This window comes from Narcine bancroftii, chromosome 2, assembly GCF_036971445.1.
Source record: "Narcine bancroftii isolate sNarBan1 chromosome 2, sNarBan1.hap1, whole genome shotgun sequence".
Classification (NCBI taxonomy): Eukaryota; Metazoa; Chordata; class Chondrichthyes; order Torpediniformes; family Narcinidae; genus Narcine; species Narcine bancroftii.
The window spans coordinates 55,749,170-55,855,749 of NC_091470.1; the positions used below are offsets into that span (position 1 = coordinate 55,749,170).

A 106,580-nucleotide genomic window follows, 5' to 3' on the forward strand; every position below is an offset into this window, starting at 1 on the left:
AATAGCGCCTTTGGAAGACTACACAAAAAAGTCTGGAAAAACAACCAACTGAAAAACCTCACAAAGATTAGCGTATACAGAGCCGTTGTCATACCCACACTCCTGTTCGGCTCCGAATCATGTGTCCTCTACCGGCATCACCTACAGCTCCTAGAACGCTTCCATCAGCGTTGTCTCCGCTCCATCCTCAACATTCATTGGAGCGACTTCATCTCCAACATCGAAGTACTCGAGATGGCAGAGGCCGACAGCATCGAATCCACGCTGCTGAAGATCAAACTACGCTGGGTAGGTCACATCTCCAGAATGGAGGACCATCGCCTTCCCAAGATCGTGTTATATGGCGAGCTCTCCACTGGCCACCGAGACAGAGGTGCACCAAAGAAGAGGTACAAGGACTGCCTAAAGAAATCTCTTGGTGCCTGCCACATTGACCTCACATCGCCTCAAACTGTGCATCTTGGCGCCTCACAGTTCGGCGGGCAGCAACCTCCTTTGAAGAAGACCAGAGCCCATCTCACTGACAAAAGACAAAGGAGGAAAAACCCAACACCCAACCCCAACCAACCAATTTTCCCTTGCAACTGCTGCAACCGTGTCTGCCTGTCCCGCATCGGACTTGTCAGCCACAAACGAGCCTGCAGCTGACGTGGACATTACCCCTCCATAAATCTTCGTCCGCGAAGCCAAGCCAAAGAAAGAAAGAAGAAACACACACATATATCAATTTGCACAGTTGTGTACATTTCTTTCTTCTGAAATTCTGCCAGGCACACAGCATAAAAAAAAACCTCAGGATTGTATGTACTCTGACATTAAATTTGAACTGGACAGGGTACTGAAGAAGCCGCAGCTGTGTGTAGTTCTGGACTCCTTCCTTGAAAAAAAATATACTGACCCAAAATGTCGACTTCAGTTTGCTTTCCGTGGATGGTTCATGATCTGGCGAGGCTCTCCAGCATTTTTGTTAACTGCACTAGACCACAGCAACTGCAGATATCTTGTTTATCACTTTGTCTCTTCTAAGGTAAACTCAAAGAAATTCTTCCATTATTTCTCCCTCTGCTTTGACATTTGCATGATCTCAACACATAAATATGGAACACTATGAAACCAAAGTTTAACACTAATATTTTATTTTACTTAAGTAACCGTCAATTCTACAATATAAAGTTATAAAAAAATACTTCAAGGTGAAACAGAACTGATTTTTTTTCCCATTGGAAATAGATCTATTTACAATTTATGGATAAGTCATCCAAGTTGTTTGTTTAAACTGAAAATGCATTGTTTACCCAATCTGCAAAAGGTCATTCTTCCCCAAACTGGAACAATTAGAATTTATACTCCAAAGCTCTTATATTTAACCTTTAAGTGAAACAATAGCTTCAAGTTTTCACAAAAAAACTTCCAACAGCAAAGGGTTAATCCTCCATGCTATTGAACAGATGATTCTTCACTTTACATTTTCTGTGACTTCAGTGGTTCTGGATAGTAAAAAAAAAATGAACAAAGAGGAATACCAACTAAATATCATGAAATTAGAGTGATGCAACAGAACCTCCATTTACATGTGTGATTTTTAGTTCCGACTAATTGCAAAACATTTTTAACATTTGTGTCTGCAAAGAGATGACCAAGGATTGATAATGCAAGCAGAAACACTGTCATTTCACCAAAAATCAGTTAATATATTTTTCAGTTCAATCATGTTTGGGATCTTAATCTAGTTACAGTCATAGCAAGTTCAAAAAAAATTAACCACACAAGGATAAAATAAGCTATTTTCACTGATCATCTTCAGCCAATCATATTTAAAGGCTCTTAGGATTTCATTTATGGGTGACTTAATTTGGACAGAACAGCTTAGCTGTAAATAATTAAAGCAAAATGAAGAAATGCATATCAAATTTGCATTCCAAGCAATTGTATTTGTTTTTTTTCCAGGATAAATTATTTTAATTTTTTATCCAAAAGCCCCTGGGAGTTATTAACTTCTTGCTTATAGCAATGTTGGTATCAATTAATTTCATAAAAGGTTACTGTCAAAATACATGCATCACAAATCAAATACATATCATTTGTGACTACTGCAACATGAGAATTACTCAACTTCTTACAGTTCTAATTCCTTACATTCCCTAAAAAATGACTTCAATGTTTAAAAATCACTTTTTTTTAAAAAAAATAGAAACTAAAATCTATTGCCCTGTTGATAACAGAAGATTAGCTTCTCCATTAAGGTAATGAAAGTGAAAAGCAAGACTCATATACATGTTTTGCAGCACAGAAAAGAGGAAAGAGTTCCTTCAGGCCATGTAGCCCTTTCTGAAATGCCTACAAAATCAGACAATACTTGAATGCACATGAAAACATTCACTCAATCACTCACAGTACATGGTATCAGGTCTCTTTTCTGTCCATGTCTCTCAACTGCCCTTGTAATAAAATTGTAAAATTTCCATTTATTTAAGCATTGTTAAGTGCATACATGTCCAGGTACTTATTACTTCAAAACCAACAGAATGAGAGACCTGGAATGCTACAGCAAATCAATTATATTAGTGTTTTAGAATAAGAGGAGAGAGAAAAAAAAAAACTGGACAGTGGATGATGCAAAATATTTTCCTTCAATATGATTGAAAAGATCACATTGGATCATTTTGATATCCACTGTGATGTATATCACCTCAAGCAGTTGAAATGCTTGGAACTGCACCTTCTTTAAGTCCTGCACAAAAACATAAAATGAAACTCTCGTATTAACTCAGTCTGTCGCAATTATTTCCATCTGATTTCACGATGGTTGAAAAGTGGATTAATTTTTTGCATTAAACTTGGACCCCTGAAAAAATAGTTTACATTTTAGCTATTGTTCTCAATGACTTTTCCAAACAAACTTTTTTAACCATTCAACTTGTAAACCTCTGGACAATGAAAAAATATTTTTGTTGTGAACCTGCAATGAGTCACATTGAAAAATTAACAGCAAACAAGTAAAAATATCCTACAAACTGTATAACTTTGATTTAAAGAAAGTTGAACAGTGACCTAAAATATTTTCCTTTCTGTGATTTCACCTTCAGTAGCTGTAGATGTGGTAGGAAAGTCAGCCATATTGTGACCCATCATCTGTCCCAGCATAAAAAGAACACGAGCTTCATGTTCTCTATCACTTTGCCTCATTCTTTCCTCCATTTCCATACGGAGTTGCTCAAGACGAGCAAAACGTTCCTCTGACGCTTCCATGTAACGGAGAAATTTTTCATCTGCAGCTTCACTGTATCGGATAAACTTCTCCATCATTCCATCCATGATGTCCTCCAGTGAGTGCTTCTTTGCTTTCTTCGGCTGAGGTGTAAATGGTAGAGATGAATGTGTACGCCTGACACGGGGAGCTAAAGGGAAAAAAAAAATACACAACATGTTTGAAACATGCCTACCTGGGCAAATAACCATGGAAAACTGAAAATAATTATTTTTCATGGAAGGAAATACACAAAATTCCAGGTGACGACAATAATTGGTGAACACTTAAAGCTCATCCATTGCTGTAGGTCACCTTCAATTCAAATATCCAGAATATCAACCATCAGTGCCAAGACTCAGACTGACTGCTATTCAAACTTTCATTGATGACTATGTAACCTCTAGACTGAGAAATTTCAATGTGTGCCTCTCACATTCTGCCATCCCATTTATTTTCAATTTCTAGGCTTTGTCTCATTCAACAACTGTATGATTTGCTCAACCTATTAATTCTAAGATGTCTGCATTCCTCTTATTCTGTGCTCTTGATTACACCTGAATTTAATTGCTCCAACATTTGTGGCTAAGTTTTTTCATCTAACAAGATATTAACACTATTCATTTCTTTAAAATGCTCTTAAAAACAGCTTCCTGGATCAATACTGACAAACTTTACTCTATTTACACTCTGATGATATTCCGTGAGAAATGTAACATTTCCTTTATTAATGAAGCTCAATTTGCTTTTGTAATTAATAAAGTTTTACAATTGAATATCTGTACTTAAGTTACAAATCTAAAAAAAAAGTATTTCAACTTGATTATGGTTCAGAAAACTTTAAAAAATGTCACTAAATTCAAAAGACAGCATCTGAAAGCAACATGAGCAACACAAGGCTCATGTGGCAGGGTATTAAAAAAAAATGACTGCATCAACCTTTCTGGTCAGCAATAACGATGCCTCCCTAACAGGATTGAGGAGAAAAATAAGGTGACACCAAAGAAAGCCTCATATTCCCCTGAAGAACAGGCATCCTGCATAGCCTCAGCTGAGGTGAGGAAGACCCTACCCAGGGTGAACCCACACAAATAACAATCCTAATTGGGTGCAGAGGACTTTGTGGCCCAGCTGCTGGAGATTGTAATGGACATCTACAACATCTCAGTGCAGCAGTCCTTTGTCCCCACAAGTTTCAAGGCAGCCACCACCATCTTGGTGCTGAAGAAAGTGACAGTAACTAAACTAAATGACTATGGCCTAATGGCACTGACATTTATGATCAAGTGCTTTGAGTGGCTGTTGTTGGAATGCATCAAAGTGCATCTTTCAGTTTGCCTACCATCCAAACTGCCTTGATCCTCTACTTTAACCTGACCCACCTAGAGAACAATGCCTCACATACAAGACCATAAATACAGAATAGGCTATTCGACCCATCAAGTCTTCCACCATTTTCCCATTCAGTCCCACTGCCTGGCCGTCTCACCATAACCTTGGTACCCTGGCTGATCAAGAACCTATCAATCTTTACCAAAAGATACACCAAAAGATTTGGCCTCCACAACTGCCTATGGTATAAATTCCACAGATTGAACTGCTTATTCATGCAGTGGCTAGCGTAGCTATTGGACATTAAAGTGACAAGAAATTTTGTCAATAATCCACCATGCTCCTGAAGGAAATAAAAATCCAGTGAGCTTTGATAGCTATATCACAACAACCTCAGGACTTATTTTCCCTGTGCCATTAAATTTTGATTCTTGAGGAAAGTGCGAAATGGAGGGGGACAATACGAACTCCGCAAAATCCCACACTGCTGTATGAAGAACTCAGCACCGGCCACAGCCAGTTAATCAGATAACTATCACACTCACAGCACTAGCTAATAGTTTAAAGTGACCTATTGCCTGCAATGTAAGCCCCTCCCCAAGGAAACTGCACAGGACTTTTGGGTGTGCTCATTGCAGCATCCAGACTTATGCTGGAGCTCAGGCATTTAAAGATGTCCAGCCTTTGGCTTAATTTAATGCAATCCTTATCAGAAAAAAACTCCATCATTAGATAACACTAATTGAAACTTGTCAGATAAGAGAACAATCTAAGAGTGGTGATGCCTTCTGCCCGAGAAATAAAGAGGAAGCTGAGGCACCACTGAAACCCTGAATGAAATATGAATTTCCTTTAGGAATGCCAATGGGAGATGACGACAGGGATGATTGGCTATATCCAAGCGAACCAACACAGATTCTTGTTCAGCATTCTGACCCACCTCAGGGGTGAAACCGATTCTGGAGACCCCACCCAGGACCCCAGAGCATACCTAATAAATATACCCGACCACCACTCTCATGGTCCACCACCTCGCCGAAATGTCTGCTTTAAGTGTGATGGAGAAGGACATTAACATTGGGAGTGCTCCTCCTTTGGAGAGGACAATCGCTGCCAGGCATCTTTTACTACAGATAATCCCTTCTGCCAATGATCTGAGGAGGGGCCAGAGGTCCACACCACCTTCCCCTGAGTAACATGAGGAAGGAGTGAGGAACCTAGAGTTACAATGAAGGTGCAGGATGTCTCTCTTCCATTTTTGATTGATACAAGAGCAACTTTACAAGAATTCTCACAGGGAGCATTGACCAACATCTCAAGAAGTCCATGGTACCTTGCAACACCATCGTCAGCAAAATACTGAAGTATCAGAGGAGGTATGGTCAGCATCACCATATAAGGTAGGATAAACCAACTCAACTACCTTCCATACCACCTTACATCAGTCAGTACAAGTATACATCCAGCATTCAGCGGCAGCTCTCCTGAAGTTCAATCAAACAGGCCACATGACTCGAGCATGTTTGAGCCACTATGAACTTTCTCTTTCAGTAAGCACGTATCTGATCTTCTACAACTTCACTACTGTTATCTTGGCAGCCTTCATAACACCACCTCCAGATGAACTTGAAGAGCTAGATTATGATTGTTTGCAGCATAATCTTCTTTTGACTTCTGGCACAACAAGATTTAATAGACAGTCCCATTAATGGAGCTCTGACTTGGTTTGATGATGGGTCAGCTTTTGTTGATGATACAGGTCAACACTGTTCAAGTTATGCCATTGTCCAAAATACAGATGAGATAATAAAGGCAGCTGCCTTCCACCATTCAGTCTGTCCCAGCAATCTGAATTTTTTGCCCTTATTAGAGCCTACAAAATAGGAAAGGGAATATCATTTAATATTTATGCACTGGGAATAACTTACACAGATGCCACTGCAAAAGCTGCTGTTATAAACGGTCCCTTCACCATTTTTCAGAAAGAGATAAACTGGTTATAAACAGAACAGTCTTGTCTGATACAGGGGATGTAATACAACTTCAGAGGAACACCCCTACTAATTTGATTAAGGTCTGGAAACAGCAGGGTGTGCCAGGGATCCAGAAATTGAATTACGAACACTCCTGCTGAACAATTTATGTACCTAATGCATTTTTTAAAAACTGTACTGCTTAATTACATACATGAAATAACACATTTGGGTATGGGAATGGTAGGAGTGGCACACCAGTTTGAGAAAAGAGGCACAAAGTAAGGCACAGGAATGTATTATCTGTCAGCAACATAATCCTGGTAAAGCAATCAAGTGTCCTCCGGGTAGGGCATGAATGACTATCATTTGAGTATATATAGATTTTACAGAATTGCTTAGAGTAGCTATAAGTATTGTTTTGTTATTATTGATCTACCTCATGTCTTGGAAAAAAAGCTGAGGCAAATTTATATTCTTATTAATATCCACATTATAAATGTACAAACTTGGATAAAGGTATAGCATTCTCCATGAACGAAGAAAGCGATCAGTGATACAGGGCAAATTCAGAATTGTTGCTACTTGCTATTAATAGGTTAGTTAGGGTTTTTGATTATACATCAGTGGTACTATGTGTTCTTGCAAAGAACCTTCAAAAACAGTGCAATTTAGAACATTTTATCCTCAGAACAATTTAAGTAAATATGGCAGATGTTTTGGCAATGAAGAATATGCATTCAATATTCCCAAATTCAAAACTATCTCTAGCTCCCAAATTAATGTAAACTTAAATAATTTACAAGGAGACAAGACTGCAAACAGGCTGGTTGCAGCTCTTTGGTTAATTGAGAGCTTAAATACGACTATTACATCTCTATTCATTTACTTCCTCTGGGCTTAAATATTATAATTTTTTAAAAATAAATTTAGCATCTACTGATTATTTTAATAATAGCTTAAGAAGATATCAAGGCTTATTGGCAGTGATCCCCTGCTGGTGCTGATGCAGCCTTGACGTTACAAGACCTGTAATCATATACAAGCATAGGACAAATCTCAGCAGAAAAATTGTTTTGTATTTCAAGTTCAAGTTTGAAAGTCAACATCAGAACTTCATTTTTATGGCATTCAGTTGATCATTATACTGTGAAGCTGTTTGACTTGGAGTATCTTCATTACATTTTAAATTCATTTTTTGATTTTCCAGCTTTATTTTTAAAGTCTCAATCTGCTCCAGATAGGTTTTGAGCTACATACAAAAGGGAAAAAAAAAAAGTTGATTAAATTCTGGGGACCTACCCAGAAGAAAGAGGAGGACAATACAGAGGTATCGGACGGAATTCGGCCAGGAGACACCCACGGCCGTAAAGGTTAAGGAGGAACCTCGGTAGATACATCACACCTACTGTAAAAAGATTGGCCCTGGAAAAAGTCAGCATGTTGCATCAGAGGACAAGCCAGAGCCTAGATCAGGCTCCTGAATGGCAAAAATGAACAATGGGTGTATTTAAAGGTATTTTTGGCTTTGTTTTGGGACTCTTATAATGACTAATTTGATGAATGAGAATGAGAATTCAAATCAGATAGCTAAACGGGAATGGCATAGCCCAAATGTATGTTGAAACTATGAATTTATCTTACTGTCAGATCTGTAGTCATGTACCAACCCATAGTAATCAAGATATTCCTATGGTAGCTATACCCTTTAATGATACAGAACATATAGCATGGAGCTGTCACTCCAACTGGACTCTGAGGGTTATACTGGCAAACATATGTCAACCCACTATACATCGGTTTATTAATTGGTACAAGCCAAAATATAACCTGTCCATACAGCCCCTATATTAAATGCTGAACAAGTTCACCAAGGGAGGCACTTGTCCATGTAGAGGAGACTAAAGTAGATCTGGAACGGACTATTGCACTAAAGAAAGTACTGTAGTCAATTTGGCCATTTTATGGGGGATGCAACCTTAAATAATACCTATCTTTGTGATGAATGAAAAGCATATCCATGATAACCTATCTTATCCCAGCTATGTGGCATTTTGAGGATATTACTGACCATCCTTTGGTTGAATAAAAAGAACCATTTCTGAGACAAAAGTTTTTTATGATTCCATTTCCTCAGTATGATACTGCTAAGGCAGCCCGAGAATTGATTAATATGGCCAGTGCCCTAGAAAAGATTACCAATCAAACCACAAGGATTGAGAAAAACACACAGACCCAAATTTGCATCTCACCAATGAAGTGGTGGCCATATGAATTGTGGTCTTACAAAACCATTTAGATTTTGTTTTACTTCTAGCAGAAAAAGGTGGAACATATGCAGTTGTGGGACAAGAATGCTGTATGTGCATCCTTGATGCTTCATAAAATATCATTCATTTAGCAGAACACATTAGAGAACAGATACATGAAGTACAGAAAATTCCACAATTACAACCTCAGGGACCATCTTGGTGGCCATTTAAGGGATGGTAGACTACATTTATCCAGCGATTATGTGTCCTATCTATCATGCTACTGATAGTGTGGCTTTTGCGATTCTTTTATTTGATTCATGTCTTAAAGATGTCTTGTTACAAAGGATTATCATGACAGATCATAGTGTAGTTTCATTTTGCTTTTTTCTTTAATAGTAGGGCATACAAACAGACTCCAAATAGTAGGGCATTTGAATGGACACCAGAATGTTAGTGTGGTGGTCCCAACGCTTCTGTATGCATCGGAAACCTGGACAACATCTGAAGGCACTTGAAAAGTTCCATCAACGCTGTCTTCGTAACGTCTTAAATATCAGCTGGGAAGATAGAAGAACTAAAGTCAGTGTGCTAAATGAAGGAAAAACAACAAGCATTTGAAGCCAACAGATGTGCAGAACTAGAAGAAAAGAGAAGTAAATGAAAAGAGAGGCAGCAGCAACCAAAGTCCAATCTGCCATCTGGAACTACCTGTCCTGAATGCGGAAGATCTTTCAAAGCCAAGATTGGACTCAGAAGCCACTTTAGAGCCCATAAATAGGTCAACGGAATGAAGTCCATAATCCTCGACCTCAAGGGATAGCCATGACAACAACATAAAGGGAAAATAAACCATATTGTAATACTCATTAATTATCATAAAATGATAAAAGGAAGGAATATGAAAGAATAAGTTTTACGAATATACTTTAAAAAGGGTTAATGGATTATGTAAGAAAATACAGTAGCAGCTTGTGCAATTGTGAGAACATAACTGCCTTCTTAACATCTGTGCCAGAGTGAGATAGTCCCCAACTTCACAACAATGTCTATAAACCTTGGGTACAAAATACTAATATTTCTCAGACACTTCTAGACATCACAGGATAACATGTTATTGTAAATACAAAATTGTCAGGTGTGAAACTTCAAAGGATCTCATGCAGACCCCTGCCCAAAATGTGTATAAAAGTTCGATGAACACTCCATGGCTTTGAGTTGGGGTTCAGTGTAGAGAACAAGTTACTAAATTAATTCTCTTATCTCCCCCTTAGTCCCGCTAGTGTTACCAAGGTGAAATAAAGAAGCTGTTGTATGCTTAATTGGTTCTGCTGTTTGTTTTCTTACATCATGGGCTGACTTTTGTCTCCTGCTCACTGAAAATCAACATAAGCACACCTCAAGGACGCATGCTTAGCACACAGCTCAACTCACTCTGTGACTGTGTGGCTAAATACAATTCAAATGCTATTTGCAAATTTGCTGATGACATCAGGATTGGCAGCAGAATCACAGATGGCATTGAGGAAGTGTACAGGAGGAAGATAGATCAGTGAGTTGTGTCACAACAGCAACCTTGCACTCAACGTGAGGAAAACTAAGGAGATAGTAGAACACGAACTAGTCTTCATCAAGGGGTCAGCAATGGAGAGGGTCAAGAACTTTAAATTCCTCGAGTCTCCATGTTGATGCAATCACGAATAAGGCTCACCAGTGACTATACTTTGCGAGGAGTTGGAGGAGCTTTGGTATGTCACCAAAGATTCTTGGAGACTCTCCAGGTGTGCCATATTACTCTCTGGTACAGAGGTGCTAATGCTCGGGACAGGAAAAAAAAACTCCACTTGGCCTGCGACATAATGGGGACCAGACTTCACTCCATCGAGGATATCTACAATAGGCAATGTCAAGAAAGTAGCCTCTGTCCTTCGGGAGCCTGAAGACAAGCACTCAGCAGCACAAAGACATTCCAATTTCTGAATGAATAATGAACCCAAGACACTTCGTCTTTTTTTGCTCTATTTCTTTAAATTTATTTTGAAATATGGTTTATATAAATGTTTGCACTGTGACGCTGCCTCAAATCACAAATTTCGTGATTTGTTCATGACAATAAATTCTAATTCGAAACTTGAATCTCCACCTCAAAAACACGGTCACAAAACCACCACCTCACTGGTCAAAACATTTTCATCATCAACAAGACATTTTATTACGAGTTAAAATTAAACGAATCCAACACAATCCAAGTCAAAATAGCGTTCCAAAAATATTGCTGCCCTCCAGCGTATCCAAAAGTGCTCTGGAACGATCCTACAAGCATTTTCGAAAACACCTCCCAACCAATAGCAAAACTAAGGCACATTAGCTCCTCAAATTTCTCCTCCAAGGTTACACAACACTCCAGTTTATAAACATCATTCGTTCACAGTCAATAAATTCTGACAGCATTGTGGAAGACACAACGGCTCGCCGCCCCTATCGAGAGAAAGAAGAAAACATAAAAGTGCATATTTTTTCTTCATACCCATGTGAATAATATGCAAAAATTAAGCATACTAAATTGGAATTTATTTACTTAAAGTGACCACTAATATTCTTCTGTACAAGGTCCCCGTTTCAAAATTTAAACTTGAACAGCAGTGATCCAGTAGTTTTCGAGTAACGCTCAAGCCTTTCATCGTCCCATCTACAGACTCAGTACAAGTAATTGCTTCAACTGAACCCCATTTAGTGCTTAAGTTCCCAAGTTCATCGGAATTTAGAACACTACAATCATGTTTTCAGCTCGGTTTACAACGGGCATACGATAAAGAATGAAAACAATCGTTTAAAATACTTGCAAAGACAAGAACACGGTCAAAAGTATTATTTAGTATCACGGATGATCGTCAAGTTGGATTTTCAATTTTTTCTTTTGAGAGTTCATATTTAGAAATCTAAAAGTTGAGAAATTCAAAGTTGCCGCGTAGTTGTGAACCAAAGAACTGAAGCCTGTGCAATTAAAAACGAAATGATTGAGCTGATTGTTTACACGTTGAGTTTATTGCAACTTCCGTGACAGTTGAAACACAATTGTTCCCCTTCCCACGCAAAATTTTCTGATAACTCATTGAACATCTAAAAGGATTAAAGCATTTCACTAATTCCTTACTTCGAGAAAAGACAGTATTCCCCATTTGGAATTGACATTAAGCTCACTCTGAAAGCGACAATAACTTAAATTCTTACGACAGAAAGCACTGGTAGAGGGTTGAGGCTCAAATGGCCGGTTGATGGTCTCCCCCATCGAGTGATCGGGCTCCTCCGAGGAACAATGGCCATTGCGGCATTCAACTCTTTGGCTGATATCGGAGTGCGGGCTGCTGTGCTCCTCCTTCACGTCTCGCGACTCACTGGGGGTCGCGATCGCGTCCATGACTACAGGCCGTTCATTGGCAGCTCGGGAACCGAGCACAGCATCAAGTTGCTCGAAGAAGCGGCAGATCTTCCTCCCACTGGCGCTGCAGCCCTGCCTGATGCTGTCCTTGGCCAGCGTGTATTTTCTCTTCAGTCCCTTGATGCGGATGCGGCACTGCTCCGGGGTGCGGATGTAACCCTGGTCCAGCAACTGCGACGAGATGAACTTAAAAACGTGGCTGTTCCTCAGCTGCTCGTCCAGAGCCGTCTGCACATTCTCCTCACTCCAGACCGCGATCAGCGCCAGGGTCTCGGACTCCGACCACAGGGCGCCGCGTTCAAACCTCGCCTCTGACATCATTGGAAAGCCGGCGCCCGGCGGCCCACACTCTGCGGCGGGGGGGGGGCACCCCAGCCCACTTTTTTCACCAACAAAAAGGATGGAAGAAACAAAACAAACTGCCCTCCATGATTGAAACCATCGGATCACTCGAGAGGCCCCTTCAAATTTGCCCCCTCTGAGAACCATGGGTAGATGTTGGCGTCATCTCCACTTCCGGGCATCGGCGGGCCCGGCACCTCTGACACCAAGCTCCAGCATGCCGACGGTGAATGGTGGTGGGTGGCAGCTTTGCAGAGCTACCCACTTTGCGGCTCGGCGATCATTAATGAGCTGAGGCGAGGACAAACACTCATGGCAAGGCCTGTCTTTTGTGGTCCTGGCCGTCGCCTTCGAGTGACGCGGTGAGGAGGCGGGGCGAGTGCGCGTGAGGGCGGTTGGTGGGACCAGTGGGTGAATGGCGCAGCTGTGCGGAGCCGGGAGGCGTCACGTCGGGGCTCGTGTGGCCGCACTTGCTTCTGCAGCGCGTTTTTGGGTGGGTGCCATCGCAAGGTCCATCTCTGTTGGTGGTGTGCTGTGTTTTTATTTGAGAGCGCAGTTTAGTGACTGCTGAGATGTTCTCGCATCCAACCTGTATGAGACAATGGCTCCCAACTCCAGTTGTCATGTCCTGATAGATTGGGTGGACCATTTGAGCAGATCACTTTGTTTAGTGTTAGTTCTGGGCTTTAATGGATGGGATGCAGTGGAATCCGTTTCTAGTCGTGCTCTTCAGCTTGCCTCTTCAGCAAGACGCGAGAGATGTGTCCTCGATTCCCTTATACTTTATCAAAACATGAGTGTCTTCTCTATTCCTCTATGTGTCTGCGTCTTCAAAGTATGTCTTGGAAAATCATCATCTCAGGATCTAGTCAGTTCTGTGTGGCTTCAAATTGAGTCAAAGTTGTTCATTTTATTGACCCATGAACTGAATTGAATAGGACTGTTGAAGGTTCAATTCAGAGTGGGCAATTTGTACTTGGGCAAATGTTTAAGTTGAAAATGACTTCGTGATCAGATGCATCTGACGTCCTATTCTTTTCGAAGTTTAAAGTTCCTTTTGTTGTTACGTAATAATACATTAAAAATGTAATGTGTATTTACATTTTTGTCTGGCTTAAGTTACCATGAACATAAGAGAAAAAGTGAAGTAAAAGAGAGACCCTTCAAAGTCACTGAACGTCTGTGGATTCACCTCTGACATTCCTGCAGCCTCTACAGCCAAGTAGACTCCTGTGCGATTCACAGTCAACCAGAGCTTTAGATCCAAACCTCCAACAGGATCAGGAAGCTTTCAGTGCTCGAGGCTTTTCAGGAGCCCTTCTTGCCCTTAGCATACTCTTGAATCATGGTTCCAATAATGAGTTCTCATGCGCCAGTCTCCGGCAGCCCACAGCTTATGTGGGTCCTTCAGCCACAAGTTGCCAGTAACCTGGAGCCTGTGTGAGTCCTTCAGCTGTTGAGCCCCGCACTGGTCTGGCCCTTGGTTACCTTCAGGTGGGGTCATCTCCCATTTTTCTCCTCAACTGGAGGTTTTCTCCCCATATCTGGTGCCCTGCTCCAATCTGCTGCTCACCCGAAATTTGCACCCCTTGTGGTATGCTGCCCAGTACAGGCACTGCTACCTTGGGCACAGACCTCAGTGTTTGCAAGATTTTAAAATTCAACCCTGTCTGCTCCTTTAACACATGGTTTAGGGCCTATTTGGAGCTGTTTGCATTAGGACTGGGCAGTAGGACCCTGCACAGAAGTTCTGTGTCTCTGCTTGGCTCTCTCCAGATCTGCACCAGTGTCAGTGCTGCATCTCCCAACAGTGCTACCATTTTTATTTGAGCAAGAAGCTTCAACTAAGATTGTTGAAGTTTCTACAGACTTGTGAAAAGAGAATAGATGTGATAGATTATAGACTACAGATTATAGATTATCGACTAGTATGGGAAATTTTATTTCAAGAAATATTGAAGAGATGAAAAAAAAATCAAGCCAGTATTTTGTCTTGTGAAAATTCACAGCAGCCTGATATTTGTTGAAACTTGATTTTTTAAAAAAAATAATCCATAGATCTAATTATAATGTTCCTTGTGTCAAAATAAGGAGTGGCTCCTAGAAAACATCCAATTGACTATGAAAGGTTGAGGCACTGAAAAAGTTAATGCAAGAAAAAGTGGAGAGATGAAAATTATGACAAAGAAAAGTGACTTGAATTACATTTTGTTTGAGTTTAAACCAAAAAAAAACAGCCAAAATTGGAATTGATTGTACTGGAATGTCCTTGTGTCTGAGTTTCCATAAAAAATTAATTGGAAAACTGCATCCAGAGCACTTCCAATTTTACTGAGTTAAGATTATACTCCCAAATTGCAATGCAATCATATGAGCAGAAGCTACAGGAAATATCTTGCATGAAGTACCGGTAATCATACTGTGCCTGATTACTGGATAAATAAGTGAACTACAACATCACACACTGACTTGGGGTTACAAGTAATTCAAAATTGATTCCTGCAGAAACAAGTTTCTGCATGATATGTGTCCAGCTAAAGTAGGTCAGAGGATACCTGAAGCAATTTGACATCAGCAAAGTGACTTTTTGTCAGAACTTTCCCCCATTTCCAATTAATAATTGTGTATAATTATTTATCCACAAATGTTTAATGTACTGTTGTCTGTTTTAAGTTTCAGGATCTCTGGTGTAATGCTTTCTGCATTCTCTTATTTGTGTGCATGATTTTTAAGTCTTCAGGATCTAGTACTGAATCACTCCAGGAGAGACAAAAACGAATGATGGCACGGGGACTTCCAAAGCAAAAAGTAATTTCTGGAGTGAAACAAATTATTGTTGTAGCCTCCGGAAAAGGAGGTGTTGGAAAATCAACCACTGCAGGTATGAAGGATACTTGATGTTAACAGATTTTTTTTACAATTTGTCATTTATGATTTCTAAAATGTTGAAGGGGAGTAGCATTCTTTATGCTGTAGATAATGCAACATTGTTTGGAATGAGAGCAAGCACAACTGTCTTTGAGTTGCAAAATCAAAATTGAGCAACTCTGGCACCGAAGCCCTGGACTTCAAAGCCTTAATCCGGGGGTCATTCCCTCCTAATGTCGTGTCTTGGGCTTTTATGCATTAATTGTCTCCCCCGTGGGTCCCTTTAACTGTTTGGCAGTAACAGCTTATTTATGGCACTTGGGGGCTTCTTGCACTTTATTGATCAATCCTTTCACCCGACAATACTTAAAACCCAAGATTTCCCCTGAATCTCCCTTTCTCCCTTGATCAAGGCTTCTTTCCGCACCCCCCCCCCCCCCCCCCCCACCCTGGGTTCCCTGAACCATATTCCAAAGCTCTATCTGAACCAACTACCCCATCCCCTCTGTTTCCCCTTCAAGATACACAAAAAAAGAAAAATAAGAAAAAAGATTATTGCCTTGTATTTTTTCCAAACTCTGTTATTGTAATGTCCTGATGTGCTTAAAAAATACTACCAAAATTCAAATTCATCAGTTTTATCAATTTTACATAAATATCTGAAGCACTTTAGTGATGTCAGTACATTAAAGCTGTACTAGAGATGAAGTGAATGTTTCCATTGGTTTGTTGACCAGTTCTTTTTATGCTTTCTGAAATTCTGCCACAACTTTAAAGGTCACAAAATTAATAAACAGAACTGCAATTTCAGATACAAAGCTTTCAGTTGTGTTATAAGTTAAATTGCAGCATCCTTCTTGCCTCTTGTCAGGTTTCTTCTTCATACATATCCACATTGAGGCTTCATTTCTCTGCACTTGTAGAAAGGGAAAAGTAAATTAGTAAAAGAGCACTTGAGGTTGATCACCTGAAGGTGTTTATTTTTTGAATTGGGGAGCAGAAAGGGAGAGTAGAGATGGGTAAAATGTAGGTTTGTTTTGGCAATGAAAGTTTCAAGATGCTTGGCTCATGTTTATTTGAAATTCTGGAAATAAAAAATGGTATAAAATGCTAATCCAACTTTATTTAAATTTCAGTGAATTTGGCTCTGGGATTAGCAGCCTATGAATTGGTAGGTTGACATTTTGTGGAAACATTGTATGAAACAAAATATTTATGTGCAAATTGATACCTGTACTGTAACTTGAAATTTTAGCAATAAAACTAACAATTGTACTAACATTGTGTTGTTAATTTGTCATAGCAAAAAAATTACAAGACTGCTAAACCCCATTTAAAATATCATTTTCAAATACAGTAAAACCCAGGTATCTAGCACCTATGGTGATTGGCAGATGCTGGATAAGCGTGTTTTCTGGTTGCTTGAGACTTCATGTAGCGTGAATGGAGAATTACGAGAAGACATGCCAATTTTAAATTTTTGTATTTTTAACCCATTTATTCTCTGCATGCTATTTATCTATTTATTAATTTATTTAATGTTGGAGCGGGGTGGTTGCCGGTTATTTGAATTCTGGATAACAGGGATTTTACTGTATAATGTGGAATTTCAGAAGGCAATAAATGCTGTTTTTGTATCCACATATATAATGAATGTTTGCATTAAATTTAGACATACAGCACGGTAACAGGCCATTTCAGCCCATGAGTCCATGCTGTCCAATTTACACCCAATTAACCTACACCCCCAGTATGTTTCTAACAATGGGAGGAAACTGGAGCCCCTGGGGAAAACCCACGCAGACACGGAAAGAACGTACCAACTCCTTACAGACAGTGCTGGATTTGAACCAAGGTCCAAATCATTGGTGCTGTAAGGGCGTTGTGCTAACTGCTACACCAACCGTGCCACCCTAAAGAATGACAACTTTTTCTTGATGTAGTTAGTAGGTATTTCTACTGAGGTGCTGGGAAGAATTGATCCTGTATGGATAAATCTGAGATTGTGTTTACTCTTTCATTCTCCAAAATCATTCATGACTCTTCCTTTTCTCTCTAGATTCTTTGAAAAACAGTTGTCTTCCTTTTCTTGTGTATCTGAAGAAATCTGTTTCATTTAGTTGGTCCATGGCTTTGTGCATGAATTTTAATTTGATGCCTAAAACAAATGTAGTGTAGCAGAGGTTCAAGAGCCTGACAGCCATTGAGGGGGGGAAAACTGTTCGAAAGCCTGGAGATACTGGACTTCAGGCTTCATTACCTGATTCCCAAAGGCAGCAGTGAGAAGAGGTTATGACCAGAGTGATGGGGTCTTTGATGATGTTGGCTGCTATCTTCAGGCAGCATTTCACATAGATTTCATCAGTGGATAGGAGATCAGAACCTGAGATGATTTAGCTAGATTTGTTACTTTCTACAGCCTTCTGCATTCCTGGGCACTCGAATTACCAAACCAGGCAATGATGCAACTAGTCAGAACATGTAGAAAATCAAGAGAATGCCAAATCTCCTCAGACTTCTTGGAAAGAAGAGGTATTGGTGTGTCTTCTTAACAGTTGCTTATTGCTGGTTCCAGAAGAGGTCTTCTAATGTATGGACTCCATGAACATCAAGGTATGAACCCTCTGCATCTCCAACCCTTCAATGCAAACAGGTGCAGAGTCTGTCAATTGAAAAATCCACAATATGCTCTTTGGTCTTATTAACATTGCGAGTGGGATTGTTCTGACATGACACAATTAGATTCTTGATCTCCATCCTGTGCTGTGACTCATCATTTCCCGTTGTTCGGCCCACTTCAGTGGTGTTATCAGCGATTTATAGGTTGCGTTGGAGCAAAACTTGGCAATGTAATCATAAAGAAAAATGCTGGAGGAACTCAGCAGGTCTTGCAATATCCATAGGAGGTAAAGGTATATAACCAACATTTTGGGCACAAGGTCTTCTTCAAGGTATCATATGTATATCTTTACCCCCTGTAGACACTGAGAAATCTGTTGAGTTCCCTCAGCATTTGTGCTTTTTCACAGCTTCTGGAGACATTAGTGTTTTACTCAATGTAGCCATGAGTGCAGAGGAAATAGAGCAATGGATGAAGCATGCATCCTTGAGGTGCTCCTGTGTTGATGGACAGTGAGGAGGAGGTAATGTTGCTGATCTGAACTGAAGGGCACTCAAGTTGATGAGGAAGTCAAGGATCCCGTTCTAGAGGGATGAACGGTCCCCAGATCCCTTAAGTTAATAATAGTTTTGCTGGTGTTGAATGTCGAGCTATGATCAATGATCAACAGCTTTGTGCAGATATTCTTATCCAGATAATGTAATAGAGTGTTGGGCCAGAGAGATGGCATTTGCCATTGATCTGTTGTAACTAGAGGTGAATTAAAGTGGTTACAGTTCCTCCTTCAGACTGGTAGATTTGCTTCTTACAAACTGCTCAAAGTACTTCACGATAGAAGCAAGTGCCAAGGACTGATGGTCATTGAAGCAGACCAGCTTGCTCTTCATGGGCATTAGTATGATGAATGTCCTTTGAAGCAGGTGGGGGACCACTGACCGTAGCAGTGAGAGGTTGAAAATGTCGGTTAAAAACTTTACCCACACAAACCTAAACACAAAAACAGAAGTTTCTGCAATACTTGCACCTTCGTTAGCTTTACCACATCTTTCTGAGAGATGAAGTTGGGGTATTTAACAGCAAGGTGCCAATCAGGAAAAAAGTTGTCATCCTTTAAAGCAGGCATGACTTTTGTATAGCTGGGTCACAAAACATTTTCTTAAATTCCCTATTATAATGAAAATGATGGGGTTTCCCAGTCCTTTTGGTGAAAACTGACCACATCAGCGTATTTACTTTATAAAGTTTTAAATCACTAAGTTAGCATATCACTAATCATGTTCACATTTATTGGACAATTATTGGTGCTTTCAGGATCTGAACAGTTAGAGAGAATTTTATTTCAAAGGTAGTTTAAGATGTGAAAATTCAATCTGAATGTAAATTTTAAGATGCTGTTTGTTACCATGAACAGGATTGGTAACCCCAGGCATGCAAAGAGAAAGAAAGAGGAAATTTACAAACTTTAAAAATCTCTATCAGGATAACATTTTAAGTTCCTCCAAGCAAACTCCTCTGACCATGCACCCACATAAAGCATGAATGTGCATAATCTTGTCCATGTCTGTTCCTCAGCCATACTCCCTGCAATAATTCTTCCTCACAACCTGTTTACACTCCTCTCCGACCCATCACCAAAACCACAATTTTTCCCAAAGTGAGACAGTTTCCCAATCTGTGGTTGTTCTCCACATTCACAGTACCTATGCCACCTGAACCATCTATCCTATAGAAAAAATGGTAGCTGCAATCAAGAAATGAATGTGGCCAAAATGGCAGCAGCTGAGTTGCATTGTATTTTCTGAATGCTTCAGAGGATTATTCCTCTTCCATCCTTAGGCAAACTCTGTGACTCAGCGTGCCCTGTCACCAATTATAGTTTAAGCACTACCATTTTAAAGTGTGAGTACATTTTTTAATAATCTCTGATACAGAAATTTAATTTTGTGTGTGGTCTTCTCATTGCTTTATTTTATTCCCAACATTTTAAAAAATGCTATAGATTTTTTAAGAAACTTGTCTTTGGTCCATCAGCCCCAATTTTCTTTACATCTTTCTTTTTGTTTAAGATTAATAACACCTCTAACCTCTTACTTATTGCCTTACATTAAGGATTTTTCAAACTGATTGAGATATTGTTATTTGTCCTTTTCACAAGGTTCCTTGATTCCTGTAGAGGGCGTAATGCTATTTTCAACTGATAACCACAAATCAAAATGTAAAATCTTGCATGTGTCCTTAGTTTGCTGTTGACAGCAGAATTCAATGTTGTCTAATTATTATACTGCAATTCAATATATTTTTTTAAAAATCTTTAAGCGAGTGGGGCTGCTGGATGCAGATGTGTATGGTCCTTCTATCCCACGCATGATGAATCTGAAAGGAGCCCCTGCTTTAACGGACAGTAAGTTTTCTAAATTTAATTTTGAAAATCTGAATACGAGGCAAAGTTCTGTGTTGTATCATAGAAATAAAATAAAATGATTAGAAGGAAAATGCAAGAAATTGCAGATGATGGATTATGGAGCAAAATATCATTAAAATGGAAAAGGACGAGAACGTGACTAAAATAAAGGTTGGCTGAAGCAGACCTAGTAGCCATTTTCTCTTATCATTATTGCTGGTTGAATTATTTTGTGGTCACTTAGCCAAAAATTTGCATCAATCAGCATCTTTGTACTTTCACAATCTGGACTGCAATGGTTCAAGAAAATAGCTGGTCCTCATTTTTAAGGCCAACAGGGCAAGGGAAAAACATGGTCATTATGTTTGCAATACTTGTATCAATTGAATTAATGCATTTTTTAATATCTGGAGTTGTTAATCACTTCATTTAAAATGTGATGGGAATAGATATATTGTGTTGTAGCTGTTGAAGATATTTATTTTTTAGTTCTTGTCATTTTAGTCTCTATTTTGGAATATTATCTTGGACTATTATGTCATGTCTTTTACTTGAGCTTGAAGCAATTAGGCATTGAACTCAAGACTTGGCAGAATAGTTCCAAATAGACGTAATGGTGAGAGCTGGTGCTGCCTGATTCCTAAAGTACTCTGAGAACAACTTCATTTGTACGCTTTGAGTTTAATTAAACTTTTTGATGTTAAAGTGTGTGAGTGATTTTCCTCTTGTTCTCTACTGCTGATGTTGCCACTACAACCTGTCATCATGAACTTGGCGTTGCATCAGTCATCAATGCTGGTACTTGTTACTTCTGGCCTTAAATAATAACATTCATAGCAGTTCATTCCAATTGGACTATGACTTATCACTATTGAACAATTCATAAGTATCTCTGGTGAAAAGCCATTGTTTGATTTTTTTAAAAATCTCTGACCTCTTCTTAATTTGTTCCATAAAAGCTTTTAAAAATGCCTTTTCCCACCCTTTTTGCTCTTGGCCAATACAAAGTGTCTGCTTCTTCGTAGCATTATGCAAACTTACGTTTGCCTTTTTGTGGATGGGGTGATGGATGTAGATTATTACAGTATTAACATTCTGCATACAAAGTGATTATTGTACTTTTTCCCTTCAAAAGGAAACTTGATGATACCTTTGGTAAATTACGGAATTAATTGGTAAGCATTTTCTATTTGGTGATATTCCATCTTTGTATTAGTGAATTAATAATTCAAGTATGAAATAAGGTGTGAATTTGGTTTTTTTTTGCCTATTCTCTTGACAGCATGTCAATGGGGTTTCTGGTGGAGGAAGCAGCCCCAATTGTTTGGCGAGGTCTCATGGTGATGTCAGCAATAGAGAAGCTGTTAAGACAAGTGAGGAACAAACTTTTCTTAAAATAAAATAATCATTGCAAAAGTGATGTATAACCTTTTAACTTCCACATAATAGAATGAAAATTCCATTGCCACAGCTCTTTTATATTTATTGGAATATTTGTTCTTCTGAATTTTACAAATGTCCAAGCAGTTTAGCATGTGCTAAACCAAATAATCCAGTCAGTATATGAGGAAAAAGCCTCTGAGTTCTTGCTTGGTGTCCTGTCAACTGCAAAAGACCTTTCATTTGATGCTTATATTTTCAAATGTGTTCATATTTTCAAGATTGAATTCTCCTTGTCTTTGAAGATTTGTAATTTTTGCTTATTTAGTTTTGTTTAATCAGTTTGTTTTGCCAAGAGCAGTGTTTCTCAACCATTTTTCACCAGAGGACTACCCTAAGTATTCATTGACTTATCATAGACCACCATGAGGGAATAAGGGTGCTGGGAGTTCATGCCCCTTGATCTCCAAAGGGAATTTTGTTTTGTTTCAGTTGGAAAAGTTCTCAAAATAATTTTCCCACTGTTACAGAGTTCTGTGTTGTGTATTAGCCTATGTATTGTGTGGTTTTATGTTTAAAAAGTGACAGTTTACCTTAGAGAGCCAAGGTGAAGGTGGACTGCTGAGAGAGTGGGAAACTGACTGAGCATGTGCAGAAAAATGATCTAAAAATTTCTGGATTTGGACAATCAACCACCACTGGGGGTGCTGTGGAGTGGAAGAAGGCCCAGAACATGTGTCATGGTCTGGAGGACAGTTTAGGACAGGGGTGTCAAACTCAAATTCACAGAGGGCCAAAATTAAAAACTTGGACTAAGTCGTGGGCCAAACTAAATATTTATTGAAAATTTTCAACAACATCTGCATGTTTTCTCTTCTTTCATCATATGTAATATTAAACTTTTTCTTATTAAAATAAATGTTTAATAATAGTTTTGGTTAAACTCTTTCCAGAAGAAGCATTAACAAATGAGAAATAAAATATTCAATAAATAATATTTCTCTATAGCCTTTGAGCTCCTTTTAAATGTATTTTTTTTCACAAGCCAACAAGTCAAAAAAAATAACAACTTGCTTCAATGACAAACAGGTTTGTCTTTTAAAATGATGAACATATAGTCTGCCTCCCACCTGTCTTGAAAGGTCCTGTTTTCTGTCTTTCTTTTGGCCATTTTTTGTAAGGGGTTTATTACATGTGAGTTGGGCGACAGGTCGCAGATGCTAATGAAAGTAAAGAGAGGAGGTGGGGGCGATTAGCGGGCTGATGCCAATGCATTTGCAAAGCATTCTGGGATTTGTAGTATTAGCTGTGCATGCGCTATACTGGCGTGGTGGACAGCGGGCCAGCTCTAATACATATTTGATATGATCTTGCGGGCCAAATATAATTATATCACGGGCCAAATTTGGCCCCCGGGCCTGAGTTTGACATGTGTGGTTTAGAATGTTGGAATTTCAAAAAGGATGAACATTCCGAGGGCAGCTCTCTCTCTCTCTCTCTCTCAAAGATTTTTGGCTTCAGTTTACCAAACAATCTGAATTTTGTTTATGATCTTTGCTTCAGTTGAAATCGAAGTTTTGTGAGCCTTTGTGTTTTGTGTCTTAAGTTTTTCTGTGGGCTGGTTGGAAGTGTAGCTTAGACTTTGATTACGTATGTTATATTTAGGCTGGGGAATTTATTAGTTTTACACTGTAATAGAAATGTGCATGTTAACCAGTGGGCATTGTTATAAAATGGGGGATTTTGAATTAAAGTTTGAAGGTGAATTTTGTTAATAAAGTCATTGTTCATCTTTACCCCTGTGTGATATGCCTTCTTTGTGGTTGCTGGTTTGATCTTGTAACACCACTAAAACAAAATTCCCTGAAAAGCTTTTAGGGATATTTTTTGTATCAATTTTACAACCTTGTTTTACATATAATCTGTCAAAAATATTTACCTTCAGTGCTTTGCCACAGTTTACCAATAACATGCCCATGGGTTAAGAAATTCTAGTCTAGAGCATGAATTTTCAACCTTAGCATCAGGTACTATTTGCAGATCTGCTGTTGATTTCGTTTGCATTTCAAAATTGGATATTTATAGGGTGGAAAAATCATCAACCCATTTTGTTATTTGTTGTCTTCCTCTTCTGTCATGTAGGTTGACTGGGGGAAATTGGACTACCTTGTTATAGATATGCCACCTGGCACAGGGGATGTGCAGCTTTCCATCTCTCAAAACATACCTATTTCAGGTGGGTGTAAATAGCTTTTAGTGAAAACTTATAAATGTCATATCCAAGTAATTGTGTTGAAAAGTTGTACTCTTAATGTTTTTTTTGGGGGTTTGGCTTTTATGCAATAGCTATTCATTGACACTCCAGAAAACATTTTTTGATTTAACTTTGTGATTTTTATATGATGCAAATATTATTTCTCTTAGTTTGTAATATTGTAATTTGACTTGTAAATTAGAATAATGTTAGCATTTACAAGACTGGCATTTTTAAAGCAAGTTATTTTAATGTACAGTAATGGAAAATATGCTGTATGCAATTTTCATGTTGACCTGTCTGAATAATTTAGTTTATTTTTCCAATAATGGATTAAAATTATTCTTTTTCACAATACCATTACCAAAAATGTTATTTAATTAAAATTAAAGCCAAACGAAATGTTATATTTTCCTGTGTTTTGTTTTTCTTAATGCCAAGAGCACATGGATGGTAATTTAATACTGCATATCTAGTTTTGAAACACGAAAGCAAGGACTAGAAAAAAAATATCAAGAGACCACACTTGACTTGACAATCTGATCTCCTCATACCACCTCATCTTTATTGGCCTGTTATATTCAGCAACGCCCATAAAAAATGCTGGAAACGCTTGACAGACAGGCAGCAATTGAAGTTTCAGGTCAATAATCTTTCGTCTGAACTGGGAAATGTAAGAAATGTGTAACAAAGAGAGACTGGCATAAGTTAAGATCGTATAATTACTCCGTTCCTTTTAACTTTCGCATAACTGGGATGAACATTTTCACATTTCAGCAGTTCCTTTATATTTATTGGAATATTTTTTCTTCTGAATTTTCCAAATGTCCAAGCAGTTTATTAACACCTCGGCAAAGGTTAATAACCCCAGTTTCTATTCAGGGGAAGTCTCTCATCTTGTGACTGGACAGGTTGTAGTTCTTGAGATTTAGCAGTGAATTCCACCTGGTTGTCTCTGAATTAGCCAGTTATCAAACTGGAATGTTCATTCTATTTTTTTTACTTTCCACTGCTTATCTTATTGAGTACTTTCGGTATTTCTCTTTGATTTCTCATAACTGCACTTTTCTTTTTCACTGTTTTAGCATTGTTACTTTTCTCCCTTTGATACTCATTCATCTCCTTCTTGCATCTCCTTGAGGCAGATCAGGTGGAGCCTTTGGTCTATCTCAGCTGACACCACCACCTCTTGAATCCCTCAGTCTTTGATACTATTTCCTGTTCCTCTCTCCATAGATGCTGCCCATGCATCATGAATACTTTCAGCATTTTTTTTTAAAACTTCTGCTTCTCCTGCATTTGATTTTAAATAAATAAATTTAAATATGAAATATTACAGTATAACCTTAGGGGAATAAAAAAGGTAAAGTAAAATATCAAAGTACTGAGCTGCAGTTTTTCATAGCAGGAGTAGATGGAAAAGACTATAACAGGAAATGCATACTTATGGCTTCATAATTGAGCATTCATTTTGCATGCTTTCTGAGATGCTTTTACATAGTTCCAAAAAGTCGTCACTCTATTAGACCTTGCTACATTTGTCTTTAGGAGCTATTATTGTTTCTACTCCCCAAGACATTGCTTTATTGGATGCACTACGAGCAGCAAAAATGTTTCGCAAAGTTAGTGTTCCTGTAAGTACAATTTAAAAAGTTCTTTTTTTGGTTCATGATTTAAAACTGAATTTGGAATCCAAGAATAAATGACTGTTTTCATGTTGTTATTTGATATTTAATAGCTTGAGCAACTAAAAATAGAGTTTGAGGTTGGGTTGTGGAATAATTTGTGCTATCTAATAGCTGAGAATAATTTGTTTACAGAAAACATTGTTAGAAATGAGACTCACTGCTTTTGCCACACAAGTTAAAGAAAGGAACAGCAAAATATGGGAAGCCTAATGTGTCGAGAAAATAACTGCAGAAACTTAGTTTCAGTAGAATCGGGATGCAGCTTTATCCAGTTGTCAGTGATTTTTGTCAGCCTTGTCAGTCATTTTTCTTGAATTTTTTACATTTATTTCCTCTCTTCAAGGAGATAATAACTGAATGGTGTCAATTCCATAACAGTTCAGGAATTTTGAAGTGCGTTGTCCAATCTTGTAAGCTGAGACACACAGAATGAGAACACTATTAGATGGTTGGGATTTTGCAACTTATCTTGATAGTAATGGATATTTGAAAATGAACAGCAGTTGGGACTTGGCATCTAACTATTGCCATTGTATGGCTGAGGGACACTGGGGTTTGACTTGGCTAATTCGACCTTCTATCATTACTACCCATAAAAAGTTCAATTTGCCACAAGTAAAACACGAAAATCTGCAGACACAGTAGTTGTGTTTTTACTTAATTTGCCTCAGTTAGATTTTTATTTCCTTGTAACCCCAATAAACAGCAGGATGATGTGTGCATTTGAACAACAATGTACTGGAGGCTGATTCTGGATTCATACAGGAATGCTATGAAAAATCCACCTCTGGAACTATAAACTTATTTTGCTTCAGTCATTATTGCAGACTGCAACATTCCAGATTGAGTCTATTTTTTTCTGTATTGTGGCCTTGCAGACAGTGAAAAGAAGTATATCAGCTTTCTAAAAGAAATATGATTAAGAATATGCCCTGATTTTTACTATCTATTTAGTTTTTGATCTTAGACACCAATTTGGTTGAAAATTCAAGTGTTATCTGAGAAGTTCAATAAGAACTTGAAGGAGAAAGATTAAATTTTGTCCCTTCAAATCACATAAGAGAGGCATAAATAGATCAAGAATGGGCAATGTTCTCTGATTACAAAGTAAATGATTGAGATTGCAGTTTGTTATTTTTGACCAGGGCTGTGAGTGAGGCAGCAGCAGGAAAACACAGATGTGAATAAAGAGTTTTGACATAGAGGGAACAGATGGACAAAATCAGATGAGTTGAGGTTTTTGATCCTGTTCGGTGGGGTAAAAGAGAAGTCCAATTGATGAACAAGGAAATACTCATTGAAACTGTTACAGTTAAGGATCAAAAGAGGCAAAAAGTAATTAGGATATTAACATATTGAGTCTTGAATCTTGAGAAACCTGGTAGACAGAAGCTTCAAATTAGGATGATTGAAGAATGATTAGTTAAGGAACTGGGAGAAACTAATGGCAGCAGTTGCGTGCATGTTTCAGCTTTGGAGACCAAAACATCCACGAATTTTTTTCAATTGAAACAAAAATTATGGATGGATTTGGCAGTCAGAACACTGAGACTGAAAACTGAACAAGGGTTGGAATTGAAGTTGCACAAACTTCATTAAAGTTGGACCCTAATCTCTGACACAGAGGTTCTCCATCCCATGAGTCAAGATTGAATTTGAATCCAAAACAATTGCTTTCATTTATCAAAGAGAATGATTCAACCAAATAAGTCTACCTTTTGAACTGGAATTTTTCTTTGATAATTAGGTTCAATTATTGTTTTCTTTGATTTTGATATTCTTGTGCTCAAAGTGGGAAGAAGTATCTTTCTGAAGGATGCTAAATTGACCTAAAACCAGAAGTTATCAAATACTTCAATAATTTCAGAATTGTAAACTCACAAAGCAGTAAATGATATAAATAGAAATTTACTGCAATATGCTGATGTATAAACAATTTCCTCGCATTCTGAATAATCACAAGTATAGAGTGGCTGCAGATAATCAGTTGATCAATTTTAGGCATACGTCTTTCCAATATCCAACCTATTTGGCAAACTTAAATTGGCAACTGTGTTTTACTTGTATTAGATTAATTGTAACATACTTCAGCGTCATATTCACTTTGCACCTCCTTCTTTTGACAGGTTCTTGGTATTGTTCAAAACATGAGTGTCTTCCAGTGTCCAAAGTGTAAACATGAGACTCATATCTTTGGGGCTGAAGGAGCAAAAGGACTGGCAGCAGAACTTGAATTAGATGTCCTAGGTACAGAGCAAAATTAAAGATCTCTTTGGCATTAAGTTGTAGGACATGGGACATTACATCACAGTACAGGCCCTTCAGCCCACGATATGTGCTGAACTATGTTACATTCTCAGCAACAGTCTAATTCTTCCCTACTTCACTCCCATCACCCTCTTTTTCTTGCATCCATGTGCCTATGTAAGAGTCTTTTTAATGTCCTTTTTGTACCAGCCTCCAACACCACCCCCATCAGTGCATTCCAAGCACCCTCCACTCTATGACATCTCCCCTGAACTTTCCTCCACTGATCTTAAACAGATATCCTCCTGGTATATGCTTTTGTCGCTCCAGGTTAAAAGGTACTGGCTGTCCACTCAATCTTTTATACGATTAATTCACCTCTGATGCTTTATCTCTCTAAAGAGAAAAGCCTTAGCTCTATCAACCTTGCTCCAGAAGATGTCTTCAGTTCAGACAACAACCTGGTAAATCTCTGCTGCACCCTCTCCAGGGCATCTACATCATCCCTTTAATGAGGAGATCATAACTGAACTGAATAGAAGTATGGTCAAACCAGAGGTTATTTTTGAGCTGCAAAAATCTCCTACTTCCCTCTGGTTTCTGCAGGCAGGCCAATTCTGAATCTCACAGCTCTTAAACTCTATCCTCTGACTAATGCAGTATATCTTTTTAACCACCCCATCAACTTGCATGAGAACCTTGAGAGATCTATGCACTTTGTTTCTCAATGCTGCAAAAATCCTTTAACCACATACTTTGACCTTCAAAGTACATCATTTAAACATCTAGAATAAACTCTATCTACCACTTCTCTTCTGAACTCCATCCTGCCTATATCCTGTGGTAACCTATGATATCTACACCATCTGCAACACATCTAACTTTTGAATTATCTGAAATGTAGTGACCCATCCTTCCACTTCTTCATCCAAGACATTTATATAAAAAAAAATCACAAAGAGCAGGGGTTGCAGAAAAGATCCCTGCAGGATGTCACTAGTCACCAGCCTCCAGGTAGAATACATTCCATCTACTACTTCTGCAAGCAAACCAGTTCTGAATCCACACAGCTAAAGTTGCATGGATCCCATACCTCATGACTTTCTGAATGAGCCTACCATGGCAGACCTTTTCCAATACTCACTAAAAACCATATACACCACATCACCACCTTACCTTCATCAATTCCTCTTTTTTTTTTAACTTCCTCACAAAACTCAAATAGACTTGTGAGACACAACCAGCCCCTCACAAAGCCATTCTGACTATCCCTGAGAAGACTATTTATTTCTAAATGCTTGTAATTCCTGTCATTGAACCATAGAACATTATAGCACAGAAACAGGCCTCTTTGGCCATTTTAGTCTGTGCAGAACCATCTTCTTTTGTCTTTCTTCACCTTGATCTACTCCCACTGACCTGCACCCTGTTCATAGCCCTCCATAACTCTCCCATCCATGTACCTGTCCAAATTCCTCTTAAATGTTAAAATTGAGCACACATTCACGACTTTAGCTGGAAGCTCATGCCACACCCCCACCACATTTTGTATGAAGAAGTTCTTCCCTCATGTTCCCCTTAAACTTTCCCCTTTCACTCTTAGCCCATTGTCTTCTGGTTTGCATCTCACCTAGCCTTAGTGGAAAAAGCCTATCTACATTTACTCTGTCAATCCCCTTCATAATTTTAAATACTTTTATCAAATCGCCCCTAATTCTTCTATGCTCCAGCAAATAAAATCCTAACCTGTTTAACCTTTCCCTGTAACTCAGTTCCTGAAGTCTGGGCAACATCCTAGTAAATCTTCTCTGCACTTTTTCTATCCTTTTGATATCTTTCCTGCAGTTAGTTAAAACTGCACATAATACTCCAAATTTGGCATCACCAATGTCTTGTACAAACTTTAACATAGCATCTCAACTCCTGTTCTCAATACTTTGATTTATGAAGGCCAATATGCCAAAAGCTCTTTTATCACCTCTATCCACTTTCAGGGAATTATGTATCTGTATTCCCAGATCCCTCTGTTCTACTGTACTCCTTAATGCCCTACCATTTACTGTATATGTCCTTTTTTGGTTTGTCCTTCCAAAATGCAACACCTCACACTTGTCTATATTAAATTTCGTCTGCCATTTTTCAGCCCATTTTTCTAGCTGGTCCTGATCCCTCTGCAAGCTTTGAAAAATTCTTCGCTGACCACAACACCTCCAATCTTAGTGTCATCTGCAAACTTGCTGATCCAATTTACCACATTATCATCCAGATCATTGATATAGATGACAGACAGCAATGGTCCCAGCACTGATCCCTGAGGCACACCACTAGTCACAGGCCTCCAAACTAAGAAGCAATCATCCACCACTACTCTCTGGGTTCTCTTGTCCAGCCATTGTTAAATCCAATTCACTACTTCACCATGAATACCTAGCGTCTGAACCTTAAGAATCTTCCCCAATAGTTTGCTCACCGCTGAAGCAAGTCTCACTGGTTGAAAATTCCCAGAGTTTCCCTCTTGCTTTTCTTCGGGGACTATATTTGCCATTCTCCAAACCTCCAGTAACTCTCCTGCATCCAAGGAGGATGCAAAAATCATTGCCAATGGCCCAATAATCAGGGAATATTCTGTCCAGTCCCAGTAATTCTTCTATCTGAATCATTAGAAGATCCAGTACTTCCTCTTTCTTCACCTTGATCTACTCCAGCATTGACCTGTTACATTCTCCAAGGTCGCTCACCCTAGTGAACACTGAAGCAAAATATTAATTTAGGATCTCTCTATCTCCAGGCACATATTCCCACCCCCCCCGCCCCACCATCCCTTTTTGCTCCTACTCTTACTCTGGTCTCATTTCTGTTCTTCACATGTATTGAAATCCTTCTGATTTTTGCTTAATCCTACTTGCCAAGAACTTCTCATACCCTCTTCGAGTTCTCCCAAGTCCTTTCTTAAGTTCCTTCCTGGCTAACGTATAATTCTCGTGAGCCCTTCCTGACCGTTGCTTCCTAAATCTGGTATATGCTTCCTTCTTCCTCTTGAATTGCTGTTGCATCTTGCTTATGAACCATAGTTCCTTTACCCTACCATCTTTTCCATGTTTCAGACAAACCTGTCCAGGACTTGCAAGTTATACTTAAACATCCTCCATATTTCCGCTACGCATTTCCCTGAGAACACCAGTTCCAAATTCATTCTCCCAAGTTCGTCCTTGGGAGAATGTAATTGGCCCTTCCCCAATTAAAACCTTTTCCATTTTGTCTACTTCTATCCTTGTCCATAGTGATGCTAAAAGTCAGGGATTTGTTGTCACTGTCGATGAAATGCTTAATCACCAAGTAGTCTGTTGGCTGACCAGGTTCGTTACCCGGTATGGCCTCTCCTCTGGTTATCTTGTTGACATACTGTTTCTGGAATCTTTCTTGGTCACGCCTGACAAATTCTGCTCTGTGAACATATTGCACAAAGGCAATGCCAGTCAATATTAGGGAAGTGAAGTCTCCCATCACAACAATCCTGTTATTTTTGGACTTCTGCCTTTTTCTCTTCTCAGTATCCCAGTGGCTAATTGGGAGCCTATAGAATACTCCCAATAAAGTGATTGCTCCCTTCCTGTTTCTGACTTCCATCCAGAATGATTTTCTGCAGGGGCAGATATTCTATCTGACTTTTATCTCCTCCCAATCCCTTTTTGAAACCTCTAAACCCCAGAACTTGCATTAACTAATCCTGTCCTTGTGTCAGCCAAGTCTCTAATGGCCATTACATCATAAGTTGACTGAAAAATGGTCATGATTTTCTATTTCGTATACCATGTATAATAACCTGATTTTTGTCTTCAGATTTGATAAGACTAGAAAGATGAAAGTTCTGATGTCTTTTTATAGGTGATATTCCACTACATGTAAATATAAGAGAAATGTCAGATAAAGGCCAGCCTATTATTGTATCTCATCCAGACAGTCCAGAGGTATGTTGCATTTTGGTATAAATATTTTAATGTTTTAATTTCTCCTTGCTATCAAAACTCAATTTTGAATATTGATGTGTGCTTTTGATGTGATGTGAAATTTAATGTTAAATGTGAAGTATTACACTTTGACAGCAAGAATGTAAACTAAAAGGCGCAATTCTAAAAGAAATATGAGAATAAACATCTGGGGTACGTTTACATAGTTCATTGAAAGTGGCAGGAAAGTATGACAAAATGGTTAAAATCACTTTGGATGCTGATTTTTAACATAGAAAGGTACAGATGTTTTGGTGAACTATTATTGAATGCTGGACTCTGACCGGTTCAGCTAGAACTGGACTGACCAGTTCTGGCTTCTACACTTTACAAAATATGTCAAAACAGGAGAGATTTACCAAATTTATTCCAGGGATGAGGGGATCTAGTTATTTTCATTGACTGGAGATCCTTGGATTGATGCAGAAGCATTTACAAGGGACTCTAAAAGGTAAAAAAAAAGTTGATGGTTGGGTTGAGAACCTTTCATCAGAGAATTAAGGTGATTGGCAAAAGAACCAGAAGTAATTATGAAGAAAAAAAGGTATTTTTTAGTAAGCAAAGTTTGGAATGCATTGCCAGGGGTCATGGTGGAGGCACATTCCATTGTGTCATTTAAGATGGAGCAAGTTAAATATCAGAACAAAAGGAAGATGCAGAGCTCTATTTGGAACAGAAGTGTGAATAGAGCTGGTTGTTTTACTCTTGCATATTGCAATTGGGCCAAATGGTCTTTTACACTGTGATTAAATCACAAAATATGGAATATTAAGCCGTCTGATGTTGATAAGTTGGTGTTTTTTTTCCCCCATTTACTTTGTGATATACAATATATGCACATTTTCCAATTGTTACAGGTTATTATGTTTATGGATAAATATGTCTTTCAAAGAGATTGTGGAGGGTTTAGTGTAGGTCACTTTACAAACAGGGTAACACTTCACAAAAGACATCTCATTTAAAATGCAGGAGCCTTGCTGAAGCTCCTGGTTCAAACTCCAGGCTCAAATGCTAATAAGATCTTTAAACGATTGGGTTTGGAGCCTTGGGGGAGGTTTTGGTTTTTACAAGCAGCAAGAGGAAAGAACAAACAGGATTCTTCTCTGAGAGAGAGAGAAGGAGTGAAGTAAGTCTTGCAGTAGAAGGTGAGGCTGCAGAATGGCAAGTTGGCAGGCTTGTTGAAAGACCCCATTTTGAAGATGGGTTGTGAGTTCTGCCTTTTCAAAATCCTTGTAGTCCTTACAAGAGGAAATGGCTAGCTAGTGTTTCTCCTGAAATAAGGGAACCAAGAGTTACTCTGTGGTGACCTGGAAGAAGAGATTATCATTTAGAAAACCCATGGTGGGGCAAGTTTCTTCGGCAAGACATTGAAGTGACTGATTGGAGGAAATCAGTTTTTTGTGTGTTCAACGAGCAATGAATCTCTCTCTGAAACCAACAAGAATCTTCCTGAGTGGTAACCATTTAACTTTAAACACCAGAACCTGGTGAAGATTCATAAATGTTGATATGTGCACAGTATAAGAATTGTCTGATACCAGTGAACTTGGAGAAGTGAGAAGTGAATGATTGGACTGTGAATCAAAAATCTTTCCTGAATATGTACACATTACATACACGTACACTTAGAATTAGAATGGGGTTAAGTTGATAGTAATAAGTTAAAGTTTGATCCTGTTTTTATGTTTAAAGAAAATTAAAAGCAACTTTTGTTTAAGTAACCCTTGTCTCGGTGAATTTCTATTGCTGGTGGGTTTTGGAGTCCTCTGGGCTCGTGTAACACAATAATCAATTTAATTTGAACTTATTTAGTCTGTTTGGAAGGTGAATGCAAAAAATCCTTTTCAAGTTGTGAAAAGGTCATCAACATCATAATAATGATCATCTCATGCAAGCTTTTCAGCTTTTGCAGTTGAATTGGACATAGTGAGGCTTATGATCCTTGTGGAGTACAGTGCAAGTATCACAAAGCACTGTTGTCTGAGTATCTTGGCAATTGAATCTCTAAGCTGCATGGTGTCAAGGAGCAAAGGAAGAAGATGTGATTTGACTGAATATTTCATTATGCTCTGCATTAATATTCATGATTTTTTAAAAAAGTGCAGCTTGTCAGTTGATGAAACAAAATAGATGCAGATAATGAAGGAATTGCATGTGCAGACAAGACTTCAAATTGTGGTCTTTTTAACTGAAGACCATGACAAATAATTGCCAAAGGGAGTTTGTTTTTGGAATGTTTTCTTTGTGGTAGAAATACATTTTTGTTGTTTAGTTAGTGCATTGATTTTCTGCATTGATTTGATTAATGCATTGATTTTCTGAAATATTATTCACTGTCTTGGCAGTTTCTGAATGATGTGCACTTCAAAAAAAAAGAATAACCATCAGTATTCGGCATCTGATAAGTACACATCAGATAAATTATCCTTGTACTGACAATAACCACACCAGCAGTGCGATTATAAGACAGCTTTCATAAACTAATATGTACACTAAGGTCTTGTCTCTCTGCAAGACGAACCTGGAAGGCTAGACTGTAGCTCTGCACTGCTTTATATACAAGGACACCGGGATGACCCCTGGTGACCTAGTGGTGTAATGACATATCACCACAATCCTAATAGTTTTTCTGCTTTTATTTTATAGGCCAATGCCTATCTGAGACTTACCGCTGAGGTGGTGAAAAGACTACCAATACCTCTCACATGAGCAGTGGGATGTTCCAGTCTACTTGAGACTTTAATTTTCTTTTTTTTGTTGTCTCAATTATATAAGTTAAATTCCTGCTCAAAAGACCACTGCTGGACCAGATTTGAGCAGGTTAATGAAAACTGCAACATATGACCATAGAAAATATTTTATGTATATATATATAGTACAGAGAACTCAGTTTTCCAGCCAATACCAAGATTTAATTGTTGGTTCTAATGTGAGGTCACTCTTTTACTGACTGCAGTTAAATATAGTATGTATGTTGTGCACTGAGAGTGTAATTTTTCCAAATAAAACCTTTTAAAAATCACTTAAAATTGTAATAATTTGTTTTCCCTTCACCCATAGCATCTTACATTTTTTTTTCAAAATTTTATGTCTCATCCTTTAAATACCACTCAAAAATTTCTTGCGAGTAAAGAAAATAGGAGGAGGACTAGGCCATTAAGTCCTTCAATCCTTTCTCATCTTCACATGATCATGGCTGTTCTATGCTGGCCTTTACCATTTCTCAATACCCCTCTAATTCTTGATCTATTTTAACTGCTTCCAAAAATCCAGCTTCCACTACCTGTCGGGGCAAAGGATTCGAGAAATTCATCACCCTCTGAGAAAAATTTCCACATATCTCAATTTTAAAATGGCCAGCTCTTTATTGTTATATCCCCTTGTTCAAGACTTTCCCACAAATGAAAACATCCCTATATATACACTGTCAAGCCCCTTAGGATCTCATGTGTTTGAATAGGTCACTCCTCATTCCTCTGAGGAATACTCTGAGGAATATTTTGAGTCTCTTCTGGCAACCCTTTCATCTCCATCAATTAATCTGGTGAATCTCCTTCAAACTGCCTCAAATATTACACATTTGTAGGTAAAGTGGTCTCACCAGCATCTTGTACAATTCTGACAAAACCTCCCAATTTTTAAACATGAACCCTTTTGGAATAAAGGCCAAGATGCTGTTTACCTTAACTACTTGTTGGATCTACCTGCTAGCTTTTTGTGATGCACGTAGGAACAGATCTAGATCCATTTGGCATTCATTTTAAGATTTATTGTCAGAGTACAAACATTATATCACATACAACCCTGAGATTCTTTTTTCCTGTGGGCAGCCAGACCCAGCAGAATTACCACTAATTGGTGGTGCAAAAAATAAGGTGTGCACAGCATAAGCATCTAAATAAATAAATTTATGTAACAGATAATGAATATAAACAAACTGCAACACAGAGAGAATAAAAGAAAATCAATAAAGAGCACAAGAGTCCTTAAATGAGTCTCTGCTTGAGTTTATGATTGAGAAATCTGATGGTGGAGGGGGTAGCAGCTGTTTCTGAACCTGGTTGTGTGAGTCTTGTGGCATCTATACCTCTTTTCTGATGGCAGAAGTGAGAACAGAGCTTGTGCTGGGTGGTATGGGTCCTTGATGATTGCTGCTGCCCTCCAATGGCAATGTTCCCTGTAGATGTACTAAATAGTGGGGAGGGTTTTGTCTGTGATGTCCTGGGCTGTCCACTACCTTTTGGGAAGCTTTTTGCTTAGGGGTATTGGTCTTCCCATACCGGACCACAATGCAGCTGGCCAGCACACTTTCCACCACACCTCTGTAGCAATTTTCCAGGGCTTCTGGTGTCATTACCAAACCTCTGCAAACTCCTGAGGAAGTAAAGGTACTGATGTGCTTTCTTCATGATGCTTGGTTCCAGGAAAGATCCTCTGAGATAGTGACTCCCATTAACCTAAATTTGCTCACCACTCCGCCTCTGATTCTCCAGTGATCTCTGGATTGTGTCCCTCCGGCTTTCCTGAAGTCTCTCCACTTTAGAAATAATGTTTTATGATTTCTCTGACTAAAGTGAATGACCTTGCATTTCCCCACATTAAATTCCATTTACTTGTTTTGTTCTCACTCTACTTCCTGTTACAGATTGACAATATCTATGTCACATTATATTCCCTTCCAATTTGTTTGGTTTCATTGGCAAATTTATACACCTTACTACTCTTTCCTCCAGGCCATTAATGTCAATAGTGGACAACTCCTGGCCAAGAAATGATTTTACCAGTCCTCCCACAATTACCTCTTGCCAGCCTGAAAATGTCCTAGTTATTTCAACTTAACTTTCTATGAGGCTATCAGTTTTTAATCCATTCCAACACTTTTTCTGATACCATATTATTTTAAATTTATTACCAGCCTATCAAATGCCTTATTGAAATCTACAGGTTTCCCTCTATCAGCTCTCTGTTACATCCTCAAAGAATTCAAGCAAATTTGTTAACCATAATTTACTATTCATAAAACCACATTGATTTAGTTTAGCAAATCATTCAGTAAAGCTGAATACCGTGTACAACTATTTCTCCTTTGATTGACTATAGCATCATACTATGTCAAACGAACTGGCCTGTCGTTCTCCCTCTCTGCCTTTCTCCTTTATTTGAATAAAAGAATTACATTGGCTATTTTCCAATCTGGTATCTTGGAGTTCACTATTTAAAAAAAAATCAACAAATGGGTTGATTTCTCTGCGACTTCTTCCATTAATACCCTAGTCCATCAGGTCCTGGTGACTTCCCTTCCTTTAGCCCTGGGTTTCTCTAATATTTTATCCTTTCTAATTGAGATTTTTGTAAATGTTTCCATTCTCTTTTTAAATTAGCCAGTCTAAGATCTTAAGGATAAAAGCAATGTGAAGAATGATGCCAAAAAAATTATTTAAGATGTCTATTTGCTGTTTTAAATTCACCAGACTGGCTCTCTGAAGTTCCCATATTTACCCAAGCTATCTTCTTATTTGTACATCAAGAGAAAATTTTCCTATTTGATTTTATACTACATGCAAATTTGCTCCAAATTCATTTTTTAATCTTCTGCTGCTTGTTCCCATAAACTTCCCAGTTCTCTGATCTTATACTGCGTAGTATACCCTATTTTTGCCTCCTTTCTCAGCCTCTCCAAATCCTGAATAACAACATTGACAATATATGCAACTAAAATGGTACATCCTTGGAAACATACAAATAAATTTTTCCCATAGCCTTGCTATAATCTCCACAGAATGTGATGGCCAAAATTGGACAGCTGAGGGTCAAAATGGCATTTTAGAAAGGTTTAATGTCTTGTTTTCTGTATACAAAATTTCATATAATAGATTACATTTCTTTATTTATCTGTTGTCTCTCTCTTCTCATGCTCTACTTTAAAACAAACATCTAGCCTGCATTGCTTCCTTTTTATTTCACAAAATACGTCACATACAAACATGATCAAGCAGGAATTGGTCATGAAGAATCCTTCAAGCCTGCTTTGCATTTCAAAAGATTGTGAATGCTCTGCTTGTAACCATTATAACTCATTTCGATCTACTTGTAGTCATCTTTCAGCCTCATGCTTATCAAGAATCTACCTGCCAATAGATGGGAGAAAGATTTAAATATACAAATTCAGGAGAAGATTTGGTCAAATTATGTTCTGAAAGTGTTACGAATACAGTAAATGTTAGATATCAAATGGTTCAATATAATTTTCTTCATCAATTGTATTAAACTCCACATAAGTTGAATGAACTTAATCCTAATTATTCAATTAAGTGTTTCAATATATGAAAGAAATGGGGACTTTTTGCATTCATTGTGGTCTTGTGAAAAAGTGGAAAGGTTTTGGAATGAACTGAGTTTATTATTAGGGCAAATTATGAAGATAAAGCTACCAAAGGATCCAAGAATATTTTTACTTGGTGATATTTATGAAAAGGATATAAAATTGAAATTGGACAAATACCAAGAAAATTTTTTAAGTATTGCAATAGAAACTGCAAAGAAATGTATAACGATATCATGGAAAAGTGATACAGAAGTGTTATTAAGTAGATGGTATAATAAGATGCAAAATTGTATACCTTTGGAAAAAATTATGTATAGTTTAAGGAATCGAGTTAAAAAAATTATAGTATTTAGAAACCATATATGGATTTCATGGATAGTTTTCTGTTCACCTCTTCTATGTTATCCACTCCTCTTAATTAGTAATTTTTAATAACAATTAATGATTATATGTGTAATATTATTGTATATTAAATGGTAGGTATATCTTTCTTTTTCTTACTTTTGGGTGGGAGAGAGGATGGGGAGAAAAATATAAAAATTAATTTTTTTGTATCACTGGTTATGGATATTTGATTGATGTTTTATTCATTTTTTCCCCTGTAATGATGCAAACAATTAAATAAATTTTAAAATAAAATCTGCCAAAGCCATTCATAAAAATGGCAGCACTATCAAGCTGCTGTAAAGGTAGAGTTGCTGGTGTGGATGCAGGAGAACGGGGAGGCATGATCAAACTAACAAAAACCCATTGTAAATGGACTGTGCGACAGAAACGACTGATAAATAATTTCTGGAAGTTCGTGTAAATTCAACATTTAAAACCCGATTAATGACCTACAATAAAAGATGTTACACATGACAGCTCCCTGATACAAGTCAAAGCTAGAATTGAAAATTTTATTTTTAAATATAAATACATTTTTTTTATATTGGCGCATGATATGTGTTTTAGCTTTGTGTTAATGTCAACTATCAGCAGAAATGACTCCCAGTATTTTCTAGGGCTTGAAGATTGGTGGGAGGGTAGGGGAGAGAAGTGGTTGAAATGATGCCATTGTAAAGGGATGAAGTTTAAAAAAAAGGAAATTTAAAAACAAAATCAAATGACTTAATGATTTTTTTAAAATCAGGAAATGTACATTTAATTCTGAAATGTGAATTTAAAACTTTTTATTGAGGGCATTCAATGAGAAAGATAATACTCCAAAAATGATGTTGATAATGGTACAGAAAACTGCTGAGGCAGCTCCTGGAGTACTGTGTACAGTTCTGGTCTCCTGACTTGAAAAAGGTACACTGGCTTTGGAGGCAGTGCAGAGCAGGTTCACCAAGATGATTCCAGAACTTAAAGGGTTAGCTTGTGAGCAGAGATTAAATAGCCTGGGACTTTTCTCATTGGAGTTTAGAAGAATGAGACATAAAATTTTGAAAAAAATGTTAAGATAGAAGCAGGGAGATTATTTCCTCTGGCAAGTGATACTGGAACCCAAGGATATAGCCTCTAGATTCAGGGGAGTAGATTTAAGACATGGAGGAAATGTTTGTCCTAGAGAGTAGAATATCTGTAGAATTACCTGCCCAAGAAATTAGTAAAGGTCATCTCTTTAACAGTATTTAACACATAAATGCATTTTGGAGGAATTAGGAGCTGAGTCCACGACCAGATCAGCCATGACATAGCATGCTAGATGACTAGAAGGCCTACTCCTGCTACTAATTCTTGTGTATCAAGGTGATTGGTATAAAAGAACATGGGGAAATTTTAAGGAATAACTGGTTTGAGCTTGGAGTTACCTGTTTTAGAAAGGTAGACAGTTTTTTTAATAGTCACTTAGAAAGGGAAATGGCATGTTTTAGGTAATGTGAAAGTAGTGGAGAAAGCAGAAGTAATTCTTTGAAAGAGTCCAACAAAGTGCTGTGCTCTCGTAGATAAATTAGAAAATCTGTTCTGGTACAGTACACAAAAATGCTCAAGAAACTCAGCAGATCATACATTCTGGGCCTGAGCCCTTCTTCAGGAGCAGATCCAATCTTTTGACCTCTTCAGTAAGACCCTCAATGTATTGATTAAAGATGCTCTCTTAGGCACACTACATGTTCTGCTCCATCTAAGTCCTTTGTTCAATGGGTGCCCAGTTAATATAAAGGGAGTTAAAAATATATCAGTAATATTACCCTATTATTCAGATCAGATACTATTTATTGTTGTAATAAAACAGAAATATATTACACAAAATTGCATTTAGTCTGCTATAAGGGAGGCAAAGATCGTCCATTAGCTTTGCCCAGACCTCCTTCCAGTCAGAGAAAGAGAAGTCCCCTCAATCACAGACTGTACGTGGATTCACCTCCAGCATTCCCGCAGCCTCTGCAGCAGCACAAGACTCCAGTTCAAACCATTGGCAATCCGAGCCCAGATCCAAACCTCTGACAATGAGCACCCAGGGCCCTTCGGGAGCCCTTCTTGTCCTCGGCATGCTCTTGAATCTCAGTTCCGATACCTGGTTCTCATGAGCCAGTCTCCAATAGCCAGTAGCCTGGTGTGAGTCTTTTGACCTCAAGTCACCAGCAACCCGCAGTCTGTGTGGGTTCCTTGCCTGCAAGTTGCCAACAACTCACTGCCTGTGAATGTCCTTCAACCGAAGAACCTTCACTGGCCCGCCACCATGGTCATCATCCTCTGTTTCTTCTCAACAGGGAGTTTTATCCCCATTACTGGTGCCCTGAGCTATTCTGTTGCTCCCCTGGAGTCTGCAATCATTGTGGTCGCGACAGTACAAAGGCGCCACCATCTTGGTCCCAGACTCTGCAGTTGTAGGATTTTAAATAAAACTCTGACTCTTTAATAAGCTATTTAAAGCCTGTACGGAGCCATAGGCAGTTGGACTGGGCAGTAGAACTCAGCGGGATAGCGCTGTGCCTCCATTCCTCCATTTTGTTTTACAGCTATGCAATTTTGCTATACATATGCTCCCTCCAATTCTCATTGACTAAAGAGGAGCCTATATCACGACTCCAATAAAGTGTTTGCACCCTTGTTTCTGTTTAATCCATATAGCTTCCCTTCACCTTTATTTTGTGCTGCTAACAACAGACCATGGGAAGCAATCATTCAGAATCTCTCTTGTGTATTGAATGCAAGTACTCTGCAAAACTTAATCCATTTCTCCAGTGTATACACCACGTAGTCAGTATCTCTGACCACCCTTAATCATGGTGTGCACGGTTGACGTAGCAGTTAACTTAATGCCTTTACAGCACCAGCGATCAGGACTGGGGTTCGAATCCCACGCTGAATGTAAGGATTTTGTACACTCTACCCATGTCTGCGTGGGTTTTTCCTCAGGGTCTGGTTTCCTCCCACCATTCGAAACATTCTGTGGGCGTAGGTTAATTGGGTGTAAATTGGGCAACACGGACTCATGGGCTGAAATATCAGTCTAAATATTAAAAATTTATAATTTAATCCTACCAAGGACTTGCTTCACTTCAGAAAACCACTTTACTCTTCTAGAAACCTGAACTATTCTTTACTCTCCCAAAATAAAGATAAATGCAAATGAGCATTCCATTTAACTTGTATGCTTAATCCTTCAAAAAGATTTCTTCATTATTTTTCCTTTCCATTTCTCCACTCATGCCGCCAATGCTTAACGGTTAGTATTGAAGGTTTTACATATGTTGAAGATCAGTTTACATTTTTAATCACATGTAGTCACTGTCTCATGGGTCATCTCCTCTGATGGGGGGTTTGTCTCCCCATTTTCTGGTGTGCTGTGCCAGTTCTCCACTTCCCTGAAATCTGCAACCCCTTGTGGCTGCTTCTGATCATAGGTATTGCCATCTTGTGCACAGATCCCACAGTCATGGGATTTTAAATAAAACTACCGTCGGCTCCTTTAATGGGCTATTCAAGGCCTTTATGGAACTGACAGCAGTTGAACTGGTTGATTGGACCCTGCGGGAGCACTGTGACTCCACGACTTCACTATCTGTTTTCCATGAGTCTGCACCAGCGGCAATGCTGCCATTACAGCAGCTTCGGCAGCACCCCCGAGCTTTGAAAAGCAAGGTGTCCCTACTTTTCTGAAACTTGACCACAGTCTCCAGCAGCCTTAATATAGATGTTTCTTGAGCTGGCTAGCACTTCAATCCATACTCTCTCATTTCCTTGCCAACATTGAAATAAAATACATACCAGGAGTACTCCACAGGTCAAGCTATACATATCTATGGAGTGAAAAACAGTGAATATTTCAGGCCTATCACTTTTCATCAGGAAAATGGGTAAAGCTGAACACATCCATGCCTTAAATTACAGAGAAGTGAAGATAACAAGTGGAATGTGATGGAGTGGAGATTAAATCAAAGCTTAATAAAGGTGGTGATCCCAGTTGAGATGAAGGACATCAGGTAATAGCAGATGATCTCTCTAAAGAAGATGTAAAAGGAGAGATAGAAATGAGGAGAGGAAAAAAAGGTGCCAGAACAAGTGGGGTTGTGACTGGGGAAATGGATCAGTTCATGATTAAATGGCAGGGAAGGAATGTTGATGGGCTGAATAGTCTATTTCTACTCCAATGTCTTAAGGTCTTCACAATTAAATACAGAACATTGCATTTGTTTAATCCATGAGCTATACATGAGTGCTTGAAATACCTAGAAGATCTGGCAGCATCTGTTGAAAGAGGAAATAGAATATTAAACATTACAGGTTGATATACTTTAATCATAACTGACCAGTCTGTTACTAATTGGAAAGGCAAATCATATGCTAGCCTCATCTGCAAGGGTATGTTATCAGCAAGGTTGTTTTATGGTCTATATTAAAACTGTGGACTATATTAACTTTTTTGTGGTCCAGGTTGACAACCAATATATTAATCAACTAATTAAAATCTTCAAATTAATTAATTAGATGGGTTGCTTAATTAATTAAATATGAGGATTATCAGTTGATCAAGGATTTTCTCTGAGAATTTTGGTTTTTCAGCATCTGTCTTGGTGAGTTTGTTTGATTCAAATTCCCTTGACCAATTCAATATATTACAGATTTCATATTTATTGTCGGAGTACATGACATCACGACCCTAGGATTCTTTTTCCTGTGGTGATTCAAAAAAAAAAGCTGTACTCAATAAACAGTATACATGTAAACAAATAAAGAAACTGAGAGAGAAAAAAAAATCAATGAAGTGCAAAAGTAAGAGACCCTGATTGAGTTTGTTGTTGAGGAGTCTGATGGTGGAGGGGTAGCAGCTGTTCCTGAACCTGGTGGTGTGAGACTTGGAATAAAACTGTAATGGTGGCCATAAAGCTACTAGACTACCAATGTAATCATCTGGTTCATCATTGTCTATTTGTGAAAGAAACCAGGACTGTTTTACTCCAGAACTTCACTGATGTGAATATCTAATTGCTCCAAAGATGCCATCGTGGTTCAACAATTGAAGGTCAGTAATATGCACTGGTCTGAGTAGTGATGCCAACATCCTGTGTATTAATTGGAATATTAAGATATAAAATCAGACGGTAATTGGGGCAAGACCATTCATGCATGTAATTCTTCAGTGTGTGATCATAACTCAAGTTAGAACTAGATGAAATTATATATGATTGAATCATCGATTTTTCTTCACTGTACACTAATTACCTAAAAAATGACAAGCAGAGAATAGAATCTCATTCACAATAAGTTTTCACACAATTTAGGATGAAAATTTACAATACAATCAGCCTATTCATGGGTCATCCTAATTTGACAAACCTGCCAGATAAAAATACTACCCTCTTTATTTTCTGAAACAATCTGGCGAGTCCATTTATTTACTTTCATACATTTTGGTTTTTCAGTTATTTTGCTATGAGATCTTTTCTTTAAAAATCCCTTGCTCATGACATTGCACTGTCTGGTCCTTTCACATCTGAGATAGATCATTAGGTTTCCAACATTGTCAATATTTTAATCTTTTTATATTTAATAGGTTAGCTTCATTTGATAGCTAATCCTCCTAATTCTTACGACTATATGGAAATTGATTAAGACAAGCAAAATTTGGTTGCCTTTTATATGTTCTCTTTGGGCAGGTCAGTATTAAAACAAAATTATATAACCAATTTATTTTGAGAATGCTCATTTTTTAGTTTAGACATACAACATGGTTACAGGCCATTTCGGCCCATGAGTCCATGAATTAATCTACACCCCCAGTATGTTTCGAATGGTGGGAGGAAACCGGAGTCCCTGGGGAAAACCCATGCAGACGTGGGGCGAATGTACCAATTCCTTATAGACGCCGTAGCATTCAAATCCTGGTCCTGATTGCAGGTTATGCCAACTGTGCCATCCAACCGTGCTTCACAGTTTAATAAAATGCAACATAAAAACTATATGGGAAATATTTTTGCCAGTTGGATAATATATGGTGGTTTGTAATTTAAAAAGGCTTATTCATGGTTCCATGTGGCAATTTAGACAAACTATTACTGCTTAGTTTATGATTGTAAACATTCCCAAAACAACTCCTTTCATTTGTTAGGCTATGTATAGAAGCAAAAATTGAAAATACAGGACACATTAAGCAGGCCAGGTGGATCTGTGTAAGAGGAAATGGAGTTAATATTTATGATTGAAGAACCTTCATTGGAACTGAGAAAGTGAGAAAACAACTTATGTTGCAAAAAGAGTGGAGAGAAATGGAAAGAACAAAGGGAATACAGACAAACCCTTTGTATCCGTCAAACCCTTTGTATCCGAAATTCAAGCAACCAGCAACCTCAAGCAAATGGCAAAAAAACGTAAAGAAAATAAAGAAGTAAAAAATATGAACATTTAAAACTGGTGCACCTCGCCGTTAATTCATCAATTCATGCAACCAAGCAATCTCAAGCAAATGAAAAGCACATTTACCAATCCCCATATGTGCCAGATACCAGGGGTTTTACTGTATTTGTGATGGGTGAGGCCAGGAATCCCCTGATTATCACATTGTTTTTCTAATGGAATAGCCCTATAAATGCTTTTGGAATCAATTTCAGTCCTTTTTCTGCACAGTTTGTTCAAAGGATATTGTGTTTGTTACACATGATTTATGATCTCAATTTATACTTAAAAACACGATTATCCATGTTTAATTGAATCTTTAACCAGAGCAATATACATGCTGCTTTGTAATATTCTCCCAGCCTAATGCTGGAAAAGTTTAGCAGGTCAGTCAGCATCTCTGGAAAGAGAAATGCTGTTCAAGCTTCAGAATGACTGTCTGTCAGGACTTGTGAAATTAGTTTTAAGTTGTCAATTTCAGGTGTGAGTTGGAGTGGGGAGGAAGGACCCCACATGTTGGGGACAGGGCCATTAGCATAGATAGGACAAAGGAAATTCCACTGAAGTCATTTAGATGATAATACAAGTCATGAATATAGGAAATGTCCAGCAGATGATGCATTGGCCATGAAGAAAGAAGAATTGAGTTGATATCATTGATATTATTTCTGATAGAGACAAAGCAAAATATCTGAAATAGTACTCTTCAGTAATGAGTCTGGATAGCTGCACCATGCCCAAATTGAAGATTAAATGTGATTCTATTGGACCTCATTAGCATTGTGAAGGATGCCAGAAGGATCAGAGAGGGAATGGATTGGAGAATTAAAGTGACAAGTAGCTGGAAGATTAGTATTAAGTCTGCAGGCTGAACGTAGGTACAAACCCATGATGCCTTGATGAAGGACTCAAGCCCGAAATGTTGGTTATGTATCTTTATCTTTGTTATATAAAGGACCCTGTTTGACCTGCTGAGTTTCTCCAGGATTGTTTTTCACTTCATCCATGCAGACTTTTGTGTTTTACTTTAGGCTGAACATAGGTGTCCTGCAAAGTGGGCACCCTATCTCTGTTTGCATCCTCCAAAGTAAAGGAGACCAGTTCATGAACACTGAATCTGGCACACTAAACTGGAAGAAGTGCAAGTGAATCAATGTTTCACCTGAACGAACTGTGATGACCACCTTCATGTGTGGCTGCATCAGACTTTGTATAGAACCAAAATATGAGGGCACTAAGTGCTGCTGTGTACTGAGGATCTACCTGTCCCAGGTGTTGCAAAGAATAGGCTGGCCTCATTGCCATGCAATGTTCCAGTCAGCTGGACTTTGCCACACCACCTATGGAAAAGTTTTTCCAGAACAACACCTATGTCCATCAGACAATCATCAGCATGGAAAATCCTTCAGAAAGTGAGAGACGAGAACTTGATGGATCTGGTGGGGTGGTTCCCTGAGCAGTCTGTCCAGGTCATCTGGCAGAAGGGCTCACAAATAAGCACCAGGACTTGGCCTAGCTGGTGTTGAGAGGAGCCCTCCCAGTCAGATCCTTCTTGTACAACTGGAACATCATTCACTGCACATGTTGTCCTCAAGATGATTGTGGTGGAGTGGAGACTGTCGCCCATCTCTTTGCAGATTCATAAAGAGTGAATGGAAAGGATGTAAGGGTCCTTGGCACATTTCATCCTCCTTTGATTGATTATGCCAAGAGAAGTGGTGTGTTTGGAGAGATGGAAGAGTAGAGTAGGGAGTTGCAAAAGGAATGGTCTCTGGAAGCAGAAAGTGGTGGAAATTGTGAGGGGTGATTCATTGAATGCTGAGGCTGGTGTAGAGGAAAATGTGGGCCAGAGAAACACAGACTGTGCTCTGTACAAGAGGAGGGGATGAGAGCAGAGATACAGAAAATACATGATCAAAAGCTGTGTCAGCTAAGTTAAAGAGGAAGTCATGTGTAAGAAAGATAACTTGCGTGGAAAGTCTCGTCATCAAAGCTTGTGCAGTATTCAGAGGAATTTGCAAAATAGAATGGAATTCTTGCAGGAGGGAGGGTAGGATGAATTATTTTTAGGTTAGCTGTGGGATCTGTGGGTTTGGAAAGGATGCCAGACTTTTGAGACAGAGACAAATTCACAAAGGGAAAGTAAGTGAAGATGAGAGCAAGGTGGAAATTCACAGACAAATTGATATTTTTTGAATGTAAGTGTATGTTGCCTGGCCCTCCTGTCTTATGTGGGTTCAATTTGGATATTATTCTCCTCACCTTGGCCGTGGCTACACAAGAGACCTCTTCTTCGTGGGAAAACAGAGCGTTCTTTGGCGTCAGCTTGTTCTTCTCATCGAATAAAGCATAGAAGATGTTCAGTCTGTCCGGAAGGGAGGTGTCATTGTCATTAACTCACAAGGTTCTCTGTTATTGTCTTGATACTCATGTTACCACATGAGCCTCATGTTGCCAATGCCACTCAACTGCTTATGGATCTTCTGTGCATCTTCTGGGTTGCATGGGAGAGATCAGCACAGGCTGATCTTAGTGCCAACTTGTCTCCAGTTCTGAAGGCTTCATCTTGAGCATTTAGAATTGCACAGAACTCTGCGTCCAACCATGGCTACTGGTTTGGCCTGGTAATGTGGCATTTATTCTCCATGAGATCCTCAATACATTTAATAGAATGGACAGTCACTGAGCTCGTGTATTCATTGTAGGTGACTGCCTCCCTGCAACGGCTCCAGTCTGTGTTCTCAAAGTTATCCTGTATTACTGTTGTGGCACTCCTCCCCCAACCCTGCACCACACTTCTCCCCACCCCTACCCTTGACCAGGTCATTAACTATGTTCATTTTCCCAGCAAGTCTGTATGCCAGGGTTATCGGACAGATACGTGTTATCATTGTATCCAATGTTGGGGTGATGGGCAGCCACATACGCACCAGACTCGTTGGTGATCTCTCCTCTGCTAGTGAAGTTGGCATGCTATTAAAACCGTAGAAGAACAGTTGATGTGGTTGAAGTCGCCAGTGGCAATCATGCAACCATCAGGGTGGGACGTCCAGGCTTCGCAGATGGCATCATAAGCTCCTTCATTGCTTCACCCTCAGTTGCAGAAGGCAGAATGTAAATTGTGGTATTCAGTATGGTCATGAATTCCCTGGGCAGGCAGAAGGGTCTGCATTTCACCATCTATCTCTGCTGAGCAGAAGGCCTTTACAATAGAGACATTGATAGAAATGCACAGTCACCCTCCTTGAGTCTTGATCGAAGCAGAAGCATCTCTATCTGCCCTGAAAGAGATAAGGCCATCCAGATTGAGCGCTGTCTGGAATGGAGTCCTGAAGCTATACTTAGCATAAAACAGCAGCCTTGCAGTTCTTTCTGGTTCAGATGCAGCCTTGGGTAATTCGAGCTATCTTATATTTGCAAGTGAGGTCTGAAGGGGTTAACTCTCAGTCTAACCCCGATGCCAGTCCTCATACGCCAGACTGCTATTCATTAACTTCAGTTCGGTGTTTAATACAATGATAACACAGAAGCTGGTACTCAGCAGACCTCTCTGTAACTGGATTCTGGATTTCCTAACGGAAAGACCACAGTCTGTCCTGGTTGGCAGCAGAACGTCAAGCACCATCACACTAACCACTAGCACTCTCAGGCCTATCTTGGACACCCAAAACCTTCTCACTTGTCAGGAAGGTGCGAAAGTGACTGCACTTCTTTAGAAGGCATATATGGGTAAGGCTATAGACCTCCATTCTGTTAACTTTTTTACAGGAGCTCCATCAAGAATGCCCTGGATGGCTGCATCACAGTGGGTTATGGTTGAGGGGCATTGGATTTGAGGTCAATGAACAGGGCCATAAAAGCAGCAGGGAGGATCAGTGGAGTCTCTCTCCCCTCCATCTATGTGATTTACTGGGATTGTTGTCGAAAGAGGGTTTTAAAATCAGGGAGGACCCCTATCCCATTATGCACACAGTATCTTCCAACTACTCCCGTCAGGAAAAAGATATAGAAGTATCTTTGCCAAAACCACCAGGCTGAGGAACAGCTTCTTCCCATGGGCAGTGAGAATGCTGAATTACTGCTAAAACAACTCTCCATGACTCTACTATTTAATAGTAATATTTATTTTAATATCTGTACATATGTACTTTATATATATTTCATTTGTCTGTATTAATGATATGTCTTGATGATGTTTTTCACTGTTCTGCACTGTGGACTGGAGACACTGAATCATCAGGTTGTACTGGTATAATCGGATGACAAATGAACTTGAACATCTTTTCAGTTAACCTGAAGTAATTACATAGTAATCGGTTTTGGAAAATGTCCCAATCTATTTACTTGTTATAGGAAATCATTGTTCCATTTGGATAGCACGGGTTAATGCTTAAAAATGTTTCAACAAGCTTGGTATTCATTCAAAGAAAATATTTGTGGCTCTACGTGGATAACGTAAAGTCCAAGAAAAATATGTTTCCATCATACAATTCCAGATTTTCTTCCAGCAGAAGGAATTTATTAAATTCCAAATGATCTTCACACTTAGATCTCAATAGTGTGAAGTGTGAGGAAGTGGAAGAATGGCAAGATTGGAATAACACATTGGGATTGATATGAATCCTTGAAATATTTAGTAACATTTCAACCATTTACCATTTCTTCTCTTATCAAGCAAGCCTGTGTTTGTGCCATTATTGGCCTTAAGCCAAATGAGGGCTTCCAGTATTCCCTTCATTTGCTGTGCTTCTGAGTGGAATGATGAATTCCACTAAAGTAAAAATGTTCATAGAATTGTACAAAGCTCAACATTTCCAACCTCCTAAAACAATTCCACACGTGCTCACATTCAATGTTTTTATCAGCTATCTCCTTTGGACTTTATCACAAGGAGAATGGAGATACATTTTATTAGCCCTGGCATAACTAATTAAGTTTACATTTAGAAGATTGCAAGGAAATTATGTGTTGAAATTTTTTTTAAATACATTGTAATTTTTAAAAATTAAATATTAAGTTTACATCAAATAGCAGCAATGTTTTTGCACAAATCATTGTCCAGAAGGATAAATTTCAACCATCTAAAATTATTCTCTTTCTGTGATTTGAATTATTATCCACACAAAATCTAATTCTATTTATTTGTTTTTGCCACAATGAAGGATAGATGAGTGTTCTTGACAGAAATCTATTTGTCAGCCTGTTCATTTGTGACCCTGAGCAATAAATCTAAAAGGAATAGGGACTAATACCAGTCACTATCTAGTACATTTATCACTATTCTCCTCACAACCACTTGCAAAAAAAAATGTGACCTTTTGGAATGCTAATCCTTCAGGAAAATCAAGGAAAGAATTAGACAAGATATTACCTTTATTTCACCATTTCACAATTGCTTTGTTCACATTTTAATTTGCTAATCTTCCATCTTTCTTCCCTCATAAGGTTCCATGGTGTGTTCTGTCTGTTGGGGCACCAGATGGCATGAATTGTGTTCTTTTCTATATCTGAATTCACGGATCATCATTAAAAATTATAATTCAGCTGGTGACTAGCCATTAAGACAAACCAGTGTGCTCTTTAACAGCAGCCCCTGTGTCACACATCCAGCTTGTCACTTTGGAGGAATTGCCTGCAATTGAATCTTGTTCCAAAGATTATCAATTTATCATTTGAAAAATGATTTAACCTCACTGACAAAATTAATTTCCCATTCTTGGTTGCCCAGCAAAGATTTTGGTGAACTGTCTGCTTGACTCATTTTGTGATAGTTCTTCCACAGAGGCATGAATTGGAGAGTCCCAGGATTTTGTTCCAATCATAGTAAAGAGGCTTTCATTGATTTGTCCAAGACTAGTGTGTGACTTGATTGAAAAGTTGTGTGTGGCTTTTCTTATACTGAACATGTTTTTGATATTCTCAGAAATAATGAAGATAACTATCAATGAAAAGATCAGCAAATTGTATTTATTACATCTGCAATGCACTGATCCTCAATCAGTCAAAGTTCTGTTCCTTGGCAAGGTTACCTGTTATGTCTCTGTGTTAATTGGGAGGTTTTTTAAATAACTTAGAGATGCAAGGTTCAAATAACAAAAGAGACTTTACTGACTGATGCCTTCCATCATCTCAGGAAACTGTTCACACACTCATATACATACACCCCACACTGGTGCACTACAGTCACTACAGTGAGAAGGGTGTATTCTTATGCAGTTACAAAATAGTTCACATGATCTTGACTATATAACATTACCAATTAAACAGATTATATTGCTGAGGATACTGCAGTGAGATGTAGCTGCACCTGACCATATAGGTTATGAGTATTTCTTCACATCCTGATTGCTGCCATTCTGTAAGCTGTCATATAAGGTAAGGATGTATAGATTTGAGGGTGATGTATTTATATGGATAGAGGATCAGTTATCCAATAGTAGAGAGTTGTGATACATGGGTGTTTTTCTAGTTGACAATCAGTGGTGAGCGGTGTGCCACAGGGGTTTGTACTAGGCCCGCAACTGTTCACAATATGCGTTAAATTTTATTTTTAAAAATTTAGAGAAACAGCACGAGTTAATTGGGAATTAAATGATCCTTTTGAACAAATCCCTTTTAATATTTTGGATCCATGATGAAAAGTGAACAATAAAGAAATGGAAAGTAGATTATGAGGAAAGATTGGCACAAAATATAAAAATGGACAGTAAAAGTTTTTATAATTATATAAAGCAGAAAAAGATGGCTAAAGTGATCATAGGTCCCTTGGAGAATGAGAAGGGGGGATTGGTTTTGGGTAATTAGGAAATGGCAGAAGCTTTAAGTGACTATTTTGTGTTGGCCTTCACAGTGGAGGACATGTCTACCATGCCAAAGACAGATCTGGATACAGTAGTGATCATAAAAGAAGGGATGCTTAGAAAACTTGTGGGCCTAAAGATTATGAACTGTTTTGTGTCATTATTCATGGAGGAGGACATGTTGAAAATGTTAAAGACAGATGTTAAGCATGTGATAGGAGGTGAGGTGAAGAATTTAATAGCTATCACTAAAGAGGCCATTGTCAGAAAACTTGAGGGCCTAAAGATTAATAAGTCCCTTGGTTCTGACAGAATGCATTCCAGGGTACTGAGGGAATTGACAGAAGTTATAGTTAACATTTTGGTGATAATTTATCAAAATTCTCTGGACTCTGGGCAGATCCCAGAGGATTGGAAGATGGCAAATGTCAAGCCACTGTTCAAAAAAGGATGTAGGAAAAAGGCAGGAAACTATAGGCCAATTAGTTTAACATTTATAGTTGGGGAGATGCTTGAGATCATCATTAAAGAGGAAATAAGAGGTATCTGGAATGAATTGGAACCATCAGGTAGACATAACATGGAATCAGAAGAGCAGGTCTTGTTTAACAAACACTGGAATTATTTGAGGATAATAATGAGCACAATAGATAGAGGAATAGGTGGACATTATTTATTTGGATTTTCAGAAGGCATTCCATAAGCTGTCACATAAGGTAAGGATGTATAGATTTGAGGGTGATGTATTTATATGGATAGAGAATCAGTTATCCAATAGTAGAGAGTTGTGATACATGGGTGTTTTTCTAGTTAACAATCAGTGGTGAGCAGTGTGCCACAGGGGTTTGAACTAGGCCTGCAACTGTTCACAATATGCATTAAATTTTATTTTAAAAAATTTAGAGAAACAGCACAAGCCCGTGCCACCCAATCACATCCAAATGACCTACAACCCCAGTACATTTTGAATGGTGGGAGGAAACTAGAGCCCCCAGGAAAAATCTATGCAGATAAAGGGAGATCCTTGCAGACAGCATGTAGTGTGCAGAGAAATTATAGATAGGTTAAGTGAGATCTTTCTATAGAACTCTACCGGAGTCATGGCCATGGAGGTGGACATCAAGTATTCTCGATGATCAGGGAAGCCTCAACGTACACGGATGAATTGAACATACTCAAGGACGAGTACAGGGAGAAAGTTGATGAGGTATGCGCCAGGCATATTGTAGCTACCCGCAGACAGTGACCAGGTGAATTGAGCGATGGGTTTCTCTGGGCCCTGCATGGACTCGCACAAGTATGCAACTTCTATTCGGTGTCAGTTGCCCAAAACACAGAGGACATAATCTGGGACACCTCTGTTGCAGGCGTCAGATTGGACTACTTGTGTCAGAGGCTACTTGAGCAGAGTAAGTTAGTTTTAAGAGGGGGTGATCGACCTCGTGAAATCACTGGAGATCACCCTCCCTAACGTGGAAGCATACTCGGTGAATGACATGGGGTCTGCATGGGGGTTGCCATCTTTGGACTCGGGTCCACAGGCCAGCAGCTTGCTAACACATTCGATGAGCAAACCCACAACTCCCACAGTCTCCCACGAGCACCTGGTGCTACTTTTGTGGTCAACCAAAACATCACCAAAAATGCTACCTCTTGAAAGATGCTCCATGCTCGGTGCAGGAAGAAGGCGCACTACACAAAGGTATGTCGATCACAGCGACCTTCCAGTTCCAGCACCACCATCTTGGCCACCGTCAGCGTCCGGTGATCACTGCTTGGGCACTGCAATTATGCTCCCAGATCACGAGTCAACACAGGCTAGACTACAAATTGACACTAGCCTCTGTGGTGCTGATCAAGAATAGCCTATATCAACTCACCCAGTCTATGATGGACATTTCAATAAATGATCAAGTGATGATGCCTTTTTGATAGCGAGAGCACTGAAAGTTTTATCCACCCTGATATGGTGCAGCATTTCACCCTTAATGAAAAGCCAGTAAGCTATAAGGTCACCCTGGCTGCAAAGTCCCACTCAACCGAGATTCGCAACTAAACCACTGTGATGCTCTCCATGCAGGGCATGACTTACCAAACTTTAAACTCTATCATGCCATAGCTCTGTGCGCCAGTGCTGCTGGGATTGGACTTTCAGTGCTACCTCAAGAGCAATATGACAGTCCCCTCCCCCACTCTCGGTCAGCAAACTGCAGTTCGTCAGCATGCCATCCCCACCACCCCCCCTCCCCTGCCAACCCAACCGACATGCGGTCTCTCTACTCTCCATATCAATCACCCACCACTGTTCACGAACCTCACCTCCAACTGTAAACCAGTTGCTACAAAAAGCAGGCGATACAGTGAAAGGGATAGGGCATTTAATAGAACAGAGGTCTGGCGACTCTTGAATGAGGAGATAATCGAGCCCAGTACTAGCCCGTGGAGAGCCAAAGTGGTGGGGGTCAAGTGTGGGGGTAAGCACAAGATGGTGATTGATTATACCAGACATGGTGAATCAAATTACCCAATATCATATTTTTTCCATGATTGACCTGAAATCTACCAACCACCAGCTCCCCATCCATCTGGAGGACCACCAATGCACTGCCTTCGAGGCAGACGACCACCTCTACAGTTTCCTCAGGGTCCCTTTTGGGGTTACCAACTATGTCGCTGTTTTCTAGCAGGAAATGGACTAGATGGTGAACTGAAATGACTTGCATGCCACCTTTCCAAACCTGGATAATGTCACGATCGTGGCCAATTACCTGCAAGATCATGATGCCATTCTCCAGAAATTCCTCACAACAGCCAAATGCCTAAACCTTACCTACAACAGGGATAAGTATGTTTTCCACACTACCCACCTGGCAATCCTTAGCTGTGTTGTGGAGAATGGACACTACCACATGCACCCACCACATGAGCTCCCCTCCTCCAGAGACGCAGGCCCTGATAAGGTGCTTGGGGTTCTTTTCATACTACTCTTAATGGGTGCCCAATTCCCACCTCCTTATCAAGTCCACATCCTTCCCCCTGACAAGAGAGGTTCGTGCAGCCTTTAGTCAGATTTGTATATAAATTCTCCTGCTATCTTTTCTCCTACTGCATGTAATCCAATTTGTGGCCAAGAAGGGATACCCCCCCCCCTCAAAAAATGAGGTAACAAACCTTGCCTGGGACACCCAGTAGTATATTTTTTTTAAAATCTTGTAGATTTATATTACCATGTCAACTTTTCCATGGAGAGTCTAGACACCTTACCATTCCACAAAAGGTTCCTGACATATCCTTTGAGCATTTTAAAGAAGCAATGGGGCAACAAATGGGCAGCGTTTGAAAATTATATTGTAGTCTTGGCATCACCTTCATTTTTATGTAGTTAACTCTGCCCACCAATGTTATTGGCAGATTTTTCATCTAGCCAGTTCTTCCTCTGACTTCTGGAGCAAATTTAATTTATATATATTGCATAGGTCTTTATCCACTTTTATCTCTAGGTATTTAATGCCTTCCTGCGGCCACCTGAATTGGCTTTCCTGATGATAGGGTCTATAATCTCCTTTCGACAAAGGCATGATTTTGCTTTTATCCAGATTAACCTTATACCTGGAAACCTTCCCATAATCCTCCATTATGGTCCTCAGTCTGGCTAACGACCTCCAGGTTCTGTCAAATATACTAACACATCATCAGCAAACAGGTTGATTTTGTGTTCTACTTGGCCCACCTTGAACCTTTTATGTCTGGATCCTGCCAAATGGTTTCCACCAGTGGTTCAATAGCTAGTATGAACAGAGCTGGGGACAGTGGGCAGCCCTGCCTACTAGATCTACTCAGCAAGAACACTGGAGACATCTGCCTGTTTGTGATAATTTTAGCCTGGGGTTTATAATACTATATCCTTACCCAATTGATAAATGTGTGACCCAGTCCAAATTTTTCCATTGTCTTAAACAGAAAATCCCACTCCAATCTATCAAAGGGCTTCACTGCATTCAAGGATACTGCCACTCCCAGGTTCTCCCCTGACTGTGCCAGGTTTATTATATTGAGCAATCTAGCTAGGTTATCTGCTGATTGCCTCTTTTGAACAATTCCAGCCAGATCTGGGTTTGTTAATTTCAGTAGATATTTTTCCAACCTATTGGCCAATGTTTTTGCTATAATTTTATAATCTACATTCAATGGATCCTTGTCTTTTTCAGGATCACTGTAATGATTATTGTTGAAAAAGACTCCGGGAGGGTATGTGTCTCTGCCGTCTGATCCACCACCTTCATAAGGAGGGACATTAAAAGGTCTTTGAATTTTCTATAAAATTCAATGTGGAAACCATCCTCTCCCAGCGATTTATGTTTGATCTCTTCTCTAGAGAAGGGAGCGTCTAACTCCTCTTGATCCTCCTGATCTAAATTTGGTACTTCCAATGAAAGCAAGAAATATTCTATTTTGGCAGGGTCACCCACCAACCCCCACCTTCCAGATTCTGATTTATACAGTTCTTTATTGAACTTACTAAATGTATCATTTATTTCTTTTTGGCTTATATGAAATCTTGCCTTCCTCCAATTTAATTGTATTAATTGTCCTCAAAACCACTTCTGTCCTTTCCCCCAGGTCATAATATTGTTGCCTCGATATTAAGATCAGCTTCTCTGTTTTGTATGTCTGCAATGTATTGTATTTGAGCTTTTTATTCACTAAATCCATATATTTTTCCTCAGACCCTAACTTTTGATAATCCTTTTCCAATTGAGCTAAGTCCTGCTCCAAATTATTAATTTCCTTCACATATCCCTTTTTTATCCCTTTAATCTGGCCCCTTAAATAAGCCTTTAACGTGTCCCAAATTTAAAAAAAATTGTTATCAGGCTGACATAGTACTTGTATCTGAAAAGTGAAGTATACTAATAAAGTGTAAATACGTTAAAAAGAATAGTTTTTTTTCAGTTTGTTTTTGAAAAATTGAAAAATAAGATTTTAAATTTTATTTTATCAGTAGATGAGCAGTTCACCTCGCACAACAGTTCTAGCTGAGTTCTGATAAAACTACAAAATTACAGCTTTCCCAACAGCAATGGATTTAGGTGTCAACTGTACACTGTAGCCTGCCTATCTGGCATTATGATGGACGAAATCGGGATGAATGGTCTCACAGCTGCCGAGCCATGTTCTCAGTCTTCATTATCCTACTTACCATCTGGGCTGATACCAGAAAAAAATCAATTCTAGTGAAGGAATTGTGTTGCCTCATGTAAAAGGAATAATCCCTTTCTCTCAGATTCAGCCTTCTCCAAGTGTCTATGAGATTCAAAATTTTCATGAAGACCATGGTGGACTTAGCTGCCTTGGCCCTCATCACCTTCTTGGCTGATTTATCCATGACTGGATTCAGACAAAAGTCAAAAGTGAAATCCCCTCCAATCAATATATTCTCACCCCCACTCCACCCCCCACCCCACCCCCGGTCTTTCAAGAATATATCTTGCTTAAATTTTTCATTATTGAAATTGTTGGCATATATATTCACAAATGTCTAGGATGCTGAGTATATTTGACAATGCATCATCATGAATCTCCCTGCCGTGTTAGCGACCAACACCCGGACCGTTACTGAAACATTCTTTCCTCTTAGGATTTCCACTCCCCTGGCTCTGGAATTGAAGGAGGACGCTGCCACCTGACCTACCCATCTCCTTTTTAATTTGGAATGTTCATGGTTCATAAGATGTCTTTCCTGCAGGAACACTATGTTTGCCTGCAGCTTCTTAAGGCGTCAGCTGCACACCTTTTAATCTGGATCCATCCAGACCTGTGGCTGAAGCCATGGCTCCTCCCTCTTAACCCTGTATAAAGACTCCAATACCACAACCCCCCCACCTCCCCCAGTAAGCCTAGATCACAACACAGGATGACCTTCAAGTTTATTGTAAATAAAAGCCTACAATTACGTAACTCTAGACTTTTGAGTTATTGATAATGTATCAATTACATATAGGGACAGAAGGGAAAGTGGTCAGGATTAACAGTCCTCATGTAAATTTGAAATTATTTGATTATACATGGGTCAGGAATAGTTTAATTAAATGACAGAATCTAATACCTGTCAAAAAGAAATAGATATTTTTATAGAAATTGCTTTATTTAATCAAGATATTCAGTGCAACATATAATTATATAGAGATTATAAACATATTTCTATTCAATCAAATAAAATTATAAAGGAGAATATTAAATTTCTAAAAGACTTATTTCAAGATTTTAGCTAATGATTAATTCATAACAAAACAAAAAATATCTCTTTGGATATGAACAAAAGGAGTTGAACTTTGATGTGAATATTTTGTCAGACAAGTGGTCAATTCAAATATTTATTTAAGGGTTGCTTTGTTAAAATAATAAATCTACCATTGTGACTTATTAAAGAGTACAATTGGGTTATCTTCAACTTTTTGTCAATTGAGTTAAATTTTAAATTTTAAATTTAGACATACAGATATACAGACTGGTAACAAGCTATTTCGGCCCATTAGCCCATGCCACCCAATGTTTTGAATGTTGGGAGGAACCCGGAGCCCCCAGAGAAAACCCATGCAGACATGGGGGGAACATCTGAACTCCTTACAGACAGCACAGGATACAAACCCTGGACTGGTCCCAATTGCGGATGCTGTATAGGCGTTGCACTAAAAGCGATACCAACCGTGCCGCCAATGATTAAGGCCAACGATTTTTTTAAAAAAAACTTCAGATGGTGGAAATCTCAAATAAAAAGAGAAAATATTGGGAACACACAGCAGGTCGGGCAGCATCAGTTGACAGAGAGAGAGTTAACATTTCAGGTTTTCCATTAGAGAACTGGAAGAAAGAGGAAAACAAGTTAACAGAAATTAACGGGTTAATTTCTGGGAAATATATGATTAAGATTCAAAGAGGGCATGACTGCACTTATTAAGAAAGTCTATGAGCTTTACTTCGGTTGTAAAATGGGTGACCAAGATAAAGCTGGGCTTCTCACATTTGTTGTGCAACATATGCAATCAACCTGAGAGCTTGGGTCAGCATCATTATGCGATTAAACATGTTATATTCAATAAAAGTTAATTTAATGTTTCTCCATCTTTCTAAGTGGCAAATCTGAAATTATCTTTTTGTTCAGCTTGAAGTTGTCTGTCATAATCTCCAATTTCTTTTCAGGAAACAAACCTGTTAAAACATTTGTTGCCCAGTGTAACCATTGAAAGCAGAAATCTTGGTTAATTTATTTTCCCTGACATTCTGATATTTATGGCTTCACTATTGACTTCAGATAAGATCTGAAAATAAAAAAAAGTGAAGGAACTTGCTTGCAGGCTGCTGTGGATCTGATTTCCTACCTCTGGGAAAATGTCAGATCAATACCCCAATCCCAACTCTATGTGGGAATCTGCAGCTACAAGCCTATTCTCTTTGCTTTCAGGATTAAAATGTTTGTATTTACATATAATAGTTTTACATTTGTGTAAGTTTTGCACCAGATAGCCAGGAGTAATGCTTACCTTATCAAAAACATTTTTTAAAACACGACTATTCATTTTTCTTTAAAGTTTTGCCACTCCTCCAGTTATTATTTTTGAAATAGATTAAAAACATTCCTCTGTACAATTTTTCTTATCTTGACAACTGTCAATTTTCCTTGTTTCCTGCTTGAAGCTGATCCCAACAATAATTCTCCTACTTGCCAGACACTGTTGCCCAGTGTTTTTCTTATTCTTCCTCCCTCATGTGTTGCAGTTCTACAATATCAAACTCTGATATTATAGTCCAGTACAACCCTAAACACATTCAAAATGGCAACTCTCTCTCTCTTAACATTATACACCAAGCTTATTCCATATGAAAGTAGAATACATAACACTAAATAGATGGATCTATCACATTGGTTTTTTGTTACCTCATATTTCCTTTGTTCTTTAGCCCCTAAGAGTGTATAAAAATGCAATTATTGTTTTTTTCCAAATAATTAGAATGATTTCATTTTCTGTATAATATCTTGATAATTTACTTTTACAGTATTTTACAATTTTATTTTTAACTTAAATTCATCTTAACATATAAGATAATGTATTCTATGCGAAAACAAATAATCAAATAATCAGCTCATCTAACTCTTACCTTTCCTCCAAGAGGCAATACCATAATATCAACACTTAAAAAATATAATCCTACATATCTTGGGTTGTTCTCAAAAAGAGAAACAAGGTTGAATTTCTGCAATAAACCTATATCCAATCATTGCAATGCAGATCCATACCTCATTTCAATGATTTCTGTATCAAATCAACACTAACCAAATACTCATTGACAAGGGTTGAAAATTCCAGTTGAAGCCAAGCCAGCAACATTTACAATTCTATGCATGTAAACAATAGCACAAAGGGCAGACTGCAATCCTGAAGAAGGCTTCAAAATTAACAAAAAACTGCATAAGTTGGAAATCTAAAATAAAATCATAAAGTACTGTAAGCACTCAGCAAATTAGACCGCATCTGTGGAATGAGAAACAGATAACTTTTCAAGCCTCAGATCCTTGATCAGAAGCTAGATCCTTCACTGGTTGCTCTCTGACAAAACAGAAGTATCCACTCAGCTCAGATAGAATTGAGGGTACCTGTGATGGAAAGTAGATGATATTATTCTGCAGGCAGGAAGGTGAAGCATAAAAATTTATAACCACACTCACCTTGATGGATACTGGAAAAGCAACCACCCACTCCACTCAGAGTTTGAAGATTTTAGTGGCCACCAAAAAAAAAAATATTTCATGCAGTGTATGTGCTGAATTTCAGATGGGATAACAATGCCTTGCATATCCTGGGCAACATATCCTCCTATTTAGAGCCAGTCTCTGCTAAGGTCAGAGACAAACAGGAGACTGCAGATGCTGGAATCCGATGCTCTGCTGGAAGAATGCACATCAACAATTCTTTCTCTCCACTGATGCTGAGTTTCTCCAGCAGACTGTGTTTAGCTCCTTTAGGTCTCTCCATATTCTCCTCCTTTGCCTTTCTTCCAGCTGCTTGACTGGCTCCAAAATTCCTTTTTTCATCTTTCTAATCATGAAAACCACAAAGGATTATCAAATAAGTTGTTTTGGGAGTGGCTGTGTTTAAGGTACAGTGTTTGAGGAATACCTGTAGATGTTTTGGCTCAAGAAGCATCAATAAGGAGGCAAGGAAAAAGGTCCAGCAAGGCCATTTTACTTCCATAATTTTTAGATAGTGTAATCTGGATGCCAATTAGGGCAGTGGTGTGTTCCTGCTGCTGGAAGTGGGACATCAGGGAGTCTTCCTGTGTCCCTGGTGACCACATCAGCAAGAATTCTGAAACGATGGGATAGAGGGGACATGGAGAGGCTGTTTCCTTTAGTGGGGGAGTCTGGGTCCAAAGGGTACAGCCTCTGAATACAAAAAATGTCAGAGATGATAAGGAATTTCTTTACCCAGAGGGTGGTGAATCTATGTAATTAATTGCTATGAATGGCTGTGGAGGCCAAGTCACAGGTTATATAGAGGTAGATAGGTTCTTGATTAAAAGGCTAACAAGGATTACAGGGAAGAACAGGAGAATATGGATGAAAAAGATAGTCAATTAGCCATGATGGAATGACAGAGTGGATGAGATGGGCCAAATGGCCTAACTCTGGTCCTATGTCTTATGGTTTAAGAACATCTAGCTGCAACTCCTTACAAACTGTGACAAGAAATTGGAGCTGGAGTTGGATGATCTCAATATCCTCCAGGAGACAGAAAAGTTAATTGATAGAAGTTGCAATGGTGTGGTCACAGGCTGCAGACAGCTGAGTGATCACTAGGAGAGACCAAGGCAGGAGGTATGAAGTGCTGGTTGCCTCTCTGGCTATTCCTCTCATAAACTGTTACACCACATTGGATACTGTTAGGGGGAGGATGCTGATCAGAGGGTAACAGCAGCAGCCAGATCAGTGGCACCATGAATAGTGCTGAGGCTCAACAGGGGAGGGTGTAAACAGGCAGCACAACAGTGGTAGCGGACTCAATGAAAGGGAGAAGACAGGAAGCTCTGTGGTCACAAATGAGAATCCAGTTTGGTAAAGGTCAAGAATGTATTTGAGCAGCTGCAGGGCAATCTGAAGGGGGAGGTTGAACAGGCAGTTATTGCAGTGCTCATAGGAATCAACAATATAAGTTAAAAATGGGATGAATTCAGGGAGATAGGATTGTTAGGTTGCAATCTTAGGGTTGCTACCAGTGTCACATGCCAGTCAAAGTAGGACAGCAGGATAATTAAGATAAATATGTGATTAGAGAGTGGTGTAGGAGGGAGGGATTCAGATTCCTGGATCATTCATCATTAGAACTAATTCTGGAGGAGGTGGGATGAGTACAAGCTGGACGATCTATATCTGAGTGATGTAAACTCGGACAGGGCCAGAATCAATGTCTGTGAGGGGAGTGGGGATGGGGAGGGGGTGGAGGAGGGGGGTAGCGGGGGTTGCTAGTGATGTTGGGAAGTGTTTAAACTAACATGGCAGAGGGAAATCTATGCAAGAAGATAAAGGGATGTGGAATGAAGGCAGCAGCAAATGTAAGAAAAAGAAAAGTAAAGAGAAGAGCTGAAAAGTTCAAAGCAAGGAATGAAGAGTGCCACTTTGGAGTCTAATTTGAAAAAGACAATGGGTATCAAAAAGCAAGCCTGTAAGGAGAATTTGCAAGAAGGTTGATGCACGGACAGTAGCGATAGCTATTAACGGTTCTGACTTAATTGGGATGACTGAGACATGGCTTGAAGGGAACCAGAGTTGGAAATTCATATTCAAGGATACTCAACACTTTGGAAGGATTGACTGATCATACAGTGAGGTGGGGTAGCATTGCTCATTAAAGAGGAGGTTAAAGGGATTCAAAGGAAGGACATCATCTTAGATTATATATAATCTGTATTGGTTGAGTTATAGAAGGTCAGAGGGCAGAAACCATTGGAGGGAGTTGGAACAGACCACCAAATAGTAGTAGTGAGATTGGGGAATATCATCAAGCAAGAAATAAGGGAAGTATGAAATAAATGCACAGCAGTTATCATGGGTGACTTTAATACTCATGAAGATTGGGAGAACCAAGGTGGTAGCAAAAAAAACAGTGGAGGATGATTTCCTGGTGTGTGCAGGGATGGTTTCCTTAACTAACATGTTGAGGAACCAACAAGGGAGGAGACAAACATAGATGGGATGCAATTTGGCAGGTGTAATAAGCAATCTTGAGGGGCGAAGCCTCTCGAGGAACAATAACAACAATATGGTGGAATTTTTAATCAGGATTGAGAATAAGACCGTTAATTCAGAGACTAGGGTCCTGAAATTAAAGAAGTGAAACTGTGATGATACAAGCCAAGAAGTGGCTGGGACAATCTGGCAAAGTATGCTCAATGGATTGATGGGAGATAGACAATGGTAGGTATTTATAGATCATATGGAAGATCTTCAAAAACTGTACATCTCTTTTTGTTTTAAAAGTAAAATGGGGAAGGTAGTTCAATTGTGACTAATGAGGGAAATCAAGGATAACATTAAAATTAAATTGGTGAGGAAAAGCAGAAAACCTGAGGACTGGGAGAAATTTAGAATTCAGAGAATCTGATTAGAAGGGAAAAGAGAGTATGGGAGTAAACTTGCAAGGAACATAAAAACCGAATGCAAAAGTTTCTACAGGAATATAAAGAGAAAGGAACTAGTGAAAGCACACTGTATATAGGTGCCTTGCAGTCAAAATGCTGGGAATTCGTAATGGAGAACAAGTAGATGGCAGAACAACTGAATACATTCTTTGATGTCTTCACTAAGGAAGATACAAATAACACTGTGGGAATACTGAAGATCCAAGTGACTAGGATAGAAGAAGGATTGACAGAAATTGTTATCTGACATGAAATTATGTTAGGTAAGTTGAATACTTAAGGAGCTGGTCCTTTAAACAGAGTATGCACTGTATTTTCCAACATTCTCTCCACTCACTTCTTTTGGATAGGAAGGTTTCTAATGTGACACCACTTTTTAAGAAAAGAAGAAGAATGAGGAAATTATAGACCATTAAGCTGAAATATGGGAAAAATGCTGGAGTCAATTATGTAAGATGATGTTTGTGATGGTATGAGGTATTACACCACTGTAATAACTGTATATACTGGCCTGGACCGCCCCTTCCTTCCCTCTGACCCCTCCCAGGAGATTCTCTAATAAAGGTCTCGACCCAAGACCTTGATCCCAGATCACTTCTTGCTCGGATCCAGGCCAGATGCACTCCAAGCCACAGCTAACGTCTAAGCTAATAAAAGCCTTTTGACTCCGATATACTGCCTCGTGGAGTCACTTGATCGTCTATCAATGTTGCTGCACATTTGGAGACGAGTGACAAGATTAGTTCAAGCATGGATTTATGAAAGAGAAATCGTGCTTGACAAATTTTCGAGAAATTTTGGTCTTGAGCTCAGTGACTGGCTACATCAGCAAGTGCATTGAAGATGTCACCAAGAACAAATGTTTCACAACCAGGGCTAACCAGAAACTATGGTTGGATGCAGAGATCCAGCCCCTTCTCAGAACTCATGATGCTGCCTTCAGGTGTAGGATGGCACTAAGATCAGCCAGGGGTGAACACTCCCGTGCAATCCGGAAGGCAAAGCGAGGATACACATAGAAAATCCACAGACAGCTGTGTGACACCGGCGACATGTGGCATAAGTGGCAAGGGATCAAGACTATAACAGATCACATCAACCTTGTAAATTAAGGAAAATGACATATCCTTCTGGACAGACTGAATACCTTTGATGCACGGTTTAAGAAGAAAAATAGGATGATGCCAAAGAAAGCTCCATATTCCACTGATGAATGAGCCATGGCCAAGGTGAGAACCCTATCCAAGGGGAACTCACACAAGGAGGCGGGACCAGACAACATATCTGGTTGGATACTGAAATACTGCGCAGACCAATTGATGGAGGTCTTCACAGACCCTTCTAGAGCAGTCCATCATTCCTGTAGTGATCATGACAGCCACCTTCATCCCGGTACCCGAGGGCAACAATAATATGCCTCAATGACTACCAGCCTGTGGCACTGACCTCCACCATTATGAAATGCTTCAAGTGTCTGATGATATAACGCATCAAAGCACACATTGCAGAGACCCTGGGCCCATTTCAATTTGCCTAAAGAAGAAAACATTCCACAGATGATGTTATTAGCATTGTTGCTGAATTCCATCCTGGCCCACCTGGAGAATGATGCCTCATTCGCCAGGCTTGCACTTTATTGACTTCTGCAATGTTGATATTGGTTCACCATTCATCCAAGTTTTCAGTCTCTATCCTGTATCCTGACTCTTTCTTCATTTAACCCACTACTGTGGTATCGTTGGAAAATTTGTAGATGGTGTTATTGTCATGCCGAGCCACACAGTTGTAGGCGTAAAGTGAGTAGAGAAGGGAGCTAAGAACACAGCCCTGTGGTGCTCTGGTACTGATGGAGATTGTAGAGGAGATGTTCTTACCAATCTTCAGTGATTGTGGTCTGAAGGTGAGGATATCAAGGATCCAATTACACAGTGGGTTATTGAATCCAGGCCTTGGAGTTTGCTGATCAGTTTTGAGGGGATGATGGTATGAAATGTCGAACGATAGTTGATAAAGAGCAACCTGATGAATGCATCTTTACTGTCCAAGTATTCCACTGTAAACCTGTTGCTATGATAGGTGAACTATAATGAATCCATGTCACTGCTCAGACAGGAGCTGATATGCTTCAATACCAGTCTTTCAAAACATTTAATCATTGTTGATGTAAGTGCAACTGGTGATAGTACTACACTCTTCTTGGGCCAAAGTATGATTGACACCTGTTTGTAATACTCAGCTAGGTACTCTAGTCAGACCAGATGCTTTCCTCAGATTCACTCTCCTGAAGGCAGCGCGCATGCCACCAATATGTAGAAATTTTGCCTGGCCAGCAGGAAAAAGAATCTTAGTGATGTCTTGCATGTACTCTGACAATAAATTTGAACATGAATGTAATATCTTGAAGTTTGCAGTTGGTGTTAAGCTGGGTGGCAGATCCCAAGGAAGATTCAAAAAAGCTGCAGAGTGGCTTGGATAAATGAGAAGGAAAAAATGCATGGCAGATGCAGTATATTGTAGATAGATATGAGGTTATCCATTTTGGTGGTAATAACAGGCAAGTGGATTATTAACCTTGTGGTGATAAATTAGGAAAAGTAGAGGTGCCACGAGACAAGGGTATCAGTGCATCAGTCATTAAAATATGGAATACAGGTACAGCAGGCAGTAATGTCAGCAAGCTCTTGGCTCTTAATTCGTGTTGTTGGTTTTAAGTCAATACGAGTTAAAGAATTTTAGAGATATTACAATTGGAGTTGAAGTATTGGTGTAAGAATGTCATCGAGCTGTAATGTCTCAAAGGTGCAATCTTTTTAATGAATCAAGCCAATATGATTTCATGATATTGTAGGATGTATTCACCCAGACACAAATTAAGGGTGCTTCAGATGGTAAATTGTCTTTAATACAGGATGTTCTTTTGAAGCTTCATAATGTGAAACTCAAAGAAATAAAAGAGATTATGTATTAGCTCCTGATTGATTAGACTGAGTATTTTGCCACCAAATATCAATTGATTGATTTTCACTATCACACTGTCACTGTTTATCCATTAAACATTCATATGAAATGGATTTTTGTAATGACAGTAGAATAATCCAATTCAATATCTGCAGACACTGGGAAGGTAGTGCAATACACAAAAGTTATTGCAGCGGACAGTACGAAGGTGCTCAATGAAATAATTGCCCAGATGGCGTCAGTCTCTCCAATGCAGAGGAGGCCAGAGTGACAGCATCTGATACAGTAGATGACCGATTCATCAATTAGTAATTAAATTCAATTGGTTTGCTTTTAGGACAGTTGAATTTTTTATAACAACAATTGCATTTTGAACGTTTCTTTGTAAATAAATGTCCATTGGCACCATATTAACAAAGATAATGAAATTATCCCAATGATCCTAACTTTATTTCAGCATTTCTTTTTTGATTTCAGTTTGCACTCATAAGTTTATTTCTGGCATAAATTGCCATAAGGATAAATTATCCTTTTGATGATAATTTAAGATACTGGGAGATAGCTTTTTAGAAAGATGTTAACTTTATTCTTAAGTAAAATAACAGGCCAGGCTAATACTGGCAATTTATAAAATGATATTGATAATAATATAATGGAAAGATGAAATGGCAGACAATGAAAGAATTACTTCATGTCGGTCTTCACAGACAACAAAAATAAAAATGTATCTGAATCTTTGGATTGGTTTGGACCTTCTGTGAACCTCCTAAGCTTGGTCCAGCATCATGTAGGTTCAGTCTTCCATTGGGATATTGACTGCAAGCCAATCAATGTGGGCCAAGCATGTACAGGGACTCTCCCAGAAAGACTTCCTCATTTAATGAGAGCCTACTCCAGGTTCATTGGCTGTCAAATCTGAGATTTCTGTATGTTAATCAGAAAGTTTGATAACTATATTCAAGAATGGTATTTTTTAATTGAAAACTAAAAATATAAATGTAAATATAAGATTTTAAAATTAAACAGTGATATACACTAAAACATTGAAACAAGTCACTATAATTAAACACATCATTAAATGAAATAAATGTCTTCTCACAGATTCCTTTTTCAATAGCTATTTCTCATATCAATTCAAAGATGCGGTACAGGTCTACTGGGGCTGATGGTTAACTGGATTACATTCTATTTAGGTGTCCCAAGTTTCCACTCATTTATATGTTTAAAAGGTGGTAAATCTGAACACTTCTGTTGACTTCAGGCAAAAAATTCAAGATCTGAAACAAGAGTACACAGAGACCATTGAAATTATGGGAAGAAATAGCTATTAGTGGGAGAATAATTAGATAATTTTTTTTACATTTAATTGTATTTACTTCAATGTATATTTTTAAGTGTGTGATAGTATTGTTGCTAATTTTTTTTTGAAACAACTTAAAAAAACATTACAACTGACAAATCAGAATTCATGGAAATTGGTGAGAACTCTGTGCTTATGTAATCATTCACCTCTCTTGTCAATCATGTTGGGATGCAGAGTTTATTTGGACTGCGTAGTGGTAATGCTGTATTGAGTTTAGTTTTACAGTGTGAAGTTTTGTCCACTTAACCTGAGAAAGAATCTTTGTAACTTTGCTAAGGTTCATAACAAATCTGACATTTAATTTGATCATCCAATCATCCTTATTGGTTAAATATTCCCTTAAAAACTAATTTTGGGTCAATCTAAAATCTAATGTTGCCTCTTTGTGACCCTGGGTCATATTTCCTCAGAAACCCATCTAAAGACTTAGTTTTTGATAAAAAAGTGAATAAAGGTAAATAAATGCCCTAGGCCTGACATGATAATCCCTTGGACCTTGAGGGAGACAAGTGTAGAAATTTCAGGGGCTCTAGCAGAAATATTTTTAACATCCTTATCCACAGATGAGGTGCCAGATATTGGAGGGTAGCTCATGTTATTCTATTGTTTAAAAAAAGGGTCCAAAAGTAAACCAGGAAATTAGATCAGACTGGTGAACCTAACATTAATAATAGGTAAATTATTGGAGGATATTCTGAGAGATTGAGTATACAAGTATTTAGACAGCTAAGGATTGACTAAGGATAGTCAGCATAGCTTTGAGCATAGTAGGTCATGTTTAACAAATCTTATGGAGTTTTATGAGGCGGTTACCAAGAATGTAGAAGAAGAAATTGCTGTGGATGTTGTCTACATGGACTTTAGTAAGGCCTATGACAAGGTCCCACATGGGAGGAAAGTTCAGAAGGTTCAGACACTAGGCATCTGGGGAGAGATTGTAGACTGGATTCAAAATTTGTTGAATGGGAGAAGACAGAGAGTGGTAGTGAAAAAATGCATCTCAGACTGAAGGCCTGTGATTAGTGGTGTGCCTCAGGGATTGGTGCTGGGACCATTGTTGTTTTGTGACAGATTATGTTATATTGTATATAGATATGCTTTAAAGGAGATAAAATGTGGCAGGTTTTTTAGTGTAGGTCACATACAAACACTTCAAAACAGATCTCATTTAAAATGCCAGAGCTCTGCTCAAGCCAGACAGTCCAGATTCCGGGTGCCTTTGCACAAACTTTGAAGAATGCCTGGAAGGACTTCACAAGTAGGTGTTAATTGGACATGCTGTGGAGTAATGGATTATTGTTTTGGAAAGCCACAGATGAATGAACTCAATAGAATGGGTCCAGTGCCGCAGTCTGAGTCCAGTTTGCTGTTTCAAGAGGGTCGTGTGGTTTTCTCTGAGTGAGGGAGAGAGAATTCAGTTCTACAGTTCAGCAGCAGCAGCTGGGACTGGAACAGGACAAGCTGACAAGATGGTGGAAAAAAAAAACCCATTTTGAAGATGGGTTGTGAGTTCTTAGTTCAGCCTGGTCAAAGCCCTTGTGGTCCATAGAAGAGGAGATGGCTGGTTGTATAATGTTTCACTTGAAATAAGGGAAACAGAAAATGAACTCTGTGATGACCTAAAAGAAAGAGGTTATCATCTGGAAAACCCTGATGGGAAAGTTTCTTCAGCAAGACACTGAAGTGGCTGATTGGAAGGGATCAGTTGTGGGTGTTGTTAGGTCTGCTTTGTTCATGAATGAGTGAGACAAACACCAGGCTGAGTCGAAATCAGGGTTCTTTGTTCTTTATTACCGGATTGTAACACTTGCGACTAACCATGTTAGTCGGAGAATGCATTCTGCCGTTATCAGCAAAATGGTGATTTTTTATACCCTTGGATACATGCTTAGAACATCATCATATCATTACTTGTCCAATGACTAAAACTGTTGCTATCCTTTCCCTGATAGCTTCCTGCCTCTCAATCCATCAATGTCTTTCTTATCTTGTAAGTACAAGGATGCATTCACATCTTGTTACAGCCCTGTACAGGGTAACTCCTTACACATTCCCATCTCATGATGTTTTACCTAACAGGAGTACAAGGACACCTCCCCTCTTGTTACAGCCCTGTACAGGGTAACTCCTTACACATTCCCATCTCATGATGTTTTACCTTACAATCCCTCCTTTGTCCTCTTTAGAGGACAATCTCGCCCTGACTATGCTACCACCGCGTTACATTAGTTCGCCTATTATTGCCAAGCTCTATACGGGTTCTGTTCACAGGGCAGTTCGGCTGGTGGGCGAGGGCTCCCCCAACCCTCCTTTGCGTACACCCCCCATCCGTCACCCCGATCCCATTGCCCGTTTACAAGTTTCATCCCATTTGCCCCCAAGCAAAAAACTAGCTAACCCCCCGTACATTAGTAAATTCCCAAGTTAACATATGGTCTACAATCTAATTCATAATACTTGTTCTACAATCTGATTAATAATGTTTGTGTTACAATCAATGTTATAATATTTGTTCTACAATCAAGGTTATAATATTTAGGTTACAAGCAAGGTTAAAATTATATGTGTAACAATCTAATTCACAATCCCTCCTTCCCATCACATTCCCCTTCAGACTCCAGATCGATCTCAGCAACTTTCTCCGCCTCCTGTAATGTGAGATAGTCTTGCTCCACAGCCTGCACAGCTTGATATTTCGGAGGCAGTTCATCACGGTCAGCAAAGGCTCTCTCTATGGTCCTCGTGACCAGCGTTCGAATGCATGGAATACAACAACAGCCACAAGTGATAAAAATTGATACAGAAATGAACAAACCCAGCAAAAGTTGTCCTAACAATGTGCTCCATCTCCCAAACACTCCCTGTAACCAGGATAAAACAGGATTGGAGACTCCAGACTGGGCTTTTAATTCTTTCGCCAATGCCCTAAGTTTCGTTAACCCCTTAGTGAGTGATCCATCTGGCCCTGTGTTATTAGAGATAGAAGTGCAGCATAGATCTCCAAACATAGCACACACTCCACCTTTCTCTGCCAGGACCATATCAATCGCTATCCTATTCTGAAGTGTCATAAGGGAAGTTTCTGACAGTTGTTGATGTATTGCCTCAACAACGTCCCTGGTCAAATTTGCAAGGCGCTGGACATTATAGTGAATAAGGTTGATCCTATTAACATTCTTATTTACAGTGATGGGAAAAATTGCACTAAAAACAGGAAAGCTTTCAAACCCAGCTGCAATCTCATCGGCTAATTTAAATTCGTCCGGAATATTCCGGGCTTGGCCAATGGCATCAATCCATACCCCATCAGGGTTCCTTCCTCCCGGCCCCAAGAGTCCAACACTCCTCCTTTTTCTCCACAGCCAACTCTCTGTGTGGCGCAATTCTAGGGAATCCTCGTCTCCCTCCTGCCTTTTGACAATCAGCACTGGCGCATTAAGGGTTACTAGAGCACACCGACCATCCCAGTTAGCGGGGAGCCAGTTGTACAGCACTCTTCCTCCACAAAACCACCAAATATCCGCCCTAGCCTGGGTCAAGCGGGTTGCACTACTGCTATGTGAGAGATCAACATGAGTCCTGCACGAGTCGCTGGGCAGCCAACCCACATGGAAAACGTGCGCTGCTGTGTTGTTGTTGGCAAAACAAGTAACATTAGTTATGCCTGTGGATCTAAAGACAGGGGGAGCTACATTAGCCGGAGCTATGGGAAACGTCTGTTCCCATATCAGACACCTATTCAGTGGGTTGGATTCTGACATTAGGTTCAAGGCGCAGTCCATAGCATCTGTCTCCTCAAAAATTGATCTGCTCATCCGTAATAATGGCCTTCCTCGGGCACAGACCCAGCAGTTCCCATACCCTGCTTGGTCCGCATATTTACCCATCTGATCTATCCAGGAGTTTGACTCATCAATACCTGTCTCAATTGCTATCTTCTCTCCCCTGGACATCTTCGTACTGTCGAATTTTCTCACTTCCCCCTCTTTCGAAGTGGGTTTAATTATGTCCTTTGTGTATGTTTGTAAGTCGAACCTCACCACTCCCCAAGGATCTTTTCCACTAATAGACACTCCAATCATTAGATAGAAGAGGTCTCCGACACCATGTTCTCTCCCTGTGCCCCCCTCGCATGTCTTAGAGCTCCATCCCTTCATATTCCACGGGTTGCGCAGCCCCGCCTTTACTGTCAAAATCAGGGGATTCTCTCCTTTCATTGAATAGGTCACAGCACCACGTATCAGGGAGATTTTAGTGAAAAAAATATAATAAGGTTTGCTGGACCCTTTGTTAAGGGGTTTTCTTATCCATCTAGTGTCGGGTCCTGTCCACCACCAAACCTCACCCCAAGACGGACAGACATGTAGACCCCATTTAGGATATCCTATTTTAAAGGCACACATGTAAATATCATATCCTCTCCAGGACGCCTCATTCTTACCACACGCTATTATACTGCATAGATCGAACTGGAAGGTGTTATACCTGTCTTTGTCTACCTTTAGAATAACTTTGGCCCCGCAAGAATCCGAGCTATTCTGCTGACTTATCCGGCATCCCATTAGTAGTACTGCCCATAGGGCCCCCGGTATCGTCTGCATGAGTCTCATCAATTCTATCAAGGCTGGCTACGTGCTGTTTTGCCTTGGAACAGTAGGCAAAATAATGCCAATTATGATCCCCTGGTTTGTCAATTCTTACCGACCTATCTGTTACGGCGGTAACAGTGTATGGTCCAGACCACCTAAATTCAGTCCAATGTACTTTACCTGGTTTACGGATATACACCAGGTCTCCCTCCTTTACTGGAACTCCTTCGGTGTCCGGGTTCTCCTTACTAGCATTCGCCACCTGTTGTGAAACTAAAGCAACCATATTACCCAGCATCTGCATATAATGATCCAGTTCCACTTCCCTTTCTTCCCACAACTTAACCCATGCTGGATCAGTCTTTGGACCGGGCATGGGTCGACCCGTTAGAATCTCATGCGGTGACAGGAAGGTATCTTTGGCCTTCTCTTGTCGCATAGACATCAGTACTAATGGCAATGCCTCAACCCAATTCAACCTGGTCCCCCCTAAAACTTTCCCTAATTTAGATTTTATCATTCTGTTTGCCCTTTCTACTAACCCCTGGCTCTCAGGCCTATAGACACTACCAAAACGATGTTTGATCCCTAGGTATTCTTCAACCTGTCGGATCAGCTCATTCTTAAAGTGAGACCCATTATCAGAGCATATCCTGCTGGGGACTCCATAGCGGGGTATTAACTCTCGCGTTAGCCAGCCTATTACACTATCCGCATCTTCTTTCTTTGTTGGAATAGCCTCCACCCATCGTGAGAACCTATCTACTGCCACTAAAAGATATCGGTAACCCTCCTTTGTCCTAAGGTCAGTACCCATATCTGTATAGTCAATATAGATCTCTTTCCACGGGGCTGTCGGTACTGGAAATCGTAAAAGCGGGTGGGGTAAGGTGATCCTTTGGTTATGCCCGTTGCAGATAGTACATTCAGCTCTAAAGTTGTCAATGTGCTCGCGTAAGTGGGGATTCCACCAATGTTGTTTAAGCGTATTATAAGTTTTGGTGGCGCTAATGTGAGTCGGCCCATGTGCTTCTTCAAATAATAGCGGGAGTAATTGACGAGGGGCAACTATCGTACCTATAGGGGAGCGCCAAACATGTACTGTCTGATTTTCATAGCTGATCTCCTGTCGAGTGGCACCGCGTTTCATCCATTCCTCTTTCTCACTTGGGCTAGCTTTTTCCTGTATTTCTATTAGGTGCTCAATATTCGGTGGGGGTCCCTCTCCCTTCTCATCTGTGTAGTCATTCAATCTGCTACAAGTCTCCTTAGTTTCAGATTCATTTTTTTTGTTATGGGACCTCAAAATCATCCCCTGTATATGTTCATGATAACCAGTAACCTGTTTGGCTGCCCTGTCAGCCGCCGCGTTTCCCTTCCCTTCCTTTGTGTTATCTGGGGAATGGCCCGCCACCTTAATTAGGCTCAGAGCCCGGGGAAGCATGACCGCCCTGACCAGTCTCCGTAAAACCAGATCATGACGGACGTTTTGTCCGGCAGCAGTCCGAAAATCCCTTCTTAGCCAGCCTGGTGCTTCAATATGTACTGCACTCCAAGCATACGCAGAGTCAGTATAAATATTAACTGTTTTACCTTCGCTAAGCTCCAATCCTCGTATGAGCCCTATCACTTCTGCTAACTGAGCTGATGCCGGTTGGGGAATGATAGAGGACTCTACTAGATAGGGTGCCTCATCCTCCCATCCTACCACTGCATAACCCACCACATTACCCTCAGAATTTTTATGGCAACTTCCATCTGTAAATAACTCCCAGTCCACCTCCTCCATGGGTTCCTCAAATAGCTTTTCCCTCAGCTTGGAATCTACCTTGACTCTTGCTACACAGTCATGCGTCTCCATAAACCCCGAGTTCAATCCTCTAGCCATGTTGGAATAGTTGTCCCTGGGTGACCTGAAGGTGATGTGAGGACCCTTAAGGGCGTCCTCCATCTTAATGGATCTGTTGGCCGAAAAGCTGAAAGCATTAGTCATTAAAAGGGCTGAGACACTGTGGTCTGTATTAACAACTAGGGGATGACAGAGAACAATATGCGCGGTTTTTTGTATCGTTCTAGCTACTGCTGCGAGGTAACGGAGACATGGGGCTTTTCCTCTCTCTACATTATCCAGTCTGCAACTATAGTAATTTAGTACTTTCCTTCTTCCTCTATCTCTCTGATACAGTACTGAGCTAACAATGCTCTCAGTTTCAGCCACGTCCAAGTAGAATTCTTTACTGTAATCTGGATTAGCCAGGCTGATCGTTCTTCCCAGTTCTTGTTTGACACGCAGAAAAACCGCTTCACGTTCTACATTCCACCTGACTGGTTCTTTAAGCCTCCGGTGACCTATCTCTGTGACCATTTCCCTCAGACCTTGGGTCAGACTCACATATCCTGGAACATATGTTCGACTATACCCGCAAAGCCCCAAGAATGGCAGCATGTCTTGTACTGTAGTAGGTTTTCGATACCCTAGTATCATTTCTCTATGTGCCTCAGACATGGCCGTACCGTTTTTACCCACGAGTCTTCCTAGGAAAGTTACCACCCTCCTTCCGATCTGACATTTCGACCTTTTTACTTTAAATCCAGCCTCGCCTAACCCCTTGAGTAAAACTGCTGTCCCTGTCAGGCACTCATGTGGCGTTTTCCCTGCTAATAGTAGGTCGTCTACATACTGAATCAGTGTAACATCTTCCGGGAGCTTTAATTTCATTAGGATTTCGCTAAGGGCCTGATTGAACAGTCCTGGACTGTCCTTATAACCCTGAGGTAATCTAGTGTATGTGTACCGATGTGCTTGGTAAGTGAAAGTGAACCAGTCTTGGCATTCCTCAGCTAATTTCAAGCAGAAGAATGCGTTTGCCAGATCAATGACAGTATAGTATTCGTGCTCCGGACTCAGAGCCCTAAGTGCTACATATGGGTCTGGGACTGGTCTCCCGATGGTCTTGGTAGCCAAGTTAATCTCCCGGAGGTCGTGTACCATCCTCCAGTCTTTTCTACCCTGTTTGGGAACAGGCATGATGGGCGTGTTCCACATACTGTCAGGTGCCGCCCTTAAAACCCCTGACTCCATTAACCCTTCTATCGTTCCTTTAATACCCTCCTCCTGACTGGGCGACAAGCGGTATTGTTTTCTCCATATTGGTTTCTGCCCGGGGTTGGCCAATTCTAGAAATACCTCTCCTTTTATTACTCCCACATCATAGGGCCCCGTTGTCCATATATGTGGACTCAGATTAGAAAGATATTTGTCTGAGTCTCTGTGATCAATATTTTCTCCTTCTATGGCTCGGTCTCTTTCTACTTTCTCATTCACAACCTGGTCCCATGCTTCAATATTCAGTCTGACAAATTTTCCTCCCTCCGAGGTGGAATATCCCGGGATTTCTGTCTGCCTGTATTCACACCCTATCGCTTCCTTTACCATCGGACCCAGCTGTCGAGCGTGATGATCTTTGGCAATACCCAAGGTCACATGAGGCACACTTTCTACTCCTAAGCAGAACCACTCCATTTGTTCTTCTGTCATGACAACCATAGCAGCTATTCCCTCCTTACCTACAAAGATAAATGGACAATGTATCGTTTCTGTCTTCCCTTCTTTTAGAGAGTCCCACCTCTCCTCATATTCCTGGTCCGGGTGGATGGTGTAGTTTAATGTAACATGCATAGGATCTAGTGGATAATAGTAATCCCCATACCGAGGAATACTGGCCCTCCACTCAAAAAATTGTTTAATCAGCCCTGGGCCTGGTTCATCATACAGTAGCCGACTCCAGAAAATACTAACCTCCACAGAGTCTTCTGAAGCGTTAGATGGGGTCATTACTATAAACTGTCCTCCCCTTCTTATTGTATCCCCTGGGTATGTTAACCGAAGGCCCTTCTCAGAACATTGTATGGTTATTCCTAGTTTGGTAAGAATGTCCCTTGCTAATAAATTAATGGGGCAACTTGGCACAACCAGGACAGGCGTTTTAACCCTTTGTCGTCCAAATGTCATGTCGATGTTATCTGTATAGGGCTGTGTTTCCCTTATCCCGGAGAATCCTATTGTAGATAATGTTTTGCCCGAAAATGTGCTCCCTGGGGGTTTTTTAATCACTGTCGTAACTGCTGCCCCTGTGTCAACCATAAATTCAATTTTTTCTCCATTTACCGTTCCCCAAATTTTTGGTGGCTCCCAGGGAGGCGTGATTTTTGATTCTCCAGGGCACCTTCAATAATCAAATTCAGCACCTTCCTCAATATAGTCATTACACTAAGGTGCCTGGACTTGTTGATCACTCTGCCACCCCCCGATTCTCTGGGGCCCATCAATGTGTCCACCCCTACCCCTTGCTTGTCCTCTTAAGTTTCCTCCTCTTCCCCGATAGCCTCTAATAGAGGGTAATCTTTTTCCCCTTGCTCTCCCAGCCTCCGGACAGTTCCGCTGGTAGTGTCCAGGATTTTGGCAGTACCAGCATACTACATGTTCCCCTCTATACATTGTACCTAGCTGTCTTTCCCAACCATTTCTTACTTGGGGTCCCGGATTTATCACTGGCCCCATGACCTGTGGGACTATCTGTTGGGCCGCTAATTTAACCCCTATATGTTCTATGGCTCTCACCAATTTATCGGTTGTTTTGTCCACCTCCTTCTGGGACGCACTTTCTGACTTAGCATGCTCTGATTGACGATGTCGTTTGATTGCATGTGTCAGGTGTCTTTTCCACAAATCCTCTGACATTGTCTCTAATCCCACAATGTCCCTTAATTTTGCTTGAACCGTAGCAGGTAGTCCGTTTATTATCCCATTACGAAAGTGAGCCCTTCCTAAGGGGCTGTGGTCGGGTCTTTCTCCAGTCCCTGTTTCCCATAAGTCCCATGCTCGAGTGAAATACTCGTGTGCAGTCTCTCCTTCCTTTAGTTGAAGGGTTACCAAGGCATCCAAACTATAGGGTGTAGGAAATGTTTCTCTAAGTGCTTCCCAAAATTTATTCCGAAGTGGGTTAAATTCTATTTCATCCCCCAATTTACTGCTTCTTACAATTTTCTCTATTTGCTTCAGGGCCCCTTCTGCCTTTAATTTTATCATGATAGTTCTGACATCTGCGAGTGCTAATTGTTCTTGGCAGGTTTCTCGCTCAAAACAAGAAATCCATGGACTAGCCCCATTACTCAACGGAGGTAGTTTTTTCATTAAACTCTCTAAGTCCATTCGTGACCAGGGTACATATTTTTGAGTTCCCCGTCCCGTGATCAGTAATGGGCATTGATATCTCAATTTTGGGGATTTCTGCTCCTTCTTTACTCTTGGCATGCATTTATTTATCCCACCTTGTTCTGACTCTTCTTCGTCACTGTCACTGTCCCTATCAGCTTCCAATGTCTCAGGGTCAAAGGTATATTGGTCACGTTCATCTCTAAGATAATCTTTTCGGCCATAGTTTAGTTGTTTCACATCTTTCTCTTTTGTCCTAACTATGTCCAGGTAGGCATGTCTATTTTTCTCCCTCCCGAGTCTTTTCCTTCTACTTTCCTCCCATGGTGGATCGTATCTCGTTTCCTCATCTTTACTACACTTTTCGTCCTTTACTCCTATTACCATTCCTTCAGCTTTAATTTCTCCTGACAGTGTTGTAGTTATCTTTTCCACTTCCTTAAATACACCTACCATTAATTCTTTTTGATCCTCACTGATCTGCCCCAGCACATTAATATCTCTGTTTAAGTTTTTAATGTTATCCTGAACCTTTTTCATGTTCCATTTCTGTATCTCTAACTCCTTTTCTATTTTCTTGGACTCCAGAGGGGTCTCTACATCTATTACACCCCCTTCTATTTTTATTAAAGGGGCCTGTACCTCGTCTGATGTGTCCCTATTCCCGAGGTTCTTGTCACACCCCAGTGTCTCAATATCTGGATATAAGGGACGTGACTCCAGGATCCCATCTGGGGTGCCAGGGGCACCTTTTGACGCCACATATGTATAGGGCGGGGGTCTACAAGCTATTTCTACAGGGGCAGTAACAGGTGGGTTACCAGGGAGACCAAATTCTTCAAATAGAGCTAGGACATCGTGGTACTGAATCTCCTTGTCTCTCACCCTCTTTTTTGCTGACTCGCGATTAAAGATTTTGTTTTCTGTGTCCCGTTTTGTTTCTTCCAGCTTGTCTAAGACTCTACGTTTTAAAATTTTGTTTCCCTCACCTGTCAGGAACATCTCAGTGCCCCCGGGTAACCAACCCCTCTTCCTCCAGCGGTCTACACATTTTCGGAGCATTTTTTGTTTTTCCAATGCCGCATTACTGGTATTTCGCTCCTCTAATTCCTGATTAATTTCCTTAATAACTTGGTCAAAAGTCTTAGCAGGCAACTGTACAGCCATAGCTGCGGGACCGCTTTCTAATGCCTGTTTTAATTTAGGTTCTTGTCCGTTTAGGGGATCTATGTCAACGAAAATTGCTTTTAAAAATGTCTCCTTGCAAGCTGGATGACTAATATCTTTTAAAGGAACAGTCTCTAAGTCTTGTCCTCCAATTGACTTCAGACTGTCCTGTATACTCTGATTGCTCGTTTTCCACTCTCTGTTTTCCCAAAGGGGTCTGAAAGTTAAATTACAACTAGAAAACCAAATATTTGGGCTATACTTTTGTCCTGTTTCCCTGTACCAATCTATGAATTTACGTAACTTTATCTCCTTGGTGATGTTGGGAATACCCTCATTTAACTTATCAAAAGTATTTCGAATAAACCGGGTGTCTCTTAGGAGTTTATCAACTTTTTCATTAATATCTCCTACCTGATCCGGACACAGCTGTCGCAGCCTTCTGTCGTCGTTCTTGTTCACCAGGCAGGCGTCCCTGAGTACTTTTTTTGTTGTCTCTCTAGTGTCTGCTGTGGTATTCCACCACGGCGAATTGGGGAAATAAATTCTTAACTTCTCAAGTGTACAGACATTATCATACCTACCGGACATTTATAAGTCAGTCTCTCAGATACAATTGAGGCCAATAAGCCTGAACCTTTGTTTTCTTTCAAAGCCCAACCTTCACGTGGGAGATTTCTCCTCTTAATAACCAGTTTAGGGCAGAAAACTCAGGTCCTCAATTGTTTATAGACCACCTTCTCACTCTATTGGACTTTGCAACGACACAATAAAGACTTTTAAACTCTAGTAGTTTCTTGCGAAGCACTTAATAAATGTCATTCAAACACCTTAAGGACTTTTATCTTGTCTGTAATCACTTACGTGTTACAATCCTGGCATGCGACCTTCAATTGTGGTCGTCTAATTTGTCCGATCTCCAGTTCTTACTGACAATCATAAAGATTTAAAAAAAAAAAGAGAATTTTGTTAAAACAGGCTTCTCTGGACCTTTTTATCAGCCGGCTGAGATGATTGTCAGAAAAAACAGAAACCGTCGTCCAGTGTTCACTCACCCATCACGTCGGGGTCACCAAATTGTTAGGTCTGCTTTGTTCATGAATGAGTGAGACAAACACCAGGCTGAGTCGAAATCAGGGTTCTTTGTTCTTTATTACCGGATTGTAACACTTGCGACTAACCATGTTAGTCGGAGAATGCATTCTGCCGTTATCAGCAAAATGGTGATTTTTTATACCCTTGGATACATGCTTAGAACATCATCATATCATTACTTGTCCAATGACTAAAACTGTTGCTATCCTTTCGCTGCTAGCTTCCTGCCTCTCAATCCATCAATGTCTTTCTTATCTTGTAAGTACAAGGATGCATTCACATCTTGTTACAGCCCTGTACAGGGTAACTCCTTACACATTCCCATCTCATGATGTTTTACCTAACAGGAGTACAAGGACACCTCCCCTTCTTGTTACAGCCCTGTACAGGGTAACTCCTTACACATTCCCATCTCATGATGTTTTACCTTACAGTGTCCAATGAATAACAAGTCTCTCTCTGAAAACTGACAAGAACCTTCTTGAGTGGTAATCATTTACTTTTCAAGCATAACTCTTGTGCACAGTACAAGAATTGCCTGGTACCAGTGAACTAGGAGGATTAAGAAGTGAGATTGGACTGTGAATCCAAGAACTTTTCTGAACTTATACACACATTACATACACGTGCACTTAGAATTATAAGGGAGTTAAGTTAATAGTAATAAATTAAAGTTTGATCCTGATTTCATGTTTAAAGATAATTAAAAGCAACTTTTGTTTAAGTAACCGTTTGTCTTGGTGAATTTCTATTGCTGCTGGGTTTTGGGGTCCTCTGGGCTCATATCAGTTTATTGTCTATATTAATGATCTGGATGATCATGTAGAAAATTGGATCAGAAAGTTTGCTGATGACACTAAGTTTGGAGGAGGTGATGTGGGCAACGAGAAAGGTTTTCAAAGCTTACAGAGGGATCTGGACCAATAGGAAAAATGAGCCAGATGAAATTTAATGCAGAAAAGTGTGAGGTGTTGCATTCTGGAAGGACAACCCAAGGTAGGACATACACAGTAAATGATAGGGCACTGAGGAGTGCGAAGGAACAAAGGGATCTGAGAATTTAGATGCATGAAAGAGGCATCACAGATAGACAGGGCTGTGAAGTAAGTTTTTGGCATCTTGGCCTTCGTAAATCAAATATTGAGTACAGGAGTTGGGATATTATGGTGAGGTTCTACAAGAAATTGATGAGGTCAAATTTGGAGTACTATGTGCAGTTCTGGTTGGCAAACTACAGGAAGGATATCAGTAAGATTGAAAGTGCAGGGAAGATTTACTAGGATGTGGCTGGGTCTTCAGGAATTGATTTGCAGAGAAAGATTAAAAGGTTAGGTGTCTATTCCTTGGAGCATAGCAGAATGAGGGGAGATTTGATAGTGATTTTAAAAAATTCTGAGAAGTAAAGACAGAGTAAATGTGGGTGGACTCTTTCCACTTAGATTAGGAGAGATAAATACAAGAGGTCAAGGACTTCAGGTGAAAGGGGAAAAGGTTTAGGGGGAACATTTTCACTGAGAGTGGTGGGAGTGTGGAATGAGTTGCCATCTGACGTGGTAAATGCAGGTTCACTTTTAAGTTTTAAGAATAAACTGGATAGATACATGGATAGGAGAGGTCTGGAGAGTTATAGAATGGTGTAGGTCAGTGGGATTAGCAGTATGATGGTTTTGACACAGATAAGAAGGGCTGAATGACCTGTGTTTTTTTATGCACTGTAGCGTTCTATGGTTCTAAGACATAATCATGGACATACAGCATGGCAACAGGACTTTACCCAACACATCCATGCTGACAATGTTGACCTGAGAAACATAGAAACATAGAAGACAGGATCAGGAGTAGGTCATTCGACCCTTCGAGCCTGCTCCGCCATTCAACGAGATCATGGCTGATCTTAAAGTTCAGTACCCCATCCCCGCCTTCTCTCTGTAACCTTTAATACCCTTAAACTGAGGAAATATATCTAATTCCCTCTTAAATATATTTAATGAACCTGCCTCTACTGCCCTCTGTGGCAATTAATTCCATAGATTCACCACCCTCTGGGTAAAGAAATTCCTCCTCATCTCGGTCCTAAATGGTTTGCCTATTATCCTCAAACCATGGCCCCGGGTTCTGGATTTTCCCATCATTGGAAACATCCCATCTGCATCCATTCTGTCCAGTCCTGCCAGAATTTTATAGGTCTCTATAAGATCCCCTCTCAATCTTCTAAACTCCAGCGAGTAAAATCCCAATTTGCGCAATCTTTCCTCATAAGTCATTCCTGCCATTCCAGGTATCAGCCTGGTGAATCACCTCTGCACTCCCTCCATTGCAAGAACATCCTTCCTTAGATAAGGTGACCAAAACTGCACACAATACTCCAGGTGTGGTCTCACCAAGGCCCTGTACAGCTGCAGTAAGGTATCCTTGTTCCTATACTCAAACCCTCTTGATATGAAGGCCAACATACCATTTGCCTTTTTAACCGCCTGCTGTACCTGAATGCTCGCCTTCAGAGACTGGTGTACAAGTACCCCTAGGTCTCTCTGCACTTCCCCATCTCTTAATATATTGCCATTCAAATAGTAATCTGCCCTCCGGTTTGTATTACCAAAGTGGATAACCTCACATTTATCCACATTGTAGTGCATTTGCCATGTATCTGCCCAGTCCCTCAATTTATCCAAATCACACTGGAGCTTCCTGACCCCCTCTTCCGTGCACACAACCCCTCCTAGCTTAGTGTCATCTGCAAATTTGGAGATATTACATTCAATCCCCTCATCCAGATCATTAATGTAAATTGTGAACAGCTGGGGTCCCAGTACAGATCCCTGTGGCACCCCACTGGTCACCGCCTGCCACTCAGAAAATGAGCCATTTATTCCAACTCTCTGTCTCTACCTGCCAGCCAGTTCTCAATCCACATCAATACTTTGTCCCCAATCCCATGAGCCTTGATTTTGTAAGCCAGTCGTTTATGCGGGACCTTATCGAAGGCCTTTTGGAAGTCCAGGTACACCACATCCACTGGCTCTCCCCCATCTATTTTACCTGTCACCATCTCAAAGAATTCCAATAGATTTGTCAAGCACGATTTACCTTTTGTAAATCCATGTTGACTCCGTCCGATCCCTTCTCTGCTAGTCATATGCTCCGCTATTACATCCTTAACAATAGATTCCATCATTTTGCCAACTACTGATATAAGGCTCACCGGTCTATAATTCCCTGCTTTTTCTCTACCCCCCTTTTTAAATAGTGGGGTAACATTAGCTACCCTCCAATCCATGGGTACTGATCCTGAGTCTATCGAGTTCTGGAAAATAATTCTTAAAGCATCTGCTATCTGAATGGCCACTTCCTTAAGTACCCTAGGATGTAGATTATCAGGCCCTTGGGATTTATCTGCCTTCAATCCCATCAATTTCCACAAGACCATGTCCTTAGAGATACTGATTTCTTTCAGTTCCTCCCTAGCATTAGTCTCTATGTTTCCCAACATCCTTGGGAGGTTATTTGTATCCTCTCTTGTAAAAACAGAACTAAAGTAAGAATTTAATTGGTCTGCCATTTCCTTATTCCCCATTATATATTCCCCTGATTCCGAATGCAAAGGATCTACTCTGGATTTCACCAATCTTTTCCTCTTGACATATTTATAAAAGCTTTTGCAGTCAGTTTTTATATTTGCCGCAAGCTTACTTTCGTAATTTATTTTTGCTCTCTTGATTAATCTCTTTGTCCTCCTTTGGTGCATCTTGAAGTGCTCCCAGTCTTCGGTTGTGGTACTGTTTTTGGCCAATTGATATGCTCGCTCTTTGGACCTAATGCTGTCTCTAATTTCCCTTGTTATCCACGGTTGAGTCACCTTTTTTGGTTTATTTTTATGCCAAACCGGTATAAATGATTTTTGCAATTTCTCCATTAGATCTGTTCTCAGCTCTACATCCTCCATTGTCTATCCACAGTCAACTCCCCCATAAACACCACCCAATCAATCTTACTCAACTTGCATCTCATACCATCATAATTCCCTTTATTTAAATTCAGGACCTTAGTCTCGGTTTTAATTTCATCACTCTCCATGTCGAGTGAGAATTCGATCATATTGTGATCGCTCCTACCCAAAGGGCCTCGTACAACAAGATTGTTGATTAGCCCCTTATCATTGCATAATACCCAATCTAAAATGGCCTGCTCCCAAGTTGGTTCCTCGACATATTGGTCTAGATAAGGTAATTCTATTTGCCTCAGATCTTCTTAAAGCTTTCCCATCCACATACTTGTCTAAGTATATTTGAAACAGCACGATTGTACTTGCATCCACACCTTTGCCTAGTAGCTTGTTCCATGTACCCAGTGCTCTCTGTGAAAAAGCTACCCCTCAAGTCGTTTTCAAATATTTTACCACTCACCATAAACTGATGCCCTAGTTTTAGTCTATGTGATCTAGAGAAAATTAACACCATTCACCTCATGTATGTCCCACATGATTTTTTTTTAACCTCTATAAGGTCAGCTCTCAGCCTCCTACTCTCCAGGGAAAATGTCCCAGCCTTTCCAATCTCTCCTTTTAATTAAAGCCCTACGGCCTCAGCACCATCACAGTCAATCTATCAGGCATTGTTTCCAACTTAATGACATCCTTCCTCTAGTTGGGCAACCAGAACTACATGCAATAATCCAAGTGTGGGCTCACCAATGTATTCTACAGTTATAAAATCTCAACACCTGAACTCATTGTCCTGACTGATGAATGCAAGTGTGTTAAACGCCTTCTTCACCAACCTATGTACCCTTGTTGCCACTTTCAGGGAATATGCACCTGTTCCCCAATGTGCTGTACTGTTTTGTTCTCAGCTCTACATCCTCCCTCAGATTTTTTTGCTCCAAAGAAAACAAACCCAGCTTATACAGTCTAACATCAAAATGTAAATACTCTGTGCAATCACATATTTCCTATGATGTGATGACTAGTATTGCAGACATGACCCCAGCTGTGGCTCCAAATAATGTTTTATATTATTGTCCCATAACCTCTCTGCCATTATAGTCTATGCAGGCAAATGGAGGAAAGTACTCCATATGTCTTGGTAACTTCATTATCAGAATCAGAATTTATTGTCATGAACAAGACACAAAATCCAGTGTTTTGCGGTAGCAAAGATTCATATTATAACCACCTTACGACATTACTATAAAAATATAAAAATAATAGTGCACAAAAAGTAAGGCAGTGTCTTTGGTTCATGGATTATTCAGGAATCCGATGGTAGCAGGGAAGAAGCTGTCCTTGTGCCATTGAGTGCTCGTCTTTAGGCTCTTGCACCTTTTTCCCGATGGTAGCAGAGTGAAAAGGGCATGGCCTGGGTGGTAGGTCTTTGAGGATAGAAGCTGTTTTTTTAAGACACTGTCTTTTAGGACACAGATGTCCTTGATGGAGTTAAGTCTGGTGCCTGCAATGTTGCAGGCTGAGTTTATTCTTGTCCTGAGAGTTGGTGCCTCCATACCAGGAAGCGATGCAACCAGCCAGAGTGCTCTCCATGAAACATATATAGAAGTTTTCGAGAGTCTTCAGTGACAAACCAAATCTCCCAAACAACTCACAAAGTATAGACACTGGCAAGCCTTCTTTGTGATTGCATCACCTGCATTTAGACTTTATGCCATGAGGCATTTATGACTTTCCTGAAACTTGTAAGGTCAAAATTTAAAAAAAAATTAAATTAAAAACAAAGTTAAAACAAATAGAAAACATTGAACAAATTAAATTAGATAACCAAATTCATCCAAGAATGGTTAATTACTGTCACATTTGTGGCCCAAAATGTGAAGTTAATAAAACATTAAACACAAGTTTATCAGGTAAACTTCTCTGTGGCTTTATTCTCCCGTTTCCTTTGTTCTCTTGCTTGTGTTCTTATCTCTCTCTCTCTCTCATACCACGTGACTTCTGGTACATCTCATACATATTCATTATCATGACAATTACCTCAAACTCACCTCTTTGCGGAGGAGTCACGTGATGGAGTAGTGGCCGGACGGTGAACTCCAGCCCTCTCCAGAAAAGTCGGGAAAAACAAGAGAAAATACAAAGGCACAGAAGTACAAGTTAAAGAAAAGTGAGTATAAAGGTGGAAAGAAGATGGAGACAAAAGGAGAAAAATCAAAATCAACGGAAAGAAGAGAGGAAGAGAAGACAACGGAGGAAAAAGGTGAAGGCCTTACCTGTCCGAAGAGGCCCGCTGTGGAGAGAAGACCCCACTACCTCAGGTCGGTAGAAAAAGAACTACAACAATGGCTCACAGAGCCGAGTAAAAGTGCGCAACCGCGCATGAAAAAAAACACACCGACGGGAGGGGGGACCAGCTGGGGAGTCGATCTCCACAGCCGGCAACGACAGCTGCAGAACACCTGCAGCAAGAAGAGACCACAGAAGACAATGGAAACAAGAAAGAAGAGGAGGAAAGGGCAGCAAAGAAACAACAGATGGCCAACCTAGAGGAAGAAGAAGAGGAAGAATACAGTGAAATAGATAAAGGGAAAGGCAAGGTAAAGGATATACTTGCTCTTGTTAGAGGATACATGGAGTCATTTAAAGAATGGCAAACACAGGAATTCAATGATTTAAGAAGAAGAATAAACAACACAGAAAAGAAAATAAATAAAATGGATATGACCTTAACAGAAATGGGGAAAAAAATGGACAAGATGGAAGAACGGGCAATAGCAGCAGAAATGGAGGTAGAAGACTTAAAAAAGAAATTGGAGGAATCTAATAAAAAAACTAAAGAGACACAAGAATTACTAGCCCAAAAAATAGATATAATGGAAAATTATAACAGAAGAAATAACATAAAGATAGTGGGCCTTAAGGAAGATGAAGAAGGCAAGAATATGAGGGAGTTTATAAAAGAATGGATCCCTAAGGCCCTAGGATGTCCAGAACTACAGCAAGAAATGGAAATAGAAAGGGCACATAGAGCATTGGCCCCTAAACCACAACCACAACAAAAACCAAGATCTATTGTAGTAAAATTCCTAAGATATACTACAAGAGAAAAGGTACTGGAGAAGACAATGGAAAAAGTAAGAGAGGGCAACAAACCACTGGAGTATAAAGGGCAAAAAATCTTCATTTATCCAGATATAAGCTTTGAACTCCTAAAGAAGAGAAAAGAGTTCAATACAGCAAAAGCGATTTTATGGAAGAAAGGATATAAATTTACACTGAAGCATCCTGCGGTATTGAAAATATTTATTCCAGGACAACAAAACAGACTATTCTCAGATCCAGAAGAAGCACGAAAATTTGCAGAACAATTACAAAAATAGACTGAGGGATGAAGACGGGTAATGAGAGCAAAAATTATCACGATTGATATGTATGTGGGTAAAGACAAAAATAGATTGAGGGATGAAGACGGGTAAGGAGGGTAAAAATGACCACGATTGATATGTATGCGGGTAAAGAGGTATAAGAGTGAATAGAGACAATGGGCATATGTGAAAGTATCTGTAATTAGAGGAAAACATAGAGAGTATAGACAAGAATTAATAAGGGAAGGTAATGGAATAGAGAGAATAAGGAGGGAATTAAAAGAGTGACCTTTGTGACATATAAAAAGCGAAATCTTTTCTGGGGGGGGCTGGGTGGGGGAAAAGAGCGGTCACTGCAAAATCAGTTGACGCTTGCGAGTGGATTCGCAAATCCAAATGGAGAGGGGAGATGTGGTTGTCCGACAAGGGATAAAGGGCAACTCAGGAGGGGAAGGGGAGATTGGGGATAAAGAAGATAGAAATAGGAGAATAAGGAAAATGTTGGATGTTGTAGGAATGTTGTCTGGTAAAGAGTTGAAAATAAGAAAACAGAAATGGAAAAGGAGGAAAGGTAATGATGGAAAAACGGAAAGAGAAGATAAACAAAATATAAAATGGCTACGCTGAACTATATGACTCTAAATATTAATGGAATACATAACCAAATTAAAAGGAAGAAACTACTAAATTTACTGAAATAGGAAAAAATAGATATAGCATTTGTCCAAGAAACACACTTAACTGAATTGGAGCACAAGAAATTAAAGAGAGATTGGGTAGGACATGTAACAGCAGCATCGTATAATTCAAAAGCAAGAGGAGTGGCTATATTAATTAGCAAAAATGTGCCATTTAAAATAGAAGAGGAAATAATAGATCCACCAGGGAGATATGTTATGATAAAATGTCAGATATATTCAGAGCTTTGGAATCTACTTAATATACATTCACCTAACGAAGAAGATCAAAAGTTTATGCAAGATATCTTTTTGAAGGTAGCTAATACGCAAGGGAACATACTAATAGGAGGGGATTTCAATCTGAATTTGGATCCAAATATGGATAAAACGGGGAAAAAAATTAACAGGAAGAACAAAGTAACCAAATTTATAATTAAATCAATGCAAGAAATGAAACTTGTGGACATATGGAGGAAACAAAACCCAAAAGAAAAGGAATACTCACACTACTCGACTAGACATAAAACATACTCAAGGATAGACCTATTCCTGTTATCAGCCCACATTCAAGGGAGAGTTAGGAAAACGGAATATAAAGCTAGACTATTATCGGACCACTCACCCCTGTTATTGGCAATAGAGCTAGAGGACATCCCTCCAAGAATGTATCTTTGTCTTTGGCTTGGCTTCGCGGACGAAGATTTATGGAGGGGGTAAAAAGTCCACGTCAGCTGCAGGCTCGTTTGTGGCTGACCAGTCCGATGCGGGACAGGCAGACACCATTGCAGCGGTTGCAAGGGAAAATTGGTTGGTTGGGGTTGGGTGTTGGGTTTTTCCTCCTTTGCCTTTTGTCAGTGAGGTGGGCTCTGCGGTCTTCTTCAAAGGAGGCTGCTGCCCGCCAAACTGTGAGGCGCCAAGATGCACGGTTTGAGGCGTTATCAGCCCACTGGCGGTGGTCAATGTGGCAGGCACCAAGAGATTTCTTTAGGCAGTCCTTGTACCTTTTCTTTGGTGCACCTCTGTCACGGTGGCCAGTGGAGAGCTCGCCATATAATACGATCTTGGGAAGGCGATGGTCCTCCATTCTGGAGACGTGACCCATCCAGCGCAGCTGGATCTTCAGCAGCGTGGACTCGATGCTGTCGACCTCTGCCATCTCGAGTACCTCGACGTTAGGGGTGTGAGCGCTCCAATGGATGTTGAGGATGGAGCGGAGACAACGCTGGTGGAAGCGTTCTAGGAGCCGTAGGTGGTGCCGGTAGAGGACCCATGATTCGGAGCCGAACAGTACCCACACTCCAAGAATGTATAGATGGAGATTAAACCCCATGCTACTTAAAAGACAGGATTTTAGAGAATTTATTGAAAAACAATTAAAAATGTACTTTGAAGTAAATACAGAATCAGTGGAAGATAAGTTTATACTATGGGACGCAATGAAAGCATTCATTAGAGGGCAAATAATAAGTTATGCAACCAAGATGAAGAAGGACTATAATCAGGAAACAGAGCAGTTGGAAAGGGAAATAATCAACATAGAAAAAAAATTAGCAATAAAGGAAGATACAACCAAAAGAAGAGAATTGGCGGATAAAAAAATAAAATATGAAACATTACAAACATATAAGGTAGAGAAGAATATAATGAAGACAAAACAGAAATATTATGAACTAGGTGAAAAAACACACAAAATCTTAGCATGGCAGCTTAAGACAGAGCAAACTAAGAAAATGGTATTGGCAACAAGGAAAAAAGACAAACAAATTACATATAATCCAAAAGAAATTAAGGAAAACTTCAGAGAATTCTATGAACAATTATACCGAACCGAAAACGAAGGGAAAGAAGGGAAAATAGATGAATTTTTGACTAAAATTGAACTACCAAAACTACAAATAGAGGAACAAAATAAATTAACAGAACCATTTGGAACAGTAGAAATACAAGAGATAATAAAAAATTTACCAAATAATAAGACACCAGGAGAGGATGGACTCCCAATAGAATTCTACAAAACATTTAAAGACCTAATAATACCGCCCCTCCTGGATGTAATCAACCAGATTGATGAGACACAAAACTTACCAGATTCATGTAAAACAGCAATAATTACAGTGATACTAAAACAAGGGAAAGATCCACTCTCACCAGCGTCATATAGACCAATATCTCTGCTAAACACAGATTATAAGATAATAGCTAAACTATTAGCGAACAGATTAGCAGAACAGGTACCGAAAATGGTAAATTTAGACCAAACTGGATTTATCAAAAAAAGACGCACAACAGACAATATTTGTAAATTTATTAACTTAATTCATGCAGTAGAAGGAAATAAAGCACCGGCAGTAGCAGTTGCTTTAGACGCAGAGAAGGCCTTCGACAGAGTAGAATGGAATTACTTGTTCAAAGTATTGCAAAAATTCAGTTTACCGGAGAAGTATATTAATTGGATTAAAGCATTATATAAGGGACCGTTAGCGAAAGTGACAGTAAATGGACATGTATCAAAGCAATTTAACTTAAGCAGGTCAACGCGGCAGGGATGCCCACTATCACCATTATTGTTTGCGCTAGCTATAGAACCACTAGCAGAATCGATAAGAAGAGATAATAATATAAAAGGAATAAAAATAAAAGACAGGGAATATAAAATCAGTCTGTTTGCGGATGATGTGATAGTGTACTTAACAGAACCAGAACTATCAATAAAAGAACTATATAAGAAATTGAAGGAATATGGAGAAGTGTCGGGATACAAGATAAACGTAAATAAAAGTGAAGCAATGCCTATGAATAACGCGGATTTCTCAAAATTTAAGGAGGAATCCCCATTCAGATGGCAAACGCAGGCAATAAGATACCTAGGTGTGCAAATAAACAAAAATCTAGGCCAATTATATAAACTCAATTACAATCCACTAATGAAAAAATTACAGGACGATTTAGAGCATTGGAAAGAGCTACCACTAACACTGATAGGAAGGATAAACTGTATTAAAATGAACATTTTTCCAAGGATACTATACTTATTTCAGGCATTGCCAATACAACTGACAGAAAAATTCTTCAAAGAGTTAAAGAAAATAATAAGGAGATTTTTATGGAGAGGGGGGAAACCGAGGATAGCACTAGATAAATTAACAGAATGGTATAAACAAGGAGGCTTACAATTGCCAAACTTCAAAAATTATTATAGAGCCGCACAATTAAGGTACCTATCAGATTTTTATCAAACAAGGGAAAAACCAGACTGGATGAGACTAGAATTAGATAAAATAGGGGAAAAGATACCTGAACACATATTATATAAATGGGACGAAAAATTGGTACAACATAGAACTTCTCCAGTATTACACCATCTCCTCAATATATGGAAGAAGATTCATGTAGAAAGAAATAAAATAAATTACCAAATACCAAAACTAATATTGATGCAAAATAAGCTACTCCCTTTTACAATAGACAACCTTGCCTTTAGAAAATGGGGAAAAAAAGGGATTAAAAGAATAGAAAATTGTTTTTCAGGAAGTAGATTCTTATCCTTTGAACAAATGAGAGATAAGTACAATATAACTGGAGATACAGCGCTGGCATATTACCAACTGAGATCCTACTTGAAAGATAAATTAGGAAGCAACTTGAGTTTACCAGAGGGAAGTAACCTTGAATATGTGATTACAGATACAATGTTAATCAAAAGATTTATAAAAAATATGTATATTAAACTGCAAGAAAAGGAGAATGAGGAAACAAATGGTAAAACTAAACAAAAATGGGAACAAGATTTAAATATAAAGATAAAAAAGGAAACATGGGAGAAGTTATGCTCTGGAACGATGAGAAATACAATAAATACGAGGCTGCGTATGATACAATATAATTGGTTACACAGACTATACATTACACCGCAAAAGTTAAATAAATGGGACCCAACAGTATCTGATAGATGTTTTCGATGTAAAAAAGAAAGGGGAACAACAATTCATGCAATCTGGACATGTGAGAGAGTAGAAAGATTTTGGGATGATCTCAATCAGATATTAAATAAAATAACAGAAAACAATATACCAAAGAATCCAGAGATCTTTCTCCTAAGTAACATAAAAAATAAAGAATTTGGAATTGACTTGGAAGATGCACAAAAAAGATTTGTCAAGATAGCCCTAGCCGTAGCAAAAAAATGTATTATGTCAACCTGGAAATTGGAAGATAATTTGAAAATACAACAATGGTATATAGAAATGAATAAATGTATTCCATTAGAAAAAATAACATATAGTTTAAGAAATAATATTGAAATATTCGAACAAGTATGGGAGCCTTACATTAAATACAATAGTGAAAACCTACCGGGAACAAACATTACCTAAGTTGATGGAAGGAGAAGAAAAGAAAAGAATGGACTCAGTAGAATTTCTGGTGTATTTTTGTTGAATGACAACATTGTCTAACTGAATTAATGCAACCTAGATTGTATACCTAAAATGGATGAGAGGGGGGGGGTGGGGGGGTGGCTTGGGAGGAGGGAGGGGGGAGGGAGAAAAAGTCACTGTAAATGTGTGGAAAAGAAAAAGTGTATATCATGGCTATTGTGATTTATGGTGTGAAAAATAAAAAATTTAAAAAAAAAAACTCACCTCTTTGCTACTGTTTCCTTCAACATATTTGAGTTGTGAACCTGCACCAGGCCTAACCTGGCAAAACATCAGCAACCTACTTCTGCAGTGGAAGTGCTGGGATATCCAATACTGGAATGCAAGCAGAAAACTAAACCCATGTATCCCTCAAGAGTTTTACATATTTGCTTTGGAATTCCGAGTTTCTTGGAGAATTTGAAATAAATCTTGGCCAATAACTCAATGTTACAGACATGTTAAATGAAAAAGAATGGGCATTGGCTAGTTTTGTATATCATCCCATTGCAATTCATGGTCTGGATTGTAATTTGTCTAAACAAAACCATTAAAAAAAAATTATTAACTTCTTTTCAATTGTACCTTGCCTGTTTTTGTATTTCTTAAACATTCTCATTTACTTTCTCAAAAATACAAATTTTCGTGAATATTGGAAAAACACACTGTCATAATCAAAGCAAATATATTTAATTGGCAATGCAGTTCAAATATTATGTAAACATCATGAAGAAGTGAATATTATGCAAATAAAGAATTTCACCAAATTGGGTTTGCACTTTAGACAAATTAAAGTTGCACAGTCACATAGTCACATTGTTTTTCTGTATTCAGTTACTTTACATCTTCCTAATTTCTGAATTTTTTTTACCCCATTGTAAGTCAAGAACATAAACTATTAATAAATAGTTTAATAAATGCAGCAAATTTATTGCTTCTCGTTGATCTCAGCCACATGTCTTTACCTCAAAAGAACAATGAGTTTCATATATAAAGAATGATTCTCTATTACTTTTTATGATTCTCTATTAACATTTCAATGAAAAAGTAAACTATTTGCAATAAATTGTTGATGGCATGACAATTTCCGAGATTCCGTTTTATTTTGAATTGAGATAACAGGATTGAAGTGTTAGGGCTTCATGTGCAGAATACAGCTGACATTAAATTTAAAAGATGAGGTTAAGCTGGAAAGCAGTTATGTACATTGTGTGCTTATTGTAGTACTCTTGTTCATTTGTTTGATACTTCAGCCACACTTAGTGAAGAGTAATGCATGTGTTAACACACCCTGCAGCTATAAGCATATGTTCTCTTTGGCTTGGCTTCGCGGACGAAGATTTATGGAGGGGGTAAAAAGTCCATGTCAGCTGCAGGCTCGTTTGTGGCTGACAAGTCCGATGCGGGACAGGCAGACACGGTTGCAGCGGTTGCAGGGGAAAATTGGTTGGTTGGGGATGGGTGTTGGGTTTTTCCTCCTTTGCCTTTTGTCAGTGAGGTGGGCTCTGCGGTCTTCTTCAAAGGAGGTTGCTGCCCGCCAAACTGTGAGGCGCCAAGATGCACGGTTTGAGGCGTTATCAGCCCACTGGCGGTGGTCAATGTGGCAGGCACCAAGAGATTTCTTTAGGCAGTCCTTGTACCTTTTCTTTGGTGCACCTCTGTCACGGTGGCCAGTGGAGAGCTTGCCATATAACACGATCTTGGGAAGGCAATGGTCCTCCATTCTGGAGACGTGACCCATCCAGCGCAGCTGGATCTTCAGCAGCGTGGACTCGATGCTGTCGACCTCTGCCATCTCGAGTACTTCGACGTTAGGGATGAAAGCGCTCCAATGGATGTTGAGGATGGAGCGGAGACAACGCTGGTGGAAGCGTTCTAGGAGCCGTAGGTGGTGCCGGTAGAGGACCCATGATTCGGAGCCGAACAGGAGTGTGGGTATGACAACGGCTCTGTATACGCTTATCTTTGTGAGGTTTTTCAGTTGGTTGTTTTTCCAGACTCTTTTGTGTAGTCTTCCAAAGGACAAAGCCATTTGCGCTGTGCTGGAAATTGTAAATAGCTTAATTGGAACTCAAGGACAGGAATAGATCAGATAGATCCTCAAGCATCTTTTACTATTTGATAAGATCATAAATTATTTGTCATGTAGCATTTTCTACCTGGATTTGTTCCATTTCTCGGAAATCTCTAAATATAGGATTTAAAATTAACAATTTGTGCAGCATCAACAATAAATTGCAAAAGTTGCATGTGAATTCCAAATCCCAACTGCTATTTGAAAAGAAAATTGTTCTTGTTTAAAAAATATAATTCCTGAGAAGCCAGGTTCGTGTTTGGACTTTGCCTCTTTGTTGACTCACCACCAGTGGAAATAGTTCTTTATCTCATCAGTTTCCCTTAATATCTAGAAAACTAAATCATAAATAATCAAGAGAACAACTTTCTAAATTTCAGCTTATGCAATCCTAGTTTTCTGCATTCCCTCTTTTGGTGTACATTTGTTAGTCAGCTGAGTGTCAGTTCCACTAACAACAAATGTCTAATGACTTTCTGAAAGCATGTATTGAATTATACATGTTGCAATGGTACAGTAAATAATTATCAAACATGTCAATGGCTGGGTTGACTCAGTATGCATTAGTGAAATTCCCTAAGACTTCTGCTATCTAATTAGAATTTAATTGGTGCTTTTTTTAAAACTCTGATTTTAATACGTCATTGAAACATTATCTTTTACTTGCATTAACTGCAACTGTGAATATTTATTTATTGGTCAATTTATATTCATTATCTTGTGTCACTTCCCCCCCACCACCACTTCCAAAATGCAACGCTGCCGCTGGTGTGGACCAGGGCAGAGTGCCAAGTCCGACTGCTCAATACAGGCTTTAAACAGACTGTTAAAGGAGCCGATGGTGTTTTATTTAAAATCCTGTGACCACAGGGTCTGGGTCTGTGTTCAGCAGCAGCCACAAAGGATTTCAGACTCCAGAGAAGCAGCAGCATATTAGTACAGGGCACAAGTAACAGTAAGTCCATCCCCTGTTAAGAAGCAGTCGAACCTACACAGGCTGTGGGCTGCTGGATACCTGCCCATGAGAACCAGGTATCAGAACTGGGATTTGAGAGGGTGCTGAGGGCAAAGAGGGCTCCCAAAAGGCTCTGGGTGCTGAATGCTTGTTCATCACATTAGTGCTTTGGATCTGGGATTGGATTACTGATGATTTGAATTGAATTGGTGTTTTGTGCAGTTGCAGAAGCTGTGGGAGCAGACACTCAGTTACTCTCAGCGGACTCTGTTTTACTTCTCTTTCTCTGTTAGGGGTGCTGGGCAATGGTAATGCCAAATCTTTGTCTGCTCATGGCAGTCTAAAGGCAATTTTGTGCAATATTACATTTGTTTTATTAAATGACAATAAATGTTTTTTTTGGCCTCGGCATATTGTGGTAATTTATAATACAGAACAGTAATTGGTGTATCATGTAAAGCTGTGTGGCTGCAGCAAGTATGATCTTGATGCATCTGGGCATTGTACTTACGTATCTGACAATAAACTCTGAAAACACATTCTGAAATTCATGCAATTTATTTGAAAGGCAGATGATCGACCATCCAGGAGACGAAGATGAAAATCTATCTCATCATTTCCACAGCCAATCTTTAGATATCTGAATTCTATTTAATAATCACCCCAGAATGAATTATTTTCATTTTGTAGGCCCATGTGCCAATGTCCCAACAAAAGGTCCACTAAATTAGATATCTTTTCCAACTTTTGTAGTTCAGAACTGGCTGTTTGAAGATTCCTATCAAATTACTCTTTTACGGGCTTAGGACCAACCTTAAGAACAATTGGGAAATTTAACATGCTTTATCGATACATAGCAACTCTAAATTGTTTCAATTAGTTTTAAAACTGTTCACACTAAATTTTTAAAGTCTCGTATCTTGCAGTTTGGAAATGATAGTGGGTAGGGACATCAGCCTGGAATGACCAGCCTATTTTTTCTCATTCCCATTCTCTTGGACAGTCCCTTTTTGTTTCCCTTGGTATTTGTCCTTAATATATACCATTGTTGACATTATTTTATATCAGCAACTTACTGAATCATGACCAAATGAATTTCACCCAAATTTAATGTGATTTAAAAAAAAATCTTATTTCAATTGTCAAAATATAAACTGTACTTGTGAAATAATCTGTGAAGGTTATGGGATGGTTCCTGCTTGAAAACACGTCTGACAACAAGCTTGTCTTATTTATGATTATATTCACAGTCATATACTGTAGTTGGCCAAATGAAACATATTGCTATCAGGGAGGTCTGGGGAAATGTCCAAGCTATTTCACACCTTTTAGAATGCGAGTGAACAAATTTGGTTAGACAGGAAATACTCTTTCATGGGCTGAATAATTTCTGGAACTGTTGTATTCTCATCATGACTACAATATACATTCTAAAAAAAAGTATTTGAAAATGCTCCCTGAAAGATACAATGTATATTCTCAACTGTATTGTTTCATGGAATGATGTCAAATGGGTGTAAGTAAATGTGTGTAGAATTAGCTCACCATTGTGAATAATAAAGAAATGTTTCCATATATGGAATTATAAAACATTTTTATTGCATTATGTCATCGGGTGTAGATATTTATGCTCCCAGCAACACCTGTTTCCTTTAACCACAAAGTACTGATCAGTCATTCACATTAAAGCTACTCCAAATAAGACTGAAGATCAGGCACACAAGAGACTGCAGTTAATGGAATCTGGAGAAAGCAAACAAAGCAATTGCTGGAGAAATTCAACAGATTACGCAGCATTTGTGGACAGAAAAAAATTGACAACATTTCAGCTTGAGACTTTGCATCAAGACAGATTGGAGAAGGAAAATAGCCAGTATAAAGACTAGTGAAGGGGGGGTGATGGGTTGGAGATGCAGGGGTCAATGATAGGTGGAACAAGGAGGTAAAGTACGACAAACAGATGGAACCAGTTGGAGAAGGGGGAGATATGCAGTTGGAATATAGAGGCAGGTGACGATAGGAAGAAACAGACAAGGAGAAAAAAGCAGATAGAGGCAGGTTGCTAAGGAGTGTGGGGATGGGGGGCGGCGCAGTTGCTGAAAGGTGACTATGACAACACAAAGGCTTCCTGTGCTCGAATCAGGCAGATGGAATGAGACACAAAGGGGATTCAATGGGTGAAATGTGTCCATATTAGGTGGTTGGAATAAAGAAGGGAGAGGTGGATGGAATCAGGAGGGGAGGTGATGGGAAACTGGAAGTTGTGTATGGGTTTGGAATCAAAATGGGATGACCAGAGGTGGATCAGAAGGAGAGAGGGTATCACAGGAGTTAAGGCTTACCTGAAATTGGAAAATTCAGTTTTCAAACCATTACAGATCAAATAGCCACATGGTAGATTTGCTGAGTTAAATATAAGCTTTGATATAGGCTTAGTGAAAACCACTGATACAATTGATCATAATATTTTTAAACAAAATTTAATTAATACATGATCTTACTTACATAATGCCACAATATCCACCACTACACAATAGTTTCTCTAGTGTGCACACCTTTCCATTTAAGTTGGATAAACCATGCATGTTAGACAATACAAAATACAATTGGATTTTAGGGCATAGTCCTGAAGAAAGGAGCTTCATCTTATAATGCACAAAAATTAAAGTTGTCATAAAGCAGAGGAATCCATCAGATAGAATACAAATGCCTATACAGATACAACTTGGTCCATACAAATCATACCTCTAGACATGAGAGAAATACAATGTGGAAACAGGCTCTTTAGTCCACACCAACCACCTGCCACCCATTAACATGTATCCTACTTTCACATCAACTCCTCCTCCCCATTCTAGGTTCTACCAGTCACCAAAAGTGGTCAATTCAGCTACCTGCTTGCACATAGAACATTACAGCCATGACAGAATATGTTGTTTTATATTGTATATAGATATGATTTTGGGAGATAAAGTTCAGCTTGGTCAAAGCCCTTGTGGTCCATACAAGAAGAGAGGATTGGCTGCCCAATGTTTCACTTGAAATAAGGGAAACAAAAAGGAACTTTGTGGTGAGCTGAAAGAAAGAGGTTATCATCTGGAAAACCCTGATGGAGCAAGTTTCTTTTGGAAGACACTGACGTGGCTGATTACAAGGGATCAGTTTGTGTCCTGGAACAACAAATCTCTCTCTGAAAACCAACAAGAACCTTCCTGAGCAGGAACCATTTACCTTTCAAGCACCAAAAATTCATAAATGTTAAATTCTGTGCACAGTATAAGAATTGCCTGCAACCAGTGAACTTGGAGGAATGAGAAGTGAGATTGGACTGTGAATTAAAGAACTTTTCTAAACTTACACACACATTACATACACGTGCATTTAGAATTAGAAGGGGGTTAATTTAGGTTAGTTAAGTTAATAGTAATAAGTTAAAGTGTGATCCTGTTTCCTGTTTAAAGATAATTAACAGCAACTTTTGTTAAGTAACCATTTGTCTTGGTGAATATCTATTGCTGCTCAGTTTTGGGGTCCTCTGGGCTCATAACACAGCACATTTCTGAGATATGGGGGGGCGGAAGAGGACAAATTGTAAATCCACATGGTGATATGCAAAACATGCAAATTTGACAGAGATAGACAGACAGACAGGTCAGAACTGATGCTGGTGCAGTGAGGTAGTGGTTCCACTAAATGTGTCACTGTGCTGCTCTGTGCCAAACCAAGCAAGGATTTTATAGACAACTTTTCTCTTGTTCTGTCTTTTTCTGCATTTTACTCTTTCTGAAGATTACATGGCCAGGAATTTTTGGGACTGATTGGGAGCCAAGGTAAAAATAGTTCAATGTAATCCAGCAGCCTCAGGAGCAGGTTTGGAATAACAGCTGGTATTTTTTCAGGTAACATAGCGTGCAATGAACTTCTCATTGCGAATTTGTCAGCATGAAGCAGGATCAATTTGCAAGACACAGCACTCTGTGAATTTCTGAAAAGAACCTATGGATTTCTGCATTTAATTTTTCAGGTACATATTCAAGAAGCTGATACCAGCTTCATAGATATTATAAATGCTGACACTAAATAAACATACATGGCCAATATATTAATTTTCATTCTAAAATTATTTTAAAAAGAATAAAACCAATTTTAAAAGCCTGATTAAAAAAAGTTGACATTTTTCTAGTTATGTATTTGCAATAGAAACAAAAAATTGTGTTCCAACAACATACAATATAGTTGCATTCTTCACATTTTTTAAAGTCATGTAAAATTAAGAGGAAGGTATAAGAAAAATTCTGGACAGACTTTTCATTTTATATATTATTTTTGTTGGAAGTGAAAGTTATTGCTAATCATTAAAAAATGCAAAAGTTTCTAACTCTCATACAGCATAGGAGACTGAAGGGGAAAGCCATAGAGGTATACAAAATCATGAGGGACATAGATAAGGTAATCATGCTTTTCTCAGGTAGGGAAGTCTAAAATGAGGGGGCATAGATTTAATGTGTGAGGGGAAAGATTTAAAGCAGTGGTTTTCAAACTGCCCCATAAACTCGCATTCCGCTTTAAGTAATCCCAATGCCATAACTGCTCTGTGATTAGTCAGGGATTAAAGTTTGAAAACTACTGTTTTAATCATACCTAATTGGCACGTTATGTGCATGGTTTCATAACCCCAAATTTTCTCAAGCAAAATATTTCAGTAACAATTAGGTCTAGAGTGGTGGTTTTCAATCATCCCTTCCCACTGGGTATTTAGCAACATACAAAATTTCCAGAGTTCAATGTCTGAAATTAGAGGCATTGGTTTCCTTCTTCATAGTTGGCTCAAAGTGCTGGCTTCAGGAGAGGTCTACCAAAATGGTAGAGATGCTGTAATGGTGTGGGTCTGAAGAGAGCAGAGAGCAGCCTCTGTGACCATGGAGTCTGGCGGGAACTTGTGAGCGAGGAACCCACACAGGCTGCGGGCTCCTGTGAATGGAGGTCAAGAGACTTGCACCAAGCTGTGGGCTTCTGCAGACTAGTTCATGAGAACCAGATATTGGAAATGGAATTCGAGAGGAAACTGAGGGCAAGGAGGGCTACCAAGGGCCTTTGGCACTGAAGGCTTCCTCATCATGTTGAAGGTTTGGATCTGGGCTCGGGTTGCCTATGGTTTGAACTGAACTGGAGTCTTTTGTGGCTGCAGGAGTTCTGGAAGTGAATTCACAGACACTCAGTGATTCTGGGGAACTCTCTTTTGATTCTGTTTCTCTGATGGTAATAGATGCTGGGCAATGCTATTGGCAATTGTTTGTTTGTCTTATAGCAATTTATTACATGACAATAACCTTGGCCTTCCCTCCAATTCACAATCAGGTCCTTGGTCTTGTTGATGTTGAGAGCATGGTTGTTTTCTGGCACCGCAAAACTAGATTCTCGTTCTCCATTCTGTATTCTAACTCATCATTTCCTGAATTCATCGAAACAATGGTGGTGTCATTAGTGAATTTATTGTGTGCATTGGAGCCAAATTTAGCTAAGTAATGATGAGAGTATAAGGAATAGAAAGGGGGACTAATCTCACAGCCTTGAGGTGCCCCTGTGTTTTTTTTATAATTTATTATTTTTCACACTATGAACCATATTAACCAAAATACACACAAACATTTCCCTCTGGAATATACACAGTATCATTTTCTCCCCTTTTTCCCCCTTCCCTTCCCTCCCTCTTTCCAACCCTCCTCCAAACGCATTAAACGTTCAAAATATACAATACAATAAACCCATTAAACAATGTCATCACACAATGAAAATAAACAAGAAAATTGTGTTATCTACTTTTACACACTGGGTCAGTTCATTTCGTCTTCTTCTCATTCTATCATTTTAGGGGGTGGAGGTCCGCGGTAGGCCCTCTCTGTTGTGTTCCATGTACGGTTCCCAAATTTGTTCAAATAAAGTGACTCTATTTTTAAAATTATGTTATTTTTTTTTACAATGGAATACATTTATTCATTTTCATGTACCATTGCTGTACTCTCAGACTCTCTTCTGATTTCCAAGTTGACATTATACATTTTTTTGCTACAGCTAAGGCTATCATAATAAATCTTTTTTGTGCTTCATCCAGTTCAAGGCCTAATTCTTTACTTCTTATATTACTTAGAAGAAAGATCTCTGGATTTTTTGGTATGTTGCTTTTTGTGATTTTATTTAATATCTGATTTAGATCTTCCCAAAATTTTTTCACTTTTTCACATGCCCAAATTGCATGTACTGTTGTTCTCGTTTCCTTCTTACAATGAAAACATCTATCTGATAATGTTGGATCCTATTTATTTAACTTTTGGGGCATGATGGATAGCCTGTGTAACCAATTATATTGTATCATGCGTAACCTCGTGGTTATTATATTTTTCATAGTTCCGGAGCATAGCTTTTCCCATATATCATTTTTCATCTTTGTTTAGATCTTGTTCCCACTTTTGTTTGGGTTTACAGCTTAATTCATCATTTTCTTTCTCTTGCAGCTTGATGTACATGTTTGTTATAAATCTTTTAATTATCATTGTGTCTGTAATCACATATTCAAAGCTGCTTCCCAATTTGTCCTTTAAGTAGGTTTTCAGTTGGTGGTATGCAAACATTGTACCGTGAGTTATTCCATATTTGTACTTCATTTGTTCAAATGATAACAAATTATTTCCCAAAAAACAATTTTCTATTCTTTTAATCCCTTTTCTCTCCCATTCGCTAAAGGAAAGGTTATCTATTGTGAAAGGGATTAGTTGACTTTGTGTCAATAATAATTTTAGTAGTTGGCAATTTGTTTTTCATCCCACTTATAAAGTAACTGTTCTGGTACCTTATCCATTTTATCTAGCTCTATCCTGGTCCAATCTGGGTTTTCTCTTGTTTGATAAAAATCTGATAGATATCTTAATTGAGCTGCTCTATAATAATACTTAAAGTTTGGTAGCTGCAAATCCCCTTGCTTGTACCATTCTGTTAATTTATCTAGTGCTATCCTCGGTTTCCCCCTTTCCATAAGAATTTCCTTATTATTTTCTTTAGCTCATTGAAGAATTTCTCTCTTTAGGGAATTGGTAACGATTGAAATAGGTATTGTATCCTTGGGAAGATATTCATTTTAATGTAATTTACCCTTCCTATCAGTGTTAGTGGTAAATCTTTCCAATGTTCTAAGTCATCTTGTAATTTATTCATTAATGGCTGATAATTTAATTTGTATAGATGGCCTAGATTATTATCTAATCTAATACCAAGGTATCAGATTGCTTGTGTTTGCCATTTAAATGGTGATTCTTTCTTAAACTATGTGAAATCCGCATTATTCATTGGCATCGCTTCACTTTTATTTGCATTGATCTTGTACCCCGATACTTCCCCATATTCCTTCAATTTCTTATGTAATTCTTTTATTGATAATTATTGATATATATTGATTTTATATTCCTTCTATTTTATTTTTATCCCTTTTATTTTATTTTCTGTTCTTATCAGTTCTGCCAATGGTTCTATTGCTAAAGCGAACAGTGAGGTAGATAGTGGACATCCCTGCCTAGTTGACCTGCTTAATTTAAATTGGTTCGCTATATATCCATTTACTCTCACCTTCGCCATTGGAATTATTTATTCAAAATACTACAGAGGTTCAACCTACCAGAGAAAAATATTAATTGGATTAAAGGTCCAATTAAGCTTTTACCCAGTAAAAGCTGAAAGTCAGGAAAATCAGAAATATCTGCATCTGAGGAAGGGGTAGCGCATCCTTGTTTTCCTTAACTCTTTCCACAAATGTCATCCAAACTGCGGTTTTAACAAAGAATGTTTATCCCTTCCAATTTATTTAATTTATTGTAAGAGGTAATAAATGCTTTTTTCATGAAATACCTGTTCATCTGCAGCAATAAATATCTTGGTGCATTGTATAATATATACAGTTATTATTATTATTATCAAGATCTTTTCCTTTCAATTGAATTTTATTTTTTAAATTAGTACATTTACTCACTAAGTATACTAAAGGCATTACAAAAGATGTAATTGCTCTCGTAGGGCTCCAGTGGCCCTAAAATGTTCTGACAAGTTATCTCATTGGTCAATATTGTTCCTGAAGTGTGAATGTGGAAACTGAGTAATGTCAAACTGTTTGATTTGAGGACTCTAGCCATGCTGGGGTGGTGTTTTCTTTGTTTCAAGATGCTTTCTTCAAGTTTTTCTTTGACTTTGAAATTTCTTTGGTTTGCTTTTTTCCTCCTTCATTTCCCCTCCAAGATTTATTCTGTGCAGTCAGATTAAACCTTAAAATGTTTGAACACTACAGCATAGAACAGGGCCTTTGGCCCTTGAAGTTGTGCCAACCTATACATTCCCACTAAAAAACAAACCTAAACCCTTCCAATCTCATAACTCTATTTTTCTTTCACTAATGTGCCTGTCTAATTGTCTGTTAAACACCCCTATTGTTTCAGCCTCCACTACCACCCCTGGCAAGACATTCCAGGCAACCACAGCTCTCTTGTGTAAAAAAAAATGTATCCCTGATGTCTCCCCTAAACTTCCGTCCCTTCACATTATACACATGTCCTTTGGTGTTTGCTATTGCTGCCCTGGAAAAAGGCACTGGCTGTCCACCCTATTTATGCCTCTCTTAATGTTGTAGACCTCTAAAAAGTGTCCTCTCATCCTTCTACACTCCAAAGAGAAAGGTCCCAGCTCTGATAACCTTGCATCATAAGACTTTATTTTCCAATCCAAGCAACATCTTGGTAAATCTCCTCTGTATCCTCTCCATAGCTTCTACATCTCTCGCATAATGAGGTGGCCAAAACTGAACACAATATGCTCAGTGAGGCCTCACCAGAGATTTGTAGAGTTGCAACATGACCTCTCGACTCCTAACTCAATTTTCCAATTTATGAAGCCCAGCAATCCATAGCCCTTCTTATCTATCCTATCAACCTTGAGAGATGAATAGATTCGGGCCTCAAGGTCCCTCTGTTTTTCCACACTGTTAAGTATCCGTCCATTGACCCTGCACTCAGCCTTCAGGTTTGAACTTCCAAAATACATCCACCTTACACTTATCCAGATTGAATTCCATCTGCCAATTTTCCACCCAATCCTGCATCCTGTCTATATCCTTTTACAACCAACAACAACCTTCAACACTATCCACAACTCCTCCAACTTTCGTATCGTCCGCAAACTTCCTGATCCATCCTTCTTCTTCTCCATCTAGGTAATTTGTAAAAAAAAAAATCACAAAGTACAAGGGACTCAGAACAGACCCCTGTGGAACTCCACTAGTCACTTACCTCCAGGCAGGGTTGTGCCAGACTCTTTTGCGCTCTAGGCAAGTCCAACTACTTGCACCAACCCCCCCCCCCAAAAAAATTGTCAACTTTGAGTTATCTCCCACAATCTGAGCCCCGAGAAAATTAATTCCCTAGAACTATAGAATACTACAAGACAGAAAACAGGTTATATGATGCATGCATTCATACAGTAAAAATAAAAAACTGAAAGAAATGAATATTCACTCACCCACTTTCAAAGCCCTCCACACGACTCCACTTGACGTTGATGGGCTAAATGAAGCGTTGCTGACAGCGCCAGAACTACGCACCTGTACTAAATGTTCCCCCATCTGCGGGCCCACCATGCATGTGCCAACCGGCCCAAGTAACTAACCCACTTTGCACGTGCTGGCCGGCCCTGGTACTCCAATCCATCAGGCATATGCCATCTGGCACTCACGCACAAGAAGAAACATGGCTGCACACAGCCTATGGACTTTGGGATGCTGCATTGAACAAGGTTCCCTTGCCCTTTCTGCCCCTATATACCAAATGGAGGACAAATTATCGACCTGATCCCTGCACCAACTCATCAGCCACACATTCATCTGCCACAAATTTATATTCCTACCCTCACTGGCAGATGGCACAGGCAGCAATCCTGAGAATACCAGCCTTCAGGTCCTGTTTTTCAACTTCCTTCTTAACTCCCTTATCTCTACTGCTATCAATGTCATTGGTACCAATGTGGACCACAACATCTGGCTGCTCACTTGAGAATGCTACAGACTTGATCAGAGACATCCCTGACCCTAGCACCTGGGAGGCTACATTACCATCCAGGAGTCTTGATCACAGAACCTCTTATCTGTTCACCTCACTGTTGAATCCCCAATCACTATTGCTCTTCTTCACCCTTCCCTTCTTAGCCAAAGAGCCAGACATGACCACGACAACTTGACCCTGGTAGATTGTCACCTCCCCCCTCCACCCCAATAGAATACAAACGGTATACTTATTGTTGAGAGGACAGCCACGGGGATGCTATGCTCTGCCTGCCTCTTCCCTCTCCAAACAGTCACACAGCTCCCTGTATTGTGACTGTTGAGGGTGGCATTCTGCCAGAATGATCTGGAGTTCTCCAGCTGTAAGAAGCTGCAGCTGGATGCACCTCTTGCAGGTGTAGTTATCAGGGACAACTGTACTCTCCCAGATTTCCCAAATTCTGCATTTGGAACATTCCAACATCTCCACTACCTGCTCTTTGATAACATGGCAAAGACCTTACCTGTAAGAAGAACGTCTTCAGCCTCTGCTCACCAAAACTTTCCCTTGCAAGGAATTCTGAAGTTATGGGAAATGCTCCTGATTTAAAAGTGCAACGTCACCCTGAATGCTCAATTTTCTGGAGATTGGAATCCACAGCTTCGGAAACAAAGGCATGCAGACATTATGTTATTATGTCCAACTGTTATAAACATTATTCAAAGATTCCCAATCCATTTGCACATTCAAAAAAATAAAACTGGAGAGACAGAATTGGAGATTGGCTTTTCCAGAGATTTAACAGCCGAGTCCGTTGCAAATTTCACGTTCACAGTCCCAAAAAGATAATTGTGACCATCAAACAGTTCTTCTCAGCCTTTTATTTGGACGGGTTTTCGTTCAACTGCTCAATCGGCACATTTGGCATCGTGGCCTCAAGGGCAAATTTACACACTCTATGTATTTTCATTGATTACAAATCATTATCGGGAAGAGA

At 39.4% G+C, this 106,580-nt stretch overlaps 2 protein-coding genes across 8 annotated transcripts; one reads left to right on the forward strand and one right to left on the reverse strand.

Annotated features, from left to right (window-relative positions):
- Positions 1 to 1,119: 1,119 nt before the first annotated feature.
- LOC138753564 (zinc finger and SCAN domain-containing protein 20-like) lies at positions 1,120 to 12,960 on the reverse strand. The gene is made up of 2 exons (XM_069916721.1): positions 12,036 to 12,960; positions 1,120 to 3,398 (listed from the first exon to the last, which is right to left on the reverse strand). Exons 1-2 carry the CDS (start codon positions 12,730 to 12,732, stop codon positions 3,052 to 3,054), a joined length of 1,044 nt encoding a protein of 347 aa, XP_069772822.1. The 5' UTR covers positions 12,733 to 12,960; the 3' UTR covers positions 1,120 to 3,051.
- nubpl (nucleotide binding protein-like) lies at positions 12,754 to 70,799 on the forward strand. 7 transcript variants are annotated; one of them, XM_069916725.1, is made up of 11 exons: positions 12,754 to 12,947; positions 15,319 to 15,466; positions 16,590 to 16,624; positions 20,390 to 20,474; positions 21,610 to 21,649; positions 21,757 to 21,847; positions 23,997 to 24,090; positions 25,657 to 25,742; positions 27,923 to 28,043; positions 31,929 to 32,011; positions 34,697 to 35,086. In XM_069916725.1, the coding sequence occupies exons 2-11, from the start codon at positions 15,364 to 15,366 to the stop codon at positions 34,757 to 34,759; spliced, it is 801 nt and encodes a 266-aa protein (XP_069772826.1). In that variant the 5' UTR covers positions 12,754 to 12,947; positions 15,319 to 15,363; the 3' UTR covers positions 34,760 to 35,086. The 7 variants fall into 7 exon arrangements, with proteins under 7 accessions (XP_069772826.1, XP_069772827.1, XP_069772824.1 ...); XM_069916726.1 differs by having other exon boundaries at positions 15,326 to 15,466; XM_069916723.1 differs by lacking the exons at positions 12,754 to 12,947; positions 34,697 to 35,086 and adding exons at positions 12,975 to 13,078; positions 70,630 to 70,799.
- Positions 70,800 to 106,580: the final 35,781 nt, after the last annotated feature.

Excerpts from the sequence above, each read along its gene's own strand:
- nubpl (XM_069916722.1), top strand. The coding sequence starts at position 13,001 with ATGGCGCAGCTGTGCGGAGCCGGGAGGCGTCACGTCGGGGCTCGTGTG. Across the intron at positions 21,650-21,756 it reads GTAAATTACGGAATTAATTG|CATGTCAATGGGGTTTCTGG; the intron begins GTAAGCATTTTC and ends TTCTCTTGACAG. Across the intron at positions 25,743-27,922 it reads TTCGCAAAGTTAGTGTTCCT|GTTCTTGGTATTGTTCAAAA; the intron begins GTAAGTACAATT and ends TTCTTTTGACAG.
- LOC138753564 (XM_069916721.1), bottom strand. The coding sequence starts at position 12,732 with ATGGTTCTCAGAGGGGGCAAATTTGAAGGGGCCTCTCGAGTGATCCGA. Across the intron at positions 3,399-12,035 it reads CTCTACCAGTGCTTTCTGTC|CTCCCCGTGTCAGGCGTACA; the intron begins GTAAGAATTTAA and ends TTTTCCCTTTAG.